General features: G+C 38.3%; 1 protein-coding gene and 2 long non-coding RNA genes across 8 annotated transcripts; 2 read left to right on the top strand and 1 right to left on the bottom strand.

Annotated features, from left to right (window-relative positions):
* The first annotated feature begins 40,149 nt into the window (after nt 1-40,149).
* LOC132626638 (uncharacterized) lies at nt 40,150-101,958 on the top strand. Of its 6 annotated transcripts, XM_060341569.1 has the most exons (25): nt 40,160-40,491; nt 64,969-65,049; nt 65,175-65,274; nt 65,373-65,457; nt 65,605-65,654; nt 66,736-66,815; nt 67,160-67,219; nt 68,228-68,327; nt 68,407-68,484; nt 69,217-69,281; nt 69,409-69,477; nt 69,557-69,634; nt 69,701-69,796; nt 80,570-80,640; nt 80,804-80,881; nt 80,999-81,089; nt 89,567-89,659; nt 90,121-90,216; nt 98,711-98,934; nt 99,025-99,139; nt 100,161-100,292; nt 100,401-100,508; nt 100,590-100,699; nt 100,769-100,870; nt 100,940-101,958. In XM_060341569.1, the coding sequence occupies exons 1-25, from the start codon at nt 40,447-40,449 to the stop codon at nt 101,436-101,438; spliced, it is 2,706 nt and encodes a 901-aa protein (XP_060197552.1). In that variant the 5' UTR covers nt 40,160-40,446; the 3' UTR covers nt 101,439-101,958. The 6 variants fall into 6 exon arrangements, with proteins under 6 accessions (XP_060197557.1, XP_060197556.1, XP_060197554.1 ...); XM_060341574.1 differs by lacking the exon at nt 100,769-100,870 and having other exon boundaries at nt 40,150-40,491; nt 100,401-100,500; nt 100,940-101,077; XM_060341573.1 differs by lacking the exon at nt 100,940-101,958 and having other exon boundaries at nt 40,151-40,491; nt 100,401-100,500.
* LOC132626639 (uncharacterized) lies at nt 41,016-43,857 on the bottom strand. The gene is made up of 3 exons (XR_009577527.1): nt 43,406-43,857; nt 42,585-42,635; nt 41,016-41,607 (listed from the first exon to the last, which is right to left on the bottom strand). It is a non-coding gene; the product is annotated as an uncharacterized LOC132626639 (long non-coding RNA).
* A 14,880-nt stretch (nt 101,959-116,838) lies between the features above and the next one.
* LOC132620995 (uncharacterized) lies at nt 116,839-118,522 on the top strand. The gene is made up of 3 exons (XR_009575398.1): nt 116,839-117,150; nt 117,645-117,691; nt 118,272-118,522. It is a non-coding gene; the product is annotated as an uncharacterized LOC132620995 (long non-coding RNA).
* Nucleotides 118,523-144,179: the final 25,657 nt, after the last annotated feature.

The raw sequence follows: 144,179 nt of genomic DNA, 5'->3' as shown, positions 1-144,179 counted from the left end.
CCGGGATTGTAATCCCGGGACTAATTTAGCCCAAGAGTTGGGATTATTTTATCCCATCTTCTGGATGGGATAAAATAATCCCAGTATAAGTGGGATAAGATGGGATATCCCATCTTTTATCCCAAGATGTATTTTGTGCTTTGTTTGGTACAAGGTATAAATTTATCCCAGAATAGATTTATACCTCCTACCAAACATGGTACAAAAAATTAGTGCTGAGATATCCCAACTTATACCATGCACCAAACGACCCCTTAGAGTATTGATGGCCCTGTCTGCATGTCTTCTGGGGGTGGAAATAAATGCGGGTATCTAGATTTCATGTCCTCCTCAGCTTCCCAAGTTATTTCTTCCCTGTTATTATTCCTCCACACGACTTTAACTGAAGCTACGTCCTTAGTTCTAAGCCTTCGGACTTGTCTATCCAGAATAGCAACAGGTACTTTCTCGTAGGATACTTTCTCAGTGACTTGTACATCGTCTGTAGGCACAATCCTGGAAGGATCTCCAACACACTTGCGAAGCATGGACACGTGAAACACTGGGTGGACAGACTCCAACTCTGAAGGCAAATCTAGTTCATAAGCTACTTGGCCTACTTTGCGCACAATCTTATAAGGTCCAATGTACCGAGGACTAAGCTTCCCTTTCTTGCCAAATCTCATCATGCCTTTCATTGGTGACACTTTCAAGAATACCCAATCATTAACTTTAAATTCCAAGTTTCACCGACGATTGTCTGCATAGGATTTCTGACAACTTTGAGTCATCAGTAGTCGATCTTGAATAAGCATGACCTTTTCTACCGCTTGTTGAATCAAATCTGAGCCCACTAACTTTATCTCTCCCACCTCAAACCATCCAATAGGCGATCAACACTTCCTCCCGTACAGAGCTTCATATGGGTCCATCTGAATACTAGAGTGATAGCTATTGTTATATGCAAATTTAATAAGTGGCAAGTGATCATCCCAATTGCCTCCAAAATCTAGCACGCATACCGTCAGTATATCTTCAAGGGTTTGGATAGTACGCTCCGCCTGCCTGTCAGTCTGTGGATGGAACGCTATACAAAGTCTCACCGGCGTACCCAAACCTTCTTGGAAGGACCTCCAAAAATTAGCCGTAAACTGTGTTCCTGAATCAGTGATAATGGACACTGCCACACCGTGAAGTCGCACTATCTCTTTGATATACAACTTTGCATAATCCTCTGCTGAGTACGTCGTTCTGACCAGCAGAAAATGGGCAGACTTCGTGAGTCTATCCACTATCACCCATATAGAATCATACTTACGCCGGGAACGAGGTAAACCTATAATGAAGTCCATATTAATCGCCTCCCATTTCCAAGTTGGAATCTCTATAGCTTGCAGCAGCCCTCCGGGCTTCTGATGCTCCATCTTAACCTATTGGCAATTAGGACATTGGGCCATGAACTCCGCTATATCCTTTTTCATGTCATCCCACCAGTATATAGGTTTAAGATCATGGTACATCTTTGTTGCTCCTGGATGGACGGAATAACGGGAATAATGGGCTTCCTCCAAAATCTGCTGACGTAGCCCTGCCACATTAGGAATGCATAATCTTCCTCGATATATGAGGATTCCATCCGTAGGGACGTCAAATTGTGACTTCTCCTTCTGGGAAAGCACATCCCTATAATGAACTAACACAGGTTCTTCGTATTGGCACTTCTTTACTTCCTCCATTAAGGAAGAAACAGCCAATTCCTGGACAATGATTCCCACACTGCCCGAGTCCGTCAAGCGAACTCCTAGGCTGGTTAGCTGTTGAAGTTCCCGAGCTAGCTCTCTCTTTTCTTGCTGCACATCACATAGACTACCCAAGGATTTGCGCCTGAGAGTGTCAGCTACTACATTCGCCTTTCCCGGGTGATATAAAATGCTCACATCATAATCCTTCAATAGCTCGAACCATCGCAGTTGCCGCAAATTCAATTCCTTCTGTTTGAAGATATATTGTAGGATCTTATGGTCCGTATAAATGTCCACATGAACACCATATAAATAGTGTCTCCACATATTCAGTGCATGAATAACCGCAGCCAGCTCTAAATCATGAGTCGAGTAGTTCTTCTCGTGTTTCCGCAACTGCCTCGAAGCATAAGCTATTACTTTGCCATGCTGCATCAACACGCAACCCAGTCCAACACCTGAAGCATCAAAGTAAATAACATAGCCCTTCGATCCTTCGGGGAGTGTCAGGACTGGGGCCGAAGTCAACCTATGTCAGGACTGGGGCCGAAGTCAACCTATCCTTTAACTCCTGAAAGCTGCGCTCACATGCGTGCTTCCACTAAACCTTAGCCGATTTTTGAGTCAGCTTCGTCAGTGGTGCAGAGAGAGAAGAAAATCCTTCTACAAATATCCTAGAGTAACCAGCTAACCCCAGGAAACTACGGACCTCTGTAGGCGTTATAGGCCTTGGCCAATTCTTCACAGCCTCAATCTTCTAAGTGTCTACTCGAATACCATCAGCCGAAATAATGTGCCCTGAAAAAAGGCCACAGAGTTTAGCCAAAATTCACATTTTGAAAATTTGGCATATAACTCCCGAGCTCGAAGGATTCCATGGACGGTACGCAAATGGTCTGTATGCTCTGCCTCCGATCGAGAATACACCAGAATATCATCAATGAACACAATTACAAATAGATCTAAGAAAGGCTTGAACACATTAATAATCAAGTTCATGAATACCGCTAGAGCGTTAGTCAACCCAAATGACATCACTCGAAACTCATAATGGCCATATCTGGTTCGAAAGGCTATTTTTGGGATATCCTGTTCCTTAACCCTCACTTGGTGGTATCCTAATCTCAGATCTATTTTTGAGAACTACTTGGCTCCCTGCACCTGATCGAATAAATCATCAATCCTTGGAAGTGGGTATTTGTTCTTTATCGTCACCTTGTTCAGTAGTCTATAGTCAATACACAAACGTAAAGAACCATCCTTCTTCCTTATGAACAACACAGGCGTTCCCCATGGCGATGAACTTAGTCTAATAAAGCCTTTTTCAAGCAAATCCTTCAGTTGCGTTTTTAACTCCTTTAATTCTGCAGGGGCCATTCGATATGGGGGAATGGATATGGGCTTAGTATCCAGCAACACATCGATAGTAAACTCAATCTCCCGCTCTGGTGGAAGACCTAGGAGCTCGTCTAGGAACATGTCCAGAAACTCATTCACTACAGGAACGGATTGAAGAGTTGGTGGTTTTGCTTCTATGTCTTGAACCCGAACCAAATGATAAATATAGCCTTTGGCAATCATCTTTCTCGCTTTAAGGTAGGAAATAAATCGACCCCTCGGAGACACCACATTGCCTTTCCATTCCAACACTGGTTCTCCTAGGAACTGGAATCGAACCACTTTCGTTCTACAATCAACGTTAGCGTAACAGGAGGCTAGCCAATCCATACCCATAATAACGTCAAAATCTAACATCTCCAGCTCATGTAGATCAGCAGTAGTATGACAATCGCAAACTACAATTACACAATCCCTACATACCCACCTAGCTATTACTGGGTCTCCTACAGGTGTAGCTACCTCAAAGGTTTAATTGACTCCGGTTTTATCCCAATACGGTTAGCAACATAAGGAGTAATATATGACAGATTAGAACCTGCATCAATAAATGCATACACATCACGGGAGAATACCGATAATATACTTGTAACAACGTCTGGGGAAGATTCAAGATCCTGCCGTCCCGCCAGTGCATATAGACGGTTCTGAGGACCGCTTGAACTGGGTACTCCCCCTCTACCTTGGCCACGGCCTGCTGGAGTCTGGGAATTTTTTCCAGGAGGGCGTACATACGATGATGAACGAATCACTAATCTGGCGGGCTGAGCCTTGTCTCCGTCATTCCTCCAGGGACAATCGCGCATCAAATGAACAACCCCACCGCAGGAATAACAAGCACCTGAATCTAAGCGGCACTGTCCAGAATATGGCTGGCCACAAAGAGTACACCGTGGTAGGGGTAGTCTCGTCCGGCTAGAATCGGCTCTATACTAGGACCCTGAAGCTCTAGAACTCTAGCATGGTCCTGAATAAATAGGACGGTCGAATCTTTGCTCGTGAATCGAGGAGGTGCGCTGGCCACTGATTGGCCTGAATACCTGGAATATTGTTGTTTCTGCCCTCCTCTATACTCATTGCCGGCACTAAAAGATCTGGACCTTTTACTGCGCCCCCAATCAGAATCACATTCACCTCTCTGTGGCTGCTGCTGCTCCTCCAGGTTATGGGCATCGGCCTGAATATGAGTGATATACATCCAATCCTGGAGTGAGGCCGTCAAGCAATCCTTAACCAAATGCGGCCCCAACCCACTCACGAATCGATGCACGTGGTCTCCCATGTCGGCTATCATGGTTGGGGCATACCTGGCCAAAGAATTAAAGCGGAGACTGTATTCCCGGGTGCTCATATTCCCTTACTTGTGATTCAGGAACTTATCCGCTCGGCCCGTCGAACCTCCGATGGTAAATAATGTCGCAGGAAAGCATCTATGAATTCTTGCCAAACTGGAGGAGGTGCATTTGCTCCTCGCGAAGATATCTAAGCATTATATCATTGGACGGCTACACCTCGCAATCTATATGAACAATTCTACTCACTCAGTATTCGAAGCATGTATTATCCGCAGCGTCCTCAGCAACTCGTCTATGAAGCCTTTAGGGTCTTCATCTGGTTTCGACCCGTAGAATTCTGGAGGATTCAGGCTGATAAAATCACGGGCTCTTGCACTGACCGCCCAATCACCTTGGCCCACACTTTGCCGCTGAGCCTGCGCGGCAACCAACTGGGTCAGCAATTGAATAGCTTCTGTTATCTACTGGCCCGGAGCTCCTGGTGGTGGAACTGGAGGTGCTGGGGCTGGAGCTGAAGCTCTTTCTTGCTCCGCTGCCACAGGTGGAGCATGAGAGGTCCGGGAGGGAACCTCGTTACGCCGGTGGCTCCCGTTTAATTCTTCTTATGGCCACCATCTTGCCCTTCTGGGCTGCTGTAACTTTCCTCTTCACAGGCATCGCTGAAATCATAGCACACGATTAATAAAGGAGGAGAACCTGATAACATGGCTCTATCACACGATCTAAGATAAGAAAGAAGGTCAGTTATTCCTAAATGCCTCGCAGCCTCCTGTTTCTAAGCGTGGCGCGCTTCATACCCATAAACAGGACTCCACCAGGCACGGCTCACAGACATGCCCTAGGAAGAACTGCTCTGATATCACTTTTGTCATGACCCCGCTAGAGGCCATGACAGTGTTACGCCCCAGAAAATTTCATGTTACTAAGGCTGCAGACGGCTTAATGTGAGCTCAAGGACGAGCAAATATTACAAGTATAAAGGATGAAATTCTACCGTATTAGCATAAGGATAGCATGAGTATGATATTTGGAATTCGTACAATACGATTGGAATGATACGTTAAAAGATATATATCCCTCGTAATTGTAACCTGAGGTGGGGTCCACATGTCGAGATTTTATAAAGGACATATGAAAAGTTATATGAACGGTATATATGTAGTTAAACACAACTCAAGAAGGACCCTTGAGCCAAATCCAAGTGTAAGCCCTCCAAAAAGACGTTTTTAAGTTACGTTTTCGGGTGATCAGACATCGGGAGGCCATAACCCCATCATTATTTGTGAATTTGGGAAAACTCCTAAAATTAAAGTTGTAGATAATTGAAATACCTTTCCAACCATAGGTCGTGGGTCTGCATGTGACATAGTGGTAAAACGTTATGGACGTTTTAAGGAAGAAAGGTCGAGCTGGGCAGTGGGCTCGGCCCAACCCGATTCCAAGTCGGGTCAGGCCCACTTCCCTTGCTATTTAAGGGAAATTTTCAGCCTTATCTGCCTCATTTTCATACCAAAGGTCCAGAATATTTTAGATAGAGAGAGAGGAGAGTTAGAGAGAGAAAGTGGAGAATCGATCAAGTTCGAGGCCCCGAATCCCAAGGCCCGTGAAGGATAAAGTGTAGTACAAGTTGTTGCCGTCATTTTAAGCTAAAAGTTGAACTTGGGGGATGTTGGTTTCGTGGTGGCTGCTCATATAAGGTATGTTTAAGATGTTCTTACCATGATCATTGATAGAATTGACGGGTTAGAATAGAGAAAATGACGTTTAAAGTTCGGTTATAATTTTTGGATATCAAATGACTTGGGGGATGTTTTTTTATGATTAAATGGATAGAATTAGCTGGATATATATATATATATAAAAAATGATTGTTGATAAGTTGTTGTTCTTGAATTTGGGAGAATAAAGTGTATGAAGATATCGTATATAAAGCGTATACTAGGTTGTTTTGGGGTATATCTTTGGGAGTTGATGCTTTGAGTTTAAAGAGACTTATATGAGATGGTTGTTGTTGTTGTTGGTTGCTGATTGTGATGTTAAATTGAATTGGAATTAGAGGGAAGCGAAGATTACAGGGAAAATGCTACCCGAATTTACGGAAGTTAATTACGAGCTTAGAGAAGTATATGAACCTTTTTCAAGTTGTCTACGGGGTTTCCTTTACCTTGATTGTGGATTGGCCAGTGTTTGGAAGCATAAGTTAAGCTAATCATGTAAGCGATAAGGTATGTAAGGCAAACTTTTCTTCCTTTGGCATGATTCTTGTTGTTATTCATTCTATAAGTACTCCAAATGATTCCATTCTTAGACGAGTAAGGTCTAAATGTTTCTTGTGGTGGCTTATTGATATTGTACTCCTATTCTGTTCCAAAGGGAACACCCATAAGGTGCCAAGTTGAGTTGTGTATATGGTTTTACTAATGATTTCGAGGAAATGAGTTTTATACTAAAGGAAACATAAAGTTTGATTTTCAAAAACCATTCCGAAGGGGGTGCGAGATTTTACTACTTCATTTCATTTACGATTTATGTCTACATTCCATAGTATCATCCTTTTGTACTGATATGATCACTTATTCTTTGGGTAGGGCAATAAGATGAAATTGAGTAGAATATAAGTAGTAAGAATTTGATAACAATTCTACCCTCAAACCTGAAAGTATGTCCTCCTAAGTCTAGTGATATACAAATTTGATAACCTCTTATGAAAGTCTAAGGCTAATAACTGGATTGTGATGAATTAATTAGTGATTTCTGCTTTGAATTGAAATTTTTATTTATGAATTGAGTTTGTGTTGATATGATGGTGATATTAAGCCGGAAGCGGCTGCCCGAAGGGGCCACCCTAGCTATGCCGGAAGCGGCTGTCCGAAGGGGCCATCATTATTATGCCGGAAGCGGCCGTCCGAAGGGACTATTGTGATATTAGCCGGAAGCGGCTGTCCGAAGGGACTATTCTGTTAAGATGTCGGAAGTGGCATATGTGTTGGATTGCATTATTTACTTAAAGATTATTTTGAGACTTCGTGTGCACATTTATGTTTCTTCCAGCGAAGGCTGCAGGTATTGAGTTAGGTTGCGATTTCTTCTCTCTTAAGTCAAATTATGATTATGACTTGTTACCACCTTACATACTCAGTACATTGTCCGTACTGGCGTCCTTTTGCCTGGGGACGGTGCGTTCATGCACGCAGCCCCAGATTGTTTGGCAGGTTAAGTGTATAGCTAGGATGCTTGGACGTCAGCTGGGATTGGCAAGTTCCACCTCATTCTGGAGCTGTGCTGAGTCATGTATCGATATGTATGATTATGGGTATGTCAGGGCCCTGTCCTGACTCATAATGTTCAGTTTACTTCTTAGAGACTTCTACAAACAGTGTCCTGTGGTATGTTTGTCGAGATGTCGACAAAGTGATGTCAGTTGAGACATTTGTGGATTATAAAAGAATATGTATTTTAGATGATTTCAATTGGTTTAAAGTACTTATTTGATTGAAGGTTTTCACAATCGTTATAAAGATAATGATTTCTATCTGAAAAAGTTTTATGTTTTTAAAAGTTTTTGAAATGACAAGTTTTGATAGAGCGAATGTCAAGGGTTCGCTCGACTCTGATGAGAGTCGGGTGCCCGTCATGCCCTACCACTGTTAGGGTGTGACAAAGTGGTATCAGATCAGTTCGTTCTAGGGGTTGTCTTCAAAGTCGTGTCAGGTAGATTCTTGTTCATGGGCGTGTTGTCGACCACACTTATGAACAGGAGGCTACAGGGCATCTAGGATGGTTTCCCTTCATTCAGATCATAGATTGTGGTATAGAGCTGTGTCATAGGCCTTGAATCCTTGCCGCTAACTTTAAGATTTGAATTTTGATTAAGTGATTATAAAGTGCAGTTATGATTGCGAAATTGGAATTGCTCGTAAGAAAGGTAAGTTCTCTGATGATTAATGATTTCTATTTAAGGCAAGTGGTACAGGTTAAGGATTACAGTAAGAAAATATGCTTCTTATCGAATTGAGAATGCCATTGTGAAGATCATTTGTACAGGTATGTATAAGGTGTTGTAATATGATTGTGGCCCTGTGAGGCATGTTGATATATTTTGATTGTTGCCTTGTGAGGCTTGTTGGTGTGCTGTGTACAGGTGGGTAGTACAAATTACAGAGGAGGTTCTGTCAAAATTTGGTTAAAAATTTATTGTGATCAGTATATATATGTGTGCTATGATCAGTAAGATACACAAGTGTAAACTGAAGAATGAAAGGTTAATAATAGTTGTAAAACGGCTTAAAGAGGGTTATGAGATGGGTTCAGAATGAGTTTAAGAGTTAGGTTAAAATTACTCGAGGATATAGAAGTGAGTCGAGGGTTAAGATAATTTCTCTCGAGGATTAGAAGTAAGGTTGATGAACTAAGATTAATATGATTCGAATAATGTGATCAGATTATGGGAAGAGACTTAAGAGCGGAAGCAATGATAAGCAAGGAGTCATTCCAGAGGTGAGTTAGTATAAAAAAAAAAGTTAGCTTAAACGAGAAAAGAATAAAACAAGGAAGAGAAAGAAACACGATTATATGTGTTTGAGGAAAGGGAGTAATGTGTCCCTTATAGAAATCAATATAACTGAAAGCATCAATGAGGTTAAGGGAAGTTGAAGCTTATAGAGGAAAGATAAGTTTTGAAAAGGACTTTAGGAATTGTGAAGGGTTGAGTGATATTAGTAAGCATTGGAATTGGATACGAGTATTAGTCTTCATTTAACATTCGAGGACGAATGTTTCTGAGAGGGGAAGGATGTTACGCCCCAGAATATTTCATGTTTCTAAGGCTGCAGACGGCTTAATGTGAGATCAACGAGGAGAAAATATTACAAGTATAAAGGATGAAATTCTACCGTATTAGCATAAGGATAGCATGAGTATGATATTTGGAATTCGTACAATACGATTGGAAAGATACGTTAAAAGATATATAGCCCTCGTAATCATAACCTGAGGTGGGGTCCACATGTCGAGATTTTATAAAGGACATATGAAAAGTTATATGAACGGTATATATGTAGTTAAACACAACTCAAGAAGGACCCTTGATCCAAATCCAAGTGTAAGCCCTCCAAAAAGACGTTTTTAAGCTACGTTTTCGGGTGATCTGGCTTCGGGAGGCCATAACCCCATCATTATTTGTGAATTTGGGAAAAAAACCTAAAATTAAAGTTCTAGATAATTGAAATACCTTTCCAACCATAGGTCTTGGGCCTGCATGTGACATAGGGATAAAAGGTTATGGACGTTTTAAGGCAGAAAGGTCAAGCTGGGCAGTGGGCTCGGCCCAACCCGATTCCAAGTCGGGTCAGGCCCACTTCCCTTGCTATTTAAGGGAAATTTTCAGCCTTATCTGCCTCATTTTCATACCAAAGGTCCAGAATATTTTAGATAGAGAGAGAGGAGAGTTAGAGAGAAAAGGTGGAGAATCGATCAAGTTCGAGACCCCGAATCCCGAGGCCCGTGAAGGATAAAGTGTAGTACAAGTTGTTGCCGTCGTTTTAGGATAAAAGTTGAACTTGGGGGATGTTGGTTTCGTGGTCGCTGCTCATATAAGGTATGTTTAAGATGTTCTTACCATGATCATTGATAGATTTGACAGGTTAGAATAGAGAAAATGACGTTGAAAGTTCGGTTATAATATTTGGATATCAAATGACTTGGGGGATGTTTTGGTATGATTAAATGGATAGAATTAGATGGATATTAATATAAAATGATTGTTGATATGTTGTTGATAAGTTACTGTTCTTGAATTCAGGAGAATAAAGTGTATGAAGATATCGCATACAAAGCGTATACTGGGTTGTTTTGGTGTATATCTTTGGGATTTGATGCTTTGAGTTTAAAGAGACTTATATGAGATAGTTGTTGTTGTTGTTGGTTGCTGATTGTGTTGTTAAATTGAATTGGAATTAGAGGGAAGCGAAGATTACAGGGAAAATGTTGTCCGAATTTACGGAAGTTAATTACGAGCTTAGAGAAGTATATGAACCTTTTTCAAGTTGTCTACAGGGTTTCCTTTACCTTGATTGTGGATTGTCCAGTGTTTGGAAGCATAAGTTAAGCTAATCACGTAAGAGACAAGGTATGTAAGGCAAACCTTTCTTTCTTTGGCATGATTCTTGTTGTTATTCATTCTATAAGTACTCCAAATGATTCCATTCTTAGACGAGTAAGGTCTAAATGTTTCTTGTGGTGGCTTATTGATATTGTACTCCTATTCTGTTCCAAAGGGAACACCCATAAGGTGCCAAGTTGAGTTGTGTATATGGTTTTACTAATGATTTCGAGGAAATGAGTTTTATACTAAAGGAAACATAAAGTTTGATTTTCAAAAACCATTCCGAAGAGGGTGCGAGATTTTACTGCTTCATTTCATTTACGATTTATGTCTACATTCCATAGTATCATCCTTTTGTACTGATATGATCACTTATTCTTTGGGTAGGGCAATAAGATGAAATTGAGTAGAATATAAGTAGTAAGAATTTGATAACAATTCTACCCTGTTAGGGTGTGACAGACATGTACACAGTACTAGCTTACCGAGCACCTCTGATCTAACATTCTATTCTCGCTACTAGGTGGGCCACACGGACAATTTATGAATATCTCACTTAATATAGTTATCAATAGCTATACCCGCAAGCATATGTCAAAAAGCTATACCAAAATATCATACAACAATAGGGACGGACAAAGTTATGAAACATCTATCCACATACATCTGTCTATAAGCCTCTAAAGATACATAAATCCACGAAGATGGGGCAGGATTTCACCATGCCCAAATATATACACAAGAGTAGTACCAATAAGCTGTAGCTCCAGAACAACTGGAGCGCGTTCAAAATGCTGCTGATGGAGCTCCTAAGGATGAGACGCGTCTACCTGTTTACCTGCAGGCATGAACGCAGCATCCATAAAAGAAAGGACATCAGTACGAGTAATGTACTGAGTATGTAAGGCATGAACAATAATATAATAAGATACATGGATCATATCATGAGAGAAAAGGGTAACATGTACATCTGAGTGCCTCTTAAGGAGGATACCATGCATGCTTAGCTTTTCAAAAAAAAAATCTTTCTCAGAAAATCTTTCTCATATAGGTATACGTAGAATAGCATTGCTGCGGAACGTGCAGCCCAATCCAAAAGCATATCATTTTGTCGCGGAATAAACCGCCCGATCCATATATATATATATATATATATAATAGTGCCGAGGAATGAACGGCCCGATCCATATAACCATATATCCCGCGTCCGGGACGATATCATAATTTACCAACTGATCAGGTGGCTATGCGTATATAACGCCTCGCCCTTTTCCCATAACCCCATATATATATATATATATATATATATATATATATATATATGTATGTATGTATATTATAACATAAGTAGCATGCATGAGAGCCCAAAGAACGCTATGACTCTATCGAAGTGACGTAAGGTCGGTAACCTCCGATTATATTATGGAATAATCATCATCGCTCTATCTCACCTTGAAGGAACAATTAGTATAAGGTGAGATCAACAACAATGAATAAAATTGAGAAGATCATGAAAATAACTCAATATTATTATATCATCGTTGAACTCATAACTTGAGACTTTTAAACATAAAATCATCATCATCATAATCATCATAGAAACATTCTCATCTTTGACATCATCATTATCATTGCAAAACATGTTCATCGTTGTTATCAAAAGAACTTACAGAATCATAAATCTCTGGTTTGAAAAATAAGGACATTTTGGGAAAACATTTATGGATTATCAGGAAAAGAGTCATGCCTTGAATCACGAACTCCCAACTTTTGAAAACAATGAGATTATGGAAACATTTATAGAACCATAACATAGGAATCATGCCTTTGAAAGAAAGGGGCGAGCCTTAACATACCTGTTTGGCCTCCTATTATCTACGCTTAGCTGTTCGAACTCGTAAATCTACATTCAATAGGATGCGCACCATCGTTAGACTCATTTTTATATACTTATGCTAGGTTTTCAAATCAAACTATTCTATATCCTGCCGAAAATCGGGCAGCATCTCCCTTATTTATATGCCTAGCCCGAAATCTCAATTCAGCAACCAACAACAACAACAACAATACCAACACCAATCATAATATTCTCAATACCAAAATACTCCATAAACATCCCACAAGGTGCTTATCTCATATTTCCACCAATAAAATTATTTTATAACTATTTATCAGCTCTATTTTCGTAAAGAAACCGAGATTAATATTAATAGGAAGAGATTCATACCTTGTTCTTACTAAAACAACAATTTTGTCGGTGTTTGCCTAGCATCCAAACCAAAATCCACCGCAAAACGATACTACAATCACAACCGCGCGCTATCCGAACCTAAACCAACACTCCGCCACTTAAAATTCACTCAATTTATATGCTATCCTCACACCTCAACTATTTTCTGGATTTTTTTGGGACAAATCTGATGAAAAAAGGGGGTTTTACCCCTTTATATAAGTGGCCAAAGTCGGTGGACCCGACTTAAAAAGTGGCCTTCGCGAACGCGATGGTTTGGAATTTTATTGGCCATCGCGAACGCGAGGCTCTGTCGCGTACGCGTAGGGCAATTTCTGCCAGTTCGCCCAAATTTTCCTTTTTCTCCCTATCCACATCCAATCCTTTTGATACCTCTCATACATGGTCTTAAACCCTCATAACCATAAGATAAGCATATATAATCTCGTATGCCCTCAACAATAACCTCATGTTCACAGTTGCACGACCAACGCCTAGTGACTTCTTAACGTACCAAACTGCGAAGTGTAACACTAACAAAGCAAGAAGGTGAGTATTGGAAGTACCAACCCTGGTCATTGCTATAGTTTAGGGTCATTTGACGATGCTGTTGGGTACACGTGCTTCCGGTACTCACTCTACATTTGTTGCACCTTTTGTGTGCAGCTTTAGTTCCAAGTACTAGTAGAGGACGAGATCGTGTTGATCATCGAGGCTTACTTTGGAGTCTAAGGTGATTTGATGATGGCCCCACAGTACAAGACTTCATTCGTATATTTTTTTTCCATCTTTCTTCATTTCGGACAGTATTATATAGTATTTTTTTTAGACTTGTATTCCGGATAGTAGCTCTTGTACTTATGACTTTAGGGTCTTGGGTAGGTGTTTGACTTAGACTTTTTAATATTTATGTTATTAAGGCATATTTAGTACGTTGGGTTGTTTTTCTTTAATTTCCAACTTGTCCAAATATCAGTGCAACTTGAAAGTTTTTTGGACCATCCAAAAGGCCGGTATCACCTTTGTATCACAAATTTCCTTGCCTTTGACATAGTAAGTGTGGATCCATTTTACTGGTAGATTTTCTTTCTTCCTGCATATATTCCAAAGTAACTTCCCAATTGTAGCTTTGTTTCAGATTTAAATAGCCAGTAATGTAATCAGTGCCCCTTTGGACATGTTTACATCACCTGTCCAGAGGAAGCATCTAGAAGTAGTTTCCACCAGCTAAATCACTTTATAAGCAAAAAAACACTTGTGACCAGAAAACGTGTATAGGAAAAAGAATAGATTTCACAAGTTTCAATCTGCCTACATAGGATGTATTGTAAAACAACTTAGGAAACAAGTGTAGTGTAGATAATATGTGAATAAATTGTAAAACAACTTAGGAAATTAAACAACAAAAAATATTTATAGATTATAATTGTATCACCGAAGTGAGGGAGCTCATCAATTAAGCTAGCTTTGTAATGACCCGATTTGTCGTTTGAGCTTTTAGGCTTGTTTTTCCAAAATACACTTCCCGTAGTTTCATCTTGGTATTTATGACTTACGAGGATGGGTGGTGTGGTTCCCAAGGAAATCGGGTGAGTTTCGGATCAGTTTTAGCTAAATTGGAAGTTCTTAAGTTAAGGATGTGAGGAAGTTTGACCAAAATCAAGATCGGGGTAAATGCATTATTTTAAAGTTCCGTCAACTCCATTAGGTCTGGAATGTGATTTTTGACTTAGTTGGACTATTGGTTCGAGTCCTGAGGCATTCGAGTGTGATTTGGATAGATGGTTGAAAATCTAGTATTTTGCAGATTTGGAGTTGACCATGGTCAATATTGGGTCAACATGACCACTTTTGGGAATTCTAATGTACGATCATGTTCGTAGCATGATTTATGATTGAAATACGTATATGATTTGTTATCGGGAGGTCCGGGATGAGTTTCGAGTGTTGAATTGAAGATCGAAAGCATATTTGAAATTTTCTTATGTCTGGTGCGAAATTGTGCTTCGCGATGCGATGAAGCAATTTTTAGGGAAAAAGAAAAATTACCTACACAATCAGTCGCGATCGTGATGAAGAAAATGATTGGACATTGTTTTAGAAATTAGATGGGATTATTTAGTATTTTGGGCATATTTTGAGTTTTGGAGCTCGGTTTGAGGCGATTTTGGTGGCTAAATTCTCGCTTTCGAAAGAGGGTAAGTATCTAACCTTTATTTTAGTGTTTACCTATAATTAGTTCTACTGGTTATAGTTTTTATCTGCTTTTTGGTTGTTGAAATTGGGGTTTTTGAACCTAAAGTTAGAAAATGGAAAATCATTGATTTGAGGGTCAATTCATGGATGGAACAGGTTGATTTTATGGATCTAGAACCTATGGAGTATGGGTAAATCGACTTTACAATAAAATTCTTGTTTTGCCCTTATGGGCTTGGGGTTACCTTTTTGGGTTCCGAAATAAAGTGTAACAATATGGGTATCGTTGGACTCTTCTAACCTCGCAGAATACCATTTTGACTAGATTGAACTCATTTGGCTAATTTAGACGCAGTAGAGCTTCCAGATGTCTTAATCTTCGCTCGGATCGGGACTGGGATCATTTGGATGCATTGACGAAAGGCAATCCGTTCGTGGGCTATAGGACTTCAAACCTAAGGCAATTTAGACATACAAGACCCTTTATGTAGTGCTACGTGTTGGTTAATGTAATTAAGAGGCGTAATAAGGAATTCGGGGTCCTTTACTCGTGAGGTAACGAGCACTTGTGCGAGAACCGGTGCAACTGTATGGGTAACTAAAACATGAAATAAATATGTTAAGTGATGGGGAATATGAGTTCAGCCTTCATGCCATGAGGAACGGTGGATAAATCTATTTAGGTTGGTATGATTGCGGCTTATTTTGGCTATGTTGGCCACTATTATCGAATACTTGTGATTACTGACTTGATTTGAATTCATCAATCCACATCTCGTCTAAACTATGAAAACGACATATATACTTGTTATTGACTTGATATTATGCATTGGCATGGTGTCCGCATATCCTTTCATATTTTCATAACATTATTGACATTTGATTGATAATACGAGAAAGGGGCCTTGGGAGGCCGGATATTAAATATGGTACATGGAAGGAGTGATGATGTATTACAGCCAAATGGCTGGGACCCGATGTGATCCGAGAGATTTGGTATTCCGGGTGGGTATATGGACCTCATGAGTCCCCCATGAGTCACGTGAAACCTACTTCAGGAGCGTATGTATACCGGTGTATATGGCCATTGCATTGCATATTATTCACTTGAATTGCATCCATTCTTTTACATCTCACACCATTTATGTTTGTTTGACTTAACTTCATGCCATGTGTGTGTTGAATGGATATAAAGATGAGATCTTTACCTTAAACTTGTAATAATTGATATAAAGATGGGATCTTCACCTTATACTTGTCATAATTGATATAAAGATGAGATCTTCACCTTATACTTGTCATAATTGATATAAATATGAGATCTTTATGCTTATACTTGTCTTAAATAATGGAAAGCTTGAAGCTTTATGATTAAACGGGACTTAAATGATCCGATTGGATTGTGGAAATCTTCTTTACTTATTGAATGATTACAAATTATGACTATTGGAACTAACTAAGCAAGAAACGGAGTATCAGAAGTACCAACCCTCGCCATCGCTATAGTTTAGGGTCGGTCAACGATGCTGCTGATCATACGTACTCCCCGTACTCAGTCTACACTTGCTGCGCCTTTTGTGTGCAGTTTTGGATCCGGGTATGAGTAGATATTGTGATTTTGTTGATCGCTGAGCATATGTTAGAGTCTAGGGTGAGCTGATGACGGTCCCACAACACCAAACTTCTTTTCCTATCTTTGTTTTCTAGCTTTCTTCATTTCAGACAGTGTTATGTAGTAATTTAAGGCTTGTATCCTGGATTAGTAGCTCTTGTACTTATGACTTCCAGTTCTTTGGAAGATGTTTGACTTAGACTTGTTCATATTTAAGCTATTAAGACATATTTAGTACCTTGGGTTGTATATCTTTACTTTCCGCATTTATTTTTTCGCAATTTATTGAAGATTCACGACTTAGTCTCTATTAGGGATTTTGGGTCATCACAAGTTCTCAAACCCTTAATATGTACTTGAAAATATAAGACTATAACAAATAATATTTGAATTAATTATATTGTAATTATTTTTATGTAATAAAACTTTCATAATTTTGTTACTGAACTCTCTCACCTTTCGTGTTGGGTCGTGCTTGCATGGCTTGCCATTATCCAGTTAAATGATTAAAGATAAAACTTTAGATTATATCATTTTAGACATTGAGGGAAAGTATGTGTAGACATATGAATTTGTGGAGTTAAACATTCACACAAAATTTGGATGATTTCCTAAATTCAAGAAATATCAAGATCAAATTCTCTAAGTCTAAGACATGGATTGAAAGTAAAGTCCAATTTAACCAGCCTAGTCCATTAACTTGGTCTTCAAATCATGAGCTTGCTCCATTAGCCGAAGATCCATGCCATGTGTCGAATGACGCGGCGCCCCAAGTCAAGTCAAGGACCAATAAATTCATCCCACATGCATAAGTGATGTAATATGCCAATTCAATATAAGAATCAATCAAATGTCGACAAGTGTTCAAATGACATGGCTCAACCAATTACAAACATACTTATCGCATAACTCTTGTGAGAGGTTTGATGACTTAGATAGACCAATCAAATTGAAGGAAAAGGAGTACGAATTAATCACAATCTCTCGCCCTACACCTATAAATAGGGGTCTTCATAAGGCTTAAAGGGACAAAAAAAATACATGGAGAAGCTCGCCTCTCTAGTGGTGATCTGCAAGTCTGTCGTATCTTCGTCTCCAAGTAGAGAGCTGCAAGTTTCCATGGCTCCACATTTGTGATCAAAGCTTGCCTCTGAATAAATGTATGTGTAAATACTTGGGACATAGAATCCTTTGATTTCCTATTATAATTATTTAAAACTTCAGATAGTTATAAAGTTACTGTTTTTTTTTCCATTGACGACACTTATTGCAGGAAATTTGGGTCCACCCATAAGGGGTGCTTTAATGCCCATTAGGGTTATTATTAAACCCTGATATTTTCTATATAAGCACACATACATCATACAATTAAAATATACTTTCTACCGTATTTTCTTACGCTCTCAACTCCTCTCTACAATAAACAGTTCCGATATACCGTGACAACCACCATCAGCCAGTAATTCTAACCATGATTCATCCAGTCATCCGCTTCCGCTAACGAAAACATGTAAGTTCTCATTTATGATTTAATGTGTTATGTGTATTCCTTCACTTATGAAATATCTTTGTAAAGAATTTTTTAAAAATTTTAGAGTCAACAACATTAAATGAGAGATCATTGCCATAAGATTTTATTTGTTGAACAAAATGAATATACATCGAAATAATTGAGAAAATTAATTAGTTACCGAATTTAAGTTACTTCAAGAAAATTATTTCATTTTCCTACCAAAACAAAATTTTAGATGCAATTTCTCGTGTTTTACCTTTTCTTCTAAAATCTATAAATAAATAGTAAGAGGCAAGACTTTATATGCGGTTTTCTATCTCTCTGATAAATGGCGAGGTGTGTTATGTTTTCCCCTTTTTTTTTCTTTTTATAGAATTTATGCAATCTGTGGTCACTTATCTTTCACCTTTGATTTTTTCTCCTTGTGAAGAGTTTTTTTGTAAGTCTGGAATGTTACGTGTAACAATAGTTATGACACATATAGAATCTCCTTAAGTTTATCATAAGTTTTGTTTTTAGTTTATATGTGGTGTGGAAGAAGTTAAGGTTTTTCTCCCTCTCAAAACATATGTTTTTCTCCCTCTCCTTTATATCTTCTTTTTTTTGTGTGCGTAACATGGCTATTTCAAATAAAATAGAGACCATAATAGACTTTTTGAGTTCATTACACATTCAACAGTGATGTTAACCTATAAATATCTTTAAAACACCTTCTGGTTGCTAACTTTTTAATCGAAATATCTTTTAATAATAAAAACAGCTTATGCCTAGATTATGATTTCACTCTAGATTTTTTTTATTTCAAAAATCATTGTATCTGTCTCGAATTTCTTTTACCAAAATTGATTGACCAAATCTGATACAGATCCTACAACCACATCGTGTCAACACGGGTGCGACACCGAAAGTGAAGAGTCCGAGCAACTTAGCTCTTAGTTACCTATGTTTATATTTCTGTGTCATTATTCAATTTAACCCCATATTTTTGCATGCGTCTACTCCTTACTCAGCATGGGAATTTCTCACAGTGTAATGGTGGTTTTTGTTCCACATACAAAGCTAAAATTTCCTCTGGACTTATACTAGCAGTAAAGAGGTTGTTGGTTAAAACATGTCAAGGAGTTCCCCAAATCCATGCTGAGATTCGTAGTCTTTGTAGCATAAGGCATCCCAATCTCATTACACACTGATTGGCTATTTTTGCAAGCGAGGCATACAAGTTCCTGATGTATAATATCTCCTGGGAGGTAACTCAGAAAATGATGATCCATAGGCCCTGGGCTTGTACAAGAAATGGAGAAATTATAATGCAAAATATATTTGAAAAGATATTTTGCTATGATTTCAACAGTAATCATCTGCTTGATTTGCACTTACAAGATGAGGAGCCTGGTTTGAATTTCGTCAACTTCACTGATAACCTAGTTTTGGTTGATCTAAATGATAAACAAATAGGCGAAAAAGGCGATTTTCCTGCTGGTGGTGTTGGTGATTTGAATTCCTCAGGAAAATCCCCTTCTTCTCCCATTGGTTTATCATTAAGATCAACCAAAACTAGGCTATCAGTGAAGTCGACCAAAATTCAAATCAGGCTCCTCATCTTGTATGTGCAAATCAAGCAGCTGATTGAAATCATAGCAAAATATCTTTCCAAATTTATCTTGCATTATAATTTCGCCATTTCTTGTAGAAGCTAAAGGCCTATGGATCATCATTCTCCAAGTTACCTCCTGGGAGATAATTATACATCATGAACATGTCTACCTCGCTTTCAAAATAGACAATAAGTGTAATGTGATTGAGATGACTTTATGCTTCTAAGGCTACAAATCTCAGCATGGAACTGGGGAACTCCTTGGCATCTTTCAACCAAGAGCCGTTTTACTGCCATAATAAGTTCGGAGCAAATTTTAGCTTTGTATGTGGAACCAAAACAACCATTACACTGTGAAATTCTCATGCTGGGTAAGGAGTAGAAGCATACAAAATATGGTGATGAATAATGGCACAGAAATATAAATATAGATAAATTAATGTCTCCCGATATCTACAGTATAGTCATGCATCATGGCATTGGTTTATTGGATCCTCATACCTCACACTCCAACAATGGGAGCCTAAGTTTGATCCTGCTGACACACATTATAATCTATCCGCTATAGCAATTCTACAACAAAGGTTTGTTCGTTTTATTTCTTCTCGATTTTGTTGTACTTGCAAAATAAAAAAAATATTAATATTTGTGCAGTTAGATGATTGCATTCATCTTGAAATTCATGGAGGATATTACCTATCCTTTCCAAAAAATTAATCATCATAGTTAGTACTAAAAAGAAACTCATATAGTTAGTTCTGAAACAATTGACAATGAGACAAAAGAGATACATCAAAATTAACACTGTTATATATATATATATATATATATAATTTTTTACTGATGTTTGATAAATCTTGATTTTGTTGATTGAGAATAAGAAACATAGAATAATTGTAATATGTTGATAAAGTGACAAAGAAAAGAAATTAAAAGACTGTAAACTGTTGGAGAGGTTCTTCTTTTCAGAATTTGAGCTAGCAATACTTTAGTATTTGACTTTTCAACTCTATGTATTTCTTCCTCTTTCGATAGAGTACATTGAATGTACAAAAATGTCTATAACAGAGTCCCTCTTATTCGTATTTACAACTACTCTAGGGGGAATGATTTTTTACGGTGCAAACGATTTAATAACTATCTTTGTAGCCCCAGAAATATTTCAGTTTTGCTCTTACCTTCTATCTGGATAGACCAAGAAAGATGTACGGTCTACCAAAATTAAAATTTTAACCTGGGAGCTACGCCATTTTATGAAGCATTCATTGCCCAATTGTCACAATTGTTGCATTGTACTTTGAGTTAAAATATAGCTGCTTATTAAATGTTCAGGTAGAGACGCCCCTCATTTAGTGATGGTCTTTAATAGATTTACAGAGCTAAGTACAATGATATTTTACACTTTATATACTAAATCATAGATATTATAGTAATTAGAAGGATGCTCTCTTTATGACGAAGTTGAACATAGTCAAGAAATTACTAACCTACTGCTGGTACAAGGAGCATATCTAAAAGGACCATGAGAGACATCAAGAAGTCATATATATATATAAGTGTTTGGTTGTGCATGGAAAGGGTCCATTCTTGCAATATTTCTCTTATTAATATGCTGGAAAGTTCATTTGCTCAGGTTAGTTTGTGCAACTTTTTACCGTCTTTCGAGTTAACAATGCATTTTTTTATTCTCATTTGCTACAAATACTTGATAATTTATTGCTTTCAGTTTTTTCTCTATTCAGCACCAAATTTCATTTTAGTGTGCAAGAAAAATATCTTGCTTAGCCGTATCATGTAATTGAACGGTTTTAATATATTTGTCAGAGAGTAGGAAAAAGGAAGCTTAAGAAAGCATAAGCAGAAAAAATGATCGATCATCAGAGGAATACACATCCTTATATGTCCAATATGCAGTAAGTTTCAGCCATGGACCATTTTACAAGAGGTGAAAGTTGAATGGAAACTCTCTTTTTGTCCTGCTCCACCTAATCGACTTGCTCATGCTCCTTTTATACATTCCCCCCATCTAGAGATTTATCTTCTACTTCAAACAACTCAAATTTCAAGTTCGCAGATTCGAAATTTTCTCTCTCGTTCGGCTTCAATGGGAAAACTATTTGTGGCTTGCTCCTCTACCACTAGTAAATCAGATGACAAGCTTAAAGGGTCTGAACTTTTCCCCTCTGCCTCATGTGTATTTGACTCATAACTTCCATTATTTGATGGAGTGGTTAGAGATTGTTTGGTCAGGTTCATAACCATACTACTTTTGGAAGGCCAATCAAGAATTGTAATTTATTGGTGAAACAAATTCCTTATTACTCCAGAATTATTCCAATGCTACATGGTCTACACCGAGGATTGAAGATGTTAAAGAAATCAGATACTTGAAGGCAGTCATGGTATTTCCAAAGAGATACTGCTTAAGGGAGGACAATCAAGTTGCACATAAAATGGTCTCCATAACTCATACTTTTGAGGAATTGCATATATATACTCTTTCCAAGAACCTGCCAAGACATGTTAATTGCCTTCTCACCATGGTTAGATGCCAATTACCCTCTTTTAGAGTCAAGAAGAGATTCTCAAACTTGTTGGTTTTTGAACCACCTTGAACTCTCAGCTTGATTGTCATAATTTTTTCTTTGGTTAGATTAGATATGCAAATGCAATTCTCAAATTAGTAAATCTACTAAGCTGATTCTTTCTCTTTTGTACGAAGAAGGATAGCCTATCTCCTCCTTCTTCAAAGTGTTTTTTGCACCCAACAACAATAAAATCGTAACTTGGTTTAGAGAATATATACAAAAAAAATCTTGAATCAGTAGCATATATATTTATTTCTTTCTTACACATATAGAATAAAAATACTTACCCTATAGTCCAAACTCATCTCCACATCGTAAAATCATATATATCTATCACCCCGCAATAGAACCTTGCATATTAAAGAACTAAAATACAACACTCCTAAAAGTAGGTGAAGTAAAAGGCAAATTCAAAATTTTGAGTCTATAGGTTTGGCACAAGGATGATTTTAGTAGGTATATACATTTTAAATGTGGAGAAATATATCCCTAACTGGCTCTGTACATGTAGAAATAAGTTCAATAACCCTTACATAACTCGCCTTATATCCACATTTGTGTGTAGTAATTGTAGGGAAAAGGCGAAGATCAATATTCTTATGCATTACAATCCTAGGCTTAACATTTGTATCAATGTCCTTTTTTTCATCCCACGAGGTAACTCCAAATCAAATGCATAAAGAAGATTTGATAATGCAAGTTCCACAAATGCAACCCAGTGTAATCCATGGGCACCCTCCTCTTCCTGCTCCAAATGGAAGTAACTCAAAGTCTTGTCTCTCGAAATCAATGTCGCTATTCAAGAATCTTTCCAGAATATTCTTCTTAATTTTCCCATATCTCAGGGCCTCTTGCAATAGCCCAAACATTAACATAAATTATGGTTCCTGATTGAATTTCATACCTTTCTAATATGGATTTTTAATTGATTTTGTTGGCAATAGGATTATACTCGGTAGATACAATCTCAACGTCTCTTTTATCACTGCTTTGAGATAAGATAGGTCTTGGATGTCATCTTCGTTCACAATGCCTTCCTTCTCAAATAATTTTTTTATTTATGCTTGAACTTTCTTCGTGGCTTTTGGGTTCTTCATCAAGGTTGTCATTACCTATATTACTATAGTTGCACTAGTGTCTGGTCCTGCAACTAATACATTCTACAAAAAAAATTGACTCGGAAAGAAATAAAGATTGTCAATTCATGAGAAAATCAAGGGAATATAAAAGACACATGTGTGTTGTTTACCTATTGGACATATGTACATATAAAAAATATACATATGTCCATACAACAATAAAAAAAATTACTATTATTAAGTTTCAATTCTAAGCAAGTTGGATTGGGGATATGAATATTTTTCTGTATATATCGCATCATTTAAACTATCTTAGTCTATGTAACGACTCCTTCTGTCGTTTTGAGCTTTTCGACTTATTTTTCCCAAAATATCCTTCCCTTAGTTTCATCTTAGCATTTATGACTTGTGGGGATAGGTGGCGTGCTTCCAAAGGCAATCAGGTGAGTTTCAGATTCTTTTTAGCAAAATTGGAAGTTCTAAAGTTAAGAAATGAAGAAATTTGATCAAAGTCAACATCGGAGGTAAATGGGTCCATATTGATGTTTTGTCGATCCCATTATTTCTGAAATGTGATTTCGAACTTAGTGAAGTCATGAGTTCGGGTCCTGGGGTTTCGAGTGCGATTTGGGTTGTTGGTTGAGAAACTAGTTAAGATAAGGAATTGGAGTTGACCATGGTAATATCGGGGCAATACGACCTCTTTTTTGTGTTTTGAGTGTGTGAGTAGGTTCGTAGCATGTTTTATAACCAAAATGCATATTTGGTTTGTGTGGCGATCCCAGATGACTTTCGAGAGTGTTGGACTGAAATTTTTAAGAAACCAGAAAATTCGGGTGCCTGTATCTAGTTTTCTTAATCCCGATCGTGATTAAAAGGTTGCATTCACAAAGGGAAGGGAGAAGGCGAGTCACAATTGTGGAGGTTAGGTCACGACCGGGATGAAGGGAACTTGGGCAGGGTCCAATTAGATTACAAAGAGTTAATTATTCCTGGACAATGTTAAGCTCCAATTTCGAACCTCATTGTTCATTAATCAATTTTGGGAGCTCGGATTTGGGTGATTTCAAGAGAAATCTTCAAGTTTTGGCTTGAGATAAGCTTCTAACCTTAATCTAAGTATTTCCTCATCATTCCATCCTTTATTAAGCAATTTCATCCATGATTTGATCTTAGAAGTTGGGGTTTTTAATATAGTTGGGTTTTTAAAAAAAAATATCAAATTGAAGGTCGATCCGTGATCGTATTTCAAGAATTTTTTAGATTCTTAACCTTTAGGCTATGGGTAAGCTGATTTTTTGATGAAATTACTCTTTTGACCTTCGAGGCTGGGGATTGGTTTTTAGGTTGACTTTTTAGACCCGAAATATTAGTATATCAATATGGGTGCCTACAGATTTATATTCATACTTAGATTCCATATTTTAACAGATAGGGATAGTTCGGAAGCTCAAAAGAAGGGCAAGGCCGTGGATTGACCTTTCGGGCTTCTGAATTAAGGCAAGTTGAGACTTACTAGAATTTATAAGAAGTGTTCGTGTTTGTAACGACCCATTAGGTCGTTTTGAGAATTTTACCTCTTTTCCCTAAATGACCCTTCCCATAGCTCTATTTTGATATATTTGACTTGTGGCGATGGGTGGTCAATTCTCGAGGCATTTGGGTAAGTTTTGGGTAAGACAAAAAATATTTTGAAAATTCTTAAGTCAAGGAAAGAGAATGGTTGACCAAATGCAACATCGGGGGTAAATGAGACTTTTTCAAAATTTCGTTGATCACATTAGATCCAGAATATGATTTATGACTTAGTCGAGTCATTAGTTTGATTCAGGACTCGGGGGTATTTTGGACCTTTAGTTGGGAAATTGACATTAAATAGATTAGAGTTGACCACGGTCAACAACTGGTTAAGACGAGCCCGTGTGATTGTTTTGAGTGTGCGAACAAGTTCATTGCATATTTTATGATTGATTTGCATATTTGGTTTGTGTCCGGGGGCTCCTGGATGTGTTTTTGGTTTTTATTAAAAGTTTGGAACTTGGCTTATTTTTCTAGTTTCGGGTGCGTCGTGCTTGCGCAAAAGGTAGCGTACTTGCGGAGCCAAACCTGCGCGATGTGGATTGCAGGTACGAGAAATGGTAAGCTGGGTGGAGGGCGCACCTCCGAGGTTTTGGCCGCAGGCGCGACATCGCCGCTGCGAACCTGTCCCTTTTAAGTGGATCTCGCTCCAGTGAGACTTTGGGCGCAAACGCGGAAATTGGACCGCACCTGCGATGTCACTGGACATATTATGTTCCATCTTTCCCCATTTCAAACTTGGACATTTCAAACTCCTATTTAGAGCTTGGGAACTCGGTTTTGAGAGATTTTAGAGAGGTTTTACAATATTCATCGCGTGGTAATTTTCTATCCTTTTATCATTCTACCTTCGATTATCGTTGAATTTCATCATTGAAATCATGATTTTGGTTAAGAAATTGGGATTCAAGAACCCTAAGTTGAAAATAAGGATTTCTTTAAATTGATAATCGAATTGATGTTGGATTGAGTTCATTTTCGGGATTTAGGCTCTACGAGACATGGGTAGACTGATTTTGGGGTGAAATTATAGTTTTTCCCTTTGGGCTTGGGATTTCCTTTTTGGAAGACGTTTTAGGTCCGAAACTATAGTATAGAGACATGGGTGTCTATGGACTCGTGTGCTAACGTAGAATTCGTATTTTAACAGATTGGGATTGCTCGGAGGCTCTACAAAAGGGCAAGGCTTCATTGTGAACGTCTGACTCCAAATCAGGCAAGTTAAGACCTTACTTGACTCTATTTAAAACGTCTTGGTTGGTCAAAATGAACTAATAAAAAAGGAGTAATGGGGAAAATAAAGGGGGTCCCGTACTTGTGAGGTGAAGAGCACTTGTATTGGATACCGGTGCCATGTTATGGGAATTTGCCTAGGATTGAGTCGTATAGTTCGGTCAGAATGCCATGCTCTGGGCATTAGCTGATAACTTAGATTGCTTTACTTGGATTGTGGATGAGACATGAGATCTCTTATTTGATTATTTTATGCTTATCACCTATCTTAATTGTGATTGTGTGTTATCATCACTCCCTAATATTCGTTTAAAAGTTGAAAAGAGCTAAGAGTAAGCCTTTTACTATATAGCCTTGTTGCTTATTATTGTGCATATCATATTCATGATTTCATATGGTATCTCATGTATATTACACTTGGGGATACATATGTGATGTCTGATGGGAAATGGTTCTGGGAGGAGGTGTGTTTCCAAAAGTAATGTGGAGAAGACTTATGTGTAACAATGCATGGGCCCTAAATTGGTGTTTCATCTTGTACTTAGGCCTACACAGTAGAGTACAAACCAAAGAGAGAATTGGTTGTTGGGCCAACATTGAAGATGCAATTTTCCCTCTTTGCTCTGTTGACATAGAAGACGTTGATCACCAATTTTTCAAGGGCCATTACTCAGGACAGGTTTGACATCATATGTTGAAATGGCAAGGTGTTAGTAGAGGAGTTATGGATTGACATAATGAAGTAGATTGGGTTGTCAACAATGCTAGAGCTAGGCAACCATGGTTTGAAGTATACAAAATGGCTCTAGCCTGCTATATGTCACAACCCAAAATCCCGAATGGCTGTGAGGGAACCTATCCTAACCCATAGGCGAACCCAAATGAAAAGCAAGCTTCAAATTTTGTTAGGGAACAATTCCTTAGGCGTTACAAGGAGGTTGGTAAGTTTTAAACTGCTCTTGTTTAGTGAAGTTGGGAAAAGACCTATACGAGATGGGTCATTATTTTTGCCTCCCTTAGGTAAGGAGTTTTCCATGTGAAAATACTTGTGTTGTTTTATATTTCCGCTGCATTACCTTCTTGCGTAGTTTCACTAAGTACCTAATTCTTAGAATCCATAGGAGTAGCCCGATCCTAACAAGTGGTATTAGAGCTAGATCTTTCTACAAATGCTAGCACATTGAAAGATGGCGGCCCCTCCAATAGTACAAGAAGATATATCAATCAACAAACCACCATACTTCGATAGAAATCACTATCAATGGTTGAAACCAAGAATGGAAGACTTCATTATTTCGCAAGACATCTACCTTTAGGAAACTATTCAGAATGGACCTAAAGAACCTGGTCTTATGAAAGATGCTCAGATCGAGGAAGGCGACAAGGAATGATACAATGTAGAGGTCAAAGCCAAATATTTATTGTTATGCAGTATTAGTTGCACGAAGCACACAAGAATCCTTTCATGTACAACTGCAAAATAAAACTAGGACGGGATTCATGAGATTCATACATTAGACCAAATTGATGATGAAGCAGAAAAGGAGGCATTAATAATGATATTCATATGTTAGATCGAATACACAAAGAATTGAAAAACTGCATGATGTCACAATACAGGTAAAACTTAGTAGTGATAGAACAAGTGAAGAAAATCAAAATCAGACCTTGAAAATTTCATTTTGGAAACAAAATCGGGGCATATGCAGCACAAAGTACCCTAATTAAATACGACATAAGTTCAATGTAGCTCATATCACTAATACAATAACGAATTACTGAGAACTTGTTATGCATGCTTGAAAAAATAGAGAAAAATATAACGGAACATATGAAAAAATATTTATAAACAGTTTTTCTTAGTATATGTCCATATTACCAATTTCTTAGCAGTGAGGAAACTGAAAACTCACAAGAAAAGTCCAAAAGAAGGGCCAAAAAGGAGAAATGAAACAGAGAAATCAGAAATAAAAATTGCATAAGAAAAGTTTTCTACATCCCAAATATAAAGCACAAATATGTGTCAAACAATCATATTAATGAAAACAAAATGAATAAACTTAGAAGAATTTGAATACCACAAAAATAAAGTTGACCTTATGTTGATCATCCGAATTCTATCTCTTGAAAAGGAATTATAAGAGCATTTAAAGCTTTTGAAAGGAAAGTTTGTCACCAAGAAAAGGAAAAAACAGGGGAAGGTGGAAAGATGGAGAGGAGGGTGGAAAAATGACGCAGAAGGTGGAAATATGAAGGGAATAAAATGGGAGTATCATGTTAAAAACGTGGTAAATCCACCATGTCTTTTCATCGTCGCGAAACTGAAATAACACATAATCAACCCTATGAGACTCCACAATATGCACCTTATAGAGCCTATTATGCATCTCCATAATGAACTTATAAGCATCCTCACTACGCAAGCCAAAGAACTTGGGCGGCTCCATCTTCAGGAACCTCCCAACAAGATCCTGATCCTCAACGGTCAAAGGCTGGACTGCCACGGGTATGGGAGCACCTTCAGGGACTGGAAGACCACCTAAATGCGGGGTCGTAGCAGCAGCAGGATGCATCCTCATAGTCTGGCCCTGCTCGGTACCCCCACTTGAGTATGGGAACCACCTGGAGTTGTGACACCCCCTACGACATGCTGGCCGTCAAGATGAATAAGTACACGGGCCATGATATCTTGAATGCCTGATCAAACATTGCATCAGGGTGAGTCTGGTCTGGTCCCTCACCTCCCCCGACTGCCGGTGCTCTCTCGGGCTGATGCTCTGGAGAAGCTGAACGTGGTCGCCTCTGTCCAGCCATAGGGGCCCTACCCCTGGTCGGTGCAGCTCCACGACATCTAGCTCGGCAGCGACCTCTCGCCTGTGCTCGTCCGCTAGTGCCTGCCCCAGCAGCGGGCTCGGGAGCCTCGTCTCTCACGATGGTAGTGTTATGCCCCAAATCTGGAGAGGCGTGGCCGGCACCCGATGCCACACTCGGCCCGAACGAACCACTCTAAATCTGTAACTTTGGAGGGGCAACCCTCAACTTAGGCCGATAGAGCCTACCTACACACAGACAATACCAATAAGCCAGCTAGACCACAATCTGGATATACATAAACACTGGTTATCTTGTCTGAACTGGGTACACACACCCGAAACATATATATATATATATATATATATATATATATATATATATATATATAACTGAGCAAGCCAACGAGGCTGCTATTATCGTACAAACCAACACTACCAAAATAAACAAATACAAGGCGCACTGGCACACTATATACAGGACTCGTCTACAAACCTCTAGAGAAGCATAATCGTATCATGATAGGGACAGGGCCCCGCCTACCCATCATGTCTAGAAATACAAAAAGACCCCAAATAGACTTGGCAACTCCGGACAAAAGGAGCTCACCAATCAGCTGATATCAAGTCCTATCTACTAGAGAGGTCGCTCAGTGTGTCTATCTGTACCTGTAGGCATGAATGCAGAGCTCTCGACAAAAGGAATGTCAGTACGGAACAATTTACTGAGTATGTAAGTCAACAGATTACTAAAACTGAAACTGAATGGAAAACATAACAATCTGGAGGCCAAAGAATGCTCTGAACATCCCACCTGAACTGACTCATATGAAATGCAATATAATAATATTATATATCTCACTGACTAAGTGGCCAGGCAACTGTAAAATCTCACTGACCATAAGGCTAGGCAATCTGTCACACTAACCCGTCGGCCAGGCATATCTGTCTCACTGACCCGTGAGCCAGGCATATCTGTCTCACTGACCAAGTGGCCAGGCTAAAGAAAATGTCTTACTGACCAAGTGGCCAGGCTAAGAAAAATATATGTATATCATGCAGTATATTATGCATATGCTGAAAAATACTGATTCTGTAATATGTCTCTTCTGTCTCTCTATAAACTCAAGGACATAGGGAGGGATATGGGCCCTCAGAAAGAATAACATAACACTCGGAAGCTATGCCACAATAGAACGAGCTCTACTTTAAAAAATCTCTAGTCATAAGGTTCGTTACGCTCTTATTATATATGGAATCATGCCAAGAAAAGAAGGAACAACCTTAACATACCTCAAGTCGCCCAAGCAATCCAACAATCGGGCTAATCAGAACTAGCACGCCATCCTATAACAAGGAATACATATGCAAACTTAGATGGCGCTAGTATATCACGTATATCAACGACAACTTGATTCTAGAGAAAAACGGGCAGCATTTTCCCTTACTCTCCAATCATCTCAACATATGCAACAACCCGCAATAACAACAATAAACTTACAAAAGTCCTTAAATACTCCTTTCACTGCTCATACAAGAATATACACCAAACAACCCAAAGTATACTAATATACAATAACAATATACACTTCTTTTCTTCCCAATCAAGGAGCATAATCTCATCAACACACCAACAACATAAAATACTATCCATATACAAGGAGGTTAGCTTAACAACACAGCCACAACATGTTCAAAACAGCCCATGGACTCAACAACTACAACACAACACTTTAAGATCTTTCCTCCATAACTATTTTCACTTTTAAGACTTGCTAAACCTTCAAATCAACTCAACATAAGAGATAAGATGAAGAAAATACCTTATAGTTGAAGAACTTCCACTCACACAAATTGCTTCAAAATCAACCACAACATCAAGAAGCAAGAACAATCACCTTTGTATGAACTAGTTGAGGATTTAGTGCAAATCTTGATGAATTCTTGATCTAAGGGACTATAAGTGTTTAGGAGATGTTTGTAGAGTTTTCTAGAGCTCAAAGGAGTGTAAAATGAAGACAAAATAGAGAGAAAGGGGTATTTATACCCTTTGAAAGTCGGTTCCGCCGACTTTCTAAGTAGGCCCGCAGAGAAGCCATCTGGCAGCCTATCTTGAAATGCCCATAACTTTCTATTCTGATGTCGTATCAACGAACGGTTTGTTGCTGTCACGACCCAACTAGGGGCCGCGACGGGTACCCGATACTTGTACCGAGCACCCCCTATCTCGTATCGTACTCTTACTACTAAATGGGCCGTGTAAATAAATATCGTCATGTCTTTAATTAACACTATCATTAATAGCATTATTATAAAGATGCATTAATAAACTTTACTAACTTAATATACGACGACGGGGACAAACAAGGTTATGAACCATCTGACTGTACATATCTGTCTACGAGCCTCTAAACAAAATACATATAGAAACAAGATGGGCCGAGTGCTGCCGTGCCCGAACATGTGCACAAAAAGTAGTACCAATAAGCTGGAGCTCCGGAACAACTGGAGCACTGCCAATATACCGCTGGAGAAGCTCCTAGGAATCAAACCCGTCTACCTGTTTACCTGCGCGGCATGAAAACGCAGCGTCCACAAAAAGGGACGTCAGTACGAGTAATATACCGAGTATGTAAGGCATGAATCATAATATGATAATATGAACAGAACATGAACAAAAACATAATAAGACAATACGAGAGATACAAATAAAGATATGACTATAACTGCCTGCCTCTTAAGGCGGAATCATGCATGCTCACTTTTACTTTTATATACATACATAACCTGTCTGAATCACATAACATCATTAGCCCGCGTCCGGGCCTCCCGCGTCCGGGGTAATCATCTCATGCCGCCCACTAGTGGTGTCTGCCCATGCCAAAAGGTCATGGTGTATCCATATAGCTGCCCGCCTTAGCGGTGACTGCCCGACCATATAGGCGCAGTGTAATCATCCAATAGCTGCCCGCCTTAGCGGTGACTGCCCGACCATATAGGCACGGTGTAACTGTCACAACTTAAGCATGCATAAGAGCCCAATCAAAAGCTATAACTTTATCGGAGTGACGTAAGGTCGGTAACCTCCGATTATATTATGAAATAATCAAGATCGTCATGTCTCACCTTGAATGGACTAGTATTATAAGGTGAGACTATCACTGAAGAATAGCATTAAGAGAGAACATGGAACAAGATCGTAAGCCTCATAAAACATTACTTCATGTACTTTGGAGTCTTTAGAAAATAGAGTCATGACAAAGGAATAGAATTGGACTCAAGAACTAGCTCATTATTCTTATATTCATATTGATTCCTTAACTTAAGACTTTTAGACATACAATCATTCTTGTCATAATCATTCTAGACAATTCCTTTCTTTGACTTCATCGTTATCATTACAAAAGCATATTCATCATCGTAGTCATAGAAGTTTACAAATTCATACACCTTTTCCTTGGAAAGATATAGACATTTTGGAAACCATTACGGGTTATTAGGAAGGATATCATATCTTGGAACCCTAGACTTTTAACTTCGAAAACAAGGAAGGTTTGGAAGTAATTACGAAATTATAGCATCGGAATCATAACACCTAACTTTCGAGATTAAGGAGATGTGGAAATAAATATGAAATCTTAACGTCAGAATCATGCCTTGAAAGAAAAGGACGAGCCTTACATACCTTGTTCGCCTCCTTAGTCAACTCAACTTAACTCTTGGCCCTCCCAAAATCTATAACAATGTTAATGAATACAAACATTAGCTATGAATATCCAAGAACCTCATCCCAAACTAACACTTTGTCTACCAAAATTTCGGCAGCACTTCCCCTGTAAATACACCATCCCCAAAATCTAACTTGGCCAATTTTTAATCAACAACAATCCGGGAATTCAACCCGGCCAAACTATCCACAACAATATTAACAATCATACTAACAACTTCAATAATCAACCCAAGATACATTCTAACATTAGCAGTCTTCGTCATACAATTCAACGACACTTCATTCATATCTAATTCAATTCGCATAACATTCAAAATGACTCCATCGATACACCACTTCACTCGACGCCTTACAAATGGAACAAGAACAATAAAAACACATTTCCTTTTCCTTCCAAATTCATGAACTACACACTAACAACATCATACTAACAACATTATCTTCCACACATGCAAGAACATTATATTCAATTTACATAAACTTCTAAAACAAGTCTCCAACTACTACAACTTCACTAAGATCATTAAGCTTTTATTAGCAACATAGAATTCACACAACAACAACCAAATCACTAAATAAAATTGACTCATTTTCTTCTACATCACACCACAACCACACGGCCACACTACCCTATATACACGGCCAACCTCTACATCCATATTCTTCATGAATTTCACCCATTTTTATACACTACAACATGCACAAACATCCATAACATAAAAAAAAGGATTAAACCTTACCTCTTTCCTTGATTCTTCACTTGGCTAGAACTTTCAACTTGCAAGAATATGTGTTGTTCTTGCTCTAATGAACACTCCAACTTGCTAAGGACCCTTCAATTAGTTGTTTAGCTAGAAGAGATAAATTTTTTTGATGAAAAATTTCCAAGGTTCGTGTTGGTGTTGTTATGGCTGAATGGCCTTGGAGGTTTTTCTCCTTCTCCTTTTTTTTTTGTTTCTTGAAATTTCTAGAAAGTATTATGAATAAGATGACTTAGTCATCTTTTTATTCTTATTGACCAAGTCCACTTGTGGGCTTAAGCCCACCCCTTGGACGGCCAACATGGCCCAACAACACAAGCCCACTTTTTTTTTGTGTGTTTTATTTTGCACTTCATGAAAAATTAAATTTTTTCCAAATTCCAAATTTACCCTTCGCCTTCCTCTATATTTCTACGAGTCATATTGCGAATTTTCCTTTTTACCCTTAACCTTTCCTAATATTTTTCACTTCAAAAACTTCCATACTCAACTTGTGTGCTAAGCCAAAATTAAAATATGACCTCGTCCTTAACTCCTCGCGATTATCTTAAATTGTCCGAACGTACAAAAATGCGGGATATAACAGTTGCATTAGAAACTAGACTCAATGAACTTCAATTTATATACGTTATGCATTCCATAACTCCTCATATTCTAGGAGATATACCTCTATCAAGTTGGACTAGAATTTTCTGTCCAAAATTTCCAAAATTTCGACAAACTTAATTTCTTCGATTCGCTTGATCTCGAAACCTTTAGACACTTGCTTAGCACTTGTTAGAAGTCTTTCTTAAAGACTCTACTAGACATGCTCTTGTACTTATAGACCGGGAAACCTAGGGCTCTGATACCAACTTGTCACGCCCCAACTAGGGGAACGTGCGAGCACCTACCATTTCCCACCTGGGTAGGCGAACCCTTCCATTAATCAACAACCAATAGCAATACAGTAAATTCAACACCCAATAATAACATAATAGGTCTAGCATAAATAGGAAATACTACAAGTGTGGAAATACATCAATCCCAAAATCTGGTCTGAATGGTACAAGAGCTACTAATAATACAAGTCTGGAATAGTCACCATGTCTCCAAATAGAAATACTGTCTCGAAAATAGAAAAGACAAGTAAGCAGAAGAATCTCCGAGCTGCAGAATCCATCAAGCAAGCTCATCCTAGAAACTTTGACAGGAAGCCTCGGGATTAGCCTCGAGGAATAGACGACTCTCCAACAGCGTACTCTACACTCATAGAAAGAGTACATCAAGGTAGTGTCAGTACAAAACCACAGTATTAAGTAGGCATCATAGGCCGACAACAGTTAGAAAATCATATATATAAAAAAGAGACTGAAAAAGTAGGCATGCTCACAATCAAATAAAACTCAACACAGTCTGAAAAAGTAGGCATGCTCACAATCAGATAAAACTCAACACAGTCCAAATATCGAATTCAGTACCAGTCACCAAGTCTAGTATATCATCTCAAATTCCATTATAAGTCTGAAACACTATCTCAAGAACCACTATCAAGTACACGTATCACCAAAGGTCAACCAACAAGTCCAATACAATGCCGTAAGTAAATATGAGATTAATGCACTGCAAATGCAATGATACACACACGCTTCGGGCAGAATATCTCGTCGCCTCGACATTCATGACCCATGGGGGACCTCTAAGTCCATGTACCTGCTGTGGCGCACAGCCTGATCTAATAGTCAGTGTTGCGGTAAGTGTAACCCGATCCAAGTAAGTGTTGCGGTGCGCAACCCGATCCCAATATATGTATAAATGAGTGAATGCATGATAACAATGCCAACAAGAATATATGAATCAATGGTACCACACATGGACACAAATCTCACTCACAATATCAACATCATAACCTTTCTTTCCTTTCCAACAACCTCAATCATGATAAATATACTTTCCGACACACAAGTAATCACTAAGCATCAACTCTAGAATAAATCACGTGGCGATAAGCCAACAACTCACAAATAAGCAACAACTCAATTGAACACAATAAGGAGACAAGCCATGATCAACAACAATACCAACCTAAGTATTCTATCCCAACTTCACACCCGAAGGTTTACATGCTTTCTCCAACAATCACTAACTCTACATATGACCCGCTAACCGAAGTCTAACCAAAAAGGTAAGTCGTAACCTACCTGGAAAGCCGAACAGGAGCCATGAACCGTCACACCTTGGCTTGCTCTTTTGTAGCGCCTCCAAGTACTCAAAGTATATTCATAATCGAATTCTATATTAAAAACCATGAATAACGACACCCATATTGCTATACTTCTAGTTAGGTCAAATTCTAACCCGAGGAATTTTGGGGAACGGGCCCACAAGGGTAAAACGGGAAATTGAAATATGGAACATGCAATTCAAGCTCTAGGTGATCAAACCCACTACTACATTGCTAAAACAACTCAAGATTAAGCCTAATTTGAATTTAAAGTAAAACCCCCAAATTTGGGTATGAACCCTAATTATTCAATCCTCAAATTAACCATTAATAATGGAAGAAATAAGCTTTAAAACAAGGAATTTGTCAAATTCTATGGTTATACTAGTGAATTTCTCCATCAATTTCTATTTTAGAAGTTTAAACCAATTTCAAGAAATTTATCATAAGACTCATCTTCTTTATTTTGATTCTAGTGATTCTAAACATGGATTAGGGATCTAAGAAGGTAAATAATAAAGTCTAGGGTCATAGATCTTACCTCCAAGAAGATTCAGCCCACAAGTTGATCAATTCTCCCAAAGAGTGCTTAGAAAGTGATGAAAAGGAAGTGACAGGGTTTAAGGCTAGGTGCCGGTCAAGCAAGCCTTCTAGTTTGTGGCGCAACACCAATATCCTCAATTATGGAAAGAAATGAAATAAAATAATTTATTTATTTTGTATTAATTATTTATAAAAATACGAATTGAAGAAATGCACAAAGACAAGGAAAAATTAGCTGAGTAATTAAGACATAAAGAGATAATGGAAGACCTCTATCTTTGGATCTGTTATAGTGGAAGAATGTGATGAGAGAAAAGGACAACAATCTACAAGGGATAGAATTTAACGTAAATTGTATTAATTCACAAAATTCTTAATAAATTGTGTAATTTGATTCAATTTTAAAAAACAAGGTGGAAAAAATGACTAAAAATCGCATTAGTTAGTAATCATCAATTTGTATCGAATTGCAACAATTTCTCAAACAACTGAAATTTGATGTATCTGTGTAGGTTATAAAAAACCTGCACAAAATAATTGCCACAACAAGAACAATTTTGTGGAGGTTGAAACAAACGCTACAAATTGAATGTATAGTGCTGGAAAAATAATGATTTTAATATTTCAAAAGGAATTATTATTTTCTAATGTCTGCTTTTACAATTTCAACATACAATTCACACAAATCTGGATTGCGTTAATGGCATTCAATATGAGTAAATTTTGGTCAGTTACCTAACATCATTTTTAACAATTGACTAGGCCTTTAATTTTGAAACGATTTTTTTTAATGGGAGAGGTTTTTAATTCGTGTGGGTGTTTTAGTTCGGGTTTTTTTTTGTGGGGGTGAGGGGGGGGGGGGGGGGTTTCCAACGGATTATGGGTGTTTTAGTGTTGGATTGGTTCTTTTACTCAGACGATGCCACGTGTCATCTCTGTCAAAGTAAGGGTGTATTTAAAACATTGGTTGACGGTAGGGGCTCAAATGGCCAAAAGATATAACCGGGACAAAGTTTAACAATAAAACAAAGTAGAGGAGTATATCCGACCCTTTTCCGTTCTCTAAATCTATATATATTCTTTCATGTGCTCATTTTTGTAATAGTGAAAAAATAAAGGAAAACTTCCTCTTCTCATTTTGTATTGCTGGGTTTTCTTTAAGATAAATCTTTGTTAGATTCTCGCTCCTAATTTATACTACGGAGCTTGTTAAATTCTGGGGGTACACCTAAATCAGACGAGATAACCTTACTGACTGTGTCTTTGACATGCCTTGAGCTTTCAAGAATTCCGGTCAATTTTTGTGACCAATTATTTTTCGTAAGATTTCTAACATATAGTAGGGGTCTTTTACAACCTCCACACTTAAACCGTCATAAAAAGAATTATTTTGTGGGGGTTGACTCAAACACCGCAAAATAAATGCATATTGGGGTTTCTTATGAACTCTATGAATAAACCGCCACAATATAATAATTTTTTTATAGTGTTACAAGTAGTCGATACTCGACGCATTACAAAATACTGAACAACTTTAAATATAAGACAAGCTACCCTTTGAGTTCTAATTATGAATTGTGATAAAGCAGAAAAAGATGATTTGAACGTAAAAAATAATATAGATATCTATTACGAATTGTGATAAAGCAGAAAAAGATGATTTGAAGGTGAAAAGTAAAGATGATTTGAACCGAAAAAGTAAAAATACTTGTCATTTTTAAAAGAGAAAATACATCTTTTCACCCCTAAACTTGGCCGCACAACTCACTTTAGCAATTAAACTTTAACGACGTTTATATACCCCCCTTATATATTATGAAGTGAAATTAATACCACCCTAAGATTATAATACCACTCTCACAATGGAAGGTGCATTATACATGCGCCAAGTCACTACCTTGTCAGCACCACATCACAGCCGCCTCAGAGCCACTAATAGCCACCTCAGAGCCACCAATTTGTTCTTTCCTCTTCTCTAACTCTCAATTTCATTATCCCGTAAAACTTTCTCATCAATCTCCTTCAAAACTTTCTTCTCTATTTGATTCCCGAAAACTCCACTTCGTTCCTCTTTTTCCTCTGCGATTTTTCTTCTTCTTTTGGGTATAACTTCACTTCAGATTTGTAGTGCCAGACAGTAGCAGTACCACCATCGTTCGGCGAAACTCCATTAGAACCATCACTACCCGCTTCAATTTCTGAGTAGTAGTGGAAACCCATGCCCAAACCTTTTGCTCTGTACATTTTCCAGCAGCATTGGTTATGAAATCTTTGATATTATTACAAACACTTGCAATTGGAAATGGTCCAAGACTTAAAAGAATGATTTATGTGGTTGAACCCTAGGGACTGCTAGATAAAGAAAGGAAAGTTTTTTTTTGTTTTTTTTTTTTTTTTTTTAAGGAAGAAAAGATGAGCAGACATGGCACATATGGAAAAGAAAGAGAGAGATTGGGGGAAGGGGGCGGGGGTAGAAAGGAGGGGGGTTAGAAGAAGGAGAAAGGGCCTGGGCCCATCTCTATTTTCGTTTATTATTTTTATTGGCCGATGCAAATATTAAATGGGGCCCACCCTTTTTAAAAATATTTATGAGCTTTTATATATTTTTTTGCCACGTCAGCATGGGAGGTGGTATTAATTTCACTTCATACTAGATTAGGAGGGTATGTAATTACAAGTTAAGTTTAGTTGTTAAAGTGAGTTGTGCGACCAAGTTTAGGGAGAAATGATGTATTTTCTCTTTTTAAAAATCAAGATAAAATTAGATATCTTTTTCACATTTTACCCTTTGTATTAATTACAACATTTAAATTTAAAAGGGAGTACATCATTGATGGAGTTGGCAACTTAGCATAGAGATATAGTAGTAAATATTTACTGAGCAAAGATAATATGGTGAAATATTTTAAGAAAGTAAAATAGTCAAAATGTTATCCGTATTAATATTTTTTCATTTTTTTGCACGGATTCCCTTCTTTTGGGGTGGTCTTTAAATTTTGCCCCTCATATTTGTGTTCTTTAAGTTTTGCCCTTCGCTTGGATACCTGAGGTTCTGGGTTCGAACCCCCGCTCAGGCATAAAATAAAATAAAATTTCGCAAGGCAGGGCTAGGGGGAGTGTATGCCGGATCCGGCATACAATCCTTAAGGAAAAACTAAAGTTATGCCGGAGGGGGTAGACTTTGCCTTGAGACATATATATATATATATATATATATATATATATATTTTTTTTTTTTTACTTTTCAAGGCAAACTTTTAATTATGCCTTAACGAAAAGTTCCGCCTTATGGGACATACTTTTAGTTATGCCTTAACTAAAAGTGTGCACCATAAAATATAACTAAAAGTATGCCCCATAAGGCGGAACTTTTTCTTAAGGCATAACTAAAAGTTTGCCTTAAGGAAAAGTTCTGCCTTATGAAGCATACTTTTGGTTATGCCTTAATTAAAAGTCTGTCCCATAAGACATAGTTCCTTAAGGAAAAGTTTTGCCCCATAGGGCATAACTAAACTATACCTTGAGGAAAAGTTATGCCCCCTCCGGCATAACTTTAGTTTTTCCTTAATGACTTTATGCCGGATCCGGCATACACTCCCTGCAGCCCTGCCTTGCGAAATTATTTTTTTATTTTATGCCTGAGCAGGGGTTCGAACCCAGAACCTCAGGTATCCAAGCTAAGGACAAAACTTAAAGACCACAAATATGAGGGGCAAAATTTAAAAACTGCAAATATGAGGGGCAAAATTTAAAAATCACCCCAAAAGAAGGGCAATGCCATATTTTTTTAAGGAGCGTGTAAATGAAAACCAGGATAACCAACCCGATTTGCAGGTATCGGGGCGATTTTTTGTCCGACCCGAATCCAGATAGTAGAAAGAAAGCGCGTAAATTTTCCCTCCTTAAAGCGAAAGAATTCCCCTGTTAGTGGTAGTATCCGCTATTTTCAAGGGAAACCAAGGGCATGTCTGTCATAGAAAAAAACAACCGAATGCACTTGTCTACTGTATTTTCCCAACACGAGAGGGAGAGAATAGAAGAGATAATAATATAATATAATAATAATAAAAAAAGATCAACAACAGGAAAAAGGAGTTTCCAAGATGCACTCGTATCATATCGGTGATGATTAGGTTAGGTTTTAACTGATCCAAATTCATCACTGAATTAGCTTCTCCAAAGTTTTTTTTTTTTTTTTAACTGAAAACCCTAATTGAAGAAGAAGTAAAAGTGAAATTGGGGGGTTTGTGGAAGCTTGAATGGGTGCTCAAGAGAAGTCTTGTACCACCAACAACTCCATGCAGGTTACTTCACTCTACTCTCCTACTTATACTCTTTTTTCTTTTTAATTTAGCGTTTTTGCTTTACACCTTTCACTGAGCTCTAAATTGCACGAATTGTCCTTCAAATGGGCTGGTCTTTAATTTTTGGTCATGAATTTTTGCCACTTAGCAATCGAACTTATGCCTAATGGGACATAACTTGTGGGATATTGTGATGGGAAGTATAAACTTATGCCCCATAAAAAAGTTACTTGTTACGAGGGGCAAAAATTAAAGACCAGCACAAAATAGGGGCATTAGTGCCTGGTTAATTTTGTTTGGTGAAAATTGTTTCTTTGGGTTGATCTGAAGCATGAGCTTAGCTTATGAGCTTGCATAGCTGGTGCATAGTTTTGTTTATTGTCAATATGAAGAATCCTCGAAGTAATAGTCGACTTTAATGAGTTTTGTATCGCGGGGTAGAAATGATTTTTTTGGTTTGTTAGCGATGGTAGCTAATGTTATAAAAGATAATTTCCAGTGGAACTGTTTCTTTGAGAATTTGATATTGGTGTCCTTTATAGAAGGTTTTTGCAGGAAAGTGAAATACTGTATCATTTATGCTTATTTCGAAAGTCTACTTTTGTCACGACCCAGCCCCGTGGGCCGCGACTGGCGCCCTACTTGGGCACCCGGACAGACAACATACCAAATCGTCATACTATAGATTATCTCAGATCTCGTATTAATCATTGAAACAGATTTAAAATCAAATATTGTCTTAAGCGGTCACACTTGCAAAGATATCATATCCAAAGTCAAAAGGAGCGGCGGAATACACATCGCCGATCATATATACACTGATGCAACATAGGGGCCAGTTTGGCCACCAAAACAGACGGACCGCATTAAGACGCAAATCGTAAACAAAACAGACACATATAGGACCCTCGACCCACATATATGACTACAGGCCTCTACAACTCCAGAACGAAAACATATAATGGGACAGGGCCCCGCTGTACCCAAATAGTCAGATATACAGAAGTATATGTGCAGCAAAAGACATATATACCAATATGTGGACTCCGGATGAAAGGGAGCGCTCCGAAATAGCAGAAAGTGGAGCCTACAGTGGTGGATCACCGGTGTCTGTACCTGCGGGCATGAAACGCAGCCCCCGAAGAAAGGGGGTCAGTACGAACGATGTTTACATAGAGTACAGAAACGTAAATCATAACTGAAACAAACGGGATACAAAAGGGGAATACTGAACAGAATATCAAAATCTACACTGAAAACATATATACATAATGCAATTAAAATCATGCAAAAGCTCAGGAACGTGGTCACCACTCCGACGCTGGTGCCACACACAGCATAACACCAGAAGGTTCAAATCTTCGTACATCCCCGAATACACATATCATCATAACATATCACCAGTCATATCACAGCATAACTCCAAACGGAACCCGGCCCTATGGCGAGGTCTCGGGAACCGTAACACAGCATACGGCCGAATTTATCATAGCGCGCACGAACCATAGCCGGCTCGGGAACCGGTGAACGAAGTCATAATAAGGGCACGAGCGGAGTCGTGAGCAGACAATGCAATTTATATATTAAAACACCTTTTGAAACTTAATAAAATCATATGTTAATTCAACGGTCAATACGGGGCTCATTTCACAATAGTATTTCCAAAATGATATTTATAGCTCAAAATATAATTTAGAATATCATGGAAATCAACACATTATTTTATGATGGCCAAATTCATAAACAAAGATTCTTGTTGACGTTATACAAAAATGAGCCTAATAGAGTAAACAAAGGAGTCTCGGGGTTAGCGGGCCCACCTCGGGTCAAGTCGAGGTGGCGGACATGAATTACGGCATTCGGGGCCTATGGGATCATACATGGAAGTTTCGAAGCGGTTCGATTACATTTGCATAAATTTCGGACCTTTGATTACTTTTCAACAAAATATGAGTTTTATAGTTCAATTCAATTGAATGAATAGTACTCGATTTCAAATTCGGATTTCCATGAACAGAATTGCCCTCGGGGCTCCAATATCGACCTAGTATACCTAAGACATGCCAAAAGAAGGAATGGGTAGCCTTACATACCTTATAAGCGTCTTACGCTCGTCAAAACTCAAATCCCGTTTCGCTCAGAATCTACAAATGGTCAAAGTTACCAATTAGGAATTTCAAGACTTCAAGAATTCATTTAACTATGTATTTGTCTACCGAAATTTCGGCAGCACTTCCCCTATACATATAACATTCCCGAGGCTTATCTCGGCTTAATATATCATCAACAACAACCCACAATACCAATGACATCACGAATCACAACAAAATAGGTCTAACGTCAATATTCTTCTTTTCTACATAAAGCGACGACTTTCATTCGAACTTCACAACATCAAACTAACATCAATATTATCGTATTCATTTTCTCATTCAAGGTTATTCAAACGTATTCCAATAATATTCCAAGCAATATACATGAATTCAAGTAATCCGCCACTTTCCATATTCTATCCGAAACGTCAACAACTACGACGAACCTACTAACTCACGTTGTTTCCTCCCGAGTTCATTAACAACAACATTAATTTCCACTTTAGACCTTTACTTGCATGATTACATAATAACTATCTTAAAACGCATAATTTCCCATAACAATACACATGCAAATTCGACACCAACTTACGGCGTTAAACCTTTATTTACGTCGTAAATGTCACAACGACGCCACTAACAAGCTAAATAAATTTAATTTACGTCTCCCCTTCACCTCCACTAGGCCCACGGCCTTACACCATCACACACACACACCCACGGCTGCACACACATGCATCACTACCACATAATTCTCGTCTTATTCCAATCATTATAACATTCATACATGTTCCATAACACAAAGAAGGAGAAATTCTTACCTTTCTCTTGAAATTCCGACTTGCCGCAAACGTCGCTCTCTTGCCAAACCAATTGTATCACGTCGGAGAGCGTCTTGCATACTCTATGAATACAAGAAGAATAAGATTTTTAGGATTGGAATCAAAGCTAGGAATTTTTTTTTTCTTTCCTTTCTTGTTGCTCGGCCGAGAGCTCCTTTTGGGGGTTCTTCAATTTTTTTTTTGTTTTAATAGTTCTTCTTGAACATTCTAATGGATTAGCATGACTATATAATATTGCCCCCTTAATAATTGTCACATGGTAATTAAATACTTGGGCTTGGGCCAAGCCTTAATGGCCGGCCACCCCTATGGTTTTGGGCCTAATTTCTCTTAAATTTTTGTTGAGCCCAATTCGTTAAAACTCTCGTTTTGTAATTTCCGAAACTAATTTTCGGAAATTCCAAATTTGCCCTTGGCCTTCCCCGATGTCTTCGCACCAATACTTCCACAAACAACATAGGCATATTAACAAAAATCAAAATATTGCCTTATAATATACAAGTTCTAATTATTTTCAAGATTTCCAATTATGCGAAAACACAGGACATAACAACTTTTGACTTCTTATTAGATGCAGTTCACATAAGATAACTTGTGACTTGTAAATTAGGAACAAATCACACACTTTTGGCGATTACATGAAACAATTTAATGGTCCCAGCATAAATGAAAAGGGAAAAAGAATAACATCGTAATGAGATTGTAATCTAAAAGCAAAAAGAAAGAGAGAATTCTAAAAGCAACAATTTACCTGGTTGGTGTTGAAAGCATCAGTGTTAACTCGTGAGAATCTAAGAAAAGGGGGAATTCATATGAGTTCAAGATGTTACTTATGTGGTCAAAATGCAGAGACAATTAGCCATCTATTTGTAAATTGCATGTTGACCAGTCAGTTACGAGATTTGTTGATAAGGTTTAGAGATATAAGATGGACAATGCCAGGAAGAACCTCAGAAGTTCTGACAAGCTGGAATTCAGAGGGGGATAGCAGCACAAACGAAGACAGATGGAAATTGTCCGGTGCAACAATTTGGAAGGAAAGCAATTCTAGGTGTTTTGAAGATAATAGTAGTTCCTTACAAAGGATTAAGATGAATTGTATTCTTATGTTTTGTTATTGGTGTAAATCAGAGTATGTAGATGATCCAGTTTCTGTTATAGGCATCCTAGTGTCCTTATGAGATAATATAGGGTTTAGCCTTGTCTATAGCTTATCCTTTTGGTTTGGATCCACTGATGTAAACACTTCATTTTGGTTTCCAATACTTTGTGTTGATGATTCATATACAGTTTATTACCTTGTAAAAATTGAAGAAGAGGGATATGGTGAAACTGGTAGATGCTACACCTTATTGGATTGAGCCTTGGTATGAAAACTCACTAATTGATCACTTCCAAATTCAAAGAGATGATGGAGTTGAAAAGATAGGACATGGAAAGAAGGTTAATACCATCCTAACAGAGACATAAAATATTAGGTCATTTCTTTCCATCTATCCTAGCCTTGGTGGGCATAGTCATATAATAACTGTTGAAGAGCATAATTACATGATACCTATTGCTAATGGAAAGTGGCAGGTATCCAGTGGAATTAGTCGAGGTGCACGCAAGCTGGCCTGGACACCATGGTTAAAAAAAAAAAAAAAAAAAAAAAAAGAGGTTAGCATCATTTGTCTAAAATGGTGTAATCCGTATTTGATTTGTTTCCTAGCTTAGACTAGGCATCAAGTCCTCAGAGGTTTACATTTAAGACATATTTTTGTTTTCATATTTGTCTTATGAAATAATAATTGGAAGAGTAGAAGAAAGATGTTGATAAAATGTCTCTACTAAAATTTAGAACGACTAAATGAAATACAAGAAAGATCCCTAACTGTCCACTTTCTCTTTCCCTCCCGGGTCCTAATTTCCATGCTTTCCATCCCCATGTATTATTTTTTAATGATCATTTCTCCGACGGATCATTCCAAAACTTTTGATGGAAAGAAAGTCTTTTTCTTATTCTGATAATAAATCGTCCGTACTTAAGGAAAGATATAATGTAAAGACTCTTGGTTTGATGGATTGAAAGAAAACCTGGACTTGTTAGGCGGATATTAATCACTCCTCGTTACAATGGATATGTTGTATTCTCTTACTTCTTTTGCTTGCCTTTGAACGTTATGGTAATGTTATTGGCAGATGGGTTTCTAAGGAAAAACATATTCATCTTTCCATTTTCTAGAATTTTAATAATTCTAAAAGATAAGGGTGTTTCACTAAAGCCTGTGCCTTCATCAAAACCAACTCCACCATTTAACATTTTCACTTCCAATTATTGTGCCTCTTGTATTAAAAATCGCTCTAGAGTTTCTCAAACTGAAACTTGTCAACATCCATTTAAATTCTAAACCCAACTTCCCAGGCTTAAACTCCATCCGCCCTCCCCCTTTGAACTAGAAAGTTACTCTTATCTCCCTACCAACACTCTTTGGCTATTCCATCCTCTATGGGTCTGTGAGGCTGTTTGGATTTAGCTGAATTTAAGTAACTTATAAGCTCAAAAAAAGAAGAAGTGTTTTTGAATTGTGATTGCACCAAAAAGAGGGAAATTTTAAAAAAGCAAAGAGACAGAAAGAGGCCATGACTTGGGAAATGGGGCCTACTTTCTAAACTCTCCTTTTCTTTTTTCCTTCCCCCACGAGCATTTATTCCAATGAAATTTATTACCTCTTTAATGATGGTGAATAAAATATTTGTTATTTCGGTAAAAACTCTTTTGAGTTATTAGAGATCAATGATGATGGTAATAAATGGTTCTCATTAATAGAGCGCATCAGGAGAGTTTAAGAAAATTTGCGGAGGGTATGTGATGCTCTGAACAGGCTTCTTAGGCGAAAGAGAATCATTGCAGATGATGAGGATGGAAAATGCAAGTTTACACTAATAGAGTTTTCCAGAACTTTAACAGCTATGTCATCATGTTAGGATTAAGACATGGCTGGATAACAGAAAATCTTCCATCATTATTTCGGCATGAAAATCCAACTGTGAATAGGGAGAAATAAAAGACAAGATCCTCCGTTTCTTGGGCATACTACCAACTCAAAATCAATCTCTTATGTCTTAGAGACCAAGTCTTTCATGGATGTGGCAAGGATTCCACAATGGCAAGATAGGGCATCACAAACATCTAAACTGGGACCAACAAAGTTTATATTGGTATTGAGATGTACAATAATCCTTATCTTTCTAAATGTTTGGCAGGAAGTTCCAATGACCCCTTCGATATCAGTTCAACACCGAAACGATACAAAAATGGTTCATTAACAGATCAGTGCTGGTCCGATAAGAAGAACCTTGAAACACAATACTTCCCTTTTTGACTTCCACTTGAGGAAAAAAGCTAATTTTTTTTTTTTGATCAAGTAAAAGATTTCATTAATCATAACAAGGCCAACTTGGACGTATACAAGTGGTATACCAAAAGAGGAGAAACCTACAACATATGGTTCTCTCCAAAGGACAGCCAATCCTCTAAACAAACTGGAACTATATGGGTGCATCAAAAGAAAATAAGGGATCGGAGACTACTCCTCAATTGAGCAAAGCTCATTTACACACCTTCAAAAGCTCTCCTTTGAATTTATCTTCCAATGCAATAAGCATTTAAAAAAATGCTTCCAGGCCCAAACCCCGAGGTAAGTTTCAAAACCCTTTTCAGACTTTTCTCTCTCCTCTAACCTTCTTTCCGACCATCTCTTCTACTGCTCCGACATGACCCAGATCCATTTCCGACCAACCTGCACCTTTTTCCGACCTTCTTTCTCTTCCCAAATGAACCGGATTCTATTTCCGACCACTAAGAACCTTTTTCCAGCCACCTAGAACTTTTTCCGACCAACTCTTTTCTATTAATCATCATTTTTCTTTCTTTTCTCATGGAGAACAAAATCTTCTTTTGTTTGTGGGGAGAAATCTTTTGAGATTATAGATTCTGGCGACGGGTGGTTTGTTCTGATTGAAAGGGGGAAAAGATTCTCTTAAAAAATCAAAATAGAAGAGGAAAACTTCCGGCGAGTGTGTGAGGCTCTCATACAAGCCTCCAAACGACCAGGAATTTTTTACAGAAAATAAGGATGGAAATCTCAAGCCTACTATTAGAGGGTTTTCGTAAACTTTAATAGCTATGGTCGTTTCATACACATTGAGTCATTGATGGGGGATAGGATGAATGCAGTCATCATCCCAGAAATTACGCATAACTCGGGATGGGGAGATATCGCAGACAAAATTCTCAAATTCTTGGGGAAGCAAACTTCGATCAGATTCAAGCATACCAATACACACCTGCTGAACACCTACGTTGATACATCAAAACTTTCTCATTGGCCGGAGACTTCAAAACCCACTACACCTCTTACAAGAGAGAACAACATGGTCACAGAAGATGAAAGTCACCCGTTCCTTTCAAGATGCTTGGTCGGAACCTTCAATGATCCTTTCAACTTCAGTCCAAACAATGAGGTCTATTCAAAAATGGTTTTTCAATAGGTGGAAAAACTGTGCCGGCATGAGAGTAATTCCTATGGCCTACAACCAATTTCTTTTTGAACAGCCTTCTCGACAGGAAGCTACGAGCGTCGGAGATTGGTTCTGGAATGGTCATCACTTATCACTGGAGTGGTGGTCTCCGGTCATCGGCATAGAATTAGCAACTCAAAGATCAGGTCAAAAGTGGATCAAGGCTTTCGGAATCCTAATTAATGCGTGGAAGTTTGATACATTCAAATCTATCGGGGATATTTGCGGAGGATTTGTGGACATCGATGAAGACACTAAGAATCGAATCACTATTCTTGGGCAAGAATTTGTATTAAAAACTCCACAATGGAACTCCCAGACAACCTAGATCTGGATGTGGCAAATTGGAGATTTGAAATCTCGATTTTGAAGGATGTAGCTGCTACGCCAAAGCCGATTCGAGAAACAGAGGTCAGAGCAAGACTTAAAGTTCAGAGTACCAGTACCCCCAGAGATTGATTTGGGAAAGAAGCTGATGGTAGGGTCAACTCGAAGTACGTGTGTGGACGGCTGGACAAAAAACCCTTTCAGTCAATTCAAAATTATGGGGTCCTCTACCTAGCCGTATCAACAAGTGGGCTTTTAATCAGAATGGGCCCAATGAAGCAAGCAGCTCTAGAAATTACAAAGAAGATAAAATGGGCCATTCAGATTTCACTCATTAGTACAACAGAAATCCAAAGAGAAAGGCCGATTCTAGAGCAAAGTCAAAGCCTCAGGAGTGGCATCCAAATGGGAATATTCACGAACGGAGAATGCTCAAAGATATGACCTTCTCTCCTATTGCTTCTTCATCACAGCAGTTCCACCCCAACACCACCAGTGCTGTCTCTCCCCCACACGCTGAAGTTATGGGGTCAACTTTGGAGGTTGACGATGAAGCAGAGGGGGCAGAAACATTCATTAATAATCTCAGATTTCTTCCTCAAAGACTGGGTTGGCCAGTTTCTACTTCTTCTACCATCGTTTGTTCTGATACGGACTCACACAATGATTCACTTCCACTGCTTTGGCATCAAGATGATCAACTAGAGACAAGAATTCAAGAGCCAAAATTAGTAGAGATCTCCAAACGGACAAAGCTGACTATGGGGAAGGCATGCAAAACCTTTAGGATTAATTGTGAAGGATTTAAGCATGAAATCTTTGAATTAATTATGAGAATGGACCAATACAGGCAATCACAATTGCAAAGAAAAAATTCTTCTGATATTCCCAACAAGAGACAAGGGAAGAAGAAAAGGGAGATTGAAGTCCAAAACTTAATATGTGGGATCAACTATGAAGGGAGCAACAAAAAAGAGAGGGGCAGGCATCACCATAACTTTTCCAGATGAAAGTGAAGGTATTGAGCTGGAACATCAGGGGTCTTAATTAAATGGGTAAAAGGAGTACCATATCCTCTCTGGTAAAAAAATGGAAAGCAAATATTGTATGTATTCAGGAAACCAAAATGGAAAACTTGAGCACTGACTTGATCTATCAAATTTGGGGAAACAGATAGGCAGAATGGCAAGAATTGAAAGCCAGTGGAACCAGAGATGGCATTATCATCTTGTGGGATAAGAGAATGTGGAAATTTATTGATTCCCACCAAGGTTGGTTCTCAATTACTTGTTTTTTTTTTAGAGCCTTCAAGAGGACTTCAGATGGGGATTTACAGGTGTATATGGCCCTCACACTAACAGTGAGAGGGAGGGATTCTGGAATGAACTTGGGGAATCAGGGGTCTATGGAGTGACATCTGGTATATAACTGAAAGATTGAATTGTACCAGAAGCTCTAAGTCTATGAGATGCTTTTAGGAGACAATGGAAGATCTTCAACTTATAGATCTACCATTGAAATTGGGCACAGTTCACATGGTCTAGAGGTGAAACTTTGCTACAAGCCTCTAGAATAGATTGATTCCTAGTCTTTTCAGAGTGGAATGATAGTTTCAAACAAATAGTACTACCAAGAGTCATCTCAGATCACAATCCTATACTACTAGAGAATGGGGAATGGGATGCACCACCATCTGACTTTAATTGAATTTCAAAATATGTGGTTTCAACATGAGGGGTTCCTTGACATAATGAGAGGATGGTGGCAGAATTATTCAGTTAGTGGCTCCCCAGATTTTGTGCTAACTCAAAAATTGAGAAACTTGAAGAAAGATCTTTCCAAGTGGAATAAGGAGGGTTATGGCAGATTTGAAACAAGGAGATGCAAGGCTCTTGAAGAACTAGCTATCTTAGAGCAGGCAACAGAAACCAGTGTTCCATCTCAGCTAGAAAAACAAAAGTTTATTAGCCTGAAACTTGAGTTGGAAGTGATTGCCAAAGCTGCTGGAGACAAAAATCAAGATGCCTTTGGTTGAAAGATGGTGACAAAAATACCAAATATCTTCACTCTCTGGCCAATTCACATAGGAGGTTCAACTCTATTGATAAGCTCCAAATTGGCGATGTTATTACAGAGGACAAAGATTTGATCAAGGGGGAAATACTGAACTATTACCAAGAGCTATACAAAGAAACTAAAGAATAGAGGCCAACCACCAACTTTGAGAACGTTGCTAGACTTTCTGTGGAAGACCGTGAGGGATTAGAAGTTGCCTTTGAGGAAGAAGAAGTTCGTGCAGTCATTCAGTCCTTTGCACCGGATAAAGTCCCAGGGCCAGATCGCTTCACAATGGCATTCTTTCAAAAATCCCAGGAGTTCATAAAGCCAGAAATCATGGGTGCCATCAGTCACTTTCACGAACACAATTATATGTTGAGATCATGCAACGCCACATTCATCTCCTTGATTCCTAAATTGATCCCTAAAAAGACTGGTGCTATGGAAATGAGGGACTTCAGGCCAATAAGTCTCATTGGTAGTGTTTATAAAATAGTGGCCAAACTTTTAACAGAAAGGTTGACGAAGGTAATTGGGAAGCTTGTTTCCAGTCACCAAAATGCCTTCATCAAAGGCATACAGATAACTGATGCAGCCTTAATTGCTAATGAAGTTTTGGATTGGAGGATCAAAACAGGAACCCCTGGGATCATGTGCAAACTTGATTTAGAGAAGGCTTTTGACAAGATTAATTGCTCTTACCTGACAAGATTAATTGGTCTTACCTGACCTCTATTATGAAGAAAATGGGATTTGGGGCAAAATGGCTTAAATGGATCAAATATTGCATCTCCACAGTCAAATATTCAATCCTGATAAACAAAGGGCCTGTGGGTTTTTTCTCTCCACAGAAAGGAATCAAGCAAGGAGATCCACTCTCACCTTTATTGTTCATCTTGGTTATGGAAGGTCTAAACAAGGTGCTGGAAAAAGCTAGACAGCTGCAATGGATACATGGATTTAGTGTGGGCACAAATACAGGAAACACAATGACTATCTCACATTTACTCTATGCTGATGACACACTAATATTTTGTGAAACAGAGATGTCTCAAATCCTTTATCTGAATCTTACACTGATGTTTTTTGAAGCATTATCAGGATTGCACATCAACATGTTGAAAAGTATAATTTATCCAGTTAATGATGTTCTTAACATGGAGGAGCTGACAGGTATTTTGGTGTGCAGTATCGGATCATTTCCTAGCACTTATTTGGGCCTACCTTTGGTTGCCAAATTCAAGTGTCGTGATATATGGAATGGGGTGGTGGAGAAATTTGAAAAAGGTTACCGAGATGGCAAATTCAATATCTCTCATTAGGTGGAAGACACACTTATCAGTAGTGCTCTTGATAGTATACCAACCTACCTCATGCCCTTATTCCCCATTCCCAAGAAGGTGCTAGATAAGCCTAGCTGGACACGATCAGGAGAAATTTTCTATGGGAAGGGAATAGTAGCACTCACAAATTTCATTGGGAAACTTACATAAACAGCTACCTTTTATAAGCTCCTAACACTATATAGCTACAAGTTTGTAATTTACAAACCGTAGCTACCTTTTATGTGGTTTCGACTGTATTTCCTTTTTTTTTTTTTTAAATACAGCGAAATACATGTATCATAAAAGAGTGGAGTAAATCCTTTAAATACATGAAGGAGTTGTGTATTTCATTGTATTTATATACTGATAATCCTTTTGTTTTCACTGTATTTAACTGTATTTCAGTGTTTACACTCATAAAATGATTGACAAAATGAAGAAAATATACTGTAATTAAAAAGGAAAAATACAATCAAAACCGATCGAATCTCCGGTGAAATACAAAATACCACTGTATTTACTCTAAAAGAATGAAGAATACATTCAAATCCTTTTAAAAATACATTATATTTACTCAAATCTAAGATAGATTCCGGTCACATACAAAAAATACAATAAAAAAAATAACGAATTCACTCAAATACCCTCAGATTTGATATACAAGAAGGAGAAGAAGCCATAGATTCCGGTCCAATCTCTTATTAAGTACAAAAAAATACACTAAGAAAATAACGAATACACTCAAATACATCTGAGATACAAGAAGGGGAAGAAGCCATGAATTCTGGTCTCAACCTTCATCAATGCCAGCAAGGCAATCAATTAGAATAAAATCAAGTCTACCTTCATCACGAGCTTTTAAAGCATCCACAAGCCAAGCCAATGCTTTCCCACCAAACCCAATTGGCAATTTAGGTCTAGGCTTGGAAATACATAACAACTCAATAATTTTGGGTCTAGTAAGATTTTCAGGGATGGGTTTGTGAAGAAGGCTGATTTGGGGAAAAGGGTTGTTAGTGAAGGAGTCGGGGAGAGAGAAAAAGCCGGGGGACCCGATGGGGGAAATGGCGGCGGCGATAAAGGTATTAGGGGATTGATTTGTGAGAATGGAGAGGATGAAGATCTATATGACAAGAGAGTTGGAAGAGATGAGAATGGAAACGGAGAGAGAGAAAGAGAGGGGTGAGGGAGAAGATAGATTTGGTAGGTGAGAGAAAATCAATTTAAAAGAGGAACTTGTGAAATATTATGATGAGTAATTTAAGAAAATATTTTAGCTAGGAAAAATAAATAAAATGAAAGGTAGTTATTATTTATAAATAGGTCTTAGAGATAGCTATGGACAAGTAAATTTTCCAATTTCATTTGGTAAAATGGGACAAAGTATTGCTCCCAAAGTGCAATGGAGGCCTAGGAGTCAAAAATCTGGCAATTCATAAAAATTCTTTACTTATGAAATGGTCTCTGGAAGAAGGTGATCATAGCTAAACATGGTAAAAAGGACAACTGGAGCTCTAATACTGTGCTTTTACCTTATGGAGTTGGGCCATGGAAGTATATCAGTAAGCTGGGTTCTGAGTTTTCTCATGGAATCCACTTCAAACCTGGTGATGGTGTTCATATTAAGTTTTGGAAGGATAGATGGCTCAACAATACATCTCTCATGGAGGAATACCCCAGCCTCTTCAACATTGCCAGAGGTAAGGATTCCTCAATTGCTCAAAACAGGAACAACAACAGTTGGGATGTGCATTTCAGAAGGTTTGTACCGGATTGGGAACTTGGGAGTTTGATGGAAATGTTAGAAAAGGTGGAAGCTCACAACATTGATGAAAGTGAACCAGACAAGCTGAGATGGGCAAACAAAAGGACATTCACAGTGAAAGAATGCTATAGGCAACTATGTTCTCATAATCACTTGCATGATATGGCCATGGAAGCTAATATGGAAGACTAAACTGCCTATGAAGATTAAATGTTTCAGTTGGGTTATACTAAAGAATGCATGTCTTACTCTGGATAATCTGAATAGAAGATGCTTCCAGTTAGACAACATATGTTATTTCTGCGAGAGCACTCAGGAGACAGTTACCACCTCTTTCTGCATTGCCCATTAGCTTATGACCTTTGGAACATGTTTCTATGTATTTTTCAGTTAAGCTGGGTGATGCCACAACGTTTGAGAGAAGCCCACATGTCTTGGAGTTTATGGATAGTTGATAAGACCATCTAGAATATGATTCTTGCTGCAATTTTTTGGTGTATTTGGACTGAGAGGAACAAGAGATGTTTTGATGATACATCAACTCCTATTCAAGCTCTCAAAGCCAAATGCTTAGTTAATCTTTTTTGCAGGACAATGTTGTCCCCACTCCCCAGTATCTAATACTGAACAGTTTTTAGAAATCAATGTATAGGGGCCTGCAATTCTGTATTTTTGCATATCTGTAGTTACGATCTACTTGATGCTTTTCTAATGAAACATCTTACTTCATAAAAAAATAAAAAATAAAATAAAAAATCTCTCCTATTTCACTCTTTCCAATGACCTACATTAAAGCAAGAGGAGTAACATTCTAAGCCTTGTGCCTTCTTCTCCTTGCTCTAACATTCTAAGCCTTGTGCCTTCTTCTCCTTGCTCCACTCTTCCAGCTGAACGTCAACTCCTTCACGTATGTTGGCATTACCCAAGAAAAGGTACTATAATTAAAGCTGACGGGTGGTTCTGAAATGGAAGAATCTGTCACTAGAATGGTGGGGCGTTGTGACAAAACATAAGGACGGGGGATGGGAGTTAGAAATCTTAGAGCTCACAATCAGAGTTTGTTATGCAAATGGATATGGAGGTTAAATAATGTGGAAAAAGTCCCCCGGAAAGATATGGTAGAGGTTAAATATGGATAGAGGGTTTAGCGCACCTAAAACAGTCAAAACACCGTATGAAGTAGCTGTTTGGAGGCAGATTTATAACCTTTGGGCGGAATTCAGTAAGTATGTTGGATTGATGGCGGACAATGAGAAAAAGATTAGACACTGGAAAGATAATTGAGAGTGTTATGGGTTGCTGAAAGATCAATATCCTAACCCATACAGGTTGTGTTATAAATTTGAAGTTTGTGTAGCAAACATATTTTCATATAGGATGAAACTTCCATTCAGAAATGCAATAAGTTAACAACTATATTTCGTAGACTGCAGCTGCTCCTTTTTTCCTTCAAAACATTCCTTATTTCTTTCTTTCCATATAGTCCAAGCTATGCACAGAGGAATAGCTCTCCAGGTTTTCTTTAAGGATGCTTTTGGACATGCGTTTTCCCACTCTCTCACCCATTCTTAAACTTCTTTGGACTTGCCCATTGGATGCCAAAATTAGCCATGAACATGATCCATAACTGCCAAGTAAACTCACAGTGCACAAAAATATGATCCATGGATCCACATGATCTCTCATACAAGTAGCATCTGTGGCACATGATCCAACCCCTTTTCATCAAATTTTCTTGTGTCAGACATGCTTCAAGAGACACTAGCCAACCAAACAAGTAACTTTTGTTGGAAGTGAGGTCTTCCATATCATCTCAAGGCCACTTTTGCACTTGCACTGACTGATCAGCATTGAGTACTTTATATAATGAATTGACAATTAAAGAACCTTTTTATTAGCTTTCCAGAACATGCCATCTTCTTTTTCCTGCATTTTTTTTTATGATAAGGTAAATAATTTTATTGACACTTGTGGAATTCCATGTACAAGACATATACCAAAAGAAGAGAGCCTACACCAAAATATGGTTCTCAACAAAAGAGATCCAATCCACTATACAAATAGGGACCTCATAAGTACACCTAAACGAAACTAGAGACAACATATTGCTTTGCATTTTCATAAAATCTTGTTCTACCCCTTCAAAAGCCCTCTGATTTCTCTCTTTCCAAATAACCCACTGTCGCACCCCATTTTAACCCGGGTTGGATTTAGGAGTATGACGTATTGAGGATTCCTATTTATTTTGTTTTAAGGAGTCGCCACCTAATTAATTTAACGGTGAATTAGGACACCTAAGTATTAACTAAGGGAAAGTTAAAACTAAACCTCAATTAATAGTCTGCTTAACCAGTGTGATTCTAGGTAAGGGCTCTATATTATCCTAAAGGGAAGGGGTTAGGCATCCTTTAGAATCCGTTAACTTACGGTTATCCGGCCAAACTTAGGTTAATTAATTGAAGTTAAAGATGTAGCATTTACATTTTAAGAAGTGGACTTGTAATGCTGCTAATGTTGCAAAAGAAAAATATGAACTGCTTAAAATAAGACTTATACATATTGCTAAGGCTTTAAATAAGAAGGTTATTAAAATAAGACTAATACTTTGTATAAAAGAAAATCTTAAAATACTATTTGAATAAAATTTATAATAGTTGCTAATAGTTTTAAAGGAAGTAGCATAATGAAATTTACAAAATATGATAACTTACATATAAGTAGAAGAAGATGAGAATTTATGCGATGTTTTAATAAATATTTAAACGAACTAAGCAATGAGGTATTAATTGAATTTAAATTTTAGAAATACGAATAAAACATGAAAGAGTTAATAAATTTCTTTTATCCGTTTTTATTATCTTTATCTACTACGCTTAATAAAAAAATGTGTGATTGACTTAAAATTCGAAGAGTTGTTTAAAATATGTTTGAATTTATAATTGCGTCTTAATGGTGTTTTTGGAATTAAGATAACGAGGGATAAACGATGATTCCTTTAAAAAAAAGGGATATTAATCTATACTATCAATTGTTTTAGAAGTAAATGTTATAAGTTCTATAAATAACTTTAATGTGAAAAGAAGAAAATAAAACTTATGGGATTAATTATTAATCTTCTTTAAACTAACTACCCTCTACTAAATCTATTGACTCACTAAGGTTTATATGAACTAAATAAAAATAAACAAAATAGTTAGTATACAAATTAAATGCATAAAATAAAAAAAGGAGAGATAATTAAAAAAAAAAATGGGCTCAGCCCATATTTTAAGAAGGGCTGCTGCTGCTGTTTTGTCTATTGAGCTTTGGCCCATAATTTTGTATTCTTCATTTTTTTGCTTAGGACAAAGGTGGACCGAGGGAGGAGTTGTGTTGGGCTTTTAGCCCAATACTGAATGCGGGAAATGACGCGTCCCTCGGACTCGTATGTGATAATCATGCATAAAATGAAAATAAAAAGGATTAATATATAATCAATAATAAGACTAAACGTAAAAATAAACTCAAAACAGATTAGTAGATTGTGTATATTATTATGTATATTCATGTATATCTTATATGCACATATTCACAACTGTTTTAAATAGAGGTATACCCATACACACGCGTATACATGATTCAGGCGCAACGCGTTACAATCTAAGCGAAACAATACTCAGACAATGGACAGGAACCAAACAGCCACATATCATGTGTTTTAAATCAGCATGAACTGCTTCAACATGTCTAGATAACTGCCAGTTTACATTTCAGTTTCGCTATTTACATAGGCAAACAAACAGAACCCACAGCATTTTATGTCATAAATAGGGAGACAGCAGGCAGTTACAGATAGTCCAGTCTAAATACTCATGATAACATAATGCAACGTATAGTCTTGTAAAGCATGTCATTTAGGCAGATATTTCAAGAAATTAGTCTTTGACACATATATTTAAGATAGGGCATTAATAGATTTGATAATCTCAAGTCACAAAAGGCCATCAATCTCAGCTGAGCTGAGCAGAAACACAATTATGCTGTAAAATTAATAGCAAAGCAGTTAAGTGATCATGATAAGTTTGGAATCATTCTTTTGGAATCTTTGCACATATTAGATACGGGCAGGACCATGTTCAGGAATGGGATAAAGATGATAAATACGTAGCTTACATGAGGGTCACAAATAGGATTATATGAATTGGTCTGGACTAAATCATGTTTACATATAACAAGATCAACAATTTGAATTCCAGGCAAGGCAATAATCACAGTATGGGGGAACAGCACACAAACTCTTATTAGTGATGTTATTAGTTCCTGAGCTCCACAACTTAATGATTCATACACACTGATTTAGAAAAAAAAAAAAAAAGCACCAGTTAAACATCTCCAGTTTTAGTTTAAGGAAAATGGACCTTCATACAAAACTCAGCCCAACATTGCTATTGTAATTTACACACTTATCATCTATCCAGAGAAGTGAATCTCTAAATACTGTTACCACACCAGCAACTATCCTCACAGACAAGATTCAGACCACTTAAAGTTTTGAAAGAGACTAGAGGATAGGCAAATGATATAAAGGAATTGATTTAGCATATGAATAGGCATGAGGAACACTGGTTTCACAAAGGGGAACATTGTAGGCTGCTACTGATTGTATATAGGCATATGGGATTCCTGTTTAGTTTAGGCGACAACCAGTGTTCAAATCATAAGTATGGGTAAGCTCAAAAGATACAGGTGATGTCCTTTAGTGTGTTTTAGGACTAAAAATAACACAGTACTGAAGTTGAAACAGAAATTTAAAGTCAAAGTGTTTATGTAAAACATCTCAAACATATGACGTCTTAGATATCAGTAAAAAGAGTAATCAGACATTCTTAGACATCCGGTACAGGTTAAACATCAGATAAACAGGTGGGCATGACTACATTTGGACAACAATGATATGAAAAGCCAATTCAGATTGTCACTGGTAGGAACACAAGACATGGAAGGATAGTCTAAATGGTTTCCTAGATCTCTTTATGACCCATACTAATATTGACAGCATATGCGATTAAACAGGGTTTATAGACTTATACATGGTCCTGATAATCAACAACCAGAGTACTCAAATAGACTTTTAGTGGAAAGAATTTAATTGAACAACCTGCTAAATACTTCCAGACAAACTGGTTAATGACATCTTATGATTTAAATCAAACAGCATAATCATATTAGCATGTTTTTACTCTAATCATACTTATTACATAATATCTAAACAAAAGCCTTAATTAAGTGACCTAGGAGTATAAGTATCCAACCACTAATTATGCTTGCTATTATAGTTATAAAAAAAGAACATAACTTAACAGAATAAAGTAATCTCGTAATCAAAACTTATTATTGCCACTGTATTAAACACATAGCATAAACAATATGAACAAACAACTTAAATAAACAGAAAATAACTAGGGGAGGAGTTTACCTTCTTTGGGTGCAGCGAAGTGGGTATGAAGCCTTCGATATACACTCGAAACACTTCAAATTCGAGGTTGTGAAACTCGGACTCACAACAATAAGGAAACAGACGAAAATTGTTTTGAGTATATATATATGTTTTTCGATTCGGTATTTTGAACTGTCACAACGAATTTGCAAATTTGATATTTTGGCAAAAAGAACTTTAGGGGTTTTTCGACTCTAATCTTTCAGGGTTTTCTACGGCTAAAACAATTCGTCCTTCGTATTCTCCTCCAACAAAATCTTCTTTCGAAATCACAACCCCCCTTTTAACCGAAAGCCAAATTCCCCTCTCTTATAGGCTCTGTTTTTGCATTATGTTGAATGAAAAGAAAGACGCGTGGGGAACAAAGGGTAGTGGAAACGTGGGAGTTGGCAGTGGTATGGCAGATGTCAGAGATGAAGTGGGTGGTAACGTGGTGTGGGGTGGTGTCAGAGGAGAAACGTGGGTGTGGTGGAGGTTGACGATGAAAGAGGGGTGTCAGGGGTAACGTGGAGGGAAGTGAGGAAAGGGAGAGGAAAGTGAAGGAGAACAGGGGGAGACAGGGGATGGGGTGGTGTGCGGCGGAGATGGAGGAGGGAAAGAGGCGGAGACGACGAAAGGGAGTGGGAGAGAGATGGGAAACGGCGGAGAAAACGAAGAAGAAATGAAGGGGAACCCTTTTTAGGGTTTCCCTTATTTCTCTTGAAAATGGGTCGGACCCAGTCCATATTTTTAGACCGGGTATTAAGAGAACGGGCTAGCGAATTAAAACACGGACTGGTCTAAAAATTAAGGTAAAAAATATAGGCTGGTTAAAAAATATTTATGAATTGATTGGACTTTGATTTGGGATTTGATAAGTCAAAAAATACGGACTAAGTGCACGAAATAGTTTGGCTTCTAAATTTAAACAAAGGACCTGTTTAAATAACTTATATTAAAATATTGCTCAATACGAAATATGCAATCATTAATGCTCAGATAAAGAATGGTATTGTAATAGCCGTGCAATAATATTCCGAAAATCCTCAGTGAAATAAATACTATTATTCAATTATGCAAAGATAAATGCAATGCGTGTGCGTAAGCTGGTAAAATACTGAAATGATAAAAGTTGTGAACTATAATAATAATAATAATAAATAATAACAATAATAATAATAAAAAATAATAATAATAATAATAATAATAATAATAATAATTAGTAACTGTAATATAATAATGAAACACCAGCTTTGATAAAAGGCTAATAATTATAGTAAAATATGATATATATATTTTTTAATTTTCCATAAAATGTTAGAAACATAAATAGGTATTTTGGAAGAGAGGCGGGACAAAATTGGGTGTCAACACCCACATGATTGCTAAGGGGGCAACACTCCATGCCGTTAGTCTAAAATCTTGTTCCGGCATTAACTCTATTGATTGCATCTTCTAAATCAGAATACAACATGTTTGCATTATTTGTACTTTTGAAAAGGAGACGTTATGGATTTTCATAATTTGTTGGACTTGCTAGACTGCATAGGATTTTAATGTAATCAAGTCCAGCTTTATCTTTGTATTTTCGCAATATCAGCTTGATACCATTTTCAATAAAATCTTACCTTATAAAAAATAAAGCTTACAATTTTTTAATTTTAAATTAATTCAAATGCAAATTAATTTGAGTCACAATTAACTTTAAGTTATAAGCTGAAATTATTTATTTTTTAATAGATGGTATTTATTTATATTCTCTTTATGTGAATATTTGTACTAATAATTTCATAACCGATTGAATATCAAATAAATATCATTATGTCGGAAAGTAAAATTGTACCTAATTATTGATAATTACTTTGAACTTTGACATAGACATGGGAAACATCTAGCCAATGCAATATATTGTAAAACGAGCATTGGTTGGTGTAGAAATCTTCTGATGAATGGTTTCACTAATATACACTTAGCAATTGCATTAGCATATTAGCAATTATGTATGATAACAAAAAATAAATAGACAGAGAGATACAAGAAGGGATAAAAAGAATTGGAGTAAGGCTTTTAATGAGAAGATATTTTGGGAACTATAAAAGAATGCAAGATATAATACGGTAAGTTACTGGGTCAAACCAAAGTAGCTTTCTAAGCTAAAAAATAATAAGTTGGGACCTCCAACTTATAGCTTTTGGTTTATTTTGGCTTGAAAGTACTTGATTTTAACTTTTGGTGTTTACCAGACACCCAAACAAGCCAAAAAGTGCTTTTAAGTTGGTATGACTAGCTTTTAAGCCAATTCAAACACCCTCTGTGTCTCGACAAACCTGATGACGACAGAGATATTAAACCAATCTACATTCAGGATATTGCTCCTATATCCTTTCTGGATAATCCTCCATAACTTCCTTGTCATGGTGATTCATCGGGCCTTGACGTGTAGTTGCTTCCCTCTGTTGAAGACACATCAACTGGGATCAGACATAATGCTCCTAAAATCATGAATATTTTATATATCAAAGGTGACACAACAATTGAAGAAATTATTTATTTATTTATGATAAAAATGCCAAGGAATTGTTTAGTAATCCAGAATATGTACAATATGTCTAGAGAGAGAAGCTCCTACTTCTCTCTAGAAGCAATAAAATTGAAATTTCCTTCAAAGATATGTTAGATTGGTCAGCTCAGAAATTGGGTGGCAGATGCTTGAAGACAGAATCAGGAGAGAACATTACTTCTCGTTGTCCAGTGACGTGTGCTGCAAAGGACGAAATTTCTGAAGACCCTGCTTAGTTGGGTCCTTCTCAAAGTGGGTGGGTTCGTCGGAAGCTATTAGTAATTGGGCTACGGAAGGTTGGAACGTAGCTGATGGAGTGAAAATCACCAAGTTAGGTGACTCCAAGTTCCTGTTTCGATTCGCCGACAAGCTTCAAGCCATGCATGTTCTTGATGTTGGCTTGACAATAATTATCTGAAGCTCGAAAGTTGGTAGGAACTTTTTGGATGTGACGATTCAAGATTTCCCAGCAAACTCGAAAAAGTTGTCGGAACAACTACATTGCGGCGGAAGTGATCTGGAATGTTTGTATGTGCGACGGGTTAGGTCGGGATTATGAGGCGAGCACCACTGAAGATTGATTTGTGTCAAAGGTTGCCGGAAAATCTTCGGACGCATTGGTGTGTGTCAGAGACGTGCTCGCTAGAACCATAGCTTTAGGTGGCGCGTGAGAGGGCTTCTGCTGGAGGTTCTAACTGGTAAATTGCACAGTGATTATTCCCAGTTCTGGTACCATGTGAGAAATAATAACCTGAGAGAAAATGTTTTTTAATATTTGTATCTCTACTGTATTACACTGAACTCTATTTATTTATACTTATATTTTATACAGTACATCATACACCTTTTCTAATGTGGGACATAATCTAACATTTTCTTGATCAAGTAAAAGTATTTTCATTCATAAACATTGCCATAACAGCCGTATACAAAGGGTATACCAAAAGATCAAGAATCTACACACTATGATTCTCTACAAACTCCGCCCAATCCTCTATTCTATTTACACCAAAAGTAAACAAAAGAGCAGAGACTATTGCTCAACTAAGAAAAACTCGACTCTACTCCTTCAAAAGCTCTCCTATTTCTCTCATTCCATACTACCCACATGAATGCAGGCGGTACCACGTTTCAAGCCCTTCGTCTTCTCCTCCTCTGGCTCTTCCAACTGAACATCAAATCTTTCACAGTTCTTAGCATTACCCAAAGTGTGTGAAACCACCTAAACATATCCCACCATAAGCTCATGGTAATCCCGCAATGTAGAAGAAGGTGATCCACGTACTCGCCTGTCTCCTTGCACATGTAACACCAACTGACGCAGACAACCTACCGCCTTCTAGATTTTCCGCTGTCAAAATCACACCTCTAGAGGCTAGCCAAGTGAAAAAACACATTTTTCTCGGCACACTTGGAACCCATATTGCATTACATAGGAAATCAACCTCTTCCATGACCAAAAGACACTCATAAAAAGACTTCACAGAGAATACTCCATTATTTCCGAGGGCCCACCACCACACATTGGGATTAGCGCTGGATTGACTTGCCTATGAAGTAAGTCTATCAATCTTTGAAACTCACTCACTTCCCAATCTTGAAAATCTCTTCTAAAACTCAAATCCCAAAAAGTCTCTCCACCTTGTGTCCTCCTAATTTGTTGAATTGTCAAGTCTCTTTGGCAAGATATTCTATACAGACATTGGAATTCATCTTTAATGAAAATATTCCTACACTAATTATATCCCCAAAAATGTACTTTACTCGCGTCTCCTATCTTGAATGAGATATTTTCCACGAAATCATCCCATCCCTTGATGATATTCCTCCACAAACCACACCCAAAAGGAAACATGATATCTCTAGTTTCCCAACTCCCTTCTGTAGTCCCGTATATATCAACTATCACCCTTCTCCATAAAGCTTGTACCTCCAACCCGAATCTCCACATCCATTTGCCCAACAAAGCTTTATTAAAGACTTTTAAATCTTTAACTCCAAGGCATCCCCATTTTTTAGGAGATATGACAATCTCCCACCATACCAAGTGGAACTTCCTTTCCCCATCCGCTGCATCCTAGAAAATCTCTCTGAATTTCTTCTAACTTTCCAGTTACCGAAGTCGGAGCGAAAAACAAAGACAGGTAGTAAGTGAGAATACTCGATAGTGTGCTCCTAATAAGCACTTCCTTCCCACCCTTGGGCAAATATCTTGCTAGTCTCTTCTCGACTCTCTGAATAACCGGATTCCACGCAGTATGATCCTTGTTTGAAGCACCTAACGGTACTCCAAGATATGTAGTCGGAAGAGCCCCAATGCTACAATTCAAGACTCGAGTGAGTGTCCAAGATATGTGGGACACCGTCTAACATGTACATTAACTACTCTTGATCATCAATATAATATCATTCATATCCCATGTTCTGAGAAGTGCGGTCAATGGGATTAGAATTTTGCTATAAGTACGCGTAAGGAAAGGGCAGGATGAGGCGATCACTTCTATGTGGCAAAGACAACCCTAAGAAAGAAGGAAAAGGAGGAAGGAGGGGGGGGGGGGGGGGGGGGGTTCCAAAAATAGGGCTTATAGGAATTCAGAGGAGCAGTGGATCTGGCTGTCTTTCTTCTTCTTCTCTTTCATTGTTCTCTTCCCCTCGATCGCTGTCTTTTAGCGTCTGTGACTGGGGTTTCCATCTTTTCTCTTCTGTGTCTTTGCACCGAGTCTGTGGGTTCCTTGTTAGTTGGTTGTCTCTTTTTCTTTGTTTCAAGTTAGCATCTCAGTAATGCTATAATCTGTAAGCTTTTTATATGTGTTTCTTGCTTGTTTGCTCTGTCTATAAACTTCATATTGAATATTTGAGATTCTTATAGAATAACTGGAATTGTTTGTGAATCTGACTATGAATTTTATATGTGTGCACACATTTTTCATCTAATTGTGTAAGGAATGTATGCTGTTTGCTTTTTAGCTTAAATTATGTGGTTATTTTGTTTATTTACTTAAAAAAGCTGGCCGTGTGGTATTTCTATTGTTATAGCTACTCATTTATGCATGTCAGTTATCTTTTATGTTTTCTTTTAGTTGGGCACTTCATTTCTATTAGGCTCGTCTTTGATTCTCACTTAAAGCCTTCACGCCTTGTCTTTGCCTTGCATTTTCTGCTTTCAGAAGACTGTTTTTAACTGTATATGGCTTTGTGCTTAAAATAATGTGCAAATAAATTGTTCTGTGTGCTGAGTTTGTCTGCTTTTCATCTGAACATTGAAAAATTTATTCTGATTGTCTATGAGAGATGTCAAAGCATCTATTTTCCTGGGAACTATTTTTACAGCAGACTGCAACTAGTTTGGGATTTGTGGTGTTGTCGATTAATTGAATTATAAAGAATTTTCTTTAGCTGTCTGTACCAAGTCTTATGTAAATAGTTTCTTTTTTCCTTTGTGCGATAAGCTAATATTGTAATTTAAACTTTGTATGGTTCTTGTTGCAGCGTGTAAAGGTCTATCGTCTGAATGATGATGGGAAGTGGGATGACCAGGGAACAGGGCATGTAACTGTAGATTATCTAGAGGTGACTATTACCAGAACTTGCAATAAAAAAGACTATTACCAGAACTTGGTACCTTTTGCTTTCTGTTGGCAAAAAATCTTAGATATGAATACCCCCATATTCGAAATTTGGACTCTATGATGCAGAGATCGGAAGAACCAGGTTTGCTTGTAACCGATGAAGACGAGCATGAAACATTGCTTCTGCACCGCATCAGTGCAGAGGATATCTACCGTAAGCAAGAAGGTATTCTCAAGTGTAGTTATTTGTCATTTTTCCTTTTCATGATTTTATTGTTGTCTTGTTCTGCAGCTTCTTAATGGGAAGTTCTTTCTTATCCTCAGATACAATTATTTCTTGGAGGGATCCGGAGCTTTCAACTGAACTAGCTCTTAGTTTTCAGGAGACCACTGGTTGCTCATATATATGGCAAGTCTTGGAAATAATTTTCTAGCGTCTCATCCTCTTTTTCTTGGTTGTAATCTATTTTCTTGGGGTTTATTTCTGGATTTTCAGGAGGTGGTACAAAATATCATCTAAATGACATCTTCTACCTTTTCTTTTTCCTCTCTGTAGGGACAGCATTTGTAGTGTGCAGAGAAACATGCAATTTAGGAGCCTTAATTGTAAGTCTCTACATCCTACTTATATTAAAAAGATTTCTTATCCATTTGTTTAACAGAGCATCTTTGCATTTCAATGCTTAGTTATTTTGGCCCTTAGTAATAAGATTATACTTACCTGGGGACAGCCATATCTGTGTTCGTGATGCATAGCTGTTTATTTGTACTTTTCAGTTGAGCAAATGAACTAGCTACACCAGACTTTCACAATATGTTTCTGGTTTAGAATTGGAACAAGATTGTTTTCTTGAGTTGTAGCATCATGTCACCAAGATTTCAGTTAACAACTCAAAATCAAACACTAAATTTAGATTTCAAGTTACATATTACCAAGGGTTGGCTGCTTGATCACAAAAAGTATTACCAAGGGTCATCCGAAAAATAGTTTCAGTTGCTGTTGTTCTTGTCTTGAATAAATCATGGTGTTAGGTAACACAGCAAGTTTACCTGATACCTTATGCTAAATATTGGGCAACTCAAGTTAATACTCTGGCGTAGTTGGGCATTAGGTAAACTTTCGTCTGAGGCCGAGATAACCAAATAAAAAATGCTTTGTCACATGGACTGGTATATGTGGATAGTGCTGTTAGACTATTGGAGTTCTTCCTTGTAGTCTTATTTCTCTGGGGAAAGTGAGTATCCTCATAAATTTAAAGTGTTTGAACAAATGGACAAACAGTTTGAGAGATGATTTTAATGGAGAAACATGATCAGTGAAGATTCATTTAGCCGACCCCAACTTGTTCGAGACTGAGGCATATTTGTTGTTGTTGAACACATGGACAAATTGTTACCCTTGTGCCCTTTGCTCACCTAGACATCCTTACATGAAGAAACCAAAAATTGCATTGTAGAGTCTGGATCTTTCCGGGAAATAAGGAACAGCAAAGAATAGAATATATTGCTAAGTGGCTCATCTTTTCATTCCATGAAGCCTTATTCAATACTTTTTAAAAAGGTTCCATTCTTGGACTACTGCTGCTTGGGATTTCTTGTGCTTTCAAGTTAGTATCTTCTAAATAATTTGTTGAAATGGTTCAATACATATATGTTTACTGTTCTTTTCGTTTGGTGCTATTTCCAGACGAGACATTTCATAGTGCCAACAGTGATTCGAGGGAACTGCCTCCAGTAGAGCTATCTACGCTTCCCTTGATATTAAAGGTTTAGCCATTTTCCCGCTTTTTGCATCTTTTGTCTTATAAGAAGTTCTGATTTCCTCTAATATCTTCTGAGTTACTTGTTAGACTTGTCTACCACCCATAGTAATTGTCTACACCACTCTGTGCTTCTGAAGTTGGACCGCCCGACTTACCCATTACTTCCAAAGAAAAAAATGCCTATGACAATAAATTGAAAGGTTTTTGACCAATTTCAGTATAACAAAATTCTAAATGGTAAAACCCTGTTTTGCTTTCGTTGTGAAAGATACCTTTTGATTTCTGTATATATATTTCAAATCATATCCCCGATGTCTGAGAGTGTGCTGTTCAATTGTTTCTTTGCAGACAGTTGTAGAGAGTGGCGTTGCTGGTCAGTTGCGTGTGACAGAACTAATATTGCATGATGTAAGCTTTGTCAATCATTCAGTTGTCAGTTGTGTGCAAGCTAATTTGTAGCTGGATCAATGAATCTTCAGTAAGGGTGAAGGTCTCCATTACCTGCAATTGCATTCATTATAATTCACCATCCTAACTATGAACAAGAGCTAAGACTGGCTTCCAAGATGCTCTTACTGTGTTGGCTCTGGCATAACAGCAGTTTCATGTCTATCAGAAGACATGTGAAATGCATCTTCCTTTTGTTAGAATCAATTGTTTATCATATCACGTTTGACTTTGTGCAAAGCACTTTTTACTTCTTATGAAAATTGTCTCATTTGAGAAGTTGGGATATTGAAATATGGCTTGAAGTCCATCTAAAATGTTCATGTTGTGTGGTGGTCAAATTCCGTGTAAGAAAAACTATCCAATACTCTCTGCTATCCTGTCTCTATCTAATTCCCCCTTTAGACACAACTTAGAAAAGGTCTTATGTGACCATCAGCTGTTTGTTAGGTTCATGTCACGGTTTCAGACCCTGTTGCAGCCAAAAACATGATATTTAAGTGGATAAGGGTAGAGGGTGGACCCATAATTTATCGATTTTCAAACCGTGCACCCCTGGCCCTAGAGATTTCTCGGGTATAAAAAGAAATTCCTTCGAGGAATTAATCTGTATTTTTACTTCCTGTATTTTAAAGATATTTGTGACCTTATCATTACAACATTCAAGAATCGAACCGTTTCCAGATCTTGTAGATTCAGATGCTTAGGACAAGATAGCTCTTTGTATTGTGGAAAAATCTTCAAGGAAAACACAAGTTCCAATTCAAGTTTGTTTACATGTACTTTCACTATATGCAAGCCAAACCCCCTCCTTTCCAAAAAAATAAAAAGAAACACAGAATCAAAGAGAAGTCATTTGCATAGTGTTTCTCCATAGTAAAAGCTACCTGTTTCTGCCATCTTATTCCTTCTTCTTGTTTTCAGTTTCTACAATTATATCACCTGAGTTGATATTTATTGTTCGTGCAGCAAGTTTTTTTCGGAAAGCTGATGGATTTATTCAGGATCTGTGAAGACCTGGAGAATGTTGACAGTCTTCACATCATTTTCAAAATAGTTAGAGGAATTAGTTAGTATTGCCTGCTTTTTATCAGTATTTTTTTAATACTTATATTTCAGTAGTTTTACGATCGTATGGTTTCTTGCAGTTTTGTTCAATAGTTCCCAGATCTTTGAAAAAATATTTGCTGATGAGTTGATTTTGGATACTATTGGATGCCTTGAATGTAAGTTTATCATCTATCACCCTCTGTTTCCAGTTGAAATGATCTCTTTAGTCTTGATAGAATTCTCCTTGCTCTTTAAAGATTGTTGTAGCTTGAATATGGGGCATTTTAGATTTCCCCGTGGAGAGTGTGTTTTGGTTTAGCTTTGGATTAATTCTTCTTGAGATTGGGTTCCTACGCTTATGGTGAAACTCATGTTGTCTTGATTGAAGTAGGTATAGGTATATAATGCTCAGAGCATAATTTTTAGAGGATAAAAGGATTGCATTTCCTTTTCCGGGAGTTGAGTCGCAAATTTCATGCATTTTGCTATGACATTTGGCCTTATTCGCTGTAAATTGCGGTCAAGGAATGTTGAAATTTGTGAAACAAAGTAATATGATCTTTGATGACATTATGTACTAGAGTCAATGAGTTATCAAGTTTCATTCTAAAAAATGAGTTATCAAGTTTCTTGGTGCTCCATAAGATACACAGTTGATTGGCTGTTCCCCTGTCTGTTCTTCGTGATGCTTTAGAATGTCCAACTCATGCTCAATTGTGTTGGTATTGGAGACCTTGGGTTTTTCATTGTTATTTGGTGAAAATTTCAAGTTCACATGAGTAGGATCTTTGATATGCATGTAATCTGTAAAATAGGGATTGTTGCTATGTCCCCTTAAGTTCCAAGTTTTTTTCCAGCTGCTTTTTGGGGTTGTTTCTGGAATGCTTGACCTGAAATTTGGTCTACAGATGATCCAGAGGCACCACATATCCATCACCGCAGTTTTCTGAAGGAGCACGTCGTATATAAGGAGGTATACTTTCCGATCCCTTAGTGTTTCCAGCCGAGAAAACTGAGGAATATGGACAGAGGTGTTTAAATGCAAGTTTTCTTTGAATTTACTGATATTTTTTTTTCCCATTTGGGTGCATGGGAGATAGGCTATACCTATCAAAGATCCGGTAGTTCTTTCAAAGATACGTCAAACTTATAGAGTTGGCTATCTAAAGGTAGTAATATGATCTTGTACTCTTATAAGCTCTGGCTTGTAGCATGAGTGGAACTTACTGTTTGTGTAACTAATTTCAGGATGTCATGTTGCCTCGAATGTTGGATGAGGCAACAATAGCAAATCTCAATTCCATAATCAGTTCGAACAATGCAATGGTAAAATATCAGTGATTTAAGTTCAATCTCATGCTTATGGTCCACTGACCCATTGGTTTGATACAGGTTGTATCTCGCCTAAAAGATGATAACACCTTTATTCAGGAATTATTTGCAAAGTTGAGGTCACCTACTACTTCTGCAGAATCCAAGAAATATTTGGTAAAGAATCTTTTGAATCATGACTCTGTTGGACTTGGGTATTAATTCACATTTACTAACTCTTTTCTGAGAATGAGCTTCTAGTTTCATTGTCCTGTTAGTTCCCGATAATTGCTTTTACCTGTTTTATGTAACTGAAGGTATGAGAATGTTTTATATCTTATTCCAGCAATCAACAAGTATTACTATTATATATATATATATATATATATATATATATATATATATATATATAAGAGCAAATGTGGGGACTTTTGTAGTCCTCACAATAATTTCCCAATTTTTTAAAAACTTTTTAATTAATTACTTTTAGGTCCTAATCTTATTTATTTAAGTCAATTTTTTTGTTTTTTGTTTTTAAGGTCTACTTTTCAAAAGCTATCGAACCTGGGGACTTTTGTAGTCCTCACAATAATTTCCAATTTTTTTAAAAACTTTTTAATTAATTACTTTTAGGTCCTAATCTTATTTATTTAAGTCAATTTTTTTGTTTTTTGTTTTTAAGGTCTACTTTTCAAAAGCTATCGAACCTCCTACCTCATTTTTCATGTTCTTTGGTTTTCTGGTTGGTGCTCGATATCCTCATTTGAGCCGAATTAACCTAGATAATTCGCACTGTATCGCGCCTATTCGGGGGGAGCGCTTCTTCCAAAGATTTTTTCCATATCCATGTTCGAATCCCTAATCCCTAATTAAGAGAGGAGCAGCTCCATCCGCTGCACAAGTTAAATTATTTATTTGTCTTAAAGTTCATTAACTATGTATAGATTATTTATTTAGAACTAAATAACTTCAGAAAATTAGGATACATAAGTTATAAATGTCAAATTCTGGCTCCACATTTGATTTGAAGTAAATAATTTCATCAAAATGAAAGTTAAAATATTAAAGGAGTGGAATGAAAATTTTGCTTTCATATAACTACCCACTTGTGGGACTACAATGGGTATATGGTTGTTGTTGTTGTTGTTGTACACTTGTACTAACACAAATTATATTTCTTTAGTTAAAATATCTACTTTTATATCTTGAGTTTGGGCCCGGGCTTAGCACGGGCCTCACATAACTAGTATATATACATGCACAGAATCCTAACTATGGAAAAAATAAAAGAAGATCCTATAGATATGATATCAATCCCTACAATTATGCTATCAATCTCTACAATTATTACATTCATTCCTTAACAAGAGTGCTATTAGCTCTATGTGCTATTGTATGTAGGTATGTCATTCTTTCTTTGAATTCTCTGTTTGCTGTGTAGTGATGTGGGCGAGTGGAATTTTTTTGTTTTGTTTTTGAATAAGGTAACATTTGTATTTCATCCAAAAGTATCAGCATATCAACTGCTGCACAAGGTACTTTACAAGTAAAGCCACAAGCAGTGGCCTGGGGGTAAAAGTCAAATTACAATTACATATTGCCTAAAAAACCTACCAAATCTCCTATCTCCCCCACTATATCTTGTTTACACCAAAAATACAAGAGACTAAGACATTTTGTTTTAACTATCTGAATAGAATTTTCTTTGTCATCAAATTGTCTTGAGTTTCTTTCCTTCCATATTGTCCACCAAATACAAGCTGGAATGGCTTGCCACCAGTCTTCTTGTGCATTTCTTCTTCCAATTGCTTTCCAATTACATAAAAGTTCTAAAGTTGATCTTGGTAATACCCAATTCACCCCAAGTATACAAAAGAACATGTGCCACAGATGTGCAGTTGTCTCACAATGAAGAAATAAATGCTCATTTGTTTCTGCATTTTCCCCACAAAATAGACATCTTGAGCATATCTGTAGACCTCTTCTTTGTAATGCCTCTTGTGTAAGACAAGCCCTCTTCAAAACTAACCAGACAAAAGCAGAAACCTTATATGGAATTTTGACTTACCAGATAAATTTCCAGGGCCAAATCAGTGATGGGTTCACCACCTTGTTTTTCTCCCAGTATAGTGACTTGACAGTGAAGCTCCCTTTGCTGCATAGTTTCCAGACCGGGATGTCTGGAGTATTTGTGGTACCAGTGAAGGAGTTAAGCAAAAGGAGCAGATCTGCCACTCTCCCTATTTCCCAGTCATTCAATGCCCTTCTAAACACCAGATTCCATCCCTCTTCTGTCCACATTTGAGAGATTTTTTCATTCTTTTTGAGACTAATGATGTGCAAATCTTGGAACTAAGTTCTGAGATTACAATGACCAATCCATTGATCTTCCCAGAAAGAAGTTTTTGTCCCATCCCCCACCTTTATGCTCAAATTCTCCCTACATTCATTCCATATTCTTCTAATAGTCTTCCAAACACTACATCCAAAGGTAGCATTCACTTCATTTGTTGCCCACTGGTTCATCAACCCATATATATGAGCTATGTAATTCTTCCAAAGAGACCTATCTTCCTTGCAAAACCTCCACAACCACTTCTGTAACAAACTCTGGTTGTGTAAACTGAGATTCTTAATCCCCAAGCCCCCATGTTGCATTGAGGGTCACAGTCTCCCATTCCACCAAGTCGTAACCTTTTTTTTCTTTGTTACCTTGCCACAAAAATTCCCTTCTAATTCTGTTCAGCTTCTTCTCTATACCCCTAGGGATAGGGAATACAGACATCATGTAAGTAAGCAAAGCATCCAAGACGGAATTTATCAATGTCAGTCTACCCCCAAGTGAAAGGTATGATGTGGGCGAGTGGAATTAGGTGTTACCTTTCGCGGTCGATCCGTTTTTCCCCTTGTTCTAAATTAGAAAAGCTTTTGCCCCAAGGAGAAGGGGCGAATATTTAAATGTTTTGTCATGCATGAAATTTTGGCTACATATTGTTTTCTCTACTGAAATTTGTGAAAGCGAAGATTCTCTATTTGTTGATGTTGAGAAACAAGGGAACGCGAGCTCACAGAGCTTTGGTTTAGTGGTAAGAGTGCAGTGCGTGATGTGTTGGATATGCGTACTTCACGGGTTCAAACCCTGCCGCAGACAAAAGCCTAATATTTAAGTGAATAAGAGGACAAACCCATTATTTACTGTGTTTCGAACCGTGCATCACTGGCACTCAGAGATTTATCAGTTTAAAAAAAGAAGGGAAGATCTTTCTGTATCTCCATCTTCCTTTTATTATCCAGCTATGGATAACAGACTTTATTTCAGAATGGGGTAAATCTTATGATATCACAGAATCTTGCTCAGCTTCAGGATCTTGGTTCGATTGGGTGGAGAGTGCTAGACTCAATGAGAAGGATGGTTCTCAGTAAAGGTGCTCTTTTATGGCTTTGCAAGAGATTGAAAGAAGCGACTGAAAACACAGGAAAGAGTTTCAAATCTTGGAGATGCAGAGACCTCTCGACTTATATTTATTATACCCAAAAGTTCAATAAATATGGTAGATATCTCTCAATCATTATAGTTAAGGGGACGAACAGAACAGTTAACATTGTACCTGAAAATGCATTTAATGAGGAATGGGGGAGTTTGGCCATTAAAGTGGAAAATTTCATTAAGAGGAAGACAGATATTCAAGGAGCATTTATTACATCAGGGGAAAATTTAAATAATACAATCACAGGGAAAGGAAACTATAAGGTGGCTTTACATCAAAGTAAATGGAGTCTGAAGGAGATGGAAGTGGCGAAAGCAGACTCATTGCTGATTACGAATTCGCAGCTGGAAGATAATGAACTCCTTCGTAGATGCCTGGTGGGGAGGTTTGGTGGCGATGAAGATGCTCCGACTTGAAATGATGTGAGGAGATGGGCGCATCAAACCTGGAAAGGTGCTCCTAATACTCAGGTGTACAACATTAATGGCTTCCAATTCCTCTTTGAATTCCAGACTAGACAGGCACCGGAGCATGTCCTTATGGGGGAATGGAGAAGACAATGGACCATTTTGAAACTCGATTGATGGTCACCCATAAAGGGAGCCTTTCCAGATCAAACCAGATTTGACTGGTTCTGGATTAGGGTGTTAGTACTCGCTCTGCAATTGTGGAACAACAATGTGATGAAGAAGATTGGGGATGCTTGCGGTGGTTGGCTGGAATTTAAGAGGAAACAGAACTCAAAAATCATCTGAGATAGACTAGACTAAAAGTCCGAGGGCTAAGGGAGATGGTTCCTTCGACGATCGACATCGCGGATGGTGGTTTGATCTATACCCATTTGGTGTGAATCGCGGTGACTTTCTGGACAGCGACAGATGCAGAGACCTCCAATTGAGGTGACAGCTGTGAAAAAGGAGACTTTACGGAGGACAGCTCTGTACCTGCGAAAAACAGAGTCAACTGTCACCAGAAAGTAAAGGCGAAAACAGGGGGAAATACAGCAGATATCGAGGCGTACAAGGAAAAAGATCTTGTGAGTTAGAAGACCACGTGGAATTTGAAAGTGGGGCCTCTTTAAATTCAAACATAAAAACCGGTTATTACAACTGGGCCAATTGAAATTTTCAAAGCCCAAAAGGACATTGAATCAGCTCCAGGTAAATTGGGTATTGCAACTAAAAAGCCCAAACGATTCGCAGAACCCTTCGCAAGTGATATCAATAGTGACATGGGAACCACATCGCACTCTTGCAAAAATTCTATTTTTGAGGGAGAAGTCGAACTCTGCATGCAAAAAGCAGATCGACTTCACAAGTTGACTTCGCAAAAGTAAGACAACACTCAGACAGAAAATTCAAGGTCAAGAAATCCCTATAAGCCAAGAGAGATGAATTTTCCAGAAAGCGAGGAAGGTAGGGTGAAGAAGCAGATATGGGCACACATAAAACAAAAATTCAAAAGGAGATGGAATCGGAAACAGAAGAAAGAGCACAAGGGGATGACAGAAATCAGGAAATCACAGAGGAGCAATTGGTGGTATATAATGAAACGATACCGCTAGCCATGGATGACGGTATCTCTGAGGAAAGTGTGGAGACACAAGTCACAATTAAAGCACAACTAAATGCTATCAAGATTGGACAATTGTTTGGTGTATCGATCAAGGGATATGAAAGAGAATTCTGCTCTTTACTCATGAAATTAGAGCAGAATAGTATAAGGGAGGAACAGAAATCCAACGTCAACCCGGACAACAATTGTAACAGCCCAATGCCAAAGAATTGAAAATTTTGATTTTTGACATGAAGTTTAAGGATGGAGAGCCTAGGATCAAAGGGAGAAACCTCACTATTGTGGAAAAATGATGGTAAAGCTAATGACTTGGATGTGAGGGGGTTGAATGATGACAAAAAAAGGGGAATGGCTAGGAACCTGATAAACCAAGGGGAGGGAAGATGTTTACATTTTAGTAGAAACAAAATTAGAAGACGATGTTAGTAACTTATTACAAAGTATATGGAGTAATGGATGGGTTGGGGAAAGACATCTGGAGGCTATAGGTAGCAGTGGAGGGATCCTAATTCTTTGGGATAGGAGGTTATTGGAAGGGGAATTAGTTGAGAGTGGAGACCAAAGCATCACCTGTAAATTGACTGGGCAAAACCAAGATTCAACATGGTTTTTGACTGCTGTTTAGGCTAAATGCATAAGGCTGGAAAGGGAGGAGTTGTGGGGGGAACTGGGAGCTATGAGAAGTATTCGTGAAGGGCCATGGGTAGTGTGGTGACTTCAATGTCATCAGATATCCATCAGAAAGAATAAACTGTTCGAGAATCAATGGAGCCATGTCAGATTTCTCTGAATGTATTGAGGAACTGGAGCTTTTTATTTTTATTTTTATAAGGTAAGAAAAGGATGTTGACAGGCGGGTATTGAGGAACTGGAGCTAATAGATCCTCCTTTATTTGGAGGATCTTTCACCTGGAGAAGAGGAGAAAATCGCAGATCTGCTTCAAGGATTGAGAAATTCCTCTTCTCATCTCGGTGGGTAGAGTTATTCACCAACATCAAACAAACAACTCTTCCTAAATTGGTTTCTAATCACAATCCAGTTTTGCTGCATGTAGGGAGATGAATTTCAAATTTGAAAACCGGTGGATGGAGGTAGCAAGATTCAAGGAGTTGGTGAAACTATGGTGGCTGTCCTTTACAGTCAATGGCAGACCAAGTTACATTTTAGCTGAAAAGCAGAAACTATTAAAAGGAAAGCTGAAAGAGTGGAGTAGAATCAACAGGGGCAATTGGAAACAGCAAAAGGAGGAATCAAAGGAGGAGATACGCCTTCAACTATCCAATTGGGAAACCATTCAGGAACAGAGAAGTCTTACAAATGATAAGTTCTGACAAATACCAATTTAGCCATGGAGTTTGAAGAGTTGGCTAAAAAGGAGATAGGTTGGAGACAGAGATCCAGAATACAATGGTTGAAACAAGGAGATAGGTTGGAGACAGAGATCCAGAATACAATGGTTGAAACATGGAGATATAAACACCAAATATTTACATAGCATTGCCACAACACATAAGAGAATCAATTCCATTGACAACTTCACAGTGGAAGGAGTTGATATTACTGATCCAGCAGAAATAAAGGAGGCCATTCAGACCTTCTATCAAAAGTTGTACAAGGAAACAGAGGAATGGAGGCCAGAACTGCAACTATATTATAACCACTCATGTATTAACAGGTGTGGTTACAGAGGCAGTTTGATTAAGGAGATTTTAGATAGCATCAAATTATGTGTTATGGAAAAGGCCCCCCGGCCTGATGGTTTTTCCATGTGTTTCTGTCTTTCCTTTTGGGATCTTCTGAAGGAAGACATAAAGAATACAGTTAATGACTTCCATGCCAATCAGAGAATTGAGAGAAGCTTCAATGCAATACATGTGGCTCTCATTCCAAAGACAGCAGGAGCCTCAGAATTGAAGGATTTCAGACCCATAAGTCTCATCATTGGCATTTACAAGGTAATAGCAAAGTTGTTGGCTGAAAGGTTGAAGAAAGTGGTGGACAGGCTAGTCAACAAACATCAGATTACTTTCATTAAAGGGAGGCAAATTATGGATGCTGCTCTCATAGCAAGTGAATGTGTGGACACCAGAATGAAATGAGATAAGCCTGGTGTGATGTGTAAACTAGACATTGAAAAGGCTTATCATCATGTTAATTGGAAGTTTCTGCTGATGAGTCTCAAACAAATGGGATTTGGGGAGAAATGGCTGGATTGAGTTTTGCATAAGCTCAGTAAGATTTTCAAATTTGGTAAATGGGGATCCAGTTGGTTTCTTTCCTTCGGGAAAAGGTCTGAGACAAGGGGATCCCCTATCCCCATTTCTCTTCATCTTGGCAATGGGAGGATTTGACAGTATGATAAGGATGGCAATCCATAACAGATGGATCAAAGGCTTTCAAATTGGAAGCCCTAGTGGTCAAGCCAAGGAAATTTGTCATTTGCTTTATGCAGATGATATAGTCATCTTTTGGGAACCATCAGAGGAGCAGGTAAATTACATCAGGCTGATACTTCAACTTGTTGAAGCAACATCTGGGCTGAGAATAAACTGGGGGAAAGTCAATCTTTTTCCAATCAAGGAGGTGGGGAACATAAAAAATTTGGCAGAGATGCTGGGTTGTAAAGTGGATACCCTTCCCACAGTTTATTTGGGTATGCCATTAGGAAACAAACATAAGGAGGAGGTGATATGGGATGGCATTGTAGAGAAAACAGAGAAGAAATTGGCAAGGTGGAAGGCTCAATATCTATCACTAGGAGGCAGACTGATTCTCATCAACTCAGTGCTTGACTCCCTCCCAGCCTATGTAATGTCTATTTCCTCTTCCTTCTAAGGTGTTAAAGAAACTGGACAAGCTTAGAAAGGATTTTCTTTGGCATGGTTGTAAGGAGAACAAGGGATATAATCTAGGAAATAACAGTGACCTACAAAATGGACTTGATGTTGGAAACTTTTCTTCTTTCAAGAATTCAATGCGGGGGTCTTTAGAATGTTGGCAATCCTCACCTCATGGTCTAAGTTTTGGGGTTGAATTAGGCCCAAGGTGTATATAAGGGGACGACACATTCCTATTCTATTTTACCTAATCTTGGGCTCCCATGTTATATTGTCCACACTCTAGATGTTCAACCTAGGCGGAGGGGCATTTGAAGACATAGTTAAGTGAATATAGTTGATCTTCTCTAAAGGTTTATTCTTTTAAATGGTGGTAACACAATTCAATATGGTATTGGAGTAGGTGCAAGTTTGAGTTCAAGTCTCACCATCATAAATAATTTCCACATGCTTGGTTCAAGAAAAATTGTCAGGCCCGCACGTAAGAGGGGCTGCAAACATAATTAACTAACTAAAGGATGACCCATTCAACAATTAAGCTTTTAGATGAGGTGGTCAGACAATTGAACACATTTATACTCACTAATCTAGGTGAAATTAGAATGCCATCTAGTGGTTTTATGTCAAATGCAAGAAGACAACTATTATGTTTTGTTCATCCTTCTACAATTCCTAACTGCTTTATTGAACAATATTCCAGCTTTAGTCTGGTGGGCAACTTGGAAAGAAAGAAACACTAGGATTTTTGAGGACTCCAAAGATAATATTGTCAGTATTAAGTGTAGATGCATATCTTTGCTTATCTTTTGGAGGAAAAATGCCTAATAATGGTGTAAATGATAACGTGGCCATGGTTGACGTTTTAACTCGTTACACTCATTAAATGTCTGTTCCAGACGTAACTTCTGAGCCAGTTTATCCTTATTGCTGGCTGTTTTCAGTAAAATTTCACATTACTTATTGAAAAAAAAAAACTGCTTTCTTTGATGCTCAAAGAGGAATTAGGCAAGGGGATCCCCTATCCCCGTTTCTATTCATTCTAGCTATTGAGGGTTTAAACAACATGATCAAGACAGCAAAAGTAAATGAATGGATCACAGGTTTTGAGGTTTCCACAGACAATGAGAGGAGTTTGGAGGTGACTCATCTTCAATATGCAGATGACACTCTGATTTTTTGTGATGCAATTGAGGAACAACTAAAATATCTGAGAGTAATTCTGGTACTCTTTGAAGGCATCTCAGGGCTTCACATCAACTGGGGGAAAAACCATATATATCCCATCAATTCGGTCCCTAATATAGAGCTTCTGGCCACAATCTTGGGAGGCGAAGTAGGTTCTTTACCCATGTCTATCTTGGGATGCCATTGGGTGCTAAATCAAGGTCAAAGAACATTTGGGATGCAGTTCTGGAAAGGTGTGAGAAGAAAGTTGTCTAGATGGAAAGCACAATATTTGTCTCTGGGAGGCAGGCTCACTCTGATCAATGCAGGTCTTGATGCTCTTCCAACATATATGTTATCCTTATTTCCTATCCCTCAAGTGTAGTCCAAAGACTTGACAAGCTCAGAAGGTCCTTCTTCTGGCAAGGAAACAAGGAAAAGAAAGGTTATAGGAAAAGAAAGGTTATCATTTGGTTAAGTGGAAAGTTCTGATCAGTAGTAAAAAACAAGGCGGTCTTGGTATCAAAAATTTGAAGAATCAAAGTAAGGCTTTAAAATTGAAGTGGCTGTGGAGGTATGCTCAAGACTCACATTCTTTATGGGGAAAAGTGATCAAATTGAAGTATGGGGAGCTGGATTTTTGGCTACTAAGGAGGTAAATAAACCATATGGTGTAATTGTCTGGAGATCAATCAGAGCATGGTGGCCTTTTTTTAAAGAGCCACTCTGTTATCAGAGTCTATAATGGCAACAAAACAATTTTCTGGAAGGATAGGTGGTTGGGAAACAAAAGTTTGGAGGAGCTTTTTCTTGATATGTTTGCTCTGGTACAACATCAGAACAAAACAGTGGCTGAAATGTGGTCACCTCAAGGTTGGGAGTTGATCTTAAGAAGAATGTTGAATGACTGGGAAATACCTAGACTAGTTGAGCTTTATAAACATTTGGAGTCTTTCCAAGGGCTGAAGGATGGGGTGGACTGTTTGTGGTGGACTTGGCATAACAAGGGGCACTACAAAGTGAGTTCAGGCTATAAGATCATGAACATGACTGAGCCACAAAACTCTAGCTGGCCGTGGAGACAAATTTGGAAAGTTAAGATACCTCTTAAGGTTACATGCTTCACGTGATTGCTAGCCAAAGAAGCTGTTTTGACACATGAAAACCTGAGAAAGAGTAGGATTATCTTAGTTTCAAATTGTTGCTTATGTGGGGAAGCAGCCGAGACAGTAGGGCATCTGTTTTTACATTGCAGAATTACTGATCAGCTATGGAAACTTTTTATCAATCTCAGAGGCATATCTTGGACAATGCCTAGCAAGATTGTTGACACTCTCTCTAGCTGGGAGGAGGCTGGGATTGGGGTAAGGAATAGAAGCTACTGGAGGATCATTCCAGCTTGCATATGGTGACAATCTGGAAAGAAAGGAACTCCAGATGCTTTGAGGATAGAAGTAGCACTCTACAGAAGATCAAGCAAGACTGTATGTTGCTATTTTGTTTTTGGTGTACAAAGAATCCCTCTGTAGATGCAGAATCAATTCTAGAAGTTCTTGACTCATGTTGGGATTTTACTTTCTTAGCTTCTTCGTTTACCTTTTTCTTTTGTAAAGGGGTTTTCAGTACTACCTAAGTACTGGTCTATAATACAAAGTTGTTACCTGTTCAAAAAAAAAAAAAAACCCCGCTTTGACATGCCTTTAAAGGAGACATAATAATAGCATCATACTTGCTGCTCTTGCATAACACATGTTAGTATCTTCTTGAAGTTTGTATATGTACCTATTATTTTTCTTCCTATTTTGCTGTTTGGGCAGGAAACTTCTGAGTAGTAGTAGTCTCCCTATCATATGATTGTTGATTCTTCTTTTTCCTATTGGACTAGATACACTTTTTGCATGAGTTTTGCACCTTGAGTAAGAGCTTGCAGATGGTCCAGCAAGTTCGGCTATTCAGGTATGCATCATAATTCATAGGCTTTTCCTTTGTTCTAGAAATGGTTGTCCTGTATGCACGAAGATGATTGTTTGAATTTTAGATCTGTTGCTTTCTGGCGAGTGAACTTTTCTCGAAATATGGTTTGTGGGTGATGGAACCGGAAATATGTTAATGGTTGCAGGGATCTTGTTAGTGAGGGCATATTCGATATTATAGTTGATGTTTTGCAGAGCCCCGACAAGAAGCTTGTGCTGACGGGGTAATGGACCATAACATTATTCTTCAGCAAGTAGATTCTTTTTCTTTTCTTGTTCTTTGTGCATGCACCTTGTGTTCCTTTCTGAAATTCGTATTACGAAAATGCTAATGGATGCAGGACAGACATTCTGATTCTCTTGAATCAGGACCCGAATCTTCTGCGGTCTCATGTAATTCGTCAGGAAGGTCTTACCCTTTTTGGACTTCTGGTGAGTAACTATTGGACTTCTCTTTGTTTTGTTTTTTTGATTTCAGAATGCGGCACCATTTGATGCTGATATGAGTCTATATCAGTGTTGCTATGGTTGAGGTTACCTGTCACTTGAGATGCATGGAATCATGTTAGTCAAGACATGCAAAGATCCATATTGAAACCTCTTTTCATAAGATTTTGAAGCACACCATCTCAACACTTGAATCTGGGTTATTCTTCTCTTGCAAAAGCGGTGTTTGATTCATGAGATATATTATTAGATAATATTGTCAAATTAGTTTTTAGCACTCTTTGCCAGTTTAGAGATACTACTAAGTACTGCTATCTCTTTGTTGTGTTCCCTGCACCCTCTGACCAAGATTTCTTTATGATAGTGAGTTTGCCTCAGATAATCTCAATATAACTGTGTCCATTAATGATTCTGTCCCCTTAAGTGAACATTCCGTTGTCTCAAAGAGCGATTTTCTGTTGGGTTAAAGGTTGCCAAGATTCATCTAAAGGTCTGGGACCTTTGCTGAATGTAGTTTTAGCAGACTAACTTTCTTCTACTGCATTAAAGAATAGCAAGAGCATCCCTTGTGAAAAAGACTTGCGTATTAACTGGGTTGTTTGATGGCATTGAAAAACGGGGGTCGTTCAACACGTTGAGGTAAACCAACTGATTGTTGAATGCAGTTTCAAAATTAGTGGTAGTAGGTTTTAGGTATCCAACTTCTGGTAGGTTTTGCAGTTTATCTTGCTGTAGCTTGTGCTGCTTAGTGGTTGATTACTGTTTATTAGTTTTCCCTTTTCTCCCGGGGGGTTGTGGTATCAAGACTTTTCCGTGATTACTATCTGTCCGGCACTCCTTTTGTTAGATTTGAACTACTGCATCAACGAATAACTAACTGATAGTATATGAGAGGAGGTCCTTGGTGTGTGGAATTTGCTGATAATATTGTCTTAATTGATGAAAGTAGTGCGGAAATCAACCAAGTCGGGACTATGAAGAACTCTATGAGGCTATAAATCTCCAAACACCTTTTCTCTTTGCACACATGCTTTATTTACTCCCTTCATTTCTTTTTACACGTCCAGTATTCACTTTGCAATCCCCTTAAGAAAGTATTGTAATTAATTGTTTTTGTTACTAAATTATACTTGTCAATAGTAATTAATCTCTATAATACTATCACCTTTAAATCTCAATTCTATCAACAGAAGCAATGATTGACACCAAAAGTTTCAACTTGAAGCTTAATACTCCTTCCGTTCCTTTTTCACTTGTCCAGTATACTGAAAATATATTGTCCTTTTTACTTGTGTACTTTAGCATATCAAGAGAGATTTTTTTTTTTTTTTTCAATTTTACCTTATCATGAAGTAACCATTTTCCAAATTTATTGGAGTACTAATAGTCAAATTTAGATTTTCAATGCATAATTATAGCAATGAGCAACTATAGGAACCCTCCTATTTTCCAACCTTTAGCAGAAATATTATGGAGTAGTACTTGTCTCGACTATATAAATTTAATTCTACTCTGGATATTCATTGGAGTACTATGAATTAGTAGTACTTGTATTACTCTTCTCTTTTAGAAACTACTTTTCTCTTAAAAAAATTCTCTAGTTTAGTCAAGTATTTCTATGAGTATATTTCTGAAGAAATGGAGAAAGATATGAAAAAGATATTGATAGTTAAAGATTCAAAGGATGTACTTGAATATTCAACAAATGTTGAAGTTGAAAATTCAAAAAAGAGAGCTGAAGAACCAATAGAAATAGTTGAAGATTCAAAGATAAAAGTTGTAAGAGATTATGACTTGAATGTTACGGATTGCGGGTTTAATTTTATCAAGTTTCTTAAAGGAGAAGAATCATTTGACAATGACAGAATTACAAAAAACATATAGGAAAATGTTGAAATATTATTTTCCATATTTTGTTAAGATAAACATATATTACTCCTTTTGGTGAAGTAGATTTGTAACTAAATTTTTAAACAAAGAAATCAGTGAATGCATGAATAAATTTTTCTATTTCGTTATTGATTGTAGAATTTTAAGTCAGTTCGGGATTAAAAATTGTTCATGACTTGCTCATAACTAGTTCATTTCGATTATTCAATTCCAACAATTTCTTCATTTTTCTTTTCGTACTTGTTTATTGTCTCTTATGTAACACTATTGTTTTTAATAAAGTAAAGTTGTTAAGAAATAATGCCTTTTAATAAAGTAATGTTCAAAATAAATTTGACAAAATCTCATCAAATTTGAGACAATACCAACATAATAGTTCTATTAGTTTGGATTTGTTAAAGGGAGAAATAATTTGACTTCAAGAAATCCTCTACACTACTTAAAGGACCAAAAAACAAAATTTAACTACACCGAAAAGAGTAATATAACAACAACAACAACAACAACAGCCCAGTGAAATCCCACATCTTGGGGTCTGGGGAGGGTATAATGTACGCAGACCTTACTCCTACCAAGGTAGGATGGCTGTTTCCGAGAGACCCTCGGCTCAATAGAAGCATAAAAAGGGGGTCAGATAAGGTTAAAAGATTTAAAACGATATTGCAATGAAATAATGCAAGCGACACAGTAAAACAGGATAATCAAGGAATTCAAAGCGATATGGAAATGCAAATCACGAAAGCGGCACAGATAAAATAGAGTAATCAAAGTATAGAAAGTAGCAAATAATAACATAAATCAAAGCACAAGAAATTATAATGCGCTAATGCGCCTACTAATAAGGAAAGATAACGAGACTTATATACTAGCCTTCTACCCTAATGTGGGTCCTCCACACCTTCCTATCTAAGGTCATGTCCTCGGTAAGCTGTAACTGCGTCATGTCCTGTCTAATCACCTCTCCCCAATATTTCTTTGGCCTACCCCTACCTCTTCTGAAACCATCCATGGCTAACCTCTCACACCTCCGCACTGGGGCATCTATGTCTCTCCTCTTCACATGCCCAAACCATCTCAGTCGCATTTCCCGCATCTTGTCTTCCACCGAGGCCACTCCCACCTTATCCCGAATAGCCTCATTTCTAATCCTGTCGCTCCTAGTGTGCCCACACATCCATCTCAACATTCTCATCTCGGCAACTTTCATCTTTTGAACGTGAGAGATCTTAACTGGCCAACACTCCGCCCCATACAACATAGCCGGTCTAACCACCACTCTGTAGAACTTGCCCTTCAGTTGTGGTGGCACCTTCTTGTCACATAGCACTCCTGAAGCTAGCCTCCATTTCATCCACCCTACCCCAATACGATGTGTGACATCATCGTCAATCTCCCCGCTGCCTTGCATGATAGACCCAAGGTACTTGAAACTACTTTTCTTTTGGATGGCCTGAGCACCAAGCCTAACTTCCACGCCAACCTCCTGGGGTGTCTCACTGAACTTACACTCTAAGTACTCTGTCTTGGTCCTACTCAGCTTAAATCCTTTAGACTCTAAGGTATGTCTCCAATCCTCCAGCTTAGCGTTAACTCCGCTACGAGTCTCATTGATCAGGACTATGTCGTCCGCGAAAAGCATACACCATGGCACCTCACCTTGAATTTGTCGCGTCAATCTATCCATCACCAAGGCAAATAAAAACGGACTAAGAGCTGATCCTTGATGCAACCCCATCACAACTGGAAAGTGCTCTGAGTCCCCTCCTACTGTCCTTACTCTAGTTTTGGCTTCCTCATACATGTCCTTGATCACCCTAATGTATGCTACAGGTACACCTTTAGCCTCCAAACATCTCCATAGGATTTCTCTTGGAACTTTATCGTAAGCCTTTTCTAGGTCGATGAATACCATATGCAAGTCCCTCTTCCTCTCCCTATACTGCTCCACCAGTCTCCTCACAAGATGAATGGCTTCTGTAGTTGAGCGTCCCGGCATAAATCCGAACTGGTTCTCTGAAATAGACACGCCTCTCCTCACTCTCATCTCCACCACTCTTTCCCACACTTTCATAGTATGGCTTAGTAGCTTGATACCTCTATAGTTTTCGCAACTCTGGACATCCCCCTTGTTTTTGTATAGAGGGATCATTACGCTCGACCTCCATTCTTCGGGCATCGTTGCCGTCTTAAAGATGACATTAAACAACCTAGTCAGCCACTCCAAACCTGCCGAGCTCGCGCTCTTCCAAAATTCCCCAGGGATCTCGTCAGGTCCGGTCGTTCTTCCCCTGCGCATCCTACGGACAACACCCTTAACCTCCTCAACCTTAATACTCCTGCAATACCCAAAATCGTGACGCCTCCCTGTATGCTCCAAATCTCCCAACACGATGTCTCTCTCCCCTTCTTCATTCAAGAGTTTGTGAAAATATGACTGCCATCTCTGTTTAATGAGAGTCTCCTCTACCAATACTTTTCCATGCTCATCTTTAATGCACTTCACTTGATCCACATCGCGCGCCCTTCTCTCCCGCACCCTGGCTAGCCTGAACAATTTCCTATCCCCGCCTTTCTCTTCTAGTTCAGCATAGAGGCGTTCAAAAGATGCCGTTTTTGCCGTCGAAACCGCCGACTTCGCCTCCTTCCTCGCTATCTTATAAAGTTCCCTATTCGTCCACATCTCCACCTCATCCTTGCTTTCTATCAGCTTCGCATACGCCATCTTCTTTGCTTCCACCTTCCCTTGCACTTCTCCATTCTACCACCAGTCCCCTCGATGCCGACCACGACTACCTGTCGAGACTCCCAACACTTCCCTTGCTACAACCCTAATACAACTAGCCGTCCTATCCCACATACTGGTCGCATCCTCACTACTATCCCAGGCCCCCATATCCTTCAATTTCTCTTCCATCTCCAGGGCACTAGCCGTGGTCAAACTCCCCCATCTGATCCTAGGTCGATCATCCCCGACCCTCTTCTTCCTCGTCATCTTAATCCCTAAATCCATCACCAAGAGCTTATGCCGGGTTGTAAGGTTGTCCCTCGGAATGACCTTACAATCTTTACACAAACCTTTATCATCCTTCCTAAGAAGTAAAAAATCTATCTGAGTCTTAGCCGCCGAACTACGGAAGGTTACCAAGTGCTCTTCCTTCTTTGGAAAACTCGAATTGGCTATCACCAACCCAAAAGCTCTTGCGAAATCCAAAAGTGAAACTCCTCCTCCATTTCTGTCCCCGAAGCCAAAGCCTCCATGCACATCATCATAACCTCCCGAAATAGACCCGATGTGCCCATTGAAATCCCCTCCCACGAAAAGTTTCTCAGTAGGCGGTATGCCTCCCACTAACTCGTCCAAATCCTCCCAAAAGCGCCTCTTCTCCTCCTCGCGTAAGCCCGCTTGCGGCGCATAAGCACTAATAATGTTCAAAGTGGTCCCTTCAACGATCACCTTAATCGACATCATCCTATCGTTGACTCTCCTAACCTCCACCACCTGATCCCTTAAATCACTATCTACTAAAATGCCTACCCCATTCCTATACTTCGATCTACCAGAGAACCAAAGCTTATACCCGTCTACCTCCTTAGCTTTAGGTCCTACCCATTTGGTCTCTTGGACACAAGCTATATTAATCTTCCTCCTCTTAAGGGTCTTAACTAGCTCTATGGACTTTCCCGTTAACGTCCCAATGTTCCAAGAACCTACTCTCAGTCTAGATGCTCCTTTAACCCACTTACTCCTCCTAACCCTCGTCCCCGTCCCCGTCCCTGAACGAGAACATGACCTTAGTCTACCATCAATATCCAAAGCCACGAAAACGCGTTTGAACTAATAAATTAGTCAAAGGTCTAAAGTCAGCAAATGTAGCTACAAATGTATGAACAAAGCATAGATATGAGAACCGGAGGTACCAACTCCAGTCGAAATGAACCTGTTCGCCGCCGGAAAATACTGTTCACGTCGGGGGTACTGTTCACGTGGAGTACTGTTAACGTCGGGAGTACTGTTCACGTCGGGGGTACTGGTCACAGCGAAAAAACCAGAAAAGTTGCCGGAAAAATTCGCCGGCGACTGAGCAGCGGCTATCCGGCAGATAAAAAGGGAAAAAAAGTAGAAGAGAAGAAGAAGAGGAGAAGAAAAAGGAAAAAGCGAAAGCAAAGTAAATGTAGCCGGAAAAGTCGCCGGCGCTACCTGGTCGCCGGTATTACCTGAATGTGATAGTGGCCGGAAAAGGATCTGAAATATCAGATATCAGGTCTAATTTGATCTAAATCTCAGATCTAATGGTGAAGGGAAGAGGAGAGAGAGGAGAGAGAAAGTTAGAGAGAGGAGGATAAAAGGTGAAGGATGAAAGAAGATAAAAAAATACTTCTACTTCAATGTTTCTCCCTCATTAATCAGAAGTAACACTGTTTTCCCCACGAAAAGAGTAATATGTTTATCTTAATAAAAATTTGGATAATATTTTCCTATTTGTTTCTGTAATTCTTTGTTCTCAAATGTTTCATCTCCTTCTTAGAAACCTGTTCGAATTAAACCCGCAATCCACAACATTCAAGTCATAATTTTTTACAACTTTTATCTTTGGATCTTCAACTTCAACTTTTTCTATTGGGGTTTCAACTCGTTTTTTTTAGTCTTCAACTTTAATATTCCTGGAATCTTCAACTTTCTCAATTGAGTTTTCAACTTTTGTTGAATCTTTAACTATCAATATCTTTCGTATCTCTCCCTATTTCTTAAAATAAAAAACTTGTAGAAATACTTGCCTAAACGGGATATTTTTTTTTTTTTTTTTTAAGGTGAAAAATAGTTTTTAGAAGAGAAAGGTAATACAAGTAGGACTAATTCACAGAACAAATATCCGGAGTAAAAGAAATTTATACAGTGAAGAAAAATACTATTTTATGGTATTTTTGTGTAAATTTGGAGAATGTGGTTTGTTGTAGTTGTCCATTGCAATTACGATGCTTTAAAAATCTAAATTTGACTACTAGTACTTGAATAAGTTTGGGAAATAATTCTCTCTTGATTTACTGAAGTAGACTAGTAAAAGTAAAAATCTACTTTTAGCATATTAGACAAGTAAAAAGGAATGTGGGGAGTGATTTTCTCAAGAAATTTTATTCGTATCCAAATAATTCATAAGGGTTTTACGATAAGCAGCAGATACTCCGTGAGTTAGACGAGGTACGCAAGTTCGTTCGGGTACTTAAAATTGGTGGATTGCAAATTCTGTGAAATTAGTAAGTGACTAGCAATGTTGAGTAACCTTTTCTTTTCTGTAGTTTGGGATAGCTGGTGGGTGGTCTCTCCTTTCCTTCTCTTTGTTTATAATGTTCTGCATCTCGTTTGTTTCTTATGCTGGCTTCACTTCCTGCCATTACTTCTTGGGTATCCCAGCCCAGGCCTCGGTGTTTAGAAAAGTGTCGACAATGGTGAAGCGAAGCGAGGCGGAGGCTGGGCGCTTCAATGGCCTGAAGCGATGGAGGTCCAATGAGGCGGGCGCGTCATGCCCTGAAGCGAGAGGTGAACAGAAGCGTGAAGCAGTAGGAAGTGTGCGCCCTTTTTTTTTTTTTTTTTTTTTAATTATTAAAAAACTGGACTCCTTTTAGAAGAAAAAGAATCCTAAAATCTAAAAAGGGTCCGACTTAGGATAAACCTTTTCTTCTTCGCTCACTGCCGGTGGAGGGGCGGGCAATTTTATTTTTTTCAATTCTTGCTCGCAGTCGCTAGAGTTGCACGACTATTTCCTCTGTTTTGCTGGACTGTTTGCTGGAGTTTTGTTACGGCTATGCGATATGGATCTTGTCACAGGGCGATTCACTGAAAAGTCTGCGCTTAACAGATCCTTTCCCTTGTTTTTATTCCGTGAACGACCTATTTTGCTAAAGGAAACAAATAAGCTCGTTAGAAGGGAGCCTATAACCTTAGGACTCGTTAGAGAGAGTCCTAGACCTCTTGTTTTTTGATAGAAATTTTCCTCCCTTCTTTTATTTCATCTGCGTCTTTAAATAGAGAACCCTATTACAAGATATTAAGAAAATCTAGGAATCTACTAACATAGAGAATCTATTCAGGTACGAATTCTAGTAAAACTAAACTACTGCCTATTTATGAGAATTCTAGTAAAACTAAACTACTGCCTATTTTAATGCAAATAAAATCTGCCAGCTGTATCAGATCTCCTTATCCTCTTTGACGTTACTATCTTTCTCAACTTGAGGGCCCTGCCCTGCATAAACCTTACCCACGAATGAGTCTATAACAAGTTTCCTCTGTTTTTTTTCATTCTTGGCTAGTCTGGTTTCTTTGTCTTTCTTATTTTTTTCTTTCTGGCTATGTTGCTCGCACTCTACAAAAATGTTGCCGCACCCGTGTCGGTTTCTCCTAAAATGCACTACCTTTGGAGAACCCCACACGCATGCGTCAACATTTCTGAAGAATTCGAGCAACATAGCTTTCTAGGCTGCTCTGGAAAGTTTATTGGTATTTAATTAATTCAATGTGTCATTTTAGTTTATTCATTTAATAATTGTTCAAGGTTTATTTTGGTCCTTTGTAGAGAATTGCTCGCTTGAAGCGTGAAGCGGGCCTTGTCGCTTTTTTCTGCTTCGCGCTTCCAAAAACACTGTCCCAGCCTCTCTACCTTCACAAGGTAGGGATAAACTGAGCGTATACACCACCCTCCTCAGACTCACTTGTGGGATTACACTGGGTTGTTGTTGTTTTTGTACTTATTGGGTATCCCACTCAGTTCTAGGAGTTTGATTCATATGTAGTTTACCACTCAGAATTGAACTTCCATTATATTACGTTAAAACCAGCATGACATGTGTCAAAAAACCATTATATTCATAGATAACAGACACCCTCATCAAAATATTTGTAAGGTTAAGAAACACATGATCCTTTTGAAACTAGGACCTTCTATTTGCTTCTTCTTTGTGTAGTATTTATTTTTTGACAAGTACAGTTGTTCAGTTTCTTTTCTAGTTTTTGTTTCTTTTTTATCAGTCTGCTGTGTTTATTTTTAGCAGATTGTTTCAGGACTTGCTGCTATGGAGTGCTTTCTATGTAGAGGAAGCAGTGAATAATTACTTTGTTTTGAATTTTCAGGTCAGAGGTATGCTAACAGATTTTGGGGATGACATGCACTGCCAGTTTATTGAAATTCTTCGCAGTCTATTAGATTCATATGCATCAGGATTACAGGTGCCTTTTCAGTAACTTTATGGTTCCCCAATGATATTGGTAATTTTGTGTTTGTTTCAAGGGTGTGACCCCTTAAACTTGCTTGTACTAGGGGAGTTAAAAGTTGACTGAAGGTTCTAACTTCTACGCACGTACTTGTACAATCTTCCTTTTCTTTATGTATTAACTTTGGTTCCTAATTAATTATTTCCAAGCTTAATACCTCACCTGGATAGGTGAGAAAACTGTGTCGCATTCAACTTGTATTATGTTTACAGCTTGGTCAGGAAGTAGGGGAGGGAAGGGAAATAAAGTTAAGTGATCATTTCGTCACTTAAAACGAGGAAGTGATGCGAAACAGACGGTATTTGCTTTGCGTGGGTGAAGCGAAGCAACTTCAAAGAGGCCTGCGATTCGTACAGTGAGGCGCAAAGCTATTCAGAACAGGAAACTTTCTGTTCTTTGAATTTGACTTTAAAAGATGAATGAAGCTTTTCACTTTCTTAGTGCAATGTCCTATCAATAAAGCTTACCCTACCTATTAAAAAACAAATAAAAGGGGAAAAAAAGTAAACATGGCTTTCTATTATCTGGGTATTTACCGTTTCTCTTGTTCATCTTTTTCTTCCTCTTCTTCGATTTTGAATTACTGTTGTTATACTATTCTTAATTTTCTTCTTTCTTATTGGGTTTCTTGTAGAAGATGATTCATTCTTCCTTTTCTTCTTCTTTGTGTGATCTCGGATATGATGAAATAGGATGAATTGGGACGGTATTTTGTAAGTATGTAAATATCTTGAATATACTTTAACTATTTCTTTATTTTTCGATCGCCTGGAAGGGACAAAAAAAAGATCTTGTTGTTTCTTCAACAAGTTTTGATCTTTAGTGGACGTCTCAATAGGATTCGAACCCAAATGAAGTTCTGGCCCTTCAATACCTGATCTCAATCTAGTATTTTTTTAATAACTGTGGTGTCCGGGCCAGCTTGCAATCACCTTGACTAATTTCACATGGTATTTTTTACCTTCTGCCAGCACAGGTACCTGGTAATTCTATCCACCAAGGCTTTAGAATATGGGAAGAAATTACCTAGTTTTTTTCCTTAGTTGGGATTGAACTTGAGACCACATGGTTCTCAATCTTTTGGAGTTCTTCTCTGTTACACCTTTCTTGTGCTAGGTGGTTCTCTTTTTCTTTGCTTGTTGTTTTGGACTTGATACTGGTCGCGGGCTATGATGATAAGTCAGGAGTGATGACACTGTAGTTGGAGATGTAGAAGTAACGGTAGATTCCTCAAAAGTCAGTATAGGTTAGACCTCAGAGATATCAAGATGATCAGAAGAAGATGCAAAGTAAGGTCGAGACCTGAAAAATGTGACATCGGCTAACATAAGGTATCAACAAAGATCAGATGAGTAGCAGTGATACTCCTTTTGAACCTCGAGAATAACCAAGGAAGACATATTTGAGAGCACGAGAGGCTTATTTATGTAAAAAACACGCGCTCTCAAGGACACAAGGGGAAAGAGATTTTGTGACTGAGAAAACAATATTGAATAAGGAATCTGATTCTGGATGGAAAATGAGGACATCCGATTAATTAAATAACAAGAGGTGAGAACTGCATCGCCCCAAAAACACACCGTAACATGGGATTGAATGAGGAGTGTGAGCAGTCTCAGTGAGGTGCCTATTCTTCCTCTCTGCTACCCCATTTTGCTGTGGGTGTACCAGTGTTGTTAAAGGCGAGCGCCTTCTCGCCTTTGGCGAGAGGCGTGGCGAGGCGAGGCTCCATCGCCTTTTATGGCCATGGCGAGCAGGCCTTCAAAAGGCGAGAAAAAGGCGAGAAAGGCGCTAATGGCGCCATGGCGAGGCGCCCAGTTATGGCGAGGCGAGCAGACCTTTTTAAAAAAAAAACAATTAAAAGAAGTGGAGGACTTAAATGAAGTGGAGGACTTAAATAAAAATAGCAACTAGGGTTTTTTGTTTGCCTCCTCCTCTCTTCTCCTTCAAGGTTTCAGGTACGTCTCTTTCTCCTTCTTTTTCTTCAGTTCTTCTTCTTTCTTCTTCTTTCTTATTTTCGACTTCTGCTTCTTCTTCTGTTCTTCTTCTTTCTTCTTCTTTTTTTCCGGCGACAACTGCCCTATTTCCGGCCACCTCTGTTTTTTTTTTCCTTCTTCTATTCTCTTCTTCTTTTTCTGTTTTTTCTCCTCTGTTTTTTTACCCTCTGCTTTTTTCTCCTCTGTTGCTTGCTCTGTTTTTTCCTCTGTTTTTTTTTTCTCTGTTTGGACCAGTGAGGCAGTGATTGTTTTGGTCCTATTTTTTCTGTTCAATAATTGTTTAAATTTTGTTATACAGTTATAAACAGTAGGTTCAAATTCAATGGACTTTTAGTATTGCACTATTGCTTTAATTTTAGTGTTGCTTGTCTTGTCACTTATGAATTATTGAGTCATTGACTCATTCGAGTTCTAGACTTTTAGTATTTACTATCTACTTTTAATTTTTGAATTGAAATATTTGCTAATATGTTATTGCTAGTGAGATTTTGATTATTTACATATGCAATTAAATATTTTAATTTTTTGGTATTTATTGGCGCCGCACTTCAAAAAGGCGAGCGCCTCGCCTCGCGCCGCGCCTTAAGGCGAGGCAAGCCCTTGTCGCCTTTTGTCGCCGCGCGCCGTCCAAAACACTGGGGTGTACGAACAAATGTCTAATGAATAATTCCTTGGTGAGTCAGAAACTGTTGAAATTGGGAGGATAAGTATTCTAAGGCATTATCACTTCGAAAAGTACGAATAGAAACACCAAATTGATTTTGTATATCATCACAAAAACTCTTGAAATGTAGAAAACAACTTAGAGCATTCTTTCATTAAGAAAAATCAAGTACATCTTGAATAATCATTAATGAAACTAACAAAATAATGAAATCCTAAGATTGAAAAGACTCTACTAGGACTTCGTATATCAGAATGAACTAATGAAAAAATAAAATCTACACATCTCTTCCCACCATGTGGGAAGGTAGTGCGGGTGTGTTCCTCAAGTTGACACTACTCACAATCTAATGTGGATAAACTAGACCAACTAAGCATCAGCCCTGTAGCTTGGATAAACTCGGATGTCCTAAATGTTTGTGAATTAATTCTGGAGGATTTGTAACTAGATATGTCGTGGAGGAATTAGGAGAGGCAAGGTAGTAAAGGCCTTGAGATTCATGTCCTGCGCCAATTTTCTGTCTCATTCTATGGTCCTGCATAATCGAAGAATCATCAAAAAAAATATTATGACATAATTTAGGAAACGAGTCAACCGAGTGACAGATGCAAGATTAAAAGGACAACTAGGACATAAAAGAACAAAGTTTAGCTTGTCAAAATCCTTTGGCTTTTGTTTGGATCCCATTGGCTAAGTAACAATGGGAAGAGATCGTGAATAAACAATATTTGACAAAAGTAATTTATTATTAGAAATATGATCAGAAAGGCCCAAGTCCACAACCCACGGTCCAAGGCTATTATTTTTTCATTTTATTACATAGGGGGTAGGGGAAGGGGAAATGGGGAAGGGGATTATAACGTGGGGATTCGAACCCTCACCATCAAGGTGAAAGTTCAGGTAGCCAACCGACTGAGCTACTAAATCCCTATGGTCCAAGGCTATTAGACTCTGAAACACGAGCCAAAGAATTACCAACAACAGAAGTATGTCTGAGCAACTGATGCTACTTGTGGGGATTTCTGCTTACTTGCATGATACTGAAGGAACTCATTATATTCCTATTCAGATAAAGAAAAACCCTGATTACTTATAGTGTCAGTCTGAGCAACATGAACATTCTTGGGTGGTCGACCATGTAGAGAATTGAAAACTTCACGAGTATGTCCAAGCCTATTACGCTACCTACACTTGGGTCGAGATTGTCCTAAACGACCTCTTCATTGATTTTCCATAGATTGGGATGTTTGATATTCCATTCATTTGAGATGCGAGAACCGAGGAGTCACCTGTTGGTGATGAGATAACTATGTGACTGGGTGCTGTACAGTGTTTTGGACGACGCGCGGCGACAAAAGGCGACAAGGGCTTGCCTCGCCTTAAGGCGAGGCGCGCGGCGAGGCGCTCGCCTTTTTGAAGTGCGGCGCCAATAAATACCAAAAAACTAAAATATTTAATTGCATATGTAAATAATCAAAATCTCACTAGCAATAACATATTAGCAAATATTTCAAAAAAATTAAAAGTAGATAGTAGATACTAAAAATCTAGAACTTGAATGAGTCAATGACTCAATAATTCATAAGTGACAAGACAAGCAACACTAAAATTAAAGCAATAGTGCAATACTAAAAGTCCATTGAATTTGAACCTATTGTTTATAACTGTATAACAAAATTTAAACAATTATTGAACTGAAAAAATAGGAGCAAAACAACCACTGCCTCACTGGTCCAAACAGAGAAAAAAAAAACAGAGGAGAAAAAAACAGAGCAGACAACAGAGGAGAAAAAAACAGAGGGTAAAAAAACAGAGGAGAAAAAACAGAAAAAGAAGAAGAGAATAGAAGAAGGAAAAAAAAAAACAGAGGTGGCCGGAAATAGGGCAGTTGTCGCCGGAAAAAAAGAAGAAGACAGAAGAAGAACAGAAGAAGAAGCAGAAGTCGAAAATAAGAAAGAAGAAGAAAGAAGAAGAACTGAAGAAAAAGAAGAAGGAGAAAGAGACGTACCTGAAACCTTGAAGGAGAAGAGAGGAGGAGGCAAACAAAAAACCCTAGTTGCTATTTTTATTTAAGTCCTCCACTTCATTTAAGTCCTCCACTTTTTTTAATTGTTTTTTTTTAAAAGGTCTGCTCGCCTCGCCATAACTGGGCGCCTCGCCATGGCGCCATTAGCGCCTTTCTCGCCTTTTGAAGGCCTGCTCGCCATGGCCATAAAAGGCGATGGAGCCTCGCCACGCCTCTCGCCAAAGGCGAGAAGGCGCTCGCCTTTAACAACACTGGTGCTGTAACATGGCAACGTAATCGAGCGAATACTTCATTAACTGTAGGGACAGTCGGACTAGCCAAATCATGTACTGAATCAAATTCATTAGGGAATCCAGCGAAAAATCTTTGTCATTGTTCTTTTTGTTTGTCAATAATTGCAGTAACTGACGTCAACTTCTCAAATTCCTCGATGACTGCCTGTACTTGTCCCAAGTAAGTAGACGTATCTAATTCCTATTTCTTTAAGTTTGTCATCCGAGATATCACATCATAAATTGAGATATATCATTAGTGTATAAAGTGTGATCCTTTCCCCAAATTGAATAACATGTCTGGAATAGACGAAGCAAGGGCATTTATTTGGAATCGGTAGATAGCCATAGGAGACTACATAGTTGAGCGTTAACCTTCTTTCACTGTACTCGGGCCTTTTCATCTACTTCACTATCCTTTGTGATTAATTGATCTTGAACACCTTGACCTTTGCACCACAACTCAATCGAGGACCAAGTTGGAATGTTAGTCGTCCGAATTGTTGAAACTGGCTGAAAATCCTGTTACCATTGTCAAAAGTGGCTGGAAATGGTTAGGAATGAGATGGACCAAGATGGAATCTCTCGACGCACTCAACAGAAAAAATATCGTCGGAATCTCTCGCATGCGCCGGCACATGTAACAGATGCGCCTGCCGGAGCCCTAGACTCTAGCGTCGTGTGAGGGTGCATCAGGGGCATGCTGCCAGAGACGTTGACTGGGTGATAACTCTCAACCCATGAAGATTCAAATAACCCACCCCTAAGAATACTATTGAAGGTTGACGGAAAGCAATTAAAGATATGCGGAATAGAGATTAGGGCTAGAACTATCAAGCATCCTACTAAGAACTAGTTGAACACATTGATGAGTTAGCAATAATCACTACCCAGGATAGCTAGCAAAGAAGGGATGAGTCAAATAATTAAGATGCAAATAATTAACATCAAGAACAATCAAAAGAGAACTTGAGATTAATTAGAATAACATTCAATTAAAGAAATAATTCATAAAAGTGAGGAAGAGAACCAATACATGAATCAGCTAGCCATTGTGTAATCAAGAGGTTGTAGAAGAGAACTAAGCTAACCCTAATCTAAGCTAGCACGAGTGTGCTACATTCCAAGAGAATATCTCGTCACTCATCAAAATCTAACCCTACCAAAAGGGAAAGTGAAGGAGAAAGGGGGATTGGGCATTAAAAATTTGCGGGCTCAAAACATCAGTTTGTTGCTAAAGTGGTTATGGAAATCTTGAGGAAAATGCTCTATGGAGAAGGGTAATCAGAGAAAAATATGAGCAAGATGAGATGTGGTGCTCAAAAGAGTGTCAATATTCCATATGGGATTGGAGTATGGAAGTCCATCAGGTCACACTGGGGTTTTATCGCAGCCAACTCCAACATCAAAGTGGGAAATGGTAGAAAAACTTTGTTCTGTACTGATAATTGGTTAGGACGCGGTACTCTAAAAGATTTATTCCCTGACCTTTACAACATTGCCTCCCTTCCTGAAGCAAGTTTAGATACAACTTGGGATCCTCAAGGGTGGAATATTACTTTTAGAAGGGCCCTAAATGATTGGGAAATAGGAGTTGTAGAAACCTAAACCCTAAACCCTAAACCCTAAAAGATGGTGATACGCTGTACTGGAAACCTGGCAAAGATGGTGCTTTTCCAATGAAGTCTGCTTACCATATTTTGTGTAATTTGGATGAGCAAATTGCACAGTGGCCATGGAGATATATTTGGAAAGTTAAGGCTTCTACAAAAGTTCTGTGTTTCACCTGGTTAGTGGCAAGAGAGGCTTGCCTGACTCGAGAATTTAAAGAGAAGGGGATTTCACTTATGCTCTAGATGTCCTTTTTGTGTTTTAGAAACAGAATCCAATTGCCATCTGTTTCTTCATTGTCCTGTCACTGATCTTTTGTGGCAACTTTTTTCTTAACACTGGGGGACCTCAAATGGTGTATGCCTTCCAACACTAGTGATTTGCTAAGGAACTGGAATTGCAAAGGGGGTGTATTCAGACAGAAGTGGTGGAGATTGGTTCCTGCTTGTATATGGTGGACAGTTTGGAAAGAAAGAAATTTAAGAATTTTTGGGGGAAGAAGTAGCTCTTTACAGAATTTTAAGATGAAGTGCCTTCTTCTTCTTCTTCTTCTTCTTCTTCTGGCACTAGCCTAGTGCCTTAGGTCAATATACAAGTTACCATTATAAAAAAAAGGGGAAAGTGAAGGTATTTATACTAGGCAAATTAACATCACTATACCCATAATTGCCCTAGGGTAAGCTTAAAATGTATTCAGCATCTATAGAAACCAAGGTCGAATCATCTAGACGTTTGGTAATCGTCTAGACATTTGGCCTCCAATTCATCTCCACGTTTGTAACGCGTGGAGATGTTTCCTGAGGCTTCAACCAAAATCGTCTCCACGATTTATATACGTGGAGACGTTTCCTTCATGTCTCTAGCTGCTTAGTGTTTTGTCTAGCTCCACGAAATAGAAACTTACCATTATAAAAAAAAGGGGAAAGTGAAGGTATTTATACTAGGCAAATTATAATTGCCCTAGGGTAAGCTTAAAATGTATTCAGCACCTATAGAAACCAAGGTCGAATCATCTAGACGTTTGGTAATCGTCTAGACATTTGGCCTCCAATTCATCTCCACGTTTGTAACGCGTGGAGATGTTTCCTGAGGCTTCAACCAAAATCGTCTCCACGATTTATATACGTGGAGACGTTTCCTTCATGTCTCTAGCTGCTTAGTGTTTTGTCTAGCTCCACGAAATAGAAACTTTTGGTCCACGAATTTTTGGCAGCTTCCCTCTTCTTCTTCTTCTTCCTTTGTCTTGTTTGACCTGAAAGCTTGGTTTCCATGACCTTTTGTAGCACTCTAATTATTTGATATCTACGTGGGAACCCTCCTTAGCTTGAGCACTAATCCGGAAGCTATCACTAGGGTTTGGTTGCCAGAGGTTGCTGGATCTTGTGGTGGTGTTAGTTCTCGCAAAATGTTGGCGGAAAGAAAGGCGACACAAGTCAGATCTGAAAGTCATCGGAAAGAAGGCACGGCGACTGGCTTTTCTGTCTGGATGTTTCTCACGGTAGCTCTTATACCTAGTGAGAAGTAAAAGCACGGGAAAAATATTAATAAGATGCATAAACTACATTATTACTCTGAGCCCTAATTATAAACAGTACATTACAATTCTTTTCCATGTGGGATACTATATACATTAATATTCTAATAATTTATATGCACCAGCTTGAGGGGGAGTGTTAGCATCTCGTAGATATTCTAGGATCTTATAAATATAGTATAGCTTGATTTACTCGTGTAATTATGTACTTTGATTCTCTTTTCCTTTCTTAGAATATGCATGCTTAGCTTTTTAAACACCAATGCTTGAGAGAATAATCAAGCTGAGTTTCTCTCAATTCTCTTTTTGTTTCTCTTACTTTCTAACATTTTCAATTTGTCACAGAGAGACACTATTGTTGAAATTTTCTACGAGAAGCACCTAACTGGACTGGTTCAAGCTATAACAGTATCCTGCCCCCAAAATGGGGATTCACTATCTGTCAGTGAGTCTGCAACCTCAAGCGTCGATGGAGGAAATGGGAATCAAAGTTGTGTGAAGCCTGAAATACTACTAAATATATGTGATCTCTTATGTTTTTGTGCCGTGCACCATCCTTATAGAATAAAGTAATTTTCTCATCTCGGCATGCAATTTGTTTGGTACCAAAGCGCTATTTTGACTCTCTGGTAAAATGTGGTTTCTTTTCTTTGCTGCAGGTGCAGCTTTCTTCTTAATAATGTGGTAGATAAAGTTCTGTTGTTGACACGAAGAAGAGAAAAGTACCTAGTAGTTGCTGCTGTTAGATTTGTGAGAACTCTCATTTCCCGCAATGTGAGTTGTGGACTCCTTTGAACCAAGAGGATCATTTGTCAATGTGATTACATTAAACTGCATCAAGTTTTGTTAATTTGTCCTTCATAATGACCACTTTGTCTCTGCCATGATCTCAGATACTTCGGCTCTTGTTGTCTAATCTGGTCAATCCTCTTTTGCAAGAAGCATGTCTTGCACCTGTTATGTTCCTCATGTGTGTTCCTATTTGGTTTGTCTTGTAATTATGTCTTTGTTTGCAAAATAGACTTGGCCAATGATGACCTGTACTGGTTGGGATCCTTGGTTCAATATTTTTAAAAACATTCTTATTATATAAGGTAAACAGTGATTCTATAGGCGAAAAGGGGGGAACATGTGAGCAAGATAAACAAAAAAGAATCCTACACACTAGAGTTCCTTTTTCCAAATACCTCACAATGATCTAATTTGGAAATGGCTTATATACTGTGTAAGCACACAAATAAACGCAAAAACATCTCCAAATGGAATATGATATTTTCTGTTCGATGACAAGCCCTTCAATCTTTTTCATTGAAATTGTCAAAAACCAGGTTGGTAGATGATATTCCTAGCTCAATTTTAGCTTGAGGGACACTGTAATTGTATTAACTTTTATATGCTGTCCCATTGAGGTGAAATGGATTAGGGTGAACCATCAACAGATCCAGGATCTGCCAATTTGTATAATACAAGGTTTGGAGAGAAGAGTAAACATTTTCTTGGTTCTAGAGGATAGAACTTTTAGATGCGCTCCTGATGGACCTGTTAGCAATTCTGTACTATTCCCTTCTCCCAAACAAAAAAAAAAAAAAAAAAAAAAAAGGATTCTGTACTATTCAGAAGATTCTTGCATCCAAGTTGTTATTGCTTATTAAATATCAGTGACCAATATCTTTATTTATAAGATTAGCTGTGTTCTAGGGGTCTTAATATTTGCCTTTCCTTCTGAAGACTTCTTTAGGAGTTATGCTTCGGTGTATCTATAAATATTTCTTAAAATTTTGGGTGTGTTCTGCAGGATGAGTATTTGATGAATCATATCGCCGAGAAGAATCTTTTAAAACCAATTATTAATGCTTTTGTTGCAAATGGAGATCGCTACAATCTTCTGAACTCGGCTGTTCTAGAGCTTTTTGAGTACATACGTAAGGTGCGCATACCTTCCTTCACTGGGTCAGGTTGTTGCCTCCCTGCTCTCCCTGTCCTACTTTATATTTGTTTGTTAATGCATCCTTGGTCTTGATGTGACATTATGCAGGACAACTTAAAAATATTGCTCAAGTATTTAGTGGACACATTCTGGGATGAGTTGGTCAAGTTTGAAAAGTTTTCATCCATCAACTCTCTGAAAGTTAAATGTGAGCAGGTATCTGCATATTTATGCCTGTTTCTGTCACGTGTGCTTGTTGGATACTCGAACTCATTATGGCTGATTTGTGTTATGCAGTCCCTAGAGGATTCAGGGATGAGAAGTGTTGGCGATTTATTAGACCCGAGGAAACGAGTTGATGAGCGTAGTATAGAGAAAGAAGAAGAAGAGTATTTCAATGAAGACAGGTATCCCTTTACCTATTATTATGTAGAATCATTTTTATTTTGATACCCACTGAACAAGCAATCCGTCAGTGATGAGGAAGATTCCGCATCAGCCTCTGTGGCCAATGCAAGCAGAGTGAATTCTCATCAGGCTGTGCTGAATGGATCTGCTCCGAGCGACACATCTGTTAGTTATGTTGTGATTTTTAGAATGTGTATTTGCTACATTTACATATGATGACTTCTCTTCTGTTGCTGAAGATCCGGGGAAGTTGTTGACTATGAGGATGATGACGACGATGAAGATTATAAGCCACCACCTAAGAAGCAGTCAGAAATTCCTGATGAAGATGGAGCGGACTCTTTCCCCTTGAAACGGAAGGTGGCTCCAAAAGAAGACCCTGAGCCGAAAAGGTTGCAGCGTGTTGCTAAGGATTCCAAATCAAGGGACAGTGTTTTTGCTGCTTTATGCTCAACCTTAAGTCAAGCCGTGTTGCCCTCCAAAAATACAGAAAGTCCTGCACCTGGTAGCCCTTGTTCTGATGAAAACAAGAAATCTGTTGAGGTCAAACATGATGAGGAAGGAAGTCTTTCTGATAATGGTAGTGCTGATTTGGATAATCATGCCAACAAACAAGCAACTTCTCCTAAAAGATTAGCTGAAAGCTTGCACAAATCTCCAGATAGTAGGAAGCATGAAGAAGACTGTCCATTGATACAACCGAAGTCATCTCCTGAAATGGCTGTAAATGGATCGTAATATTTAAGATTTGGGATGCCATTTTGTGTCCTGTCATGATCAACTATCTTGAGCATGTGCTTTTGCAGACAAGCTAATCTGGACAAGTTCCAGAACGCGAGTTCGGTTAATTGGTGATTGTGGGATTTTATGAGTATTGGTGGAGAGGAGTCTGTACAGTGCTGTAACAAGCGTGGGGAGTGATTAGTGGCTTCTCCAAACGCATCATAGCTAGAGAGTTTTCTTCTATTTTTTGCTTCATCTTTTCTCCACTTTCCTTACCGTAGTTACAAGAGTCATATTTAGTAGGGCATCAATTTTTGACCTTGCGAGGTGTTCTTATGTCTAGTGGTCAATGATGACCAACAGTTACTGAGAGAGGTTAGTGAATCCTGCTTGAGGCCAAGGTTCCTACTCATGTTTGTGTAACTTATAGGGAATTGTACATTATCCTAATTCCAGTGAAAACATTGCCTACTAGTATATATATTTGAGATAAACAGCACTGGTGGTATGACAAATAGAGAAAGCTTGTCTGGTCTCTCTTTTTCTGCTTTTCATTCTCCTTTGTGTAGAGCTACTTTGGAAGGATATATATATTTTATTACGTGGGGGTGGATGTCCGGGTTGTGCTGAAGGGTTGCTTCTCCGAGTCATCATCCCTCATCTATGTCAACCTTTTTCTTGCTCTCTAAATCTATCTTTTGGCTTTTCAAATTTTGATTCGTGACAATTCTATTACTGAACAAATAGGAAAAACTCTATGCTATTAATCAGGCACAGGAGAGCAAGTAAAAATTTCATTTTTCTCTGAGCTACACGACTGTTCAAAAGCATACAGTAGTTTTTCTATGTTTCTTTAGAGTGATTCATTCTTTCTTTCGTTGTTAGACAGGACAAGGATACGTTTTCGTTGATCTTCGTCTTTCTTTGGGTAGTTAGTTATATCTTGGCCAATATTGCTTTTGCTTGCATTAGTCAATACTTATTTGATTCGACAAAAGTAGCCTTGCTACATGCAGGAGTTTTGGTAATCAGCTTGAAAGATGATTACAGGCTAAGGAGATGATGAGACCTATATTGGCAAGAGTTTGAATGCCACTTCACGTGTGTTCATCGTTTGTTTTTTCGTACTCTTTCTGTTTTGACCTATAGTCATATTCTAGTTAAAATAGGCGTGTGCAAATTTTGGTTTATTATCGGTATCAATTTAACGGTTTGAAAGTTGTGATTTTGATATCAGCCGATCAGTTTGGTTATTGATTCTTTGAGTTTCCTTAACCGTTAAACTGGTTACTCAGCAAGGTTCTGTTAAATTTACCTTTTCATGCATGATTATATATACATGATTCTAGAATGACTTCCAAAGTAGAAAAGGGGATTAAACGGGATGAGAGTACATATTTGATGGCGAAACCAAGATATCGAATTGCATTTCTGAGACTGCACATCGCCAGCGCCACAATATAGTAGAGTTACCGCGAAGAACCAATCCTAGCGGTCGGTTGATAATTATAGCAGCAAGCGTTACAATCTCCTATGCTGCTATTGTAGAATTAAGACATCATTTACTTCACAATGTTGCCTTTTTAATAATATTTAACCTTGACCTGCTAATATATTTATATTGAAGAAAATGCATATTACCAAATGAAAACAAGAAGGAAAAGAAAAAATATATAGAAGACATTTCATAACGCTAAAATCGATAACCAAACATTTGAGGACCATAAATAGCTTAATTTGTAACCAAATGTCTTATCTGTTCGGTTATCAATTTAGTATGTTTACAAATCGATAACTGATAACATACAAAATTGAATTTAACTGACCGATAAACAACACTAATTAAAATGGCATTGGCCGATTAATTTTTGGGCATTAATAATGTTCAACCACCATTTAAAATATAGTTGAGAAATAGTCGGTCTCTATTAAATTTGCTCTTCATCTTCTTCATCATATCTGTAACGTATCACAAAAGAGTGGCTAGTTTCAATCTCTTCCATTTTCTGAAGCATAAATGTAAATAGGCTGATTTTGTTCTTCCTATTGGTCGCACAAGTGCACGAAACAAGATAAACTTGTACATGAAGAAAACGAACTTCTCAACAATGGAATTAAAACTCCAGGATAATGTCTTGGTGCTTCACTTTGTATATGTTCGAACTTTAGGACAGTGTCCTGGAGTTTCACTTGTATAAGTTTGAATTTTAGAATACGTTCTTAGAGTTTTAAATATGTAAGTCCGACCGTCAGGATAGGTCTTGGAGTTTCCCTTGTACAAGTTCAAGCTGATTGTCCTAGAATTTTGCTTTTACATAGGTATCACTTCATCAAATTATCATTATTTCTCAAGTACCACCTATAAAATTGCCCCGTTATATATATATATATATATATATATATATCCATTTTGGACTGAAATTATCATTATTTTATCTAGTAGCACCCATGAAATAATTCGGTATTTTCTCAGATACCATTCATGGAGTACCTACTTATAATTTAATTTATATTCGAAATCGTGATGTATGTACCCTGATGTATTGGGGAAATGATCATCTACAGTGAACAAAGTTGTCTGCATACTATGATCCCGACCCAGGAAGGGCCATGACGAGTGTATGGCGTATACAAATTTTAACTCGTACTCTTATCAAATAATAGTATAGAAAGATATCGATCACAGAGATTGGTTTATCTATTCTACAAATGTTTCTTATTTTAATTTCTATTCGAGAAATCAGAAAGAGTTGAATGGTGAATTAACTAATTAGGAGTCCGTGAATAGAGAAGCAGAGAAAATATAGAGAAGTAGAGAAAATATTTTGTTTTTTCACAAATATGATAGAAGGTGTCGGGATCTTGACTTCACTTTATTATTTCTTCAACTTCTATTTCTCAAAAATGTATAAATGTCTCTCGCCATTACATCTATATATTATTAATGAAGTTGAACAATTAAATGTATTCCTCTCGGTTATACAAATTAATCGTCAAAATAGTAATATTAAAGAACCAGAAATATATGCTTGAACTAATACACGCTCTTGTTAGTAAGTCTCTTTCGGTTACCTTTCTTGCTATAACTAATTACTACGTTATTTGTCGCTCTCGATTACAAATTGTCACGACACAATTTAGAGTTGCGCGGGCACCTACCCTTCCCACCTCGGTAGGCGAACTCTCAATCAAAATAATACACTAACCAAGTAAAGAGCAGATTCATTTAGCGCAAAAAATAGATATAATCAATAGCGGAAATCAATGATTATATTAATCAAGTTTGCGGAAGTGATTACAACAGTTAAATAGATACAAAGACTCAATTCGATTCCCACGACCTGGTCTAGATTAGTACAAGAGCGACTAAAGTGATTCAGATTATAAAAAGCCTTAATTTTTGATTAAGGGTAGAAATCCCTAGAGTTGGTTAAAGTTCTAAACATAGTTATTAATAACCATTGTAGAATGATTGTTGATCTCAGATGAATTATGTCTGCTAGCTTTTAGCTAGAATTAAGGCATGTCTATTTTCAAAATCGTTTTGACATATGTATATATGCTTTGAAACCATCGTTTGAAACATGTATACTTTTAAGTATATTTTTTAAAGCTTGATTGGTCTTGAGAATCCTACTTGATTATTTGTACAAGTTGAAACACAAGTTTGGTCGTAGATATTTGTTGATCTTATTTTTGAATTCAAGGTGATATTTGAACAAGGTCATGCGCGTGTAGGGTCAAGCCGGCATCGAACCTTATATGAATTATGCTATATGGTTGAAACGTGTTTTGCCCCATTATGGGATGATTGAACTTATACTCTAAAGATTGAAGCTTTAATCGTATTTTGCCTTTGAATGGGCGTTCTCTAACTTGAAATTGAATAAGTGATTTGAACAAGATTTCTAACTTGGATATGACTTGAAATACCTCTATTGTGAGAAGATAACTTGAGAAGTGAATTCGGTTATAAGCCATGATTAATGATTCGGTTAATATGCCATGACTTGTATCTGTTTGTGTTTGGGCCTGTATGGGCAAGGTGTGCTAGTCCAGAGGACGGTTAGCCTCCGTGGGATAGTAGTGTCACGACCCAGCTAGGGGCCGCGACGTACCCGGAGAAATTACCGAGCACCGCTTACTCTACTGCTTGTCTCGCTCATTTAATACTCTTTTATCAATTTTACATACCAATTGTAGGAAAATCATATTTAATCAAATATAAATACTTTATATACATTTGCCCCTTGGCCATCAAAATAACATACATACATATGAAAACATCTTGTGAGACCATCTAACCCACACTGCGTATCTACGAGCCTCTACTAACATAATGAATACATGGACGGAACAAGACTCCGTCATGCCCAAAATATGCATGTATGAATGTACATCAAAAGAATAGTAATAAGCACCTCCGAACAACGGAGTGCTATCTATCAGCTGACAGCTACTGAGGACCTGGGCCAAGCTCTCCTCCCTGTCTACCTGTGGGCATGAACACAGCGTCCGAAGAAAGGACGTCAGTACGAATATTGTACCGAGTATGAGAGGCATACATAATGAAAGGAAACATCAATAATATGAGGATAACATCAACATGAGACATTGGATCTAACTGATAATCATAAATGAAGTATGCATGCTATCTTACTCATACTCATCATCATGACATGTATGCATCATATGCAAGCTGCCCGTCCATGCCGGAACGGTGTGATAATCAATAATATTAGCCCGCGTCCAGGCCTCCCGCGTCCGGGGTACCATCTCATGCCGCCCACTAGTGGTGTCTGCCCACGCCCGTAGGTCGTGGTGTATCCGTATCGCCGCCCGCCGAAGCGGTGTTTTCCCGGCCAACTAGGCCCGGTGTTAATGCAATCATGACATGCTTAATGTATATACTCATAGTAATATGCTTATCATAAAATACTTATCTTATCATAATGCGTATATATGACTCATGATCAACCTTACTCTATCGGGGTGACGTAAGGTCGTGATGCCCCGATTACATTATGGAACCATCATGGACATTCTGCCTCACCTTGAAAGGACTAGTACATAAGGTGAGTGTAGGCAAGGAATAACATCATCATCATTCTAGTGTCATCATATCGTATAACTTATCTCATATAGACATTCATAGGTATAAGCTTTTAACTTCTTAGAATGCAAGAACTCATGAAAGGAATAGGTATTCAAGTTAAAAGATTCATTCCATTAGAAAGAAGGACTAGCCTCACATACCTTGGTCGTTTAGCTAAGATATCGCTCACTTGTTCTCCGTCGATATCACGTCGTTACCTTCATAAGAGAATTCGTATCAACATTCGTAACTGACTATAAGAACGCGTCGCTAATTCTAGGAGAAGTCGGACAACGTTTCCTTCGCTCATACCACTTTTCTCATGTTTTACATTAACTCCCAACATTCATAATATTACTCGCAATATCATAATCGACAATCGTCATTTACGTACATTTGGCAAAATCCACCATTTTCTTCCAATTTTTCCTTATTTCTACTTCTAGCTCGTCCTTGCGTTTTCATGCGTTTAAATGCTTGTTTCGTGATATAAACATCATTTATAACGTATTAGTACTCACAGCACTTCAATATTCATAGTTCAATTCCACTATCATTCACTCATGTCACTATTCACTCAATTATGACCCATTTCTATGTTCTTCTACATTTCAAGTGTCTAAGCTTTCCAATACTTCAAACAACATGGAACAATCATGAAACTTACCTTGGACGATGGTTGAGCAATCCTCAAGTTGAAATACTTCAATTAGCCAAAACCCTAGTTCCACCTTCTTGGGAATTTCTTGACTTAGAAGATCCTTTGATGTGTTCTTACACTTATTTTCATGAATTTGGTGTTGATAATCTTAGGTTTCCTTGGATTTTCTTGCTATTCTTAGAGTTGAAGTGTTGAAGAACACTCTAGAGTTTTCTTGAAGTGTTGGATGAAAAATGACGTGAAATGGGCTTAAGTTCCCTTTTAATAATTCAAAATCTGGTCTTTAATGAAAATTTGTCGGGATGAACAGTGGTCGTAAACCACCATATACGGACCGTATTTTGATTTACGGTCCGTCTACTATGGTCGTATTTAACCATTTCAAAGACAGAAAGTTTTGGCTGATGGACATGGTAGTTTACGACCTGGTTTACGGACCGTAAACCAGTTTACGGGCCGTAAACTGGGTCGTATTTAACCATATCATCACTGGGCAGAACTTGAGATTTTTGGCCAGCTGAAGGACGATTGCACTATACGGTCCGTAAATCACTTTACGGGCCGTATAGTGCCATATACGACCACTGGACAGAAAATTTTCCGCGACTTTCTTATTTTTCAAAAATTCTTAATTAGCCATTCCCGACTTAATAAAACATCATTCACTCAACTTTTCATCATTCCACTCATCATACAAGTACGGAGAAATTTTCGAGGTGTAACATTCTTCCCCCCTTTTGGAACATTCATCCTCGAATGTTCGACACTCGGGGATTCTGGAAAATTTTTGCTAGAGTTTCCTTTGTAATTTGGATACTACCTTCCATTACAACAACCCATAATATCTTCGCCTCACAGGGCTATATCAGAATATCAACACATTTATGGCCACACACGACCAAAAACATAAAACTAAAACATACATACCTTACACCATCGACGTCTCATCTTGAATCTCTTCTGGGGATTGGAACAAATGGGGGTACATAGATTTCATCTTCTCCTCCGCTTCCCAAGTCATTTCTTCCCGATTATTGTTCCGCCATAGAACTTTGACTGAAGCAACCTCTTTATTCCGGAGCCTTCGTACTTGTCTATCCAAAATGGCAATGGGCATTTCCTCGTATGTTAGCTTCTCTGTTACTTGCATATCATCAACCGGAACTATTCTTGTTGGGTCTCCAATACACTTGCAGAGCATTGAAACATGGAATACTGGATGCATGGATTCAAGCTCTGAAGGCAAGTCCAATTTATAGGATACTCGACTCACCTTATGAATGATTTGGTAGGGTCCGATATATCTGGGACTTAGCTTTCCCTTCTTTCCAAATCTCATCACTCCCTTCATCGGCGATACCTTCAGGAACACCCAATCGCCCACTTGAAATTCCAAGTCCCGTCGGCGATTATCTGCATAAGACTTTTGGCGACTTTGAGCTGTTAACAGTCGGTCTCGAATCACTTTAACCTTCTCAACTGCTTGCTGGATCAAGTCGGGGCCTATCAATTGTACTTCTCCGGTTTCAAACCATCCAATTGGAGATCTGCATTTTCTTCCATATAAGGCCTCGTATGGAGCCATTTGAATACTGGAATGATAGCTGTTATTATAGGCAAATTCAATAAGAGGCAAATGCTCATCCCAACTACCACCAAAGTCCAGCACACACGCTCGTAGCATATCTTCCAAGGTCTGAATAGTACGCTCGGCTTATCCGTCGGTCTGCAGATGGAACGCCGTGCTGAGCTTCACTTGAGTACCTAGACCTTCTTGAAAGGACTTCCAGAACTTGGCTGTGAACTGTGCCCCTCTGTCTGTGATAATGGCCAAATGAATACCGTGAAGTCGTACAATCTCCTTGAGATACAATTTAGCATAATCTTCCGCTGAATATGTGGTTCTAACGGGGAGAAAATGAGCTGCTTTCGTGAGTCTATCCACGATCACCCATATAGAATCATACTTCCCTCCCGTACGGGGTAATCCTACCACAAAATCCATGTTAATTTCTTCCCATTTCCACGTAGGAATTTCCATTGCTTGCAATAACCCTGCTGGCTTTTGATGCTCGGCCTTCACTTGTTGGCAATTCGGACACTGGGCTACAAATTCTGCTATGTCTCGCTTCATGCCATCCCACCAATATACCAATTTGAGATCGTGGTACATCTTGGTTGCACCTGGATGAATAGAATACCGGGAATAATGTGCTTCCTCTAAAACCCGTTGGCGCAAGTTTGCCACATTCGGTACACATAGCCGGCCTCGATATCTAAGAACCCCTTCTATGGAAACTTCGAATGGAGACTTTTCCTTTTCCTGAGATAGATCTCGATAGTGGCTTAACTGAGGATCTTCATATTGCCGTTCCTTCACTTCTAGATTCAATGATGAAACTGTGGGGTCATGGATGTTAACACTTGCATCTCCTGAATCAATGGGCCGTACGCCAAGACTTGCTAACCGATGGACTTCACGAACCATTTCTCACTTTTCCGAAGGAACTCCACATAAACTACCCATCGATCGGCGGCTAAGTGCATCTGCTACTACATTCGCCTTCCCTAGATGATATAGAATGTTCACATCATAATCCTTCAGTAATTCTAACCATCTCCTTTGCCGCAGGTTCAACTCCTTCTGTTTGAAAATATATTGAAGGCTTTTGTGATCCGTATAGATGTCCACGTGCACACCATATAAATAGTGTCTCCACATTTTCAATGCATGAATGACCGCAGCTAGCTCAAGATCATGAGTGGGATAATTCTGTTCATGTTTTCGCAACTGTCTCGAAGCATATGCAATAACTTTCCCATTCTGCATTAATACACATCCTAATCCCACACCGGAGGCGTCACAATATACCACATAGCCATCTGATCCTTCTGGAAGTGTTAGCACCGGCGCTGAGGTCAACCTGTTTTTCAACTCTTGGAAGCTACGCTCACAGGCATCACTCCACTGGAATTTAGCCGACTTCTGGGTTAACTTTGTCAATGGGGCTGAAATAGATGAGAAGCCCTCTACGAATCTTCGATAATAACCTGCCAAACCCAGAAAACTACGAACTCTTGTAGGCGTCGTAGGTCTTGGCCAAGTCTTCACAGCTTCTATTTTCTGAGTGTCGACTCGGATACCATCATCTGAAATAACATGGCCTAGAAATGCCACTGAGTTTAGCCAAAACTCGCACTTCGAAAACTTTGCATACAATTCCCGATCTCGAAGAACGCCAAGAACAATTCTTAGATGATCTGCATGTTCTGACTCTATGCGAGAGTACACCAAAATATCGTCGATGAACACTATCACAAAAAGGTCCAAAAATGGCCTAAACACATTATTAATTAAATTCATGAACACTGCTGGGGCATTTGTCAACCCAAACGACATTACTCGAAACTCGTAGTGACCATATCTTGTCCTGAAGGCGGTCTTGGGAATATCTGCTTCCTTAATTCTCACCTGATGATAACCCGATCTCAGATCTATCTTGGAGAACCATTTATCACCTTGCAATTGATCGAACAAGTCGTCGATTCTAGGAAGAGGGTATTTATTCTTTATTATCACCTTGTTCAACTGCCTGTAGTCGATGCACATTCGTAGAGATCCGTCTTTCTTCCTGACGAACAGGACTGGTGCTCCCCATGGCGAGGAACTAGGCCTTATAAACCCCTTCTCAAGTAAATCTTCTAGCTGTGCTTTTAGCTCTTTCAGTTCTGCTGGAGCTATTCGATATGGAGGAATAGAAATAGGCTCGGTGTTTGGTAGTACATCAATAGCAAAGTCGATCTCCCTTTCTGGAGGAAGGCCTGGTAACTCATCGGGAAACACATCTGGGAATTCATTCACTACCAGGACAGACTGGAAAGTTGGCACTTCTGCTTCCGTGTCATGAACCCGAACTAGATGACAAATATAACCTTTGGCTATCATCTTTCTCGCCTTAAGGTAGGAAATAAACCTACCCTTTGGGGAAGCTGTATTACCCTTCCACTCGAGTATGGGCTCTCCCGGAAATTGGAATCGAACTACCTTTGTCCGGCAACAAACATTAGCATAGCATGATGCCAACCAGTCCATACCCATAATTACGTCAAAATCTATCATCTCAAGTTCAATCAAATCAGCCCTTGTCTGACTATCACATTTAATGACTACACAATTCTGATATACTTGCCTCACTATTACAGGATCACCAACCGGAGTGAATACCTCGAAGGGCTTAATTGGCTCAGGTCTTACCCCAACACAATCAGCGATATACGGAGTAATATATGAGAAGGTAGAACCTGGATCAATCAGAGCATATACATTACGGGAAAATATAGTCAAGGTACCTGTGACAACATCTGGGGAAGACTCAAGATCCTGTCGCCCAACTAAGGCATATACACGGGGCTGAACAACACCTGAAGTAGATGCTCCCCCTCTACCTTTGCCTCTGCCTGCTGTAGTCTGAGGAGTCTGTGCTGTCGGGCGCGCTAAAGAAGACCCCGCTGCCGAACCTGTGGGCTGAGTCCCCGCTCTATCTCTCGCTGAAGGGAAATCTCTCATCATATGACCAACCTGCCCGCAAGCATCCGAACCCTGACGACACTGTCCGAAATGTAATTTTCCACACTGGCTACACCGCGGTACTAAAGGTCTCCTCTGGCTGATGTCTCCCCTAGACTGCGAATCTGAGGCCCTCGAACTCTGCCCCTGGCCTGACTGAAAAGAACGGTCGAATATACTATCCGAGAATCTGGGAGGTGCACTGGTCGCTGACTGGCCTGAGTGCCTAGAATGCGTCTGTCTCGGTCCCCCTCGGTACTCACTGCTCTCCCCCATAGATCTAGCCCTCTTACCTTGTCTTCTGTCACCATCACGATCACTTCTCTGCTGTCGTTGTCGTTCCTCGAGGTTCTGAGCATGGGCCTGTATCCGGGAAATATCCATCCCGTCTTGCAAAGAGGCTGTCAGGAAATCTCTGAACAAGTGTGGTCCTAAACCACTCACAAATCTATAGACTCGGTCTCCCATGTCAGCCACCATAGTCGGAGCATACCGGACCAATGAGTTGAATTGCATACTATACTCTCGGGCACTCATGCTTCCCTGTTTCAAATTCAAGAACCTGTCCGCTCTAGCTCGGCGGACTTCAGGTGGCAAGTAGTGACAAATAAAGGCATCTACAAACTCTTGCTACACGGGAGGTGGTGCATTCTTTCCTCTTGTTATCACCCAATTCTTATACCATAGTACCGCCACGTCGCGAATTCTATATGAGGCCAAATCCACGGATTCGGTCTCAGAAGCATGCATAAGTTTCAGCGTCCGCAACATCTCATCGATAAAACCTTGTGGGTCCTCATCCGGCTTCGACCCGAAAAATTCTGGAGGATTTAGAGTAAGGAAATCACGGGCTCTTGTACTAGCTGAACGATCACTTGGGCCCGCATTCTGTCGTTTTGCCTGAGCGACAACCAACTGCGTCAATAAATGTATGGCCTCGGACACTTGTTGACCCGAAGCACCCGGTGGAGGAATCGGAGCTGAGGCTCCTCCCTGCTCTTCTACATTGGGCATGACCTCACTTTGCGATTCACTTTCCTCTACCTCCGTCGGAGGCTCCCTTTCTGCCCGCTTCTTCGTCGTAGCTTTGCCTTTCTGGGCAGCTGTAGCTTTTCCTTTCGGTGGCATTTTTCTGAAACCATAACGCACCTTTAGGAATGATATAATCCTAGACATGGCTCTATCGCACGATCTCATGAGAAGAAAGATGGTCATTTTCCTAAATGCCCTGTAGCCTCTTGTTTATTAGCGTGGCGCGCAACACACCATAAACAAGACTCTACTAGACACGGCTCGTAGACACTTCCTAGGGCAAACTGCTCTGATACCACTTCTGTCATGACCCAGCCTGGGGCCGCGACGGGTACCCGGAGCCATTACCGAGCACTGCTTACTCTACTGCTTGTCTCGCTCATTTAATACTCTTTTATCAATTTTACATACCAATTGTAGGAAAATCATATTTAATCAAATATAAATACTTTATATACATTTTCCCCTTGGCCATCAAAATAACATACATACATATGAAAACATCTTGTGAGACCATCTAACCCACACTGCGTATCTACGAGCCTCTACTAACATAATGAATACATGGACGGAACAAGACTCCGTCATGCCCAAAATATGCATGTATGAATGTACATCAAAAGAATAGTCATAAGCACCTCCGAACAATGGAGTGTTATCTATCAGCTGACAGCTACTGAGGACCTGGACCAAGCTCTCCTCCCTGTCTACCTGTGGGCATGAACACAGCGTCCGAAGAAAGGACGTCAGTACGAATATTGTACCGAGTATGAGAGGCATACATAATGAAAGGAAACATCAATAATATGAGGATAACATCAACATGAGACATCTGGATCTGACTAACTTACTCATACTCATCATCATGACATGTATGCATCATATGCAAGCTTCCCGTCCATGCCGGAACGGTGTGATAATCAATAATATTATCCCTCGTCCAGGCCTCCCGCGTCCGGGGTACCATCTCATGCCGCCCACTAGTGGTGTCTGCCCACGCCCGTAGGTCGTGGTGTATCCGTATCGCCGCCCGCCGAAGCGGTGTCTGCCCGGCCAACTAGGCTTGGTGTGAATGCAATCATGACATGCTTAATGTAAATACTCATAGTAATATGCTTATCATAAAATACTTATCTTATCATAATGCGTATATATGACTCATGATCAACCTTACTCTATCGGGGTGACGTAAGGTCGTGATCCCCCGATTACATTATGGAACCATCATGGACATTCTGCCTCACCTTGAAAGGACTAGTACATAAGGTGAGTGTAGGCAAGGAATAACATCATCATCATTCTAGTGTCATCATATCGTATAACTTATCTCATATAGACATTCATAGGTATAAGCTTTTAACTTCTTAGAATGCAAGAACTCATGAAAGGAATAGGGATTCAAGTTAAAAGATTCATGCCATTAGAAAGAAGGACTAGCCTCACATACCTTGGTCGTTTAGCTAAGATATCGCTCACTTGTTCTCCGTCGATATCACGTCGTTACCTTCATAAGAGAATTCGTATCAACATTAGTAACTGACTATAAGAACGCGTCGCTAATTCTAGGAGAAGTCGGACAACGCTTCCTTCGCTCATACCACTTTTCTCATGTTTTACATTAACTCCCAACATTCATAATATTACTCGCAATATCATAATCGACAATCGTCATTTACGTACATTTGGCAAAATCCACCATTTTCCTCCAATTTTTCCTTATTTCTACTTCTAGCTCGTCCTTTCGTTTTCATGCGTTTAAATGCTTGTTTCGTGATATAAACATCATTTATAACGTATTAGTACTCACAACACTTCAATATTCATAGTTCAATTCCACTATCATTCACTTATGTCACTATTCACTCAATAATGACCCATTTCTATGTTCTTCTACATTTCAAGTGTCTAAGCTTTCCAATACTTCAAACAACATGGAACAATCATGAAACTTACCTTGGATGATGGTTGAGCAATCCTTAAGTTGAAATACTTCAATTAGCCAAAACCCTAGTTCCACCTTCTTGGGAATTTCTTGACTTAGAAGATCCTTTGATGTGTTCTTACACTTATTTTCATGAATTTGGTGTTGATAATCTTAGGTTTCCTTGGATTTTCTTGCTATTCTTAGAGTTGAAGTGTTGAAGAACACTCTAGAGTTTTCTTGAAGTGTTGGATGAAAAATGACGTGAAATGGGCTTAAGTTCCCTTTTAATAATTCAAAATCTGGTCTTTAATGAAAATTTATCGGGATGAACAGTGGTCGTAAACCACCATGTACGGACCGTATTTTGATTTACGGTCCGTCCACTATGGTCGTATTTAACCATTTCAAAGACAGAAAGTTTTGGCTGATGGAAATGGTAGTTTACGACCTGGTTTACGGACCGTAAACCAGTTTACGGGCCGTAAACTGGGTCTTATTTAACCATATCATCACTGGGCAGAACTTGAGATTTTTGGCCAGTTGAAGGACGATTGCACTATACGGTCCGTAAATCACTTTACGGGCCGTATAGTGCCATATACGACCACTGGACAGAAAATTTTTCGTGACTTTCTTATTTTTCAAAAATTCTTAATTAGCCATTCCCGACTTAATAAAACATCATTCACTCAACTTTTCATCATTCCACTCATCATACAAGTACGGAAAAATTTCCGAGGATTAACAAGTAGCCCTGGTGTATGTATTGCTGTGCTAGTCTAGAGGACGATTAGCCTCCGTGGGATAATAGCCCCGGTGTATGTGTTGTTGTGCTAGTCCAGAGGACGAGTAGCCTTCGTGGGATAATAGCCCCGGTGTATCTGTTGTTGTGCAAGTGCAGAGGACAATTAGCCCCCGTGTGATAATAGCCCCGGTATATCTGTTGCTGTGCTAGTCCAGAGGACAATTAGCCTCCGTGGGATAATAGCCCCGGTGTATCGAATGATTGTTCGCCTGTGAGTCGGCATGTGTTGATCTTTTGGTTGCCTGTGAGTGGCTTGTGATGCTCGTAAGTTCTTGATTAAAAGACTTAATGTGATAAAAGGTTTGACGGATTTTAATTGTTATATTTCATGTCTATTTCAAACTGTTTTACTACCATTGATTCACAAGTTTTGCTGTAACTATCTTATTTTGATTTATTAACTATTGCCCTTTGGACCTCAGTGAGTACCCAGTACTCAGGCATACTATTGATGTTTTTGATGGTATGTTAGGTAACGAAGAAGAGCAGGTTCGTGATACGCGTACGGAGTTGGAGAACTTTCTGCTTTCCAAACTTGTTGGTGAGCCCACATGTTTTTTCATGGGACACCCCTCATCTTAATTTATTGCTTTTAGTTTCCGGGCTGCGTCCCTGTTACATCCCGTGTTCTCATGCGTTGGAAAGTGTGCGAGTTAAATAATATTAGTAACGGACACGAGGTTATCCCCCAAGCTTATAGGTGGTTAAAGTGATGGTACACATGTATCGTAAGGATTTGAAGTTAAACCAATCGAAGAAAATAAGTTTTGTCGAGGTTCGAAATTTATTTGATGAAATACGGTCCAAGCTATAATATCCCGTAATTTTGAACTAGGAAATTGAACCGTCCAACATGAGAAAATTTACCCGAGCTTGGAGAATTTGATCATATTCAAGCATGCAAATTAAGAGCTCGGTGTATAAAAGGATGAAGTCCCAAAATGATTTTAGGACTTAAAAAGTATGACGACGATAATTGAAAATAATATTTTATGTGTAGCAAATGATGCTAGTACTATACCACATGAGTATAATAATGAGTATATAAGTACTATTTAAGTGAATTGAGGTCAAGAAATTAATTGTATGTGTAAGGATAAATTTTGGCGTGCCGAGAACAAGATAATTAATGGAGAAATATTTGAAATATATTCCATGTGCAATCATCCACGTGCCATGATGTAAAATAAAGCACCAAATGACCATGCATTAAGATGCACAGGTGGCATCTTTAAAATGATAGCATTTATTATGGGTGAATTATATATGCATTGACCCCATGGTTTTTAATAGAGGAAATGGCAGGAAAATTCCTACGGATATGAGGCAATATGGCCACCTTTCTTTGAAAGTAAAAACATCATTATATTAGTAAGCATTTCACGTTAGCCTATCCTTTTACACACTTGATGAACATCATTATATTAGCAAGCAGCAAGCATTTCACGTTTTGGAAAGATTAGCAACGTTAACGCTGTTGTGTTTTATTTATTTCAAGGAAGAATAATGTAATCTTTCTCAAGAACAACGTATGGATTTTGCTTTATATTTAGATCTCGTTGTTCCGTTCTGTCGTGTTGTCGAATTCGGGCTTTCTTCGAAGTGAAGTAAGGTGGAAGAAGATTAATTTTTTGGCATATGAGGTAAGAATTCTCCTCTACTAGATATATTTAAATTCATCAAGGTCATAGTTAAATCGTGAGACGGGAACTACGAAATTAATTGCGGGAAATTGGATAAATTGTTATTGTTATCGTGTGGGCTATTTGGTGATTGTTATGAGCTACTTTGTGGGCTGGAATATCATGAGAATTGGTTGTAGTGTTAGTTGTTGTTATTTTTGTTGCCGTTATACCGTGTATACACGAAAATAAAGAAGTGTATACACGCATTGGTATACGAATGTATATTGGGCTGTTTTGGAAGTGATTTAAGAATGAATTTAATTCTAGTTTGATATGAAATTGTTGGTATTGTTGTTGGTATTTTGATTGATGTTGTGGCTGAATTGGAATCTCGAGGATTGTTAAGTTTTCAGGGGAAATGCTGCCCGAATTTTTTTAAGTAATGTGCTAGCTTAGGCTTTGGATTTTGAGCGCGCTATAGTTAATACTTGTTATCAATAATGTTGTTGTAGATTGGGAAGCCCGGGATCTGATTTGTGGTTAGCTTGGAGCGGATAAGGTATGTAAAGTTATCCTTTCTTTCTTTTTGGCATGATCCTTATCATATGAACGAACACAATGAGCAAGCAAGTTCCAAAGACTCTGTTCTTAGAGAGTGTAGAGATATTTGTATCGTTGGCCTCCTATGTTTTATGTCCATAACTCCCGGAGACTTTTCATATTAGCTTCTTATGTCACCAGAGGGGTTCAGAGTATCCTTTTCTGAGTTTTACATGTATTTGTATATATTATATTATATTTATGGATCGGGCCGTACGTTCCTCGGCACTAACATATTATATTATATATGGATCGGGCCATACGTTCCTCGGCACTAACATATTATATTGTATATGGATCGGGCTGTACGTTCCACAGCACTATCAGTTATATTATAATCTATGCCTATCATACGCCGTAGAGCCAGTTTCTGTTATATAGAGTTATGCAGATATTCTCAGATGTTAGCCACAGATGCATTCTATTATTGAGGCTGGTTTTCATGATTCATCTGTACTTGATGTTCTTATGCTTTATATACTCAGTACATATTTTGCACTGACCCCCTTTCTTCGGGGGGCTGCGTTTCATGCCCGCAGGTACAGACGCTCGATTCGGTGATCCCTCAGCTTAGGATTTCCAGTCAGCTATCATGGAGAACTCCGTTGTTCCGGAGCCTAGACTTTTGGTACAGATCTTCTGATGTATTTATATATGGTTGTCCAGGGGTACGACGGGGCCCTGTCCCGTCATATTTTACTATGATACTCGTAGAGGTCTGTAGACATATGTGGGTTGTGTATGGGTTATGGTCAGCTGTGTCAATATGATTTGTTCTGGATATTCCCGTATGTAGTGGCAGCCTTTTCGGCTTGCATATTATGTCGTGCTTTGGTTAGCTGTGACTCCTCAGGAGACAGGTTATTATGATATATGGCGTTATGAATCTTTCGGTTGCTTTTACAAGTCTCCATACTGTCCTTAGTTTCAGTCTGACTATATTTAGCAGGTACGTATACGAGTGTCCAGTTCGGACACTAGTCATGGCCCATGGGGTTGGGTCGTGACAGTCCCGAAGTTAGTCTGTTCATTTATTTATCTTAGAAGCTCCATAGATGGTTGTCAGAATTGTGGATAGATTGTCGAAGTCTCGTATTACTTGTTGGGGCGTTAGCCATGTTTATGACTAGTTATTTATATTAGACTTCCGCTGATTTTTTTTTATAAGTGTGAGTATGTTTCCATTTAACCTTAATGTTTGTCTAAGTAAATGCTGAAAGAGTGTTAAAAGATATTAGATGTTTTCTGATTTTACAAGGTGCTTCAAGTGTTTTTCATAGCATCGGATGCCTGTTGCGTCCTGGGTGGGTTTTGGGGTGTGACAAGATTGGTATCAGAGCCTAGGTTTAAAAGTGTCCTAGGATTGGTCTTGTCTGTGTAGCTGTGTCTTGTGGAGTCTTCCTCGTGCAGCCTGATCACCTGCATGATCGAAAGACTACCAGGACATTTTTAGGTGTTTCTCATTCTTCTTTATTTTTTATTATGCTATAGAGTTTGAACTTTTCTCTAGGATTGTTCCGACGTGTTCTTTTCTCATGCGTTGTAGATATGAATTTAACTAGTATTGTACTTTCTAACCTAGCTGACAATGGTGCTATGAGGTGCACATTGGTTGTGCTGCATAATTTGATGGATTGTACAAAGTCACTTGGAATTCTGTAGTAGGTGTTTGGTGATGATTGTAAGGTGTGGTCCCTGATGTTTTGAGACAGGTAATCTTACTATTTATTTTCTTGATGCTTATTCATGGATCAATCCGAGTTCTAATATTTCTTATGTGACTCCGTACTTTGCCCTTGATTTTTGTGTGGAACCTGAACTATTGTTAGAATCCTTTTCTGTTCTAGTGTCCCCGTTATTGCTTCTAGAGTATATAGAGACTGTGTGGTTGTAGTTAAGGGTCGTGAGACTACTACTGATTTGTTTGAATTAGAAATGGTAAACTTTGATGTGATTGGGGATAGACTGGCTTTCCAAGTGTTGTGAAACTCTGGATTCTTAAAAAAAAAATAGTTAGACTTGAATTTCCTGATGAAACCTTTATAGAGTGGGAGAGTGATTGCTAAACCCCGATATAGACTTATTTCGCATCTTAAGACTCACGAAATGACTCACAAAATGAACTCTAAGGGGTGTAGTTACCATCGAGTTGCCGTTAATGGCACTCAGGCCAAAATACCCCCACTTATTCCCTATTCCAGGTATGTGTTGAACCTTCCGGTTATTAAATTCTTGCGAAGCTGTAGACTAGAGGTATGAATTCCTCCTTTTATGTTTAGGCTTGAATGATCTAGTGAATCCTTGTAATGGACAGGTCATTTTCTTGGGTGATTTGTTGTTATGTTGTCTTTGGGATAGATAGTCTTGAAAAAGAACTCTAGAAATTTTGAAAATTTTGACGTTTAGTGAAAAGTTTAGGCCATGACTTTCATTCAAGGACGAATGATCCTGAGAGGGGGATAATGTAACACTCCATAAATACAGGTTAGGTGTGAATATGTTAAATGAGTATTAACGTGACTTATTAGTTGTAAGAAGTCCTATCAAGGTGAATTTGGGAGAAAATAGTCGTTTGAAATTAAGTTGATAAAATTGTCTAAGTCTAGGTAGCCCTGACTTCTAGCTAGTTTACGTGCAAATAAGTTGGGAATTTAAGAAAACATAAAAGTTGTATACATTATGGAGCTCAATTGAAGCTCCGTACTAGGAGATATGCCCATTTTACTGGACACTATGCAGTATGTGCGACTGGCTGCACAAACAAGCTTCAGGTGTGTGATCGCGCCGGAGGCAGTGTTACTGCCTTTGCTGTGCGATCAGCTGCGCGGTTGGGCCTCCAGCTGCATGGTCGTGCATCGAGAACGGCGCTTTAAAATCCTAACTTTGTTATAACTTTTCCCCACTTTGTTTTGGACGACTTTTTGGAGGAAAAGAACCCTAGAGACCTCTCTCAAATCCTAAGGTGAGTTCCTAATACATCTATATCAATTCTACACCTAATTCAATTATGTGACACTAGTTCATCCTTCCAAACCCTAGATTCTTGAAAACTCAAGGAAGGAGAAGAAGGGGGCCTATGGGATTTCGTCTGAAAGGTATGAACTTTTATTTTCCTGCTAGTATTGAAGATTGTTAAGCTAGTATAGAGTATATTATGAGATTAGAATCTACGAATGATTCATAAGAGGTTCAAGAATAGGTTTTAAGGCTTATAAAAAGCCCTAATTTTCGATTAAGGCTAGAAATCCCTAGAGTTGGTTAAAGTTCCAAACTTTGTTACTAATAATCATTGTAGAGCGATTTTTGAACTCAAAAAAATTACGTTTGCTAGCTTTTTGCGGGAATTGAGGTATGTCTATTTTCAAAATCGTTTTGATATATGTATATATGCTTTTAATCCATTGTTTGAAACATGTCTACTTTTAAGAATATTTTGGAAAGCTTGATTGGTCTTGAGAATCCTACTTGATTGTTTGTACAAGTTGAAACCCTAGTTTGGTGGTAGATCTTTGTTGAACTTATTTTCGAATTAAAGGTGATGTTTAAACAAGGTCATGGGCGTGTAGGGTCAAGCCCGCATCGAACCTTATACGAATTATACTATATGGTTGAAATGTGTTTTGCCCCATCATGGGATGATTGAACTTATACTCTAAGGTTGAAGCTTGAAACGTGTTTGCCTTTGAATGGGCGTTCTTGAATTTGAAAATGAATAAGGGATTTGACCAAGATCTCCAACTTGGTTATGACTTGAAATACCTCTATTGTGAGAAAATGACTTTAGAAGTGAATTCAGTTATAAACCATGATTGATGATTCGTTTAATATGCCATGACTTATATCTCTTTGTGTTTGGGCCTATATGGGCAAGCTGTGCTAGTCTAGAGGTCGATTAGCCTTTGTGAGATAATAGTCCTGGTGTATCTGTTGCTGTGCTAGTCCAGAGAACGATTAGCCTCCTTGAGATAATAGCCCCGCTCTATCTATTGATGTGCTAGTGTAGAGGATGATTAGCCTCTGTGAGATAATAGTCCCGATGTATCTATTATTGTGCTAGTCTAGAGGACGATTAGCCTCCATGGGATAACAACCCTAGTGTATCTGTTATTGTACTAGTCCAAAGGACGATTAGCCTCCTTGGGATAATAGCCCTAGTGTATCTATTGTTGTGCTAGTCCAGAGAATGATTAGCCTTCGTGGGATAATAGCCCTGGTGTATCTGTTGTAGTGCTAGTCCAGTAGACGATTAGCCTCCTTAGGATAATAGTATCGGTGCATCTATTGCTGTGCTAGTCCATAGGATGATTAGCCTCTTTGGGATAATAGCCTCAGTGTATCGAATGACTGTTCACCCGTGAGTCAACATGTGTTGATATTTTGGTTGCTTGTGAGTGGCTTGTGATGCTCGTGAGTTCCTGATTAAAAAGACTTAATGTGATAAAAAGTTTGACAGATTGAAATTGTTATATTTCTTGTCTATTTGGTTGTTCACAGAAAGTTCTAATAAGGTTGATAGCGTTTGTTCTATCGCTTACTTTCAAACTGTTTTACTACTATTGATTCACAAGTTTTTCTGTAACTATCTTGTTTTTATTTATTAACTATTGTTCCTTAGGCACTCACTGAGTACCCTCAAGTATACCATTGTTGTTTTTTTATGGTATGTTGGGTAAGGAAGAAGAGCAGGTTCGTGATACGTGTACGGAGTAAGAGAACTTGCTGCTTTCCAAACTTCTTGGTGAGCCCACATGCTTGTTCCTGGGACACCCCTCTATCTTAGTTTATTGCTTTTAGTTTCCGGGGTGCATCCCGAAGTTAGTCTATTCATTTATTTATCTTAGAATCTTCATAGATAGTCGTCAGAATTGTGGTTAGATTGTTGAAGTCTCGTATGACTTGTTCAGGCATTTTCCATGTTTATGACTAGTTATTTATATTAGACTTCCGCTGATTTTCTTATAAGTGTGAGTATGTTTCCATTTAACCTTAATGACTTGTCTAATAAATGCTGAAAAAGTGTTAAAAGAGATTAGATGTTTTCTGATTTTATAAGGTGATTCCGATGTTGTTCATATCATCGAATGTCTGTTGCGTCCAGGGTGGGTTTTGGGGCTTGACAATTTCGGTCTGTCACTGGCAGCTTCGGTATTATTTGATCAGGGCTCTATTTTCTATATGTTTCTACATATTTCTCTATGGGTTTGGATATGATATGTGATCTACTTGATGTTCCTATTTGTGTCTCTACCTTGTCGATAATTTTTTCATAGTAGATCGAGTCTATAGGCCTTATGTGGTTACATTCATGGGTTACGATACTTAGGTAGATTTGGTGATCCTCAGCATGATAGATTTTGATATTATCTTGGGTATGAATTGGTTATCTCTTTATCATGCGATTCTAGACTGTCATGCCAAGTCTGTCACGTTAGCCATGCTAGGTATTCCGAGATTAGAGTGGAAGGGTACTCCTAGTCCTGCTCTCAAGAAGATTATATCATTCCTTCAGGAGAAGAAGTTTTTGGATAAAAGGTGTTTGGCTTAGTTAGTGTATATTCGGGATAAGAGTGCGTATACTCATTCCCTAGAGTCGGTACCGATAGTTAGTGAGTTTTCGAGGGTTTTCTCCATAGATTTACCTGGTATGCCACCTGATTGGGATATTGATTTTTGCATCGATTTGGAGCCAGGCACTCATCCTATTTCTATCCGACCCTATCATATGGCTCTAATTGAGTTGACAGAGTTGAAGAAGCAGTTGCGGGATTTGTTGAGTAGGGGATTCATTAAACCTAGTGTTTCCCCTTGGGGTGCTCCCCTATTGTTCGTGAAGGAGAAAGATGGTACCATGCGGATGTGTATCAACAATCAACAGTTGAAAAAGGTTACTATCCGGAACAAGTATCTGATACCCCGCATTGATGACTTGTTTGTAACCTTCATGATTCATCGGTCATCTATAAGATCGACTTGAGATTGGGCTACCATCAGTTGAAGATTAGAGTAGAGGATATTCCAAAGATAGCCTTTAAGACCCGCTATGGCCACTATGAGTTCTTTGTGATGTCTTTTTGTCTTATCAATGCCCCCACAACCTTCACGAATTTGATGAATGGGATCTTCAAGCCATACTTGGGTTCGTTTGTTATTGTCTTCATTGATGACATCTTGGTAGACTCTCGTAGCAAGGAAGATTATGAGAAGCTTTTGAGGTTAGTACTTGGATTGTTGAGGGAGAAGAAGTTGTATGCTAAAATTTTGAAGTGCGAGTTTTGGCTTAATTCGGTGGCATTCTTGGGGTATGTAGTGTCGAAGGATGGCATCATGGTGGATCCCAAGAAGATTGAGGCAGTTAGAAATTGGGCTAGGCCTACTTCGGTGACTGAGATTTGGAGTTTTGTAGGCTTAGCGAGTTACTATCATCGTTTCATGAATGGGTTTTCATCCATTGCTTCCCATTTGAATTGGTTGGCTTAAAAGAATGTAGCTTTTCAGTGGTCAGATGAGTGTGAAGATAGCTTTCAAAAGCTCAAGGATTTATTGACTTTAGCCCTGATTTTAGCACTATTTGTGTAAGGAAAGGATTTTACCGTTTACTGTGATACTTCTCGGATTTGATTGGGTTGTGTGTTCATGCAAAAAGGTAAGGTGATTGCGTATGCTTCAAGGTAGTTGAAGGTTCATGAGAAGAACTACCCTACTCATGACTTAGAGTTGGCGGTAGTAGTATCTGCTTTGAAGAGTCGGAGACATTACATATATGGAGTTCATTGTGAGGTGTTCACGGGTCATCATAGTCTTCAGCATGTGTTCAATCAGCGGGATCTAAATTCGAGTCAGTGTAGGTGGATGGAGTTGCTCAAGGATTATGACATTACCTTTCTCTATCATCTAGGCAAGGCTAATGTAGTAGTGGATGCGATGAGCTGAAAGACAGTGAGTATGGTTAGCTTGGTGCGTTTGATAGTTGAGGAGCGTCCCTTGGCTATAGAGGTTCAGTGTTTGACTAATAGCATGGTGAGGTTTGATATTTTGGAACCGGGAAAGGTTTTGTCTTGTGTTGAGGTAAGGTCGTCTTTTTTGGAGCAAATTAAAGCACAACAGTTTGAGGATGTGAAACTGTACAAGATTCAAGATAAGGTGTTGAGTTGGGAGGCCAAGGAGTCGATTATTAATGATAAGGATGTTCTGAGGATTAAGGGGCGCGTTTGTGTTCCTCGTATTGGTGGTTTAATAAAGTTGAGTTGATTTTGGAGGAGGCTCATAATTCCAGATATTCCATCCAACATGTTGCTACAAAGATATACCGTGACTTAAGACAACATTATTGGTGGGTAGGATAAAGAGGGATATAGTGTAGTTCGTTTCCCAATGTTTGAATTGCCAGCAGGTTAAGTATGAGCATCAAATACCAAGTGGTACTACTCAAAGGATGCCCATTCTCGAGTGGAAATGGGAGAGGATAGCGATGGACTTTGTGGTAGGTCTACGGAAGACTTTGGGCAAGTTTGATGCCATTTGGGTTATCGTGGATAGATTGACCAAGTCCGCACACTGCATTCTTGTTCAGACTACCTACAATTCAAAAAATTTGACAAGGATCTACATTAGAGAGATTGTCCGATTGCATGGGTTGAACATCTCTATCATTTCGGACAGACGGACTCAGTTCACTTCCCATTTATGGAGGACCTTGTGGAAGGAATTGGAGACCCAGTTGGATCTTAATACCGCTTTGCACCCGTAGATGAATGGTCAGTCTGAGAAGACTACTCAGGTGTTAGAGGATATGTTGCGGGCTTGTGTGATTGATTTTTGTGGTCATTGGGACCAGTTCTTGCCCTTGGCAGAGTTTGCTTACAACAATAGTTATCACACAAGCATTGACATGGCTCCATTTGAGGCCTTGTATGGTAGGAGATGCCATTCTCCGATTGGTTGGTTCTATGCTTTCGAGGTGAGGTCTTGGGGTACAGATTTGTTGGGAGAGTCTTTAGATAAGGTGAATTTGATTCAAGAAAATCTTCTTGCGGCTTAGAGTAGGTAAAAGGAGCATGCAGATCGGAAGGTTCTTGATTTAGAGTTCATGGTTGGTGACTAGGTTCTATTGAAAGTTTCACCCATGAAGGGTATGATGAGATTTGGGACGAACGACAAGCTAAGACCGAGGTTCATTGGCCCTTTTGAGATCCTACGGCGTGTTGGTGAGGTGGCATACGAGTTGGCATTGCCACCAGGTTTAACGAGTGTTCACTCGGTGTTTCATGTTTCCATGTTGAAGAAATACCATACATACAATTCTTATATCATCCATTGGGACCCGGTGCTATTTGATCAGAACCTGTCCTTTAAAGAAGAGCCGGTAGCAATCTTGGATAGGAAAGTTAGGAGGTTGAGATCAAAGGAGATAGCTTCAGTGAAGGTGCAGTGGAAGCACCGTCCAGTTGAGGAGGCTACATGCGAGACCAAGGATAATATGCGTAGTAGATATCCCCAGCTCTTTACCAATTCAAATACCTTTCCTTCGTTTCTTTCTTGTTCGAGGAAGAACATTTGTTTAATTGGTATATGATCTAACAACCCGTTGGGTCGTTTTAGGTATTTTACTCTCTTTCTCCCAAATACCCTTCTCGTAGTCTCTTGTCTGAGTTTATGACTTGCGGGGATGGGTGGTGCGGTTCCCGAGGTTATCAGGTGAGTCTCGATTGATTTTGAATTTTCTAGAGTTTTCTAAGTTGAAAAAGTGAAATAGGGTTGACCTATAGTTGACTTTTGGGTAATTGTGTCCGGAATCGATTTCGAATAGTTCTGTTGCATTCGGAAAGAGATTTTGGACTTAGTTGGGTCCTTGGTTTGGGTCCCAGCTGCATTTGTGGACTCTTCCCCACATCTACGCAGTCGGGGGTTTAAGGTAGGACCGCATCTGCTGCCTTTTCTCAGCAGGTGGGAGCCCGCACCTGCGAGGAAAGGTCCGAAGAAGCGGAATTAGCAGAAATCAGAACCCTTATATTTCCTAAAATCGAGCCTAGACTTCATAAGTTCATAAATTGGGTTGAGAGCTTTTGTGGAGGCGATTTCAAGTGCTTAGGCTTCAATTCATCTTGGGGGTAAGTTTCTAAGCTCTAATTTGTATTTCCTACTAGTCTAATCCCTTATTTAACCTTGTAATCATGTTGGGTTTGTTTAAATTGGGGTTTTTAGCCCTAAGTCCTAAATGAGGATTTTTCTTGAAATTAAGGGTCAATTTGATGGAGTTTTGATTGGGTCTTTTGGATTTAGATTAGTAAGGCTTTGGGTGAACTAATTTTCCAATAAAATTCCAGTTTCACCATTGTAGGCCCGAGGTTAATTTTTATGATCATTTTTGGATTCAATTTAGAAGTATAGCAATATGGGTATCCTTAGACTCATAATCTAACGTAGAATACTTATTTGATAGACTTCGATCGTTCAGAGGGTCTTCGCAAAGGGGAAGGCATTGACTTGATTGTTCGTGACTCCCGCTCGGTCTTCGAGGTAGGTTACGGCTTACCCTTGTTAGACTCCAACTAGAGAATCGTATGTAAAGGTAGATATTGACGGGAAAAACATGTTAGGCCTTCTGGCATGGTTGTGGTGATAAATCCAATGGCTTGGTATGGATTTTGTTATGCGGACTTGTCACCATGTTTGTTAATAAGTAGTGATTGTTCATATATTTACCCTTGTCATTGATATCTCACTTATTACATGGAAAAGGGTTGGATAATATTATTGTACTGAGTTGTGATTTGCATTTGTGAGATCCATTTACTTATTCTATGATTTTTGATGTTGTTGCAATTGATTCCGAGGTCTTTGCCGGAGAGTGAGTTAATTGATAGCTTCTGAGGTCTTTGCCGGAAAGCGAGTGTTATTGATAGCTTCTGAGGTCTTTGCCAGAAAGCAAGAGTTATTGATAAATTCCAAGGTCTTTGCCTTAGAGCGGATATGTTGATAGCTTCCGAGGTCTTTGCCGGAGAGCGATGAGGTACATGGACTTCGCGGGTATCCCATGCGTCATGACTTTGAGGTATAGCCCTTAGCATGTGTGTACGGGATTGGAGAGGTGGCCTGTGGGGCATTGCATTACATTCATTCATTTACCCATTGACTGTTTTACTTGGATTTTTATACACTCTGCTTGATCTTATACTTGAACATGTTTCGTGACTGTACTTGATTGCTTATCTATCTTTTTGATTCACAGAAAGACTTCATTTATGCATTTTTAGACTTGTATTTGGTATTCAGATGGTTTAGTAGAATTAGAAGCTCTTGTACGAATTCAGACCAGGTTTTGGGGTTGTTGATGTTTTAGTACTTCCGCACTTATTTATCTATATATATTCTATATCTGTTGTGGCTCAATATGATTTTGTTTTTGTTTCCGCATGTCTTTATTTAAAGTGAATGTGATTAAGAGAAGGGTTCGCCCACCAGGGGATAGTGTGGGTGCCCTCATGACCCGTGATTTGGGTCGTGACATTCCTATCACAAGATAATTTACTCCACACTGGGGTTAATACTACTAATGAAAATATTCTTGTCCATTAAATAAGAAAATAGAAAGAAATATTTTAGACGAATAATTTTCCTATTTAGTTAAAAGCAGGAACTAGAGTAACTTTCAACACTGGAATTTTATTTGACCATAGTAAGCAAAGACTACCATTATGGTTCAAAAGAGAAAGGATAATTAAATACTGATGAAAGTAATGTAAAAGAGAGAATATCGAGAATTTTGTTTGGAATGTCTGAATGTCAAGCTCTCCATTGCGATGGTTTCTATGATTGGGCAGCATTTGCTTTTATAAACTGTAAGATCTTGGCAATCTCAGTTTGTCATGATAAGTCGAGATTTCTTGATTGTGAGTTGAGATACCATCATGGCAAGTCTTGACTTGTGAATTAACACGGTCAAATGTAATTTGTGCGTTTTCTTTTCTTTGCCACTTTATTTATTTTCTCTATCATAGTTCGTTCCTTTTTTACTTCTTGGTTATATTATTCTTGAATTTTTTTTCGCTTCGCACAACAATCTTCGATAATCATTTCTGCAAAATTAGTTAGAAACATGGAAGACAAATGATATTATTTATTATTTTACAAGAAAACTAAGACGATTAAAATTAGGTAAAATGCACTTATCAAATTCTCTCAAACTTAATCTTTACTCATTATTGACGAAACAGAAATTTCAAAGATTGAAGTGAAAATAAATTGTCTTTTTTTCTTTTTCACACTAGTAACTTTTCAAAAATTAAGGACATCACATGACATTTCAAATTCATTTGGACATTAGGAGCTTGCAGCGTTTATACCTTTATTTTTACTCTGCAAATATTACTGTTAGAAATTCTTTGACATTCACAAAAATAAAAGTATTAAAATCAATTATTTACAATAAACAATAGGCTTTCCCTTCTCGTGAGTCTCCACTAATGTAGATCAATGCTGACTTCAGAATCTTTTAGAGCTTTTTTTGGCTTGTAATGTTGGGTTGCAGGCTGGTAGGATACAAAAATATCTTAGAGTAACTTGAATTTTCCTGACTAGATATTATGTATATTTTTTGAACTTGATAACTTGGTATAAGCCGATCACAAGAGTTCTAATTACTACGTCCTTCTTTTTATTTCAAATAAAAAAATATATACATATATTCTTCTTCTTGTTGTTGTTGTATTTTTTTTTTTCAAATACACACACACATATTTTTTTTCTTTTTCTTCTGGAGCTTCATAAGTACCCCAAATCATTTTGCATTATAGATCGTCTATAGTCTGTCGTCCTATTTTTCCTAAATTAGATCTGTAACGACCCGTTTGGTCGTTATAGTCTTTTTGCCCTTTTCTGAGCATTGATAAGCTCATTTTGACCCAAGGGGACCGTTGGCACGCTTCCTGAGGTGTCTAGATTGGATTCAGGAAACTTTGGTGAAATATGGGCTTAAAGTGAAAAACAGTTGACCTGAAGTTGACTTTTGGGTAAACGGACCCTTTTCGAAAATTCGTCGATTCCGAGAGGCCAGGATGGTCGTTTAGAACTTGTGTGTGTATTTGGGACGGTTCCCAATGCACGCAGATGGATTTTAGGACGTGGGTTGGGAATATAGAATGAGGTATCGGGGGTTGACTCGGTCAATGAGACCTCCGTTGGAAATTCCGAGGACACAAGCACGTTTGTAGCGTATTTTTGTGTGGGTCTGTGTACATGGTTTATGAGCAGATGGTCTCGGAAATGGTTCAAAATTTTGACTGGGACTTTAGAAAAATTGGGGAATTCTGGTACCTGGTGCCCGCATTAGTGACACCTGGGCCGTCCCAACAGCATCGCTACGACAGTATGTTGGCCGCTGGGGTGGCAACGAGTATATTGGCCCAGACCGCTGGGGCGGTCGGGGGGGGGGGGGCTGTAGCAGTGCCGCTATTGTGGTGCCGTTATCGTTGTGGCGGTAACGGACCTGTTATTTCATTAAGTGTGATTTAAATAAACCCTTAGACCCTCATTTATTTTCACTTCGAAATTAGAGCTTTGGGAACTGTTCTTGGAGATAATTTGGGGAATACTCTTGGAGGTAAATCTTACTAATCCCTATTGTATTTCTTTAATCCTAACCAACATAGATTCTCCCTTTCCTTTAATAATCCCTTAGTAATGGAAGATGAAAGTGGGTTTTGATGAACATTTTCCCTAGGCTTATTAATGATAAAATTGATGAGGTTTATGTTAGATTTTGATGAATCTAAGCTTGTTAATCATATATCTTCCATTTCTAGTGTTGAATTTCGGAATCAAAGAGTTAGGGTTTATACCCAAATTGGGAGTTTTGCTTGAAATCAGAAATTAGACTAATCCTTGAGTAAAATCAGCAAATAGTGGTTGGGTTATGATCACCTAGTGCCTAATTTGATATTTTGCTTCCGAATTTCCCGTTTTACCTTTGTGGGCTCGTTTTCCCAATGTCTAGGGTTGGAATTGACCTAAATTGAATAGTAGCAATATTAGTATCATTCTTCATGATTTCTAAGCTAGATTTCGATTATGCTTAGACTACTTTGGTTCTGAGGTTCAGCGGAAAGGTAAGGCAAAGGAGTGAAGTTGGTGGTGTTGCGGTTCGGCCATCCAGGTAGGTTATGGCTTACCCTTGGTGAGACTTCGTATAGCGAAGCACATATTTAGATAATATTATCAGAGATAGCATGTGAACCTTCGAGTATGAAGTTGGGTTGGATATTGCCTTAGGTTGGGCCCTGTTGTGTGTTAGGGGCTAGGTACCCCGTTATGTGTGAATTGATTGTTCTATTGTGTTGGCTTGATGTCATGAGTTGTTGATAGAAGTTGGATCTATTTTATCATCGTGATTATGATACTGTTGGCATACACACTTTTGGTATTTGTGATTCAGATATATTATCGGCATACCCACTGTTGGTACTTGTGATTTGATTATATTATTGGCATACCCACTGTTGGTATTTGTGATTCAGATATATTGTTGACATACCCATTGTTGGTACTTGTGATATTGAGCATGATTATTGATGTTGATTCATGCGTTGCACGCACTCTCATTTTCATAATACAATGTTGAGATATTGATGACATTTGATGAAACATTTGATGAGCTGGGCTCAGTTTTACTTGAGTGACGTGAGATGGCCGATGTCCGATGTCCGATGATTAATTCCGGAATCATTGATTGTATGGCCGATATCCGATATTAGTTCCGGAATCATTGATAGTACATGGACTCCGCGGGTCCCCCAGAGTGGTGTCGGTGAGAACCCCCCGTGGGCAAAGATCTGGGGTCTCGCCTGTTTGTTGGGCAAAGATTCGGGACGGGTGGCACTTAGACTTCGCGAGTCACACTGGGTTGTGCTATCGAGACGTCGATATTTTTGTCCGAAGTGGGAAGGTAAGTGCCCGCACGACTTAGGTAAAATAAATCGTGACAAGAGCAAGCTAGGAAGAATAATGGAAGGATAGTGACATATATATTCATGTCATACAAAGTGGAGTTTGTAATCACGACATAGGTTTTTTTTTTTGCTTTGGGTTATGAGGTTTGAATGAAAAATAAAGAGTATTAAAGCTCAAAATCGGGACACTAGGGATATTATTCATTTGGTGGGTATAACAAACACTCAATCCATCCAAAAATAGCCTAATTTATTTTCCAAAATCAACATTTTCTAGGATTTCTCCTTGAACAACAATAGAGGAGAGTTCTAGTTTTTTGTTGTCTTGATTCTTATATGTCTTAATTTTCTGAGTATCAAAGATTCATTATAGTAGAGTATTTACATTTGCAAATATAGAGGCATGAGAGTTGAAGTGTGCAAAAACTCCAATAAAATTAAAATATTCATATTGTGTTTGTCCAAAACTTACTGATAGTTATTCATGTGCAAATTATTTTGTAAAGTACCTTTCCTATGGAACCCTATTTTGTCCTTTTTTTTTCTTTTTCTTTTGGGTGTTCTTCTAGTACAAATTCAGAAAAGGGGAAGATAGAAAATTATGTGCAAGAGAAATAGTGGGTTTGGGTAGGAATTTATTGAACTCATTCCAGTGGTGTATTTGAGAAAAACAACAGTGGGAAATTTGAAATTTAGGTTGCTGTATCAAGAGTTTTGAAAGCTAAAATTTGACATTAATTCTTGCAGTACTTTTAAAGTATCTTTTTGCCGAAGATGGATACAGTTCTCGAGCTTCTTTTGAATCAAGATTTGGTAATAAAATTCATGCCTACCGATTAATATGACTGACAGTCACAAGTTAAAGTTTCATATTGTATCTAGATTTATTGCTTCTCTGATTTTATCTTTGTTTTCTCTCTCTCTCTCTCTCTCTTTTAAAATCTTTTTCATTTTAATTTTAAGTGAAGCAGGAAAAATTTCTCCTATGTATTATATATAATATTTATATACACATAGAGAAAGAACCCCACAATATATTTAAACTAGAAGAATAAATGAGCTTACGCTCTCTAATAAAAAACACGTTACTTTCTATTTTCTTTTTTCTTTTTGTTAAACCAATTCATCTACCAATGAGATTTATAATACTAATATAACTATAGACATAACATTCATAGATTAAAAAGTTGTTCAATGTTTTCTTTTTTAATTAAACTACTAATAATTAAAAAGATTTAAGAAGAAAGAGAGAGATTAATTCTGAGTTTAATGTCATCTGATCGACTTATTAGGTTTATTTTTTAAGCAAAAAGGATTGTTAAAACCTATTGGTCAAATATCTTGGTGACATAAGGCTTCAATCGGTGACTCCTTTGAATTTTTCTCTCCCATTTACATGTTTTATTCAACGGCACTATATGGGATAACTACTCTTACAATATATAGTCCTGTCCAACTAGACTTGAGCTTTCTCGGGAATAATCTCAACCGACTATTGTACAACAAAACTTAATCTCCAATCTTGAATTCTTTATGGTGAATGAGATTGTCATGTCATTTTTTTTGTCTTTACTTTGTACAATTTTGCATTTTCATATGCTTCAAGTCTAAACTATTCCAATTCATCAAGTTGCAATAAACGGTTGTTACCTATATTTGAAAAATTCACAGTCAACGATTTTATATCCCAATATGCCTTGTGTCTAATTCTACAGGTAAATGATAAGCTTTTCCAAAGACTAGTTTTTAAGAAGATGTGCTTATAGGAGTTTTATATGCAGTTATGTATGCCCACAAAGCATCATCTAATTTTAAATATCAATCATCTCGAGAAGAATCAAAATTTTTTTCTAAATTCGTTTCAATTGTCTGTTGAATACTACTACTTGTTCATTGGTTTTAGCATTATATGGAGTTTCTGTTTTATGAGCAACTCCATATTTGACAACAATCAATTAAACTGTCTATTTATAAAATGAGTCTCTTGATCACTTATGATAAATCTTCGTCCATAATGTCCTCCTACAACACTATTGTCACACCCCAACCTAGGTGAGGTGGACATGCAGCCAATGTCTTACGTATGCGAATGACCATTCCGTAAAACAAACAATAAACTTACCATATTTGAAGCACCTGCAATAAGAAAATTCCAGACTATATATATATATATATATATATATATATATATATATATATATATATATATATATATATATATATATATATATATATATATAGATAGATATGTGTGTGTGTGTGTGTGGCTAACACACGGGCCTACAAGGCCTCAACCTGTAAAGACATCTGACTAACACACTGTAACTGACAACAGATATCCATACGTCTACAAAAGCCACTAAGAGCGTCTAACTGACATAACATAGTCGACACAGAAGCCTGACCTACCCATAAAGTCTGTAAGCATCTACTATCAACATGACCTCTAGACTCGGCTACACTCAGGATGAAATGGAGCCTTACTGATCGTCTGCTAAATATCAACCTGTCTACTGTTAGGGCTCATCAAACTCGATGTCTGAACTTGTAGGCATGAAATGCAGCACCCCAGCATACCAAGTATGTAAGGCAGATAATATCTGAATAACTGAAACTGAACTGATATGTATGTACATAATATATTGGATGTAATCTAGGGAGTCAATGAAAATCTAGAAACATACTTACCTCTTTCTGACTCACAACATATCTATAATACTAACATAACTAACTGGCCTCAAAGAGGGCTCGGTGTGTAAGTGAATAGCCCCGGAGGCAATGTATATAGCCCTGAAGGAGACTGTCTATCTGTATAACCCTGAAGGCAACTGAGAAAGGAATGATGTCCCGTCCTGGGCTAGGCACCTGTATCTCTATATAGCCCTGAAGGTAAAGTGCATATAGCACTGTAAATGAAACACTGAAACTCGTTGTTGGCATTAGCCAGACTAATACATATATGAGTTTTGATGATTGACAAAAGATCACATTGATTGGTAAGACAAACTAGGGCTAGATACCTTTGAGAACACACAAGAATGACTGAATAGAGCTAGACATTTGGATGAAGGAAGCTGAAGTTCCAAACACAAAGTGCAATGTCTGAATGAGCAAGAATTGAATGCATATGGGACTGGTCCAAAGACCTGATCTATCGCAAGAGATATGTAATGACCCGTTTGGTCGTTCGCGTGATTTTTCCCATATTTACCGTTTCCGAGCCTCATTAGTTTTTATTTTGGCTTGTGAGAAATCTTGACCTTAAGTAAGAACCTTTGATCGAGAGTTGAATTGGTCAACGAGACCTTATTTGGGAAATCCGAAGTCGTGGGTGAGTTCGTAGCACATTTTTATGTATATCTGCATATTTTGTTTGTGTGTTTTGGGTCTCGAATGATAATCGAGTTTCAGAGTGATTTTACAAAAAAGTTGAACTGTTTCTGGTTTCTGATTAACTGGTGTCCGCCGCAGTGGCACCAGGATTGCTACAGCAGCACCGTTGAGGCGGTGAGCGTGCCGCTGGAGCGACATTTGGAGATGTGTGGCTACACCGCCATAGCGGTCTGGGAACCACCGGTGTGGTACCGCTGGGGCGGCATGATGGTCGTTGTAGTGGTACCGCTATACCAGAATACATTTATATTTAGAAAAACCCTAGACACTTAGTCATTATTCTTATTTTGTTCTAAGGGCTAGAGAGAGGCGAGCTGAAGGGTTTTCTACCTATTTATCCACTAAGGTAAGGTTCATGGCCCCATAATCATTTAGCTTCATCTCCTAATCCTTCATCTAACCATAGAATCCTTAGAATCAAAAGAGGGTTTATGGGGGTTTTTTCTTAAAAGGGTCTTAAAAACGAATTGGCTTCCTAAGTTATGAGTATTTGTTGTTTTTCATGCTAGATAAAGTTATATCTAGGCTTGTTAATCAATAATCTTCCGTTCTAGAGTTGAATTTCTTGAATCAAAGTTAGGGTTCTTAGACCCAAATTTGGGGGTTTTCATATAAATGATGATTTTGAGAATTAATTGAGTATTCCTATGATTATAGTAATGGGTTTCGACCTTTTGATTTTGAATTTGGTATTTTGACCATAAAATTTCCATTTTGGCCTTGAGACCCGTTTTTCCTAAATTAAAGGGTCGAATTTAACTTGAATAGAAAGTAATCAATATGGATATCATTCTTCATGGTTTCTTACATAGAATTTTCATGTGAATAGAGTTTGATTATTTGGAGACGCTTCAAAAGACAAGGCAAATGTGTGGGTTCGTGGCACCTGTACGACTGCCAGGTAGGTTACAGCTTCCCTTTCGGTAGACTCCGGTTAGTTTCCCATATTCATGTATTAAAAGGAACGGAGAATGCATGTGTAGGAATTAGAGATTTGGGATGGAATCCTAGGATGGTATTGTTGTGTGATTTGTATGTTCGGGCTTGTGGCCTGTTGATTCTTTAGGACGTTTGATTTGGTTTTCCTGAGTATCGCTGGATTTTTATGTGAATTGGGAGTAGTGGGTGATACCTATTTTCTGTGTCTCACAATGAGAATTTTTGTAATATGTGATCAAGTGTGTTATGCTATTAATAGTGAATATAGTTGATAAATGGAAGGATAAAATGTACCAACGGTTGCGATTGAGTTCTAGACTGAGTAGGAATAAATGCCTTGTGAGTAGGAGATGAATTTACTTGTACTAAGCTAATAGGCTAATAAGGGAAGAGCGATAATATTATATTGCGACTGATTTGATCTATTGTGTTGGCTTGATGCCACGAGTGAGTAATTGGTATTGAAAATTGTTGTTACAACTTGTTTGTGTTATGGTGGTACCTTAATTTGATATTGATACGTGGATAGAATTCTGTCTGACTTGAGTAGATGTTGATGATAGTGTTGGCATACCCATGTTGGTATTGGTGACCTTGATATTTAGTTGGCGTACCTATATTAGTACTTGTGACTCTAATATATTGTTGGCGCACCCATTGTTGGTGTTTGTGATTTTGATATATTATTGGTGTACCTATTGTTGGTGTTTGTGATTCGGATATAATGTTGGCATACCATTGTTGTTACTTGTGATATTGAGCAAGATTATTGATGATGATACATGCATTGCACGCACTCTCATTTTTCATGATACACTGTTGAGATACTGATATACTTGATGAAACACTGTGATGAGCTGGGCTCAATTTTTACTTGAGTGAGGTGAGAGGCCCATATCCGATGTTAGTTTCAGAATCGTTGATTGAGTGAGTGCATGGACTTCACGGGTCCCTCCGAGTGGTGCCGGTGAGAACCCCTCGTGGGCAAAGATTCGGGGTCCTGTCTGTCTGTTAGGCAAAGATCCGGGACAGGTGTCACTTAGATTTCGCGAGTCACATTGGGTTGTGCTACCGAGATGTCGATATTTCCGTCCGGAGTACATGTGTACACAGCATTGGCATGACATTGCTTCGCACTCATACATCATTGCATTGCAATGCATTATGGCTTGTTTGAGATGATTTGGTGTTTACTTGTAATGTTGGATTCGGGTTGATATATTGAGACTTGGCACAAATGATATTAGATGCTACTTAGGCGATGATGTATACTTGTCTTCGATTATTTGTGACTTTTACTGGTCGGTTTGTCTTGTGGAACTTTCATAGGATCAGTTGTATGTTTGGCCTCTAAAGGATGTAGATTAAAGGTATCATAGTGAAGAGTCGACTCTTAGACTAAAAATGAATGGTATTAATGATATATGATTGTCGTGATATTGTTGTGGATCTGACTTGTGGTTATTAGCGGAAGGTGAATGAGTTAAGGGTCTTGGCGTCATATTGTGCTGTAAATAGATATAGGACTTGATTTAGTTGTTGATCATGTTTATTTGTGACTTCTTTTACTGATATGTGTTTCTAACCATTGTCGGTCTATGATATTTACTCAGTACTCGTTGATTCTACTGATACTGCTCTTGCTACACCCTTTTCGGGTGTAGAGTGTTTCAGGTGATTGATTGCAATATGTTCGGAGATGCGCAGTGCCTAATCTGAAGGCCTCCTCCCATTTCATTCTGGGATGGAGGTTGGGTCTTATAGTGTTGTTGTAATCCGTATCATTTAGTCGCTCTTGTACTAGTCTAGATCAAGTCGTGGGAATTTGAAAAGAGTCTTTATTTATTTAACGGTTGTAAATACTTTCAATATTGGCGTTTATTAGGTAATTGATTTCCGCTGTTAATCGTACTTAGTTATTGGAATATTCAAATTGTCTTTACTTGATTACTGCGTTATTGATTGAGGGTTCGCCTATCGAGGAGGGAAAAGTAGGTACCTGCGCGATCATAAATTGGGTCGTGACAAGATAGTTGCAAGCAATGTACATGAATCAGGTCCACAAATATGTTCCATCGGATATAGACAAGCAGACAAACACAAAGATGTTCAGTGTATTGCGTGAATGATATATGAATAAGAGAAATAACAAGGCAGTAAAAGGAGAGAAGATGGCTCAGTGGAAGAAGAAGTTCATTGAAGAAATAGAACAAGTATGCAAAACAAGTTCCATATCAAAGAGCCATTTTATGAAGAAGGAGGAATAATAATCACAAGTCATCAAGTGCAGTGGATGAATGACCTAGAAGCGAAGACGTTGTATGAGGAACAACTTAAAGTGATCAGATGTGAGACCAGTTGCAGACACAGAGCTCACAGTTATATGAAACAGGTCTGTCAACATGTTCTGGCCAAGATCTCAGAAGCACTTCAACGACAGATGAAGAATGAAAGAGAAATTCTGTCATTGAACTGCTTCTGAGATCTTGGCCGGAACATGTTGACAAACCTGTTTCATATAACTGTGAGCTCAGCGTCCGCAACTGGTCATCTCACATCTGATCACTTTAATTTGTTCCTTGTCCAACTTCTTCGCTTCTAGGTCATTCATCCACTGCACCTGATGACCTATGATCATTCATATGATGACTCTTTGGTATAGAACTTGTTTTGCATACTTGTTCTATTTCTTCAATGAACTGCTTCTTCCACTGAGTTATCTTCTCTCCTTTTGCTACCTTGTTCAGTTCTCTTATTCATATATCATTCATGTAATACACTAAACATCTCTGTGTTTGTCTGCTTGTCTATATCTGATGGAACATATTTGTGGACCTGATTCATGTAAATTGCTTGCAACTGTCTCTTGCGATAGATCAGGTCTTTGGACCAGTTCCATGTGCATTGGATTCTTGCTCATTCAAATATTTCACTTTGTGTTTGGAGCTTCTGCTTCATTCATCCATATGTCTAGCTCTATACAGTCATTCTTGTGCGTTCTCATATGTATCAGACCTAGTTTGTCTTACCAATCAATGTGATCTTTTGTCAATCTTTGTTTGCCCGTTTGTTAATCATCAAAACTCATATATGCATTATTCTGGCTAATGCCAACAATGAGTTTTAGTGTTAGGTATATATATATAATTACGATGCTACATGCACCTTGCCTTTGGGGCTATATAGAGATACATTTGCCTTCAGGGCTATACAGATAGACTACCTTCAAGGTTATATACATTGCCTCCGTGGCTATTCACATACACATAGAGCCCTTTATGAGGCCAGTTAGTTATGTCAGTATTATAGATATGCTGTGAGTCAGAAAGAGGTAAGTATGTCTTTAGATTTTCATTGACCCCTCAGATTACATCCAGTATATTACGTATATACATATCAGTTCAGTTTCAATTTCAGTTATTCAGATATTATCTGCCTTACATACTTGGTACATTTCTTTGTACTGACGTCCCATTGCTAGGGCGCTGCATTTCATGCCTGCCTCCTCCTACACTGCTGATAACGTGGAAAGGGCGGACTTGTCTATCCTGTAGTCTCTTGGTTTGGCACTCTTCGTGCCCTCGATTTGTGACTTGCCCCTGATGGGCTACCCTTATCATGTGTAGATCCTCGATATCTGATTGGACTGTCTCTTATTTGGCCTAAAAATTGGCCCCATCTCGCTGATTGGACTGTCTGTATTAGTCGGTTGACCTACCTCTCTTACTCTACTGTCTATTCCGAGTCTGGTCTATCTGTTGTTGTTGTTTATGCTCCTCTAAGTTGTGAGTGCAAGCGTGAATACGAGAAATATTCATATTGTCATTCAAAGATGTCATGGTGCACTTATCAATCAAGTGCGGCTCAAGACCCACTACGAATCGATGTACCATGGCTCACATTGTATCCACAATCGATGAGCCATATCTAGCCAATGAATCAAAGCGGAGGCTATACTCTCGGACACTCATGTGGCCCTACTTAAGGTCCAAAAACTGATCAACTCTAGCCCCCCGAATCTCTAATGGAAGGTAATGATCTAAGAAGGATTCTGAAAACTCTCCCCACTTAGCTGGAGGTGTATTCGGTCCCCTGGACCATTCCATGCCTCATACCATAAAAACGCTATACTTCGGAGTCTAAAAGTTTCCAATTCTGGAGCCTCAATCTTCAGAGCATGTATAACTCTAAATATTCTGTGTACTGATCAATAAACTTTTGAGGATCCTCATCCTGATTTGTCCCTGAGAACTTTGGGGGACTTAAACTGATAAACTCTCTAACTCTAGAACTTCCCGGCCCTTCGAAGGGTCGCGTACTAATTGGTACTCTGGTCTGATGCTGAGCCTGAGCGGCTACTGACGGTGTCATTAGCTGTATCGCACCTCAGATATCCTGATATGATGAAACTAATAGCGGAACTATATGTGTTGGAGCTTTATAAGTCTCCTTAGGTACTAGTGGAGTAGGGAATACTCTAGAAGGTGACTCATCCCGATTCTTAAATTGATCTACATTAGTTGGCGGCGGTCTACTCGTACCTTTCCCTCTCAACTGTCTTAGCCTTCTATCTAGCTATAGTTTTTCCTGTCACACGCATATCTATATACAAACACCAACATGTAAGTGTAAACTCAAACTCCTATGACTCAGCTCTATAGCACGATCTAGAGGTGAAAGAAGCGTAACCATTCCTAAATGCCCTGTGGCTTCTTGATTATAAATGTGCTGGACAACACATTCTTAAGAAGAACTTTACTAGACATAGCTTTGTTCACTCTCTAAGAACGACCTGCTCTGATACTACTTTGTCACACTCCACCTAGGTGAGGTGGACAAATATCTAATGTCTTACGTATGGGAGCGACCATTCCGTAAAAAAAATATAAACTTACCATATTTGAAGCACCTGCAATTAGAAAATCCCAAACTTATATATATACATCAACACACGGGCCTACAAGGCCTCAACCTTTATAGATATCTGACTAACACAGTGTAACAGAACACAGGTATCCATATGTCTACAAAATCTTATAAGAACGTTTGAATGACATAACATAGTCGGGACAGGGCCCCGACCTACCCATGAAGTCTATAAGCATCTGCTATTAACATGGCCTCTAGACTCGGTAGACTCGGCTACACTCCAGATGAAATCGAGTATTACCGATCCTCTACTGAATATCAACCCTATCTATTGTAAAGGCTCATCAAACTGGATGCCTGAACCTGCAAGCATGATATGCAATGCCCCAGCATACCAAGTTTGTAAGGCAGATAGTATCTGAATAACTGAAACTGAACTAATATGTCTATAAATAATATACTGGATGTAATTTGGGGAGTGTTGACACCTAATTTTTGACTTCCCATAATTTATTTTAATTGCTTAAAGTACTTGAATATTAAATGGGGTAGTATATGTTTTTTTTTTTTTTAGAAAATCAGAATGATTTTATAGACTACACAGATAATATTTTACCTTTATTTTTGGTAAGATAATTTCTATAATAAACCATTTGGCAATTACTTTACAACAATTAATGATGCATTTTACTAATTTCAACCGGAAAATAGGGTAAAATAGCTATTTATTTAATTGTTCAAATTATCAAAATTAATCAGCAAGTATTTACCCCATTATAATTCAAGGAAATTGATTGATTAAAATAAATAATCATTTTTACCCTCAAATCTTAATTTATGCATAATCAATTTATATGGACAATTCTCAATTAATTATAATTAATTTAGATAATTAATTATGGTTATATTGGTAAATTGCTTATTATATGTTTAATTGTGGCTACAATTGAAATGATCAATTAGTCAGTCAAAAAGGGCCATAATTGAAATAACAAAATTCATGTTTAATTCAATTAAGGCCATACTTGTAAATCCAACATTTTTGTGAAAATCAGTCGTGTTTTGAATTAATTGATTATTTAGTTGTAATTAAAATGCTTAGTAAATCAATCTTTTTTTTTTTTTCTACCTACTCATTAATTTGTATTTTTTTGTCCCTTATATATATATATATATATATATATATATATATATATATATATAAATGTATATATATATATATATATATATATATATATATGGGGCTGCCCATTTCTTCTTTTAAAAATGGACCGAGTTCAACCCAACAAGGGCCAGACCCGACCCAATACGCGAATAAAGAGAGGGGCCAAAGCCCCTTTGCCTTTCCTTTTCTATTTTCCTCTTCCTGAGGCCTGCCCTTTCCCCTCTCCCTTGTAAACCCTAGCCGTCGTGGTCCCCTTGGGATTCTCACTCTGCATCATCGTCCCAAATGTGGTAATGTGCAGTGTATTAGCGTGTTACTCTCTCTTCGTCAATCATCATCCAAACAAGGTATTAGCGTTCTTTTCTTTTTGCTTTTCTGAATTTTCAAACGGTCAACTTTATTCTTCCTTAATGGATTTTGTTGATATGTGTTTGAAGTCATGATTTTGATTGGTTCATGAAGAACCCTGTGGATTGATTTTTCGTTGGCCTAATCTGGTCCTTTGATGTTATTTTGACTCGATCCTAGCCCAACAATAACGATTGGTGAGGAGGAAATCCCAAAATTGGGATTTATCCCACATCGAAAATGTCACGACCCGACTAGGGGGCCGCGACGAGCACCCGGTGCTAACCTACCCCGGGCACCCCTTAACACACATTCACATAATATCTAGGCGATGCATAAATCAAGTCATGCATTCTAGTCATCAATCATATTAGTCCCGTTGGGCGACAATCATCTTGGATAGCATCATAGGCATCTATGCCACATCAAATGTACAAGGCCGACGAGGCCAACAAAATGATATACAAAACATAGGCCGACAAGGCCAAACATATCTACCCACATACATATGTCTACGAGCCTCTAAGAAGAGTATACATATCACATGAGCGGGACAGGACCCCGCTATGCCCATAACTATATACACAAAAGAATAAGTATCCCAAAATCTATGGCTCCGAATGAAATGGAGCTCTGCTATGTAATCTCTGAGAAAGCTGCTATGGACCAAGTCTGTCTCCCTGTGCTCCTGCGGGCATGACGCAACGTCCACAAACAAAAGGACGTCAGTACGAAGAATGTACTGAGTATGTAAAGCATGATCAACATCGATATAGAAGCATAATGAGCAACATGTGAAGTAGCATACGAGGGGAGACAATAATATCATCATCATGGCACTTACTTACTTTCCATAGAGACATTCCGTTTCTATTTCGTATCCGCATACATACATCCATATCCGTACTTAATTACCCTCATAATCATGTACATCTCATATTCATAACATATTCGTACTCTTAATGATGTCATATACATAGCATATATATATATATATATATATATATATATATATATATATAGGCATACATAGCGTACCCGACCATAAAGGTTCGGTGTTTCATACATACTTGGCCAACCAAGGCTCAAGGTTATATCTACCTGGCCCTACCAAGGCTTCAGGGTTATCCGTACCATCTGCAGATGTGTGCGCGCGTTACGTAATCATATACATATCCATATACATATATTCTACCCGGCATTATAAGCTCGGGGTTCCATTGTAGCCCTTCATAGGCACATATACATATATAATAGCTCATAAGCATCTTTGGCATCATTTTGCTCTCATCATCATACTATCATCACCATTATAGTTACATCTATATTATAGGCTTATTCGTCATGTGAGGAACTTAGTACAATCGTAGTGCATATCAAGCATCGTGAGCTTACTAGCTTGGAATATAAGTCATTGAAGACATCATAAGCTTATAGAGGATTTGAGGTTTGGCCAAAGAACCATGCCCTATGAAAGAAGGGTTAGCCTTACATACCTTTTCGTTGAACTATTCTACACTTGCACGTACTCCTTAGATGCTCACGTTTCTACCTTCATTAAAGTTGTACTATCATTAGAATCGACGATTAGCACACATGGCTAAAGCTAGAGAAAATCGGACAACATTTCCTTTATTTATACAACATTCCTCCATATCGTAATTCAACTTCCAAACGTCAACAATACATTCACAATATCATAACAATGGCCATTAATCATCCACATTAACTAGGTTTCTCAATTCACTTTCATTTATCCATATTCATGGTCACAACACCCAACTTCGTCC

The sequence above is a fragment of the Lycium barbarum genome, chromosome 2 (genome assembly GCF_019175385.1).
Source record: "Lycium barbarum isolate Lr01 chromosome 2, ASM1917538v2, whole genome shotgun sequence".
Lineage (NCBI taxonomy): Eukaryota > Viridiplantae > Streptophyta > Magnoliopsida > Solanales > Solanaceae > Lycium > Lycium barbarum.
The sequence above is the reverse complement of the archived record's forward strand: the minus strand, read 5'-3'. Positions and strand labels throughout refer to the sequence as shown.

What these genes read in the sequence shown, in the direction of transcription:
- LOC132626638 (XM_060341569.1), top strand. Translation starts at nt 40,447, where the DNA reads ATGGGTGCTCAAGAGAAGTCTTGTACCACCAACAACTCCATGCAG. An exon ending in AGCCTCTCTACCTTCACAAG is followed by an intron (nt 89,660 to 90,120) that starts GTAGGGATAAAC and finishes TTGAATTTTCAG; the next exon opens with GTCAGAGGTATGCTAACAGA. An exon ending in CATATGCATCAGGATTACAG is followed by an intron (nt 90,217 to 98,710) that starts GTGCCTTTTCAG and finishes AATTTGTCACAG; the next exon opens with AGAGACACTATTGTTGAAAT.